This window comes from Phalacrocorax carbo, chromosome 4, assembly GCF_963921805.1.
Source record: "Phalacrocorax carbo chromosome 4, bPhaCar2.1, whole genome shotgun sequence".
NCBI classification, from domain to species: Eukaryota; Metazoa; Chordata; class Aves; order Suliformes; family Phalacrocoracidae; genus Phalacrocorax; species Phalacrocorax carbo.
In genome coordinates this window covers 19711394-19855572 of record NC_087516.1, presented here as the reverse complement: position 1 = coordinate 19855572, position 144179 = coordinate 19711394, and the positions used below count along the sequence as shown (strand labels likewise).

General features: G+C 37.7%; 2 protein-coding genes across 2 annotated transcripts; one reads left to right on the top strand and one right to left on the bottom strand.

The window, feature by feature from the left end:
- Positions 1 to 39090: 39090 nt before the first annotated feature.
- On the bottom strand, positions 39091 to 82367 carry LOC104045513 (cytosolic beta-glucosidase-like). Its single transcript, XM_064450786.1, is given in 9 exon segments — positions 39091 to 39225; positions 39508 to 39575; positions 40025 to 40067; positions 40069 to 40193; positions 40409 to 40569; positions 40571 to 40616; positions 45661 to 45888; positions 50056 to 50128; positions 81678 to 82367. Coding segments are annotated over 9 exon segments (1569 nt in total).
- ADGRA3 (adhesion G protein-coupled receptor A3) lies at positions 82068 to 140162 on the top strand. Its single transcript, XM_064449230.1, has 19 exons — positions 82068 to 82684; positions 97114 to 97185; positions 104714 to 104785; positions 106111 to 106182; positions 107065 to 107136; positions 108731 to 108891; positions 109757 to 109970; positions 110945 to 111109; positions 117856 to 118057; positions 121789 to 121938; positions 124632 to 124793; positions 125060 to 125263; positions 126327 to 126540; positions 126693 to 126901; positions 131771 to 131895; positions 132441 to 132564; positions 134258 to 134403; positions 138293 to 138388; positions 138586 to 140162. Exons 1-19 carry the CDS (start codon positions 82416 to 82418, stop codon positions 139826 to 139828), a joined length of 3972 nt encoding a protein of 1323 aa, XP_064305300.1. The 5' UTR covers positions 82068 to 82415; the 3' UTR covers positions 139829 to 140162.
- The last annotated feature ends 4017 nt before the right edge of the window (positions 140163 to 144179 follow it).

Genomic DNA, 144179 nt, shown 5'->3' with positions numbered 1-144179 from the left:
ATAAAATATGCTGGACAGTGTATATGCTAGGAACATTAAAGAAGCAAACTTCCAGCAATATAAAGCAATTCCAACTTCCCCAATCTTTATGACTTTGCATGCAGAATCCTTCTCAAATACACACAAACACAAAAGGTCCATTGTGAATAAATTACTGCAAATATGCTTCAGTTCATTCAATGAATCCATAATACAATGTACTTCTTAAAAAGTGCAACCTACCATACACAGTAAAATAAACAAATATATTAACACTCTTAAATATAAAATTAAGAACTATCTTCAAAACCAGTCTGGATGTATGTCTATATTTCATTCACATAGCTATGAGTCAGAAAGGATTAGTCCTGTAGTCCTTTTGAAATGAATAAACATTAAGATAACAATGAATTAAAATGCAATCATCAGAAAAAATGACCTTAGCTTTCATTTAAGAAAATAGCTAAGTTTAGCAAACTTCCCAGCCCAAACAAACTTTCCAGTATTGATATCTTATTCAAAGTAATAACCCGTCATGTCTTATTAAATCCATATTATACAGGCTTTCCTTCATTAATTAATCAAAATTAATATTTCATTCTTCTGGTCACTTATTGGACACTTTTGCTTACCAGCAATTTAAACAGTCCAGTAAGTCTTAGTTAGAAACTGGGAGGAAATAATAATAATATATCTTTTGTAGTCTTTAGAAATGGAATTTTAAAACTTCCTTTCTTGGTAATAGAGTTACATACTTAATTCTCTGACCATTCTACTAAAAATTGGGTGCTCTGTAAAATACAATGACAGTTTAAGTGTTATGTTCAGCAGATAGATCTTGTTCAGAAAGAAAATTATAAGCAGCTTGCAAGATGCAGTGTCAAGAAGAAAGCATCATGTGTCACACTGAGTAGTATAATAAATCATGACTGAATTGATATAAATGGATGGACACACACGCCCCCCAAGTCTTGCAAACCACTCTCTTCCTGACTTGACTATGACTTGCCTCGACTATATCTTGTATTTTTGTATGTTTTCATTTGAAACTTTCATGGTCAGGAGTGAATGAATCACTGGTCCTCATGTACTAATCAGTTCTAGAGATAAATGTATAAAATGAATGAGTAAGATTTTTTAAAACTCTGATCATATGGGGTTTGTTCATTTGCATTTTTGTGGTGTCAAGTTGAAAGGGACATATTTTTACATAGAAATTGTGCAGCTGATTACTCAAAAGTAAGTAGTCTATTTCTATGAGAATTCCCCCTTCTCTTCCTGACCTGTAGTAATATTAAATAATTAGATTTTAAATGTCTTTTGTACTATATATTTCTACGTGATATGGTGCCCTTTAAAACCAAATATTATTTATAGTGCAACAAGCACAATGTTCCCTGACCCAGAACTATATCATGAGAGGAGCCTGAAAGAAGCTAGTCCATCGAAGTATAGGATATTAAACTGGTTTGTTTGTCTAGAAAATGCATAATCAGCCCTTCAAACTTTTGTTGTGTTACCTGTAATTAATACTAATTAATGCTGAGGCTCTCAAATATTAAATGGCTGAGAAAATCTGCAGGGTTTTGTTTCCTATTTGTCAACTTTATTTTGAAAACAGCAGGTTAAATTCTGATCTGAGGAATGTTTAGCCTCAAACTATCACACAGATTGTTTTGTACCTATGTAATTGCCAAAGACTGCTTTGGTCAAAACTCCTGAACACTTTTTATTGCTAATTTTGGCAATAAAGCTGTTAATTAGTTAATTGTAAAGCATTAGTGAATCAAGTAAAAAGGATCCATCTGTTTATAAAATAAGATTTCTTCTGGGCATAACATTTACAAACCACAGTGGTAGACACCATACCACCTATTTATTGATAAAGCCTCTTACTCCTTTTAGAGCTAAAATGTGACTTTGAAGGAGATTTCTAATATATCACGCACAGTTAATACCATCATGGTTTTAATATCGTCAGGGGGCTTGAGAGAGCAGCAGAAAGCTCTACGCTCTCTCCTCTCTGTCACTGATGTGAATCTGGCAGCCAGAGATGTGACCATATGAAAGACATTCAGTTCTCAGAGCAAATTCACAGTATTTCCAGTTGGAGAAGAATTTTAAGAACATAGCACATCTACCATTGCCATAAGGACTATTTCCATGGGCAGACTCAGAAGCCAAATGAAGTACTAGGTTTGAGGGAATTTTACCATTTACTTGAATGGGAGCAGGACTGTAGATTTTTCCAGGTGAATGCATAAGCAGTCTAGGAAGCTTACACTGCTGCTACTTATTTTTCCATGGCCAATTAAATAGGCTTCTTTTCTCAGAGCTGTCAATGTGGCAGCTTTCATGAGCACTATATTCATCCTTTAAGGAGAAAACTTGTTAAAAAAAAAAAAGTAATGTCTTTTCTGATTTAAAGATACTGTTAAAAAAGACCTCTTTCCAATACAGAAAACAAATCTCTTGTATATTCATGTGGATTACAGAGTAGTTTCCATATCAAAATATTACATTTCTTTTATCAGAGAAAAGTAAAGATGATACAATATTCTTGTCTGAGATTAAAAAATATATAAGAATGGAATATTGATAGCAACATACAATATAAAGTAAAGGAGGATTGAATGATGTACTATGGGAGCTGATAAGAATTATATGGCTTCTAGTAGAGAAGTAAAATGACATGAAAAGATAGAGACTGATAGCAATAGGAAATGCATCTATAAAGGGGATCACGGGAGTAAACAGGGAATAAGTTTGGATAAGAGCAGGCAGGCATTTAAAGGATAATGCTAATTGAATTATGTGTTGTAGCCAGGCAGTCTGATGTTTCTTACACCTAAAAAAATGCTGAGGCATCTTGGCTTGCATTGGTAGCCTCCACTGCAACCAGTCTTTCCCCAAGGGTTCAAAATCTGCATAAAATAGGTTGTTAACAGCTGTTTTATTGGTGACCATTGGGGCCCACTTATTCTAGTTCAGATGCAAGGGAACTACAAATGGGCTTCTCAAAAGATGGGGAATTAGACAAAGTTCAGAGTGGGAAATGATATGAGACCCACTCCAGAAGCCGTGAAGAAAACTACCACACATGGAGGGAGAAAATGTCTTTTCTTAGTGTGTGACTCATCTAAATCTCATCATCTAAAATCAGGCATCAGACATTAGAGGCAGAGACATCTGCCTCTAAGGTTAAAGGAGAGACCTGGGGACATTTCCAAAGCATTATTAATCCTTTCCATCTTTCCTTTCTGTCTTGGGGTGGATACAGTCTGGAAGCCGCTATTAAGTTTGAGGTAGAAACCAAGAACCACATCAGTTGAGGAACTGGGGACCACATTAAAGAAGTGACTGGCATGCTTTGACATTAAGTAGAGATTACTTGCTACCACTGCGCTCAGTCCCCTAACGCCGTCAGGTCACCCACACTGGATGTGGCTCTGCCCCAGCAAGTGGCTAGACAAGGTTCGCTGATGCAGCCCTGGAGCCATCTCTCGTCTGCCTCCCCTGGAGGAGGCCAATCATTAACACTGACCAAAAAGCTAGCTGATAATTAAGGTGCCTACATTTGGGAGGTCTGAATACGTTCTGCGATGCTTGCTTTCTAGATGTCTGACTTTTGGAGATGCCTGCTTTCTAGATGTCTGTGGCATTTGGAGCCTGGAGCAAGATGCCTGGGTTGAAAGGGGGGATCTGCAAAAGGGGATGTCATTTGTGGAGGGAGGCTACTGGAAGCCACAATCAGGTAGACAGGGAGCTGAGAGCTTGCCACCACCTGTGATTCCTCACAGCAGATCCTGTTGCAGGAATTAGGCCTCTGAGACTGTATGAGGGTCATGTTTCCCTGTTGAGAAGTGGGATCAGTAGCATGTTTCTGCAGACTGTGAAGGAGGTGGAGGTGATGGGAACACCCAGCAGCACACTGATCTGTGACCAGTCCTGTAGCAGGAACTGTGGCCAGACCTTGAGGCTGCTACCAAAATACGGCAAGACCAGACTGTGGCCTCACAGCAACTGGCACGAAATGAAACCACAGACTAAGAGGTAGACACCTTCCTGGCAGAAGTTTCTTTACAAATATTTAATCAGCAAGGCTGCTAGCCAGATATGACCAGTCTTTGTCTGAACCTGGATGCTAGACCCACTCTCAGGTATCTGCTGAGGACCAATGACAGAATAGATTATTTGTTAGAAGCGGTAAGGAAAAAAGAGCAGTAATCTTCTGTTGGAAAAATGCCCTTTTCACAGCGTCAACATTTTAAAATGGGAAATATTAATTTAATCTTATAACACTGATATGCTTTTGATGCAGCCTGTGGAAGGCTGCAGTCAACTGGTGGAGCTGCACTGCCGTGGATGGTTTGGGGAGTAAGGGCATGGACACATCTATAGAAAACATGGATGGCAGGATGAAACTGAGAGGCTCATTTTTAAAATCCTAACTCTGGGAATGCATAGTCAGGACTATGCTTCATTGACATTTGAAGTCAGCTTTAGTTCCTCATTCTTCCTTGAACAGTTCTCGGTTGAGGTCTTGTAAGGAGGGGTTACAGCATGCTGCTTTATTGCAGCTGCCTGGAATGGAAACTATTGTTTAAAAACAAAACAAACAACACCTCATTCCAAAACACACCACAAAAATCCAAACATGAGAGACCTGTTTCACAGTGGAAGACCAAACCATGCTGTATCCATCAGAAAACTTGATTTCAAGTTATTTTAGAAGTCACCTTAGGCACCTTAATTTGAAAGAACAGTGAGTAATACTTCTCAGAATACCATTGTTGTTTGTAGGCTTGAAATGCAAATGTTTTACTAGCTACTTTTCCTCCAAATCCTGTTGCACAACTTTATAATTATATAGTTTCTTATAAATGTTGGTCACTGACAATCTTGGTTTCCAATATAAGCATAATTTAGAACATTTATTTTAAAATATATTGGCTCTACTTTTTTAAATAAGTTAAGCGATATTTTAGGACAGGTTGGGAATCTACCATCCTTGATAGGATTAATTTAATACCAATGATAAAATTAGCAACAGGATAGAAAGAAAGGAATTAAAGGCCAAAATCCACCAATGAGAGCTTTAGCCTATTCAGAACAGTACTGATATAATAGACTGAACAAATCAGCTCTATAAATTTCTGTCAATGTAGAGTACCCATACAAGGTCTCATGCATCAGCTAAACGTAAATTACGTCCTTGTACAGACCCTGTGAACAGGAGTGAATTTCACCCTAAACAGTTGAAAAAATACCTTTCATTCTGATTACATCAGAAAATTAATTTGCTCCATGCTCCACCAAAACTGAAACTGGTTCAGTCATCAACACAGCAGTTTGAACAACACAGTTTATACTACGCTCACAAGTAATCTAGTTTCAGGCTAGGTAGAGGATTTTTGCTGTTTCCTTGGTAAAATCTGGTTAATAAAAATATTGACATGTGCATTGTATCAACTGATGTAAGTAGGAGTTATATAAGGAAATAAGACCTTGACAATAACATTGTTGAGGCACATGAAGATATAATAGCACAAAAGAAAATGAAGAAAAATGTCAGAAAAAATACTGAAACCAAGAAAACAGAGCTTTAGTAAAAGGCTAAGGAACAGGAAGGGAAATGGAATGAATATGGAAAATGCAGTGTGGTGTGGGATTTCTTCAGTAGGAACAGGGACAAAATGGCTAATACAAAGATATTTAGGCTACAGAGAAACTGCGCCACATCACCAAAAAAAATATAAAAAATAGCAAAGCAGTAGAGTATTGAGTTTGAAAAGTACTTTTGAAGAGTATTGAGTACTATATCCTTAGCAAGCCTGCTTGTGATGGGGCTTGGAATCCTATTCCTTGGTTGAAATAACTTCCCACAAAGGGCCTGTATATTCTAGCCTCCTGCAGGAGGGTTGATTTCACTCAATATGCATATCACATCCTCCTAATTATCCATCTCTTTGTATTAATGATGAAATAATACAATCTTCTATTTTCTCTAATTAAGTTTATTATGGAGACATTTTTATGTGCCTATTTTTGAAAAATGAAATTTCATTAAAAGTCAGTGTATCAGATCTTATTAATTCTATTACATTACAACATGAAACATTTCATCAGGAAAAAAAAAGACTGAATCAAAACCAGCCCTAGACTTTGATAATACAGATAAAAAAAAATCCAATGCATTCACTTTTCAATCTCATTTTAAACACTGCAAAACTTTCCTCATGCGAAGTTTTTAAATCAGTAGAGAATGAGTTATCACATTCTCCTACAGAAACATATTTTGTCTACTTTGCTGGGATTTTTCTCCCCTGAAAACACTATGAAATGCCAATGCATCTCACTAAGCCATTTTTTCTTCTTCTTGTAATTAGGAGAAACTGGATAAATAAATTGATATCAATTACCCTTGGGAAAAACCAGGTTGGACTAAAAGACCTTTTAATAATTGGAATGGCAGTGCACTTTGCATGCTGTCAGTGCTCAGCGACAATTGCTACAAGACAATTGATACACGGTGACGTTTTCTTTGTCATTGCTGGACAGTAGGGACTTTAGTGCCAACGATTTTCTGCCATCATCTGAAAGTGATAGGGGCCTGTGAATGGTTGCAGCAGGATAAAGGATCCCTTGATATCCTGTAGAGGAATTGCAATGTTTTGCTGCTCTCCTGACACGTTCCACAGCTGTGACTCCAGGGCACACACAGCTGAACAGTTTTGCTGACGTTTGGAGTCCTCTCCTCTCATGAAGCTGCTGCTCAGCATCACTGGTGCACTGCTTGTGCTAAGGACAGCTCACACGGGGTGGTAGACAGCAGCAGAAATACTGGGCTGCTGCCAGGGACTGAGGGATTCTTATTTTACTGTTTTAGAAAAGAAAGTCATAACCCATTTGAACAGTTGTAGCAGAATATATAGACTGTGTCAGGAGACTGGAAATTTCACTTGTAAAACACACAGTAGAATGACTTGTAGCACATACCTAATTGACTCAAATTGCTTATTTTGGTTTGCTGTAAACCACAAATTTACATCATATAATTTCATCTGTTTTCCTAGTGCAGCAGTTTGTCATTCTAGAAGGAATCATGGTCCCTGAAATTATATATATGAAAACTTTTTTCAGCTTTATTTCTTGTGCTGGAACGACAGAGATAGTTTTAAAGGTTTAGGGAGAATAAAGGACTGTATCCAATGAAACTTGATCCTGCCTATCCATTAACTTTGTATTGTTAATCATTTGAGCTGGGGTCTGTAGACCACATTTATTCTTCTAGGGTAACTTAGCTCACTCAAAGTCCACCCCAAAGGTCCTCTCTCTGGCAGGCAACTCTGTGCTGTGGGCAGACAGATTGTTTGGCAGTAGCAGAAGTTTGTTCAGGAGCAGTGCATCCACCATGCCTCCTGCATTTGGCCTGGTAGATGAGTAGAGAGCAGTGGACGTTGCTCTTTCCTCAATATAGCAGAGACATGGAGACAGTCCAGTGAAGGGCCACAAAGACGATGAGAAGACTGGACTGTCTCTCCTATTAGGAGAGGATGAGAGAGCTGGACTGTTCAGCCTGGAGAAAAGAAGGCTTGAGGGGGAGGATCATATCAATGTATATAAATACCTGAAGAGAGAGTGCAAAGGCAACAGAACCAGGCTCTTTTCAGTGGTGCAGGACAAGAGGTAATGGGCCCAGACTCAAACACAGGAAATTCCATTTAAACATAAGAAAGAACTTTTTCACTGTGAGGGTAACCGAACACTGGTAGAAGTTTCTCAGGGAGGTTGTGGAGTCTCCACCTTTGGTAATAGTCAAAACCTGTCTGGACTGGGTCTAGGTGGCCCTGCTTGAGGGAGGGTTGGACCAGGTGACTTCTGGAAGTCTCCTCCAACCTCAACTATTCTGTGATTCTGTGAATTCTGTGCATGCAAAGAATGAGTGGATAAATGCACTTTGACAAGGCAAATTCATAATAATTTACTGGAATCTAGTGCTTCCATGGAGTTAGACATTCATTGCAAATCAAGCCAGAAGTGCCTGAATAATTGCACAGTATTTTGATGGAGATAAGGCATTCACAGGACACGTTTGGAAACAGGACAGTATGCAATAGGGAACATTCCAGGACATGTCTTCCCCTGGGGATGAAAGAAGTGTATGCAGCCTGCCAGGCTGAAAAGGTCTAGAGCTCTACCTGACATCTTTTGGTGTGACTGGGATCAGGCCTGTAGGCCTACCCTTTCCCCAAGCTGACCTTTGGAAGAAATGAATACATTTTGGCACCTCCCCTCCCACCTTTCCAAAGCGCATAGCAATAAGGAAAAATACGGGCAGGAGACTAGCAGTGTGCCAAAAATAAATGCAAACCCAACTAATAGATGGAGATTTTCAGCAGAATTGTCCAAAGAAATGAAAATGAAAAAGTAGCAATATTCAGGAGGAAGAAAACCCAGCATAGACAACCATGAATCTTTTCATTTGCTCTGCCAGCTCCAATGAGGATGCTGTGCCAATGATGGCAGTCACCTGGCAAAACAGGTACACAGTCCTGCTTGCAAAAGACCCGTACAGATATTTCTGTCTGCTTGCTGTGAAGAATTCAGTCCAGCAAATAATACAAGTGAAAACAAACAATATCTATGTCCCAAAAAAATGCAGATCCAGGCTAGTGGACAGGGCTGTAGACTAGAATAATAATAAAGCCTATACGTACCTGAGGCTGCTGGTACTTCTGAGATTTCACTGTTCATGGGTACAGTAGTTTCACAGCCAGCCTATAGGCTGCAAATATTTGGTTTTGTGGAAGGCAACATCAAAATCCTTTTAAGGGTCTTCTTTGCCACTAAGTTCTTCCGTATACCTGATGTTGGTCAAGCAGTATCTCCACAAGGACAAAGAAATACAAGGAGACAGCCAAGCTAGGTGCAATGTGCAGTAAGCGTGTGGTTACACAACCTAAAGGCACTTAAAGGCAACTCTCTATCCCCTTCCTGAACTTTATCAGTTGGTTAGCTCTAATTTTATTCCAGAGTGCCCTCCAGAGGGTAAACAGTGACTGTGAAACTCCTCTTACAATAAAGCCTTGAGGTGGGCAAGGACATACTCTCACTCTGCTCCTGGGAACCGAGGAGACATAGGCCCCTTCAGCTCTGTCTCCTCTTCCAAGTGCCAAGTCCCTAACTCTCTGGCTGAAGGTCAGACCATGTGTTTTTGTTTTCTCCATTACTGCTTTCTCCTTATTGTTTAAACACACAATAAAGCACAGAAAGGCTCCCAGAGAAATTCAACAGCCTTACCACTGTGCCACTGAAATGATTCAGTGTTCCAGTGCTCTCCACAGGGAAAAATGACAGAGGATCCGTGAAAGACCTTTGCCTTCCTAGAGTGACAGTCTGAGGCTTGGTAAGATGCCCTATAACATTTGAAATGCTATTGGGCATCTGTATTCATACATCTGAATTGCTCCCTTGTCAGCCGCTTTTAGTGGGAGGGATGGAATACAAATATATGCAACAAATTCTAGTTATGTTGCTTGATGCATCACTATTCACACCATCCAAATAATGCTATGCTATGATATATTAATCATTTAATTGTTCCACATCTTGGGACTTCCCAAACAATTTGGTGAAAGATGGTTTAAGAACTCTAGCTGAATTTTTAGTTTGGCCCTTTGGACTTGAGCTATAATGGGTGGCTCACATATGAACCAAATTCGATTTTATTTTTTCACCAGGAAAGAACTATTAAAAAAGCTTTCAGTATTATTTACAACAATAAAACCAGGATAGAATACCAGTTGTCTTAAAGGCTGATAATGGTACAGAGATCACAAACTGCAGTTTCAATAGAGTTGTCTCTGTTTGTCTGCTTGAGAAGTAGCCTTTTTACACTCTAGGGAAGCTAACCGTTTCAGCTATTTCATAATATCAGTAATGAAAGAATTGCTCTTCCATTATAACCCCATTTTATGTTTAAAGCACAAAGCAGAGCCTCTGTTTCATTATTGCTTAATTCCAGAACAAATGTTATCCTTTTCCTTTCAGAGAGTTATAAACTGTGTCTTTATTTACTTGCATGGCACAATTTTCACACATTTGACAGATCATTGCTCATGTTCTTCATTGTCATGGTATTAGTGAAATGTAGCATAAGCTCTAAATTTGCAACTACTGCCCAATCAATAAGAAGATCACACCATCCGAATAATGCTATGATATGTGACATTATCTATTCAACTGTTCTACTTCTTGGGACTTGTGAATACTGTCACATTGAAAATGAACACCATTTGCGCTGACAGATTTTTCCTCTGTTCAACACTTTTAATGAATATATTTCAAAATGAGGTACCAGATTAAATAAATTTCATGTCATATCAAAACAGAGATATTAACATTATTTGTAGCAGCAAAATTCCAAGTAAATTACACCAAACTCACATATGCAATGTATTTAGAAAGAATAGGGTTTTCAAATAGCATAAATCTTGTTGGATGTCAGCTTGCCACAGCAGCGATATGTAGACCTTATTCTCCATATTTTCATGACAAGAACAGAAGTGCACTTTGGCATAGTTTTGTAATGCATCAAATTAGCATCCAAACCAAAATTTACTGTGAACACAAAAGTTTACTAAGGAAGCTCTGTAAACTTCAGTAAAAGATTCTTTTTGTTGCCCAGGCAAGGCTATTACTATGCATTCTTGCCACAAAATCTTCTATATAGATATTCTTCCTGTGGCCATAGTATTTTATCTTGTGCCCTGGATCTAATGGTCTTTTCCCCTCCATGGGATATCCTTTCTAACAGAATCATGCCATTTCTGGAAAAATGGCTCATGGATAGGTTCTCATTGGACTTACCAAGTCTCATCCTACACAGTACAGAACATGCTTACAGTGCAACAGGAATTACTTGCACAGAACAAGCCAGTACTGCCAACCAGGTCCCACACAGCATGATAATGTACCAAACATCTTGTGTGAAAAAGTTTAAAAGTGGATTCATATTTTGCTGAGCGTGATATCTTGGTGCATGAAGGCTTTCAGTGTCTTCAGATAAGTGTTTCTTTGCCTTTCAATAAAGGCAGTCCTAACAGGGTTAAATGAAATTTATGGACAATAAGGTGAAGATTGACATTAGGAAGGATTATAGGAGAATGATTTATCAAAACCTATATGATTTCAGAGTGTTTCAGTAACCTATTGCATTGTAAAAAATGAAGCTGCAAGAAACATGTCATTCTCAGAGCTGTACTCTCACTATTTCTATAGTGCAAGCAAATCAATTCACATTCCATTAACGTAATAAGAACTGTATATCGTAAAAATACACTTACAAGAAAACTGGATATATAATATAGAGTTCCCATCACAGACCCATTTATTTCTAGTGTAGTGGTAGAAAAAAATGTTTTCAGTTCTGTCTGACACTAGCTTAATATACAAAGGCATGTAAAACCTGCTGCATGAAAAGACCTGAGGCTGGATTCCTAGGATGAGCTCCTAGCGCCTAACTCTGCTAGCAGTAATATTCAGCAGAGATCTTCCTCACGTCTGACTACATGTACAGTAGAACTTGTGAGATGGACATTCTTCAGAACAGGATTCTCCCAGTTGACAAGGCAAAACCTGGAAGTTAACAGCTTCTCAGCAGACAAATGCCATGCTGTGCAAATGCTGGTAGGGAAAAAACATCAGCAAAATTCTCCTGCAGGAAAGGTCTGACTTTTGTTTCATTTGTAAGAGTGCCCTCTTTCTCTGTCACCTTCCTTCTGTAGTGTTGCAGAGAATGAGTTAAACTTTCTCTCTCTCTTTGGGTGGTTGTCATTCTTTCTGAAATGGAAAAAACCCATGTAGCCATATTGGGATCCCTGCACTTAGCGGGGCAGACAGGAGAAGATTGCCCTCTACTTACTAGACAAAATGAAGTAGATGCCTGCAAAAATTAAGGCTACATACATATAAAAATTTCAGTGATCAGAAAGCTAATAATATCCTTAACTGCTGGACCATCTTTCCCTAACATAGCAGTGCTTTTAGAAAGCCCTTTAGAAATTAATCTTTAAGTCTAGCCTGAGGAAGTATTTTTATGTCCTTCATGATAATGAATAGAAAGCAGAAAAATGTTCAGCATTATAACTAATGCTCTCTCTCACATTTTGTCCACTTGTAAAACAATAAGTTGGTACTTATGTATTAAGTGAAGGCCATGGAGAAATAGATCTTGATTACACACATAAGTGTAATTTTTCCCACTATACAAATAGATAAAATAAGATACAGATGTTAACTGACTGTCCTCACTGACACAATAAATTAGGAAATAACTTATCAAACCCTCAAGAGGCACTCTTTGAGAAAAAATATTTAAAACTAAGTAACATATGCATTTTGTAAAATTTCCAGGGGCCTGGTGTCTCCAACGCCATTTTAAGACTTCAGGTACAATTTAGCAGTTATCCAGGATTTGGCAATGTCCATTTGCAAATTTGTAGAGTTTGTCAACATTAGATTGTTTTAAGATGATTTAAATGACAGGTTAAGAGGAAACAGATTGTGTACACCTAGAGCAATTTTATCTGAAAGGAAAGCTTTTATATTTCTTCCTTTTTGGCCAAAAATCATGTCACAACACTATTACAACACAAATACGTCAAGTTAAAGATGCCATAGTGTGAAGCGTTTTTTTAAAAAAGAAACTAAATCTTCAAGCAGACTTAGTACCATATTCCCAGGAAGTCACAGCCCTGTAGGGAAAAAAGAAGTTAAAACATTTTAAGGATACTTTTGTTTTTCATAGATCAGCAGTGTGTGCTTGCACTAGTCACACAATTCGTCATCATGACTTACTAAAAATGCCATGTGTGATGATTTCTTTGAACCTCAAGATTTTTATTCAAATATTAAAAATTAGGTGCTGTTTTTATTCTCTCTCTTTTTAATATTTTTTCTCTGAGGTTTATTGTACTTCAGGCTCTGCATTATAAGCCACAAAGGGCAATTATATCCTAAAGTATAGTGATCACTGTTGAATATGATACTCCTGGTGAAGTACATAACTAGTAATTAGGCACTATCAATTCTGTTTAGTTTGATTTATCATGTGTTTCTCCAGGAATTAAATATAGTGTTATAAATGACATGTGTACTGCAGTTAGGAATTCAACAGCATGTTAGAAGAGATTGGTATGATAATTCCTTGTTGGTCACTACATTGCAGAGTTTTTTAAACTATTAATTATGAATAAACTTTTTGGCCCACTTATATATATATAAATATTAATAACTGAAACTTTTGACCTTGACAAACTCCGATCACTAGCACTTGAGCTATCTTGAATCACTTCATTTGTGATATTCTCATTAGATAGTCAAATTAGCTCTAAAATATACCTTCTAATTGCCTCTAAAAAAATCCTGGTCCTCTGATGAGTTGACATACTGTTTTGACACATGTAGCTGAAATTTTTTTGTATGAAAGCTTTTTCAGCTGAAAATTCCTTTACAAAAATGAAAATTTTCAGTTAAAATGTGGTTTTGTTTTGCTTTCTTAACAGTGAAAAATATCTTATTTAATTTTTATCTTATCTAGTTTTTAATTTAATTTTGATTTGTCTTAAACTCCCCTTTTTTTTCTGTCCCTCACTTTTTACTATTATCTAGTTAGAAGATGTAAAGCAGTAAGAAGCCAGGCAGCAGTTCCCTCACATTACAATTACTGTAGAATAGCTAGTACATGATTACTTATAATTTGCAGTAATCTTTTTCTATAAGTGTATGAGATGAAGAATGAGGTTGGTAAGGGGATGTGAATCAAATGGCAAGAGAGAGGGAGAACACGGAAATCAGGACAACGTTGTCAGTCAGTACTGTGGTCTTTCCTGCCAAGGCAATAATCCATATTCTTTGCTTCTTTATTGGTAGAAGCCAGGTCCTCCATGTGTTATATTTAAGATATACCAGATCTGAAGTACCAGCCAGACTTCAAGATTGCCACTTGGCTGCTACCTAAGCTAGAGACAATGATTTCCTAAGTGCCACAATTTTTAATAGTCATGGAAGTTTCTCATGCATAGAGAGCTGTACTTTGTTGTGTGTCCCAGTGTGCACCAGTTCTCGTTGAACCTGCGTTATGCTTAAGGCCAGTGAGAATCTACAGTTAGATGTTCTTCCAGTAAACTTATCTAAGAGCCTTAATGCAGCAAAGGGACCAAGGTCAGAGTATCAAGTTCCACTGCCTTTAAAAGCAAAAGCTGAAGTGGTATGCCTGCTATGTCCATAGTTTGATGATTACAGTCACCCACCCATGATAATCTGGTTTAAAAAGTAATTGGGCTGGGGGGGAAATTTTTCTTAGCCACATTAGTTCCACAAACCTATTCAACAAAGTATGTGCCTGAGGAGTCAAGTGAGTGGTGGGACAAGGCACTGAGGACAGGGCACCTGCTTAGACTTGCTCACCTGCTGACAAGACAGATGTGGAACTACAGGCTCCACTCCACTTGTGATCTGGGCTGAAGGCTCCAGTTCAGCAAAGCTCTTAAGCACATGTCCAAGAGTCATTAAGAAAGCAGACCTCTGTGTGGACTTGATGAAGAGCTGGCATTGTACATCAGATGAGATTCTGTCCCATTAACTACAGAGGACTTAAGCAAGTGCTTAAGGTTACATCCAAAATTGTTACAGTTTGAAAAGATACTTCTCTTCCTCCCAAATCCAGTCAGGACTCAGGAGCTACAGAACTAAATAAGGCTAAATTGTTAGGTTTAGTGGATCACTCATGTCTTGTTGAAAAACAGCACAGCTTCAGTGACCTGGTTAGAAGAAAAACTTTTATCTTTTCTTCCATCCCCTCTCCTTAATACATACAGGGATAATACATATCCCTGTGAGATGGGCGATGTATTTAAATAATTTCAAGCTGAGGAATGACATCAATCCAGGTGTTCTACTTCCCAGATTACTGCTCTAACATCGGCCTATTAAATAATGGAGAAAATACTGATACTGGTTGTCTCTCGTAAATAATGACTACAGAAGTATTCTGGAAAGATTATTGGCCTGTGGCTACCTTGTTGGACATAAGCAGCTCTGTAAGGTGTTACACAGCACAGCTAGCCTCAGGATCCTTATTAGCTTGCCACAGAAAGATCTCTGCTGTGCTTGCTGGCTTTTCTGTGTCCCATGCGGAGGTCTCTAAATCTACCTCAGGTAGGGTCTGAACTTGGGGATGACGGAGCACAAGTCTTGTGTCGGAGCCAGCCTTCGAGTCCTAGCGCACAGACACTATTTGTTGAATTGGGGTCTATCGAGGAAAACTCATGACAGCTTTAGGAGAAATTTCAGGTCTTGCTACTTCAATCACAAATTGAGAATTAGCTAATCACTTTGAAGTTAAACAACTTCTAAAATTACTTTCTATAAACAGATGCACTATTAAAGCTAGTTTGTTTTTAGAGTGATTTCGGAGATGTTAATTTGCGTGATCAATTAGTAGAGAGCATGAGAAATACATGTGGCTCTATGCAAACATTTTTAATTTTGGTTTAAACAGAACTGAAATGAAACATACGTTCTTTAGTACTCAGATGACCTTCCAGATTTCCATGTACAGTATCTATGGATTTTTAAGTATAATTAACAACTTCCATTTCAGTATTTAAGAGCTTCAAGTTCTGTGTCTTTGACAGTCAAAAGCTAATCAATCTTGTTCTCAAATGCTAATACAAGCAATTAAAAATAACATTAATTGAAATACTGCAGGGGATGTTAGTTTTTTTTTTAACCTCATGGCAACACTAATTTACAGTACTAATTAGTGAGTTGCCCTTTGTATTATAAATCTTTAGAAGGAAGACTGGCCTTTAAAGCCCAACAGAGAGATGCAGATGGTCACTGTACTTTCAGTAAGCTTTCATGCTAACTATCAGGATATTCACTTCACCACATAGACCAAACATGATGGATTATATTGTTTACAATGAAGAATATTAATTTCTGCAAAGAAAAATGCATTGCCCATTTGTCCGCTTGTTGCAAATATCTTTTACAGGATAGATGATATTCTGCCCAGTTGTCCTAATTAGAAGAAAGCGTATAACTACCTCATATGAAACATAGGAGGAAAAGGTAAATGGACAATATGTTATAAAGCTGAAGAAGACAACCTACGAAACAGATAAAAATATATAACACGTTGTTAAACAAGCATAAATGAAAACTTATTGCTGTGCAATTCAAAAACTGAAAAAACAAAAAGTAAAATTGAAACCTATCCAGTAACAGCTAAAACAATATAACTATCTCCCTTAACCATTTTTTGCCATGAAATCCAATTTAATATATTGGTAAGGCCATTTTTACTCTCTAAACCAGGACACTTAGAGTAATGTCTTTGCCAGAAAATTATCAAAGGATCAAGGTGACTTTGATTTAAGTGCAAGGTTACGAGTCTTCAGTGATCGCACTATAATGTACACAAATAAGCATCCCAATTCTCCTTTGTAGTACAGTTATAGTGCCATTATAAGGTATATACATGAAAGTACATGTAAACATGAAAGTACACTTAGCTCCCTCTGTAGTCATGCAGTCATGCAGTATTACTGCTGTGAGGTTTGGAAATCTGATAAGAACTTTTAACCTTTTAGTAACAGGGGAGTGGGAGTACATCACATTGCATTTTCCAGGGAAGTCATCATCTGTGCAAGCAGAATCCCTGCTATTATACTACATATATATGCTGGACTAGAACAATGGGGGGATGAGAAAAGTTATTGTTTGAAACAGTAAGTGAAGGTAGATGACTAGAGTAAGATGTTGTAAGTGTAGTCAATCCCCAAGGGTTTGTGTATGATATAGAGGGGTTGCTCCTGAAGCTCTGACCTTCCAGAAATGCAAATACTCCTCTTACAATAGAAAACCATGTTGGTCCTAATTGCCACCAGGAGAAGTAATTGGTATGATTGGCTTCCTGCCAAAAATGTCATCCCTCACAAGCAGAAAGCATACATATGGGGAGACCCCCATTTAAAGCATATAACGCACTTAGGGCTCTGGATGTGAAACTACCAAGAAAGCAGACAACATTTGAAAAATAGTATGGAAGTAGATTTTTAGGCCTTTACTTGGATTTCACTGCTTAAGCAGTAGGAAAATAGGGTAGTAAAGACAGATAAGGTAAGGATTAGTTACTAGTTAATGTTTGTTCAGGTAATCCCTATTTTAATTGTTTCTATCCTGTTCCTGAAGAAGAGTGTTTGTTGGGATACCCTCCTGCCCAACTATATTCCAGACAAACTTGTGTGCATATAACCACAGTGAAAACCTGGTGCTGGCTGCAAGTTTATGATCTGGTTCTTTGGCTGAAGCTGAAGTACCCAGAGAATAATGTAGTGAAGCTTCTCCAAAGCACAGGACGACGGTGCCCTTAAAGAATCAATATAGCTGATACTGGGTGTGTCCACATTAACAGGGATCATGCTTTTAGCACACAGTCTCCTGTACGCAGAGGCGATACCATTGCCAGCATGGGCTACATGTCCACTGAAGGTCTCCTAATGCTGAAATCACCAAGAGAGGCAAACTTAAACAATGGCGTAAAATTAAACAAAAAAAGGTATAACGTTGATGAAGATCTTGGAAGTGATGTGCCTTAAAAAGGGATGTGGGAGGGGGGGAAGGAAAGAGCACGACAAAAATGTAGGGGGAAACCCAGAAGATTTTACAATGAGATGAGGAAACCACAGTTTTGTAGTCTAATCTTGATCCCAGCACCACTCTACAGTAATTGTTGCCAACAAACCTCAAGCTGTAGGTGGTAAAATCAACTCTGCCATCAGCTGTATCAAAGGTCAGGAAGCTAACAATATGACAGAGGCTGGTCAAATATTGAAATATTGTTGCAGCTTGTAGCTCATTTGATTTCTAGATCCTGAGAAACTGAACTGCACAGAGGTGACACATGCCAGCTACTGGAAAAGAAAGAGCAATTTTATGCTTAACCATCAGTGTAAGATCTGAATGTAAAGCACTTATTTTTCATCTAGCTCCTTCCCCATCTGTAAAATGTGGGACACTTAGCACTCTGTTTCTTAGAAAAGCACTTCACAGATGAAGCCTGAAAGATTCTTCTCAAAGTAAAACCAAATATTACTACTTTTTCTTTTCCCCCTCCCTCCCAAATGCCAAAAGGAGAAAAACAAAGTCTTGATTCAAGGACAGTACCTTGATGTAACACTGGAACAGGTAAAGTACATGTGTCCTTTACAAGAAAAGAAGGGAACAAAGCCAACAACCTTACTTGCTTATATATTAAATCTTCTGGTCTTTTGTGAACAGCTGCAGATTGCAAGCATTGTGTATAACAACTTGTTTTTAATCTAAGCATCAGAGTTATGTGATTTTTTTTTCCTAGGAAGTTACAGTCTTTTCACGTTACTTTTTCTTATTGTAAATCCTTCTCATTAAAAAAAATGGTTCAACTTTTTTCTCTCCGTTGTCAGAAGGCAACAGCTGCTTAGCTAGTGCAATGAACCTCTTACTGTAAGAGTGTGCTAAAGCAAGGGGTCACTAACAGAAAATTTGAATCTATGTTAACATATTTTACAGGGATGGAATGTCAACTTTTTCTGCATTGCTTCTTTCTGAAAACTTCTTGACTACTCCAGCTTAGATTATGCCTTTCTAAATTATGGTTAAATCTGGCTGGCCCTAAGCCAGGCTGGTGCTCCATGAAATAAAATGCTTCTAAAATACTAATCTGAGAGAGATTTCCTTTGTTTCTTCCTTCTTCTTCAAAGAAAGTGAGGAGCTGGGGCAGTGACCTGCTGATGATGCTATGAGACCCCACATCAGTACCACACCAACATTTAAAGAGGTGGGGATTTGTTCCAGGTTTCTGCTGCTCTTTCTCACAGAGTTTCTCTGAGGAAGGGGAAGTATGTTATCAAAGTTATCAGAGGGATCACACAAAACATACTGAAGGTCAGGCAACATCAGAATAAATGGCTGGAATTGAAATACAGCAGAGAATTTCAAATGTGGGTTGTATAGGAGTTTACTGATTTATATTCCAGTTTTACATTCCAGTTTTACATGAGTCAATACCCCAAAATGCAATACTTACTATTTATAACCTTTCTTTTTGTGAATGTAATCCAGAGGATTAGTCTTCCCCTGCTGTTGATAAAGAATCTTTGGCAGTAAGATTGGCAGACCTGAACATATCATTGGTTTACCCATGAAGGTTGTTTAACTCCCCTTCTCTACGCTTACACAAGCTCTGGTGTAGAGCATGTTAGAGGAAACTAAGCTGAGTAGGGTATTAAGCCTCTTTCCTGTTTCTTCGCATTTGTCTATTAAAACCAATCTATAAACCATCCTTCTACTTCTGTCCTGTAAGCTAATAAGTACAAACCAGTATTTCCTCCTCTTGCCAGCTACATTTTTGCAAAGAAGGGTTGGTTTGGGTGCCTAATTTGAATGATGGTTTAGTGTTGTGAAATTCAAGTTAAAGCACATAATTTCAGACTATTTTTTTTTAATGGAATCTTTTGCAACTTCCTTTCAACAAGACAGCTTTTATGGGATCCCCGTCTGAAGTGCATAGTGTTTATATTAAGAATAAGACTGCATACCAATTCCTAGTTACATTCTGCAGCACAGCAGACAAGCAGCATGCATGATTTAGCCTCCATACAACCTCTATCAAACTGCTGTTTAAGTAATACACATATGCCATGAAGGAAATTAGTATAACCACGTTATTGCTTGACTTCTCTATGCTTACATATGTTTTGGTGTGGATTTCATTAATAACTAAGGCAGGTTTGAAAGAGCTTCCAGCAACCCTCCACATCTCTGTTCTTTCATTAATACCAGAATGTATTACATTCCTCCGTATCGTATGTCAGAGGCTTCACCATACCTGTATTTGTCTGTCTTCATAAATGCAAAGGTAGACGTGAGACAAGGCTAACAAAAATGATCAAGTAACAATTGCCTGGATAGCTCTTTGGAGATTTTCTTGAAAAAGTATCAAGAGAAATTGCATGAAATTTTATAATGCTCATATAACTTGGATAATCAAAACCAAGCAACAATTAAGTGAAGACAACCTGAATTCCTTTGACTAATTTAAGGAAGAAGATGAAACAAACCTAATCTGCTTCTCTCTTCCATATTCCTAGAAACATAATCACGCATGTCACTAATTATACATATGCATAATTTTTTAACAAAAAGTAACACAGAAAATCAATCTCTCAAGAAGAAAGGATGTTGCTACAGTAAGGCAAAGAGAGAAACAGAAAAGACTAGTCCTTAAAAACACCACTGGGTCCATGGCTGCTACAGTTATGTGGATTCCGTAGTGGAAATATAGCTCTGTTTTTGTGATGGGAATATATTGCCTGGGTAAACCCACAAAAACCCTGTGTAATATGCGAACTGCACAGTATTATGCCTTTGTTAGAAAATAAGCTCTTGAGCAACCTACAGTACACCCCTGTCTGTGGCCAATAGACTAAATAGGGAAACAACTAAATAGGGAAAAAAGTCCCATCATGTGATTTATCTGTTTGATTTCCGATGTGCCTAAATCTTGGGGGAAAATCTTTTGTGTATCAAACCTCTGTTCAAAACAGTGTTGCATGGAAAGATAACTGAGACTGACAGGGATGTCTGTTGGTCCAAAGAAGCTGGAACAGATGTGATAAGCACTGCTTTTCTCGTTTCTACTGCTTTTGACTTAAAACTATTAAAATTGAGGGGCAAAAGCAAATCTAATTCAAAGATGAGACACAAAAATAATATCCACAGCGAACTTTTGATACACTGCTGCCTGGGTAATAGGATGGTCTCCAAATACAGTGAATTTCATGCTGATACTTTGATTAGAAAAACACATTAGGAGCTCATTATTTCTAAGCCCTAAGCACGATTTTCTAACACTGCTAGTTAAATTGTGCACCAGCTCTTGTCTGCATGGGCTAGTCAAGACTTCAAGACTTTTTTTCTTTTCTTCAGGAAGAGCATGACCATTACAAAATTCTATTAAAGATGTTTTTATTTCAGCTTCATAGCGTGAATACTTCCTGTTCTACATCACTGTAGATAGGCCTTCCCTGCTTTTGTCATGCTTGAAAAGATTTTACTTATTTGGGATATCGTTTTATACCAAACACATCTAACCAAAACTGAAGAAAATATTCCACTACTGGGTAGCGACTGTCTTTCTTTAACTAGCTGCTGTGATATCTGGATCCTATGATGACAGGCACTTTATAAATAGGCATATATCTCCCTGCCCCTATCACGCCATTTATCACTGTGTTTGGAAGATCTTCTAATTACTCTGCCAATGTAGGTGGTCACAGTAGCTGAAGGAGTTGCTTTAGGTATACTGCCAAGTATCTAATTTGTCTTGTCATCCTTCACATTAAGTGCCTATTTCTTGTAGGGTCATTTCTCTGTGCTCATTCTTCCTTGATAGCTCTGTTACCTTTGACACCATAGGCCACTTACTGCTCCACAAGAAACTCCCACCTTTAGGTTTATGTGACACCAACTTATTGTTTCTTCATCTGGCTGACAGCATTTGAGACCTAGGGCTGATGGATTGTCTATTTCTCCCCCATCTCTGCTGGCACCTCTCAAGGCTCTGTCATCATTCCCTTTTCCCTCTTCCCGGTCACTGCCTGGATGTCTTTGCCAGCTATCCTGGACTCACTTATTTCCCAGTGTTAATGGCCCTTAAATCTGCTTTTCTGTCTGCCCAGCCTTGCTTCTGTGGTATTTTGTGCCAGATTCCCCATGGCTTCCTTAGATGTTGCACGCCTAAGGATGAACATGCAGTCTTATCCATGGCAGCTATTCTCCTCATCACCAGCTTATGCACCTGTCTCATGGTTGTTTTGACTGCTCCTTCAGTTCTCTCTCCTTGCAATAATTTCCTTCTAAAATATTGTTATCACTGTTCTTCCATTTCCTCTGCCTAAATTTTACCCAAGTTCTTTCTCAATGGACTGAACTGAACTTTCTCTGACCTTTATTCTCCTTTGGCATTGTCTCCTGTTCTATATGTTGTAATATTTTTTCATCAAAGCTATTCCCTACCTCCTTTCAAGATCAGCAAATTTAGCATATGTGCATGCTAAAGTCTCTCAAGACTAATTCTGAAAAATGTAGAAGAGTTTATTTGTTCAGAATGAAGTATATTTTTAAGCCATTTTGAGTAAAATATTTGACACAATGAATACTTGTAACACTGTAAAAAATGTTTACTTTCCACCATGGTGATAAACTTTGTCTCTGTGAAGGTAGTGTTCATATCTTCATAAACATGATATAAGTTTTTCTACTGCAATGTATTTTACTGTAATGCCTAATTCTTTTCATCTGGAACTTACAGCTTTAGCAACCACTAACTTGGGAATGTCATCTTCCAGCCTGAAGTTTCAGCAAAGCAGATATGTCTATTTAGTCCCCCAAAACTGATGAGAGAGCAGAGATGAATTTTGAACCCGAGTGTCACATATTGAAGGCAAATATTCTCACAGGACACATCTGACTACTCTTCTAGCTTCTGTGATGGTAGATATAGGGGAACATTTTATTTTGCAAATGGCAAACGTTATGGCATAAGATAGGCAGAGAAAACTCTTTTTAATTCTCTCTTATGCAATTATATAGCTACATAGGAATGGAAACAGTTGATGAAATTACTTATCTGACAGACAAGCACATCTAGGCATGTAACAGGGAGTTTTGTAATTGGTGATGCTGAGTAAATGTTAGGTCGTTTTAAGCACATTGCATCAGATTTGAATCATCATCTTGGTAGTTCATTCAGCAACCAGCTGACCTGCTTTGCAGGTATGAAATACTGAAAGTCTACTAGTGACTGCTCAGAGATTTTAAACAGGAGTACTGCCAAATATTTTCCACTTTCCTCTATTCTTTCTTTCATATTACAAGCTGCACTGCAAAGTTAAACACCACAGATCAGTCAAGAAGGGTAATGAGAAACACCGAAAATTTCCCAAGAACAGCATTTTCAAAGCATTGTGAGAGTGACAACTTTATAGCACCTAATGTCTGCAGGACAAACAAATTTGTAAGTACCAAAGCAAACACTACCAATGAACCACTTGGCATGTTAATAAGGGAAAGAACAGTGGGAAACCCTGGGTATAATATAATAAACCTGTTTATTACAAATCTGCAGCTTTTATCTGCTTAGAGACTTAACTGGAAAGTGCTCCAGGTATGGCCACTGATGGCCAGGGCTACAGATATTCAGAATGGATGAGTAGCAGCCCTTTATCCAGCCATGGATAAAGGGACCGACCTCAAGCTCTGACTGTAAAGGAATCTATAGTAGAGCTTACAAGTGTAAAAAAGCAACAACAACAACAACAACAACAACAACAACAACAACAACAACAACGACAAACACACCAAACCAAAACCCAAACCTAACCAAAAAAGGAAACCCTTGAATGAGTACAAGCATGGAGGGTTAATTTGCAGGGGAAGGGGTAGGTATGCTCAGAGTTGAACTGTGTCCCACCGTGACAACCTGACTTTAATTCTTCTGTATAAAGCACCTTCTGCTCTCCCTGCCTTAGAGCGCCTTTTGAAAGGCCCCGGGCTTTTAAGATGCTATTACTAACAAACATTGGACCGAGCCCAACCTGAGTTCATCTGCATTAAGGATTTAACCTAAGAGACAGTTATATCTCCCTTGCTTACTCTGCCTTCAGTAAGCTAACAAAAACAGTGGGATATAGTACTTGCTATTAGAATACTTGTTCACTGCTAATCTTTTCTTGTCCCTTTGGGCTCCTTTTAAGGAGAGATTGGCTATTTCTTACCAATACAGCTGGAAATACTGGATTATTTCACCCAGATTTGTGAGAACTAAAACCCTATAGACAGTGTCCCATACCTAAAATGAAAATGTCAAATCTTGGTATTCATACTGATTTTACAGAAGTCATTGCATATCAACATTTGCACTCACCTAATTTTACAGTCAGTACAATTACTAACGTGCAGGTGTCAAGGTACTTTTTTTTCCTACTGGATTGCCATGAATGCTCTTGTTCATCATCAGCCAAGCTCATTCTTTCTGAATAAAAGGAAGGCTTGTACATTTGTACCACACAATCAATACTTATTCAAAAAATAAGATTCCTCATAGACTACAGAGTGAAAACTATAAAATACACTTCTCTCTGAAAACTTCTGGGATTGGCATCTTACACTATACAGAATTTGTTTCATTACCAAAAAGCATTCAATCATGCAAATGAAATGTACAGGCAAATGATATATATGGATTTAAATATATGTTTAATAATCAAGAGAATAAAAAAGAAAATTCATTTAATACCATGTGTATTACTATGCCTCATATCTGGACAGAGTTAGCAAATTTGACAGAAACACAAAGAAGAAAAAATTGACCTGAACAATGAAATGAGATTAGACTGAGGCTTATAGAAAGGCTTACAACATCATAAACTAAAAAAGCACAAGAGAAAGACCAAAAAAGGAAATCAAATTTCTGGTAATATAAGCGACAATCTGGGTTGCTAACACAGAAGCATGACATAAAAACAGCCATACAGTATCACAATTGCCACACTTTCCAAAAGTCTAAATATTTGAATTATTTCTAAAATTTATGTATATGAAATATGCAGAAAGAATCAGGAAATGCTGTCAAAAAACACCTAAAGAAAATTTCAAACTCTGTACATCCATTTTGATTAAAAAGATATTCACTCCCTTTTGTGAATGAGGAAGGAACTTAAGGCCTCCTACTAAACAGAGTGTATATTCATGTATAATTACATTTTGGTCACACTGAAGTTAATGGCAAACCTCCCACTGACTCTGGAATCCTGAATTTCACATATGATGTGGCATGTTCAGACAGCTTCAGATTACAATTCATGCCTAACAGTGCCACTCTCAGAAATGATCAACACACATACAGATAAATTAGACAATTTGTCCCAGCTATACCAATACCATCCTAATAGAGACTTCAAGGCTGCATTGGTGTGACAGGACTTACCACAAATTTACCACAGATTTACCACGTCATGCCTACATACCTAAGCAACATTACACAAACCACACTCTAATCAAATATGTCTGAATTGACATAAAGGCTGGGTTTCAGTTCTGATTTCCAATTTCTCATTGTAAAAGAAACAATTTAAATTTAAGTGCCTTTTCTCCTCATCAGGAGTGAAATGTATACTTTCTTCCTCAAAGCAAGGTAGGGGCAGGAGGAGGAGACGAAACAGTAACAGTCCAGCAAGACACACTGGCTTCCCCAAAATGGATGAAGACAAGAAGGAAAAAATTTTTGGTACAGAAACAGATTTGTGTTTAAAGCCTCTAAGGAATTATTAAAACTCTAATGAATGTTTTTAATTAACATTCACAGTGTCCTTTTAAGTGAAATCATTTAGGAGTTGCAGTGGAAACCTGTTAAACAAATTACTAGTCGGGAAAAAAATCCAACTTTGCCTGTTAATAGCTCTTCTCTTTCAGATGTCTCCATGCAACCTGCTCCATATATCTGGGAACTGACAGTGGAGGATTTAACCAGTATTTTGGTATTTTTAAAGAGGATATGTGGGCTAAATTTACACCCAGATGATGCAAACCGCTGGCTGCAGTGCAGATATGCCAGGCCCCACTACCAAAAAGATGTGTCTCTGCACCTTGGACTAGTAAAGAGAATAGATACTTTAAATAGATAATGTTCTTTAATAGATCAATATTCTATTGTTTTACAGATTCAGATACACTCAGTGGTTTGGCTGGTAAAAAAATCAATACACAGATCCACGCCATTTTTGCAGCTGGGACCAGTGCAGGGGAGCAGGGTGCTGCAGCACAATCTCTCCTTCAACTCATCTCCAGCCAGTCCTCTGCTCCTCTAAAATCTCTCACAATTCATCAAATTCTGCAGGACTAGCAAAGTGTTCATTGCTCCACAAAATGAAACGCTTCTCACGCCCAGAAAGAAAAAAAGGTCACCTCTGAGCAGGGCTGTGGTTATTACTAGTAGGGGGCTGAAACAAGGGTTTCTTTTCACAGTGCTTAGCTTGGGTTTTTTCTGAAATCTTTTGCATAACTATAGCAACCATGCAGCAGATTCATACTTCCAGCTACCCATGACAAAGAGGGATGTCTCCTGTGTTAGAACATGGTTTGCCTTTGTTGCACACAGAACTGATGCTGTCCTACAGTACGCTTTGTATGTAATATATAAACATTGCTTATAAATTAATAAAACTAAGGTTCTGGAAAACCTTTTTGCTTAAGCAAAGACATTTTTCATATCATATTAATCGTCTCCATTACAACTTCCGAACAGGTGTCGATGCTTTGCTTATTTAAAAGCAATAGATTAAGACTGAGAGAATTAAAATGGACTTTCCATGACTAAAACTGACTATGGAAAGGATGTAGCAGAACACTGCCACCTCCAGTTACAGATCATGCACAGAATATGCTGTCTATATTATTCAGACACTTACTCAGAATAAATGAAAAACAGGCACAAACTCTGGCAACAGGCTCAGACTGACTGCCAGTGAAGAGGCACATACACATTTGAGCCTTTGATCACAGCTGACTTTTAGAAAAATAATAACGAAAATTGATACTACAGAAACAAATAAACCATCACTCCCCACATACTAGTAACAGCATGTTGCCATGTTAGCGAAATTCTTATGACTAGGGACTGTTCAATTAAGGACTCTAACTTCAGTACTTTCCCCACTCAGCTTACATTCGGTATACGGAAAGGAAATCTACCTTCCCATTTTCCATGCATCCTTGCTGTCTAGTTGTCTAGGATGAACTACTTCTTGAATACTTACATAATTCTGGGGGATAGCCTATTACATGGGAAAATGCACAGAGGGAGGGAATGTCCAGGCCGAATGATGAGGGTCTGTGACCCGCAGAAAATAGAGGTGGTAGTTCAGACTGAAAGACTGCACTGATGAGGGGCTTTTTTTGCCAATGTGTAGTGAGAAGTCTTATCCAAATACATGCTAAACAATGAGGCCAAAGTTGCAGCTGGTGAGATAAAGAGGATGACTATGGCTGCTGCTACCACTATTTATATGGGTGGTGAAAAGAGAGCAGATACCACCAGTAAAACATGTGGAAAAGTGTGAGTATTCATCTCCTGAGATCCAGGTGGCTAAAATCTCATAAAATTCCTGTACCTAATATTTCGTTATGGCTAGGCTAGAGTTTCCAACTTTTATGTAGCTAAGGTTCATTGCTGCCACAATCTTGGTCTCCTTACCTCTCCTTTCCTTCTAACCTGCCTTGGCCACACTTCTGAGACCTTTGTCTTCCTGCTTCAGCCACTAAGCCATGCTACCAACAGCTCTGTTTTCCACACTGGGCTGATATTTTTCCCTCTGTCCCTTCCCCAGCATTAGACCCAAGACTGCTCCTTGTCTTTTCCTTGGCTGAAATTGCATTGGAGTTAGCTTGAAACATGTATTGCCTGTCAGATCCACAATCACTACCATGTAACTCTTGTTATTAGTACTGTCTCATGATTTGTTTGGAGAGACAGTGAGAAATTGAATGAAGTTGAAAGAAAAACAAAAGTGATCAAGAGATGGAAAAAATGAATTATGAGTTAAGACCAAGAGAAAAGCTAAAGATGCATGGCCTGGCTAAGTATGTCTATGGCTGGAGGAGAGGAAACACGGTTACTGACAGTTGTATGAATATACACAAAAAAAGAGAGAAATTATGTAGTGCAGGACTTGGAAACAGCAACAATAATGGGAAGAAAAGAAGGAAGCATACTGGGATTAAATGACATCTATTAGACAGGGGAATTTCTTTCCAAGTCTGAGTCTTAGAATAGTATTAACATTCTACTTTTAAAACAATTTGTGGAATATAATTAACCTTTAAAAAAATCTTTACCTTTGAAGATAAAGCCATTACCGTTTCACACCTATATATGATTACAATATTTAAAAACCTATCACTGCCTGCATAAATTATAACGATTCTCAGGGAGGAGGACAAGTGGGAACAACCGGTGAGTATTAGGATGGAACATGTTTCCCTATTTTTCTGGACAAATCTTGGGTATTTTTCTCATTGATAATAAGCATACTGTAAATGTAATTATGGTGTGAGCTAGGTAGAATTCTTTCAGCCAGAAAAAAAAAAAAGTAATGCAAAAAGATTTGGGGAAATCATAAATAGTCAAATTAAAATTTTCCCTGAAGAAACAGCTTGACTTTTCTTTACAAAATGAGGTATACTTTTTCAAATTGTCCTGACTTTAAAAATTACAATAATTTAAAATAATATAATCATTAAAATTATATACTCTGGACTACTCCATTCCTTTTTTGTTTTGTTTTGTTTTGTTTTAGATTTGTCTTTAGACTAATAAAATAATTATTTATACAGATCTACTTCCACAGAAGCAGTGTCTAATATGCCAAGTGTACCCCCCAGACCAGCTTGCTTTTCATGATGTATGAACAGTCATTGTAGTCAACACTTTTAAAGTTACAGGATTAAAAACTGAGAGATCATAAGACCATCTAGTTTGATCCTCAGTGAATCACAGGCTCTTAAATTTCACTGGAGTGAAAGTTCTTGAGGGCTCTTAAGTTTCCCTGGAACATATCTGAAACTTGTGTTTGGCTAAGGCATTTCTTCCAAACTGCTCAGCACTGATGTGAAGGCAAGAGGTGCAGAATCCAGTCCTGATAATTTGTGCCAATGTTTAATTGCTTCCACTGTTAAAAATGTGTCTGATTTCTCATTTGAATTTGTCTGGCATCCAGCCATTGGCTCTTTTTATACTTTTCTCCACCAGATTAAAGAGCCCTTTAGTACCTAGTATATTTTCCCCATGAAGGTATCTGTACACTGTAATCAAGTCACCTCTCAATCTTCTTTTTGATAAGCTAGACAGATTGAGCTCTTTTAGAGTCCCACAGTAAGGCATTTTCTCCAGCCCTCAAATCACTTTTGCATCTCCTTCCTGAGCTCCCTCCGATTTTTCACTGTCCTTTTCAAAAAAGTGGACACTAGCACTGATGAAATATTCTAGTAGCTGTCTCACCAGTTCCTTATGCTCTTTGCTCTACTTATTCATCCTTTGAAGAAAGGCAGAGCTAGTCAGAAGGCACCATCTGGTGAGGAAGTCTGACTGGTAGGGGGCAGATTTAAATACTTAAAGAGTAGCAGAGGGGAGGGTGGAATGGGCAAAGGACATTTAAAGACTGACTTGCTAGACTATGATCATTTTTAGTTTCCCCAGGAGGTTAGTGAATTCTTCTCCCTTGGACTCCTATTGCCTGTGTTTAGAAAGGTGAATAGCAGCAGCCTATAAAATATGGAAAATGAAAATTTCATTGGGATTACACATGGATGAGGAGAATCAGCATCTGCCTGCTGGAAAACACAGGACTAATATGGGTAAAGCAAGCAGGGGATAAAAAAGAAGAGAAATGCCATGATAGTCAAATAAGAATGGAAAAAATCCACAATGGTCAAAAGAATACAAAAGGAAATGAGATTTTATGACCCTAATGGATGTCATAACCTATATTTAAAAAGCATTGAATTACTGAAGTCTCAGGAATGCAGGTCCAGTATTCAAGCCAATGCCCACCCTGCAGAGCCAACACCTGAGAGAGGAGATTGATGATTTTGCCCCACTCTGGCTCTGCAAATTGTATTTCTTAGTGAAAGATCCTTTTTAGAAGCTTATAAAGATGTTGAATAAAGGGCAGGATGTAGAACCTGGGAACTGTTTATTTATGCACCCAGCTGATCATAACTGCTGGGGTAGCTCATGAGAAATAGACTGCCAGACAAGCATAAAGCTGGTTGCTGAGATCAGAGGCGACAGTTTGAGTTGCAGATATAAAAGGCATGCAAGTCCAAGAGAGTTTTCGAATGACTGTTTTAGAAGCTGTGGAAGCCCAAAGCTCTCTCTTCCCCCCTTCTGCAAGGACTAAAGCATTTTTCTCTGGCTCTGCATTCAGCCATGCTTATTCATTCCTTTATGATCTTTAGATTGGATTTCTACAATGCACAGTGACTGAGGAATAAACCTGAAAAGTGCACGGCAGCTTCAGTTGTTACAGCAGGAGGCAACTTACTACTGTGAAGGTATTAGCCCAGGCAGAAAATATACTGCGTGAGCTCTTCACTGTAAGTGCTGGCCCTGTATTCACAGTAGCTCAAGCATTGTTTTGCCTTTTTCTTAAAATCATCCGAGTAATCAATAAGAAATCATTATAAAGGAGACATGGTATTTAAAAACACATAGTTTGGAACACTTTTTGCAAACTTTTGCTTCATATAATTTCTTACACTTCCAAGAAAGGAGAGCGCGAGGTACTGTTGTTGGGTTTTGACCCTCTGGCTCTTTTTTTAAACATTCAAATACCTAAGGCACGTATGGACTACAGTTGATCCTGTCTGAAAAATCAAAGCTTTTCTTTTTTGCTTAAGCCTTTTACTAAAGCTCCCGTAGCTCCTGCTAATATCCATATAAATTTTACTATTCCATACCAACATTGCCTGAATTCCAATAAATTAAGCAACACAAAGAACAGCAACACCAAAAATTACACTTTAGCTGAGGAGACAGTCAATGTTTCTAGGATCTCAGAAGTCTGCTCTGCCTAACCTATTGGTGCCCCGAACAAACAATGTAAATTGAAATTTTTAAATCCAAACACAGGAAGACTAACATGGAAGTATCTTAAAGGCTTCTTAATAACTGAAACACAGAGGAGGGGTGGTGTGGGATGCAGGAGAAGGAACCTTTCCAGACATCCCTCCCTTGTTCTTCAAACAGCCATTGCAGGGCATTTTCCTCTTTCCTTTAAATGGCAATTAACCCCTTGAGCCCAGCGGTAGCAAATACTTATCATGCAAGACCAATTCACTCCAGCTTTTATTTCCCGTGCAAGACAGTAAAAAAAGCCCTATGTTCTGATGCTTCCAAGTCACTTTTACACTGTGTAAATGTGCCAGGATACACAATTTGAGAGCAGAACACAGAATGGCTACAAATATTAAGAAGGTCTTTACTTCCAGGTGTTACTTTTCCAAAATAAAATAATGACACCAACAGAGGGTTCCTCTTCTCAGGGAATAACAAGGAAAATACATTTAACTGTTACATTATTGTAAGAAATTAAGTGTAAAATTAAATGCTTTTCAAGCATTCATGAACATGATAAAATTAGTTCTCCTTTTGAGAACTGCATTTTCTTATATTTACTTCTTTCTGAAGGTATATTGTTAGGGAAGTCTAGAAAACTTCATGTAGCTGGTCTTTTGTTACCCTAGCATGAGGAAGTAAGAGACATGGATTTTTCCCAATTTATGGATTCTAAATTGTGTTGTATCCAGATAGATGCAGCATTTTTATAGAGGAATAACACATTGTACTTATTTTACTATTTGATGGTTTCACTTTTAATTTTCCAGGAATATAATCACCCACCTTTTTCCTGGGCAAATTATTCCACCATATAATAGAATCATTAACTCCTCAAAAGTCTTCTGTTCAAGCATCAGACTTGCCTTACTAAGGATAAGCATCTTTAATATATTTGAAATAGTAACATTTTGTATTTAATTTCCAGCTACTATATGAGTTCAGTAGATGACTTTCCCATTAGTGTTTTTGATAGATGTATACAGTGCATTCATGTAGATCTTCATATTCTCTGATACAAATGTTTATTTCAAAATGTGTTTGTTAGCAGCAGGAACGTGACATTGCACAGACAGTATCAGAACAGCAGACCAGAAAAATCCAGGTACTATTCCTATTATTATCCCATCTGCTTTTTGACCTTAGCTAAATTACACTGAGCCTGTGCTACCTCAATTTCCCTAGTTTAAAATTGAGATCGAGATACTTCACTCCCTGTGTAATGAAGCTAAGTATTTCTTTATATAAAAATGGGAGATCCTTTAGCAAAATTGATTCAATGCAAATAAAGTAATGCAATGCTACAGCAGACAATCTGAAGAGAGAGCTATCAAAAAATGCAAAGGCAAAATCCCACAGCAATTATAAAGTACGTTGAATGTACGTGTTAATGCATTGAAGGAACATATACTTGCTCAGCATTTGCACTGGCTTTAAACACTCAGGCATATGTGAGTTCAAATTCAATGCACTGTTATAGCCTGAAAGTTGTATTTTCATTTAATAAGACTTTATAACAGATAATGCATTGTTTGCATTTTATCCAATCACTTCTCATACTCTGCTCTATTGATCAATATGGTTTCTTTCCTTTTATCTTGACATTGTAGCAACATATACGTAGAACTGCAAGGACACTGCTTCATTTGACATTGTAATATTCCCTGTACTGCTGCATTTACATCATTTTCAGCCCTTTAGAATGACAATAACTCCCATGAAATCAAATGATGGGCTATTATTATCACGGAAACATCATGAAAAATAACCAGTTTGAAAGCTGGATAGCAATATATTAGCTATCCAAGCACTTCATAACACAGATTATTTTTTTATATATAGTAGACCCTAACTAAGGTTCTCTTCTCATTCATTCTCCTATTTGCACTGCTAAAAATGTGTTTTAGGAAAGATCCATTCTTCAGTAACTGTCCAATGAACGTAAGGACAATCATATCACAGGTCCATCTATTTAAATGGCCAACAGCAGATATTTAGACAGAACGATGAGAAATAGGGCATGAATACTTCCCATGTAAAATACTCGGGAATTCTCATGTAGGAACATCTTGAGATAAAAGTTGTACCAGCACTACTACATTTAATAGCTTTCTCATTAATTCTCTAATACCTTTTGAACAAATTTTCATAATATTTTTGGTAATGAGCTCTGCCCTAAGAAGAAATATGTTTCCTGTTGTATATTAAAATGCAAAATCTCATTTTCTGGAATAGAAATCTCTGACTAAGAAGTGATAGGTATCTAAATAGAGATGTTTATTCTAATAAACTGTACTTATCTCTCAACTCCAGGAAAGATGTATGCCTACATGGAAAAGCTTAGCCAAACTGTATTATATATTAACTTAGTTTCTGCTATGAGAGATCTTGTATATAATCCTAGGAAAGGCATTTAGAATGCACATAATGGGCCTGAGTTATTTAAAACTCAATTATCTTGAAAAAGGGGAGATTTAAATTAAAAACTGTCTCAACGACAGAACACTAGCACAGTATTTTTTTATGATGTGCCTCTGTGGATTCAGTACATTTTCTCCTGAAAGGTTACTCCAAATGAAGCATGTGGCTTAGAAGTGATATCAAACCCAATGATGTTGTGTGCAATCTGCATGTGACGAATTTAAACTCACAATTTTCATAAAAGTCTGTTTATCCATCATAAAGGCCAAAATCCCTCCTTTTTATTTGTGAGTTTTTTTCCAGTAGAGTTGCTGTTATCTTTCATCTTGTACAATAAAAAAGCAGAATCAAAAAAACTACAGTAGCTACTTCTGATGTGGGGATTATGTTTTATATCTACAGATCATTTCCTAAGGAAAATCTCTAATGTGCAGGTGAGTAATAGTTGTCTCTAACTTTCTGGGCTCATAGATATGATTTGGAGATCAGAGACTGGTTAGTCTCTGCTTGCATAACTGAGGCAACCAGCAGCAAAGCTGGAGACTCCTGAGTTTTGCTTCAACAATGCAATAGTACTTCTATCTAAGCCAAGCAAATCCTCTACCTTTAACAAAAGTAATACTCCAAAGGGGGTTGTAGTAGGGACTTAATCATGACCTATGCAGGAGTAATACAACATCCACAGTGCCTAAATATTTAGGTTATCCTCTCTGAGGTAACTAGTAGTCACAAAACTTCCCACACAGTATCTTTCCTCTACTATTGTAGTGTTGCCATTGCTGATGCTGGGGGCTGGGTTCTAGTTACTTTTGAATCAAAGCACATCCCAGATACTGTGTGAGGATGTGAAATACTGGTTACATCCAGATTCCCTACAACTCGAACAAAGTGCTGCACCACTCATTCTGGCTACCCTCTTTCTAACACTGCATGTAAAGGTCCCATGTCTTCTGCAGCCCTTCCCCCAGGGACCATCGGAGAAGCCTATAGACGTCTAGCAGCTATTGCATGATCTTGCTCTTAATTTAATCTTTTAAATCAAAATCAAGACACTGGCAAGCAAGAAATCCACTCATATTTCTTTGTTTCAGAGAGGTGATGCTCTTCTGTTGCTGTACAGACCAGGCTCCTATTACCCTGGTTCCAGTAGAAATTTTCCCAACACAAACACTCAACTATGTTGTGTTGTATGTGTTATGTTCACTGAAGATACTTTTGAAGGCAGATTACAGAACATTTTGGAGAAAGAAAATGTTTCTTCGTAATGTTGCATTGGAAAACTGCTGGTTAAGAGCTGAAAAAAAGAAAAGTGCTCATTTGTGAATATTAAAGGATTAATGTGAAAAATGAAGTATAAACTTTCAGTAACAAGAAAGTACTCCTATAAAGTGGTCATTTCTATTGTCTAGAGGTGCCCTCAGACATCTTTCCTAAGAAATTGCGTGTGGCTGTACTTCTCATAATGTGAAGTTGTAAAACTGGCATTTAACTGGAACTTTATGGAATCGTACTTATGTATTCTGGACCTTTTAAAACTATACTAAAATCTGATAAAGACATTGTTCTATATCTTTATGATTCTAGGGGTTTCTGGGTATTTTTTTTTGTTTGATTATTTTTTGTTTTAAGCTTTGAATCCCTCATAGTATTCACAACAAATTCAGCTCGTTTTTAACCTTCTGCAGTGACTACTGCAAAGCTTCTTAAGTTTTACACTATAATGCAGTCAATGTATTTATAGTTCTTGAAAATGTCACATGGCAATGTTATGCCAGGGACAGCACATCTCAGACTCCTTAAGATGTCTGCATTGTTGTATTCTATTTGTAGAGGCATTTTTGTTAGCGGCAATGAAGAAACAGAGCTGCTGCTGCAGCTCTTTCAATAACATTCAAGCTTATAGTTGACCCAAGGGGCTCACATTATGACATCCATATTTAATTTAACAATAAATCATATTTTCATGGACTACAGTATTGCATTATAACCTCACTGTTTTATGTGCATGGGAATGCAGCAAAAGCAGGATAGTATGTATCTACAACACAGGCTAAATGGTTAGTTCATGAGAGCAAGGTCAAAGTGTACAGTGATGACAATATATAAAAGGTTTTATAACAACTCTTAGAAGTCTGAGGGAAAAAAGGAAAAAAAAAGCTGTCCAGAAGGGACTGCATTTAACATAAGGTGCATTTTTTTCAATCCTCTTAACTGCACCACCTTGCTTACTGTCAGTTTTAGTTCTGCTCTGCACTTCCCATTGCAGTCAGCATTCTCTGTATCTCATTTTCTTTTCTGCTTCATTCAAGCATATTTAAGGAGAAAATTAACACCACCTGAATCTTAAGCTTTACCCAGCCCTTCCTCCTTGCAATAATTTCTCCTATTTGCCCTGCATTTTTTACTGTTGACCTTCAAGTTGACTCCAAATTAAATGTTCGTATGTTTTCTATTTACTCCCAAATCTAGTCCTGCTTGTTCATATTTATTCTTGCTCATCTCCCTCTTATTTGCCTCTGCCCATATCACATCACATCATCCTCAACTTCTTTACTTTCTATTTGTACTAACTTCAACTCTCTTTCTGGTGACTATTTCTTGCAGCCCTCTGCAACTTAAAATTCATTTAATTCATTCTTTCCTCCCCATCAACATTATTAATAATCTTCTACAAGCCAGATTAAGGAATAACTTCATTTCTCTTCTCTTCATCCACCTCTGGCAATAGTTTACCCACTATTTGCACTCTTCTCCTCCATAGACTTTATGAATCTCTATTATCTCTTTTAGAAGGTTCCACTTTTCAAAATGAAGTCGTTTCAATTACCTTTCTATTGGCAGCCTTGATCTTTGGTCTAGATGTCATCCTTAACATACATTACATAAAATTAAGGAAGAGCAACCGCAGTAGAAAGCATTTCACTACCCTGATCCATGTTCTTTTTTTACCTCTCATCCAGCCTTCTGTTCATCATCTCTTTATGCATTGTATCTAAATTAGATTTTCAGTTCCTTGGGGTAAGGAGGCATCATTTTCATTTATCTGTAAAGCACCATGCATGCTTATGGCTCTGTAGAGATGCTAAATATGTATATCCACATTTATTAAAATATTGATGCTTTTATCTATTCATATAGTGCAGAGGCAACATGGCAGCAGTTGTATCCATTTAAAAACTATTTTCCATCTATAACAGACATACTGTGATCTATTTACAGTAGCTGCATGCTGTTCACTCTCTATTTCCTCATTCATATTTACGTTGCTTTTTCCGGTCTTATTAACTAAGACTGACAAAAAAATAAAAATCTCAAGTTTTCTCTGACAGCATCAAAAAATTCTTCTAAAACTAAAGCATAGGGGTAACATACAGTGGTTTTGTTACTCACCCATACTGTGTGATCACAATCTCAGTGGGTGAAGGTTGCTGTATCAACTCAAGACTGCTCCTGCTCTCCAAAATCTTGCAATTAAAATTGCCCTGATGATAGTAAAAATTTTAGTAATTTTGGGCAGCAGCATTCTTGCTACTTAGCTTGAGAGGCATTGAAGTATCTAATTTTCATAGTAGTAGAGCATAGCACTTTATAAAACACAAGGTCTTGTAAAGGAAAGCTCCTTATTATTTTGAAAATTTTGGCTGGCAAAATTAACATAATTAGTGCAAACATGTATTCTAAAGGCTAGGAGGGTTTTTAATGCAAAAAGATAAAATGAGGATACTATCAATCCAATTATAACACATTAAACTATTTTTATTAACAAGTGCAGTAACAGGCTGTAGATACACTATCCTTTGCAGTCAAGCATATTTGTTTCTTGGTTAGACAAAAAATTAACTAGGCATGCCCAAATCCCACAGCAAAATCCACACAGGCCCCTGCCATGACCCAGAGATCATTGCATGAATGAGCCTGTACTAATAATTTCAAAAGTTAGCTCAAAAGATATGGAATTATTATAGAGCAGACACTGTAAGCAGAGCAATTAAACTGTTCTGCTTCACATAACACTTAATAAATGGTTAAGCATTTAAGTGTTGAATAAAGTGAACATCTTTGATTATCCTGCTTTGCCACATATCTGAGCTGAAAACTTGAAATGGGTTGCTTATTCGTGGGTCAGTACATCAGGAGTCATCTTAAACTGTTTACTCAGAGTAGCAGGAGAGAAGTTACTTGGGGATGATGTTACTGGCATTTCTTCATAAAGTGCCTTACAGGTGATGGATTTAATATTTATATTACCTTTGCATACAGAGACCTGTTTCAACCAGTGTTTCACCATGCTTTTTACTGGATAAAATGATAAACGTCAACACAACTTAATGTCAAACTGCATATTTAACTAAACCTGTGTAAGGCTGCACTGATGACAGTCAGAACAAAGCTAAAAGCTTTGTTGGACTGAACAATGGCAAAGACTCATTTTACCCAACTTTTGATGTATCCCATATAGGCACCTACCTCAGAACTAGTCCCCTTCATTTACTTACTATGCATGAAGAGAAGTGTGTACATGAATGCGCTAAGGTGTGATTCATCAGACCTACTCTAAATGTTTACTTCAGGATAAGCCATTGCACACTGTAAAACAACTAGATTTGGTAAATTAATCCCATTTCATTAAACAGTGAGAATTGAATGTTTATTCATTTCTTTACATCTTCAGTGAAAGTCAATTCCAGATATCCTGTCTACGGCCTTTTAAGTAAACAAAACAGGGTCAATGGCCTGACTCAGACACCATCCCTCAATAGTCCATGGACCTTAATTTTTACTCCTTGACAAAACTTCTGCCTGATGCCAACTCTTACTCTCCAAACACGGCTTGGGGCCAGATATGGCACAGCCCAGGAAGTGCTCTCCAAAGACAGCTAGAAGGTAGTCTGCCTGCTTCAGATAGAAGGAGGCCCTAACGGTTGGTTTCAGTGCCAGAAAATGGTCTTTTGCACCTTCTACTTGAAGAAAAAATATTAATGGGAATGGTTGACAAGTCTAAATTGCAACTTTAAATGAAAAGGAAGTAGAGAGAAAGGGAGATTTTAAGTGAATATTTTAATGAAAGTAAGGATAAAATAAAGAATATAAACACAGCACAAGTAAAAAAGAAGCACACAGATGGAAGAATGGCTACAAAAAACTATCAAACTATGATATGACATTCATGATTGCGATAACTTTGGACAGATATAACAGGGACACTAGCTATTATCTAAATGAACTGGCATTTTAAAATACAGTTCCTTTGATATGTAACAAGAAGATCTACTCCCTGTAAATTACCTCAGCGAATACTACCAACAGAAGTAAGGTAGGGAATGAATTTCTGGTAGATTGGAAATTGGACCAACTTTGTTTCTATCATAACTAATGGTAAAGCATCTTCTGAAAAAAACAGCTTCACTGGTGCTGAACGCCTTTGGCCATCCTGACATAAAGGCAGGAGCTGATCTATAATGGCTTAACGGCCATTTCACAGGAATTAATTATTACACCGACTTCACTGTGCATGGGGGGTTGTATTCTGTAAGGATATTATAAGATGTAATGGTCAGGTTTTCAGGTGCACTCAACTTTACAACCTTCGCAATGAGAAATATGAACGATGACCACTTTTGAAGATCAATGTGGTTGCTTTGCTCAACTAAGAGATACGGCCCTACAAAACTGAGTTTAGAAATAATGTATGGATGGATCACCTTTTCATCTGTTTCCACCCCAGGATGGGGGGGAGCTGGATTAAAGCTACTTGCTTTCCTTTCAGCTAAACATTTTTTTTCCTAATCGTATTACTTTATGCCAATTTACATGAGTTTTAGCTTCAAGAATCATTGGTCATTGCTGAATGCAAATAAGCACAAAGTAAAATTATATTAAGTTTGCACAATTGATCTTTCATCATTTTAAATGGTACCTTTTAAAATTTCCTGTAAAATCAGCCTGAAATACTCCCATCGTTGACTGTCATCAAGTAGAGCAAGGTCATTTTGGGAAAACCCCTTCTCAGTGATGTAAATTATAGGGTTATTATATGTATCCTAGAAGAAGAGAGCAGAAGTTTTATTCAGAACAGATGTAAGAAAGCCCATAAAATCAGATGCATTACCCTCTATCTTTTCCAAGCTACAAACTAAAACTAGTTTTCATCAAATTGCACTGACCCTATTAACTTAATTTTCCATGAGCTGACCTTTTATGACTAACAATGGAAAAGCAAAACTGTGCAAATATCCATGAAGACAGTGAAATGACTTATTTTAATGAGAAGACTAAAATATCTTTCCTGCATTAGCATCTGCTTATTGTCACTGCTCTTTAACCCCTTGGTACTGGCAGTCACCACACATCCCATTGCCAGGAGTAGATGCATGCCAGGAAAGTCTTACTGCTGGCATCAGAAAGACCATTTCTGGAGTTCAAAAGATGATATAACACTGGTGTATCATTTCAAACTGTAAAATAGCTATCAAGTACAAAGACAATAGGAAAATACTAAAGCTTCTACTCTTTATAGCCAGCATGCAAAAATTAAATTACGAATCCCAAGGTGACTTGTTTATTTATATATTGTACAATGTCTTATGCCATCCAGATGGGCTCTGAAAAAAATTTGGATTCTCAGATCCCCTTATTGGCCAGCTAATAGTGGTAAAATGGTCCTGTGAGCCTTGGGTCATTCCTTGATATAATGCAGAAGTCAATGCAAACCCCACAGTACTACAGGCAGGCATAAACTCCCAGTTGCAATAGGCCAAGAAGGATCCATTATTTGCTCAGCTTCACAGTCCATTGAAACACTTAGCCTCTTGTCTGTATTTTCTTCATCTTAAATTTAACAGTTCAGGGCAAAGAAGTCAGCAATACCCACGATCATAATTTTTTTCCTCTTCAGTGAGTTCCAGAAGCCTTGATGATAAGTAACCCTGCTTTGAATGCATTGCAGAAATCCAGGACTTCATGATGGCTGGATATTCACCATCAGCAAATACTGTCCTGACAAACCCATCTAAGGTAATAAACAGGTACCCTTTAGCTGCTTTTTGATCTGCTACAGAATTCAAAGAGGTTCTACCAATCTGAGTTCAGAGCTATAGACAGAAGTCTATGTTATTTTCTCCAAATACGTTATTGCAACTATGTCAGGCTTTAGCATGAGCTTTTATCACATTATAAGCCACCTTGTAAGCTCTGGTACCAATGCTAGACTTTTTTCACAACCACCTATAGCAGCAACATAAGGCTTATTAATAGTGATCACTCAGTCTCCAAATGTTCTGAAGTAATACTTTGCATTAATATCAAAGGTCTCAATGATCCTTTCAGATCTCCAGCCACCTTCATCTTCTAAGAACTGAGGTAAGCCAAATTGATACAGTGAGCAGGATGCCATTTCCCAGGTTATTAATGATTTTGCTATAATAATTGACTCCTGAAAATATTAAAAGAAACAAAAAAGGGTTAACAATAACTTCATTACCTTTTAACACATGAAGAAACCTTACTGCACATTTTCTCTGTTAAGAGATGTAAATATTTCCTCTCAACTGCATGCTGACTACTGTTACAAGACCCCAGAGTTGGCAAAAATGCTCAGCACACAAAATCTTCCAACCAGGCACATAAAATGAAATGAGGATGCAAATTTTCAAAATAGATCAGTGGACAGCAACTCCCCAGGAGAAACATAATTCTGATGGGTGCTAGTCACGTGAAAATATAATCCTTTCATTTAAATGACTGAATGGCAGCCTGACTGCATGTACAAGACGAAATCTTGTTGAAAAATCCTGACACTTGAGAGCCTGGCAGGCAGATATGTCCTAATGAAAGCATTTATCCCCTTGAGAACTGTGTCTTTTGAAAAGTTTAGTGCCCCACTCAGCAACGTAACTAAGCTGTTCTTTCATGATTTGAACTTAGTTAGCTGGGTGAGATGTTTTCTCTAGTGTTCCATTCTCCATCACTCTCTGTGCCAGCATCAAGGCAAAGAAGATACTGTCGATGCAATCAATATTTTGCAGTGGTGTGAATTCAATGGCTCTCTCATTAGCTGGGGTGTCTTACCAGATCTATATGACATTTAAGGCTTTTCATTGGACTCTAATAGATTTTAGATGGAGTTCAGGGCACTGGTCTCTTCAGCCAACAACTTGAACGGCTTGGCAATAGTTTATCCAAGAAACTGTCTTCCTTTTACGCTGCCACTGCTGCAGACTGCTCGGTCCCTCTAACTGCAAGGAGGAATTAGCTCACCTTTCTAAAAGCTCATGACTTCCAACCTTTCTCACTCCCCCTTGATAAGACAGAGATCAACTTTAATTTCCTGGATGTGTTGTTGAAGCTGGCCAGTACTGGGGATGTATTTCTCGAAGCTTAAAATGAATTCACCTTCTGTTCAGATTTAGCAGCGGCTGACATGAATATGTTTCCTAAAGGACTATTTTTATGCTGCTGAGAGGTCACTATAAGTTTAAATATCAGGATACCTTAAGCTCTTATATAGGAATTTTTAATTTTGCTTACATCCAAACACAACTATGCTGCTTTTAAGCCTTCTAAAAGCATTAGATATTGAAAAACACATCACAAGCTCTGGTTCAAAGAGTATCAATTAGTTCACTCTTTTACTTGAACTATCTGGTTTAGTGTGGTAATTGGAAAAGGCCAACAGTGGCCTTGAATTATTACTTGTTAAGCTAAGAGGCTCCAGCCAGGAACAGGTCTCCGTCATGCTGGTGGAATGTAGAAATCAGGCAGCCTTTGCTTCAGACACTTGGGCTAAACATACCAAAGTTAAGAACCTTAGAAACCTAAAATTCATATAAATATGAATTTTACATACATACCCTAATAAGACATAGGTGCTTATGAAATGTCTATCCCAAGGCCTTGCTGTATTGAAACCCAGAACTGAGAAAGGTCTAAAGAAGTTGAGAACACAGCAGAAAGGATGAGGAGGAAGACTAAGTTGCAAAGGTTAACAAAATGTATGCTTAGGTGGTTATGCATGGTTTAGATTATTATTATTAACAGTTTCTGAACCAGAGATATTGTTTAAACCAAAGCAGGAAATTTCTTCAATAGTAAATATGTCTGTACTATATTGTACTAAAACTTCCCTGGTATTTTCAAGTTCAGCTTGCTGTGTATTGATATTTAAAAACGCCAATATAGAACCCCATACAACCTTCTTGAAAGGACAGTATTAGACTTCAAATTATCCTAACTTCAAATGACTGATCGTAAGGGTTTCTGTTGAATGGCTTTTTTAAGACAACATTTACTGCTGCAATCAATTATGAACCCCAGATTTAGATAGTGCCTTCTTGTAAACAAACAGGTGTACACACATCCTTTAGCACAGCAAGACTCAATAAGTTTGTTTACAAAGTAATTCACAATAAATCTCACAGATAGTTTGCTTTTCCTTCCGAACGCAGCACCAGAAAAACATATGAAATTCTGAGGAGATATGTGCCTGTGCCTGAGAATGTACCCATGTAAAAGAGGAAGGAATATACAAGAATTGCCAATTCTGAAAAGAAAATTCTTGCAACTTCCAAGAGCAATTAGGAGCAAATATGGTTTGTTACTGTTACTTTTGAACAGGGACCTATTTTACTTCAGTGGGACTGGGTGTGTGCTAACTGTTTGCTGGTGGGACTCGAAGGTTTACCACAAAAGCTTAAAATGGGAAAAAAGAAATCCTTTGCTGGTACAGGATCCTGTGCTACTACGCTTGGAGTAATGCTTGCCTAGAAGACAATAGCATTTCGCATTGTAATTTTTAGATTATAAATTACTTAGTACAACATATAACATTTAAGTGCAACTAGCTATCATTCATTTTTTACATCTCAATTAAACACCAATACTGGAAAAGATCTATGCTTTGTGTTAGGAAATTAAGAGAAATAGAACTGCATCCCTGAAAAAAAGTAAATGTCAAGTCAAATTTCCAGCTTGTCTCATACCTTCCAGAGCTGCCTGATTTAGCTTCTATGGCTGTATCTGTGGGACAGCTAGAAGCAGAAATGCAGAAGAAAACGCTCTTCTGAGAACGTGTGTATATAATGGTTTTGTGGAGACACTCTAAAGTTTTGGGATTACAGACATTAAGGAGCATTTTTTTCACTGGAAACTGGAGGGTTGTTCTTTTCTCCTTTCTGTTATCTTCTCTCCCCATTCTGATTCCCTACCTTCATGCTGAAGTGATGCATAACATCAAACTCTCCCAGACTCACTATCCCCATGTCTACTACTTCAGCCTCCCTCCATGCTGACACCTAGTGTTTAGCAGCTAACTTGTTCTCCTCAGGGCACCCTCTAGGGTAACAATAATTATGCAAAAATATTTTAAAAACAAATTTGGTGTAAGTTTTAACCTAAAACCTGACATGTCTTAGGAACAATACGCCTACAACATCCCTGCTTTAAAAGACCCTACCCCCACTGAATTAGAAACAGAATGGTTTTAAAGGTTTTCAAATGTCCTATGTCTTAGGTGTGAAATTGGTAGTGAATCAGTTGGTGTGAATGATTTTATTTGAAAGGACATTGCTCTAAGCTTTCTAATTCTTCACATGCTCTTTGTAAAAATGTTTATATAGAAGATGATGGCCTTTCCATGCTATGCAGTTACAATTGCTTCAACAGATCACTGCACAAGAGAAGTGAACTCCTGCCTAATGAAAGCTGGCCTACTTGGAGTTCCTCCAATGCCCTTTCGCTAAATGTAAAGTTCATAATATTAATCAGACAACTGCTTATACTGGGGATCAAGTGAACATTTTCTGAAATTACAGCTGGGTTTTGTGAAAATGTTAGCTTTCCTTACCAAGAGCATTCAAAATGACTGCTTGCTATCTCCCACTCTGATGTCTAAATAACAAAGTCCGTTCAGAAGGCAGCTCTGTGGGGTTGTACAGCGCCTGCAGCCCCAGCTGAAGGAATATCAGCACAGGAAAGAAACCACCAGGACAGAGCCAAATTTAAATTCAACACTCCACAAAAAGCATTCCTAGGGAAGGGCAAGCTGTGCCAGTGAAAGTGGGCCGCATATTGTAAATTTTGGTGGCAAAGGAAAGGCTCCATTCAAGCCTCTCCAGGATGCTGGCATGGTTTTTGCAGTCATGCTCTGCAGGGGAAAATGGCTGGTTGGTCTGTTTAAAGCAGATTCACCAGCCCCCACCCCCCCCACCCCCTTTCTGAATTCTTGAAACAAAAGCTTCTCCGCTCTCTGGTGAAAACTGTAATCTGCAGAATGCAGAGGACAGGCTGCTGCCTATTGAACAGCCAAACTCTACATGACCAAAATTCTGCAGAAAAATATTGCTTCTGCTGGTATCTTCCTCATACAGATCAGGATAACCTGAAGAGTATTTTCTAAGAAATCCTTTCCTTTTGTAGCCTTCCGTCTTTACAATCTTCAAACCAGTGGAAGAAAACAGTTGCCAAGGCAAACACTGCCCCAGAAGAACAAAGATATATATCTTCTCAGTACAACTGAGATTCAGAAGAGTAGCAGACAGAATTGAGATTCAGAGGTTCATCCAAATCTACTTTGCCTTTTTCTCCTTGGAACATTATCCCCCCAGCATATGAGAGACCTCAGCCAACTACTTTGATTCTCCCATCCTTTCTGGTTCAGCTTCAGTTGCTTTTGTTCTTTACAATTCTCTTTATTTCTTCTTTCTTCCGTTCCCTGTGTTCTGCAGGCAAAGCTGCCATTTCCTATCTTTTCCTCATAAGTCCCCTTCACCTTTCCCCCAGTCCATACCAATGGAATTAAAATAAACAAATCAGAAGTGTAACAAATTTTATACCTTCTAGCAATCTAGAAAATTTTATTACTTCCAGCAATCTGGCCAGTTTGTTTATGTGTTTATGTGCTGCATCCGTTTTCACTTCTACACTGTCTGCTGAAATTGTGAAAACCCTTCTCTTTAGAGTGGGGACTGTCTTTTGTTTGTCAGAGAACTAAGCTGACTCTGAAGAATCCTCTCTAATTTGCTAAAGAAAATATCTGGGAAAGCTATGTCCCTCTTAGAGTAAAATAGTTGACGTGAAGTTCAGTACGTCAGAGTATACTGATAAACTATCTAAATGCATTTGCCAAATACTTGTCTATCGTAAGCCATCCAAAAATATCCTCGTGGCTAGGATGCCTGTAAGTATAAACATTCTGATGAAGCAAAATGATTTAGAGTTACAATTAAAATAACTGGAGTAAGCAAAAAGATACATAGGAAACATAATACTAATCCTATCCCAAAAGATTGTGCTATCCAAGGGGATCTAGAATATTAATTAGTAAGTTGTTGCAAACCTATAAAAAATCATCCCATAATTACTCTGAAAAAAGTTGCAATTTCAAAGCTACACTGCAGAATAGCATACTGGATTAATTATGCCAGACTGCAGCAATAACCTTGAATTAAAGCTGCAACCTTCTATTTTTAAGAAACAATTGCCTTTCTGGTTGATGAAACCTGTCGTCCCATCAGGTAACAGACGTGACCAGGAAAGAGAAAAGCGATAATGAGTCAATCCAAGCTGTTTGATACATTTCAAATCTTCCTCCCACAGAGTGTAGCTGCCACAAGCTACATCACCAGTCTGGTTCTTGAAAACTTGATCTCCTCCCTGATGGGTGAATGTGTCCCAGACATTAGGGCCCTTTCCATCTGCATTCCAGCCTTCTGCTTGAAAAACAAAACTTGGCCATTTTACTTTTGACATCAAAAGACATATGTCGAATGTAAATATTTATCACAAAGTAGGCACGAACCCCTCAAAATCCTATGAGCAAAATGAGCAGTATTTCTTCCTGCCTCGTTATATAATTTAAAGTAACTATGAACTTTCAGGCATTACTATATATTTGCATTAGGTTTTGCATTTATTCATATTTTTGCTTGCTACTAATTATTTGAAAATCCTGATTTAAAAAGCATTCGGAGTTCTGACACTCTTCATACTTCCTCAGACAAAAATCAGATGTTTGCAACTCTTGAGATATTACAGGTTTTCACAAAGGGCATTTTCTAATGCAGCTTCCATCCATAAATGTAAAAGATCAGTCCATATCAAAGAAAGCCTTTAGGGTATGAGAAATACATTCAACAAATAGGCACTTATGGCTTTCTGGATGTCCTTTGAAAATCCTGACAGTCTGTTAAAAAGAAAGGAATGCCATTATGAGCCATGGCCCTAGGCATATACAAGCTGAATTAATAACACAGCTCTGCAAAACTGCCTTTTGCTTAGCCAAACGTTCACAGAAATGAATTTTGAATGCTCAAAATCCCTGCACCATTTTCTTCACTTCCATCATTTTGGGAAATTTCTTTGCAATCCAAAATTGAGATAGACAGATTACCTCTAAAATATTCAGAATTTAACTGTTTTTTGAGATTGCACAGTACTAATATTACATAGTATTTAAACCAAATGAATGCACCTTTCTTCATGACAAGCTTCTTTGTCTTTCCAGAGCAATGCTGTAACTGGGGCAAACATCTCATTTTTAATGTGAAGAGCTTTGTAAACTTATACCCCTGCAAAGTGTAATTTTATCACAAAATTCCAAATAAACCAAAATGGCCAACCTCATTTACCAGCAAGGTGTTGCAGAGCCCCAGTGAATGCACTGTTCCAGGGTTACTCTTTAAAAACTAAAATGACATTGTGTGTTAAAATCATGTATAAATTAAATATCAGTTGGGTTGTAAGATTGATAACTATATAATAGCTACATATCAATCCTCAATAAAAGTGTTTTAATAATCAATTAGTATCATAGAAATTAGAGATGGAGGAGAACTATTAGGAGGTCATTGAGTCCATCCCCTGCCAACACAAAATTGCTCCCTTAAGTATATTCAGTACTTAATACACATCTGTCTTATTAAATCTAAGTTTAATGCAAGGTTAAGCATATTGAAGACACTTAATTTAAAACATTACTAAAATTTGTAATATCACTTCTGTAACCTAGCTTTTCAAAGCTCATTGTCACATTTCATGTTCTTTACAGAATTTTATTGCAGCACATGAACACTTATACATCTACATTTGGTTGGTCAGTAAATTAAACTGTTATATGGGACAACCTTCAAAGTAGGTCAAATTTTAGATCCAGACAGTTTGAGTTTCTTAAGCTCAGATTTTATCACAGACTTTGAGCTCTGTCTGTACAAACCTTGGAAAAACGTAGTACTAAAAGTTTTCTATATCCTGCTTCTTATTTCAAATGTGGCTGCTGAAATAAATAGTCATTTTAGAGAAGTGCAAGAAATAACAAATAACAGTAATTCTTTGGTGGTACCTAGAATTTAGAAGCCTTTAAAAGCAGGCTCCTGCACCACAGCGATATGATATAGCTCCTCTTTTACTATGGTGGGAGCGAAGGGAGGTCAAAAGCTGCCGTAATGGGCAGCTAGCACACCTTCATTTAAGAATCAGCAGCTAGAGCAGATGCTGAATGATTTCTTTCTTCTCCAGTAAAGAAGTTGGGAGGAAGGGGAAGAAGCATTTGATTTTCAAGAGTATGACAGCACTACTCCAGTGGTCATTAGCCACTATGAAGCCCTGACGGGCTGTGGCAAACAGACCCACTTTCATGCATTCCTCATGCTGTTCGAAGAGCCTCTCTGTACAGTGCAGAATATCTGAGCTAGCTAAATAAAGTATAGGAAGCAATCTAACCAAGGCAACAGAAAGCTCTACATACACTGATGTATCCTGCTGAGCCACAATTAGTCTGCACGGAGCTCTGCTCTGCTTCAACGAACTGAGCTTGCACCTCTAAGCTTGCTCAGAAACCTCCACGCTACACAGCAGTTCACAGTGTAGACATACCCTGAGTTTTAACGACCTTCAGGGCCAGGAAGGAATACTGATGGGGAACTGGTTTTACATTTCAAATCATATATATTGTATATGTCATATATATCATTACATAACAAGTCATCAAATGATCAATATAAACTATTGTGAAACGTGATGCATGTTCCCATTCTCTGCAATTATTACAATGGAGTAAGATAGAATGTTTTCCCTTTTAACTGAAGCTAATGATGCAGGAATATAACTGATCAGAGTATTTAAGTTTTCATGTACTTTTCCAAGTTAGCCAAGTTAGCTTTTTTTCGAATTCAATTGTGCTTTCACCTTTCAGAGCAAAATTTTCTTGGCCTGATCTCTGCCCAGAAGGTAAAATTTTGTTTGAATTAATGGAGTTCAACTATTTGGCATATGAAAGAAGGGAAGAAAGCCAGCTAGTTTTACCTTTATGAGAATTTTTTGCAACTTTTCCTTCTCTCTCAAAAAAAAAAAAAAATCAAGCGGAGAGTTGAGATTTAGCATAGAAATGGGCCTCAGTAAGAAGAAGTGCTTTTGAGTGTTCTGGTGCAAATTGATTTTGATTTGACTGAGTCATGAACCTTTGAAATCTGCACTTTGAGCATGCAGAGTACAATTGGTATGATTTTTTAGCACTTTGAAATATACAGAGTGGAGAAGGTTGCACTGTGCATAAATACATAGCTGACAGTAAAAAATAAAGCAGGCTGTCAGCCCTTGCCTCATCCACTGTGTATCTTGTGATATGTGCAGCGACTGAGTTTGGACTCTACAAGAACTATTGCTTCAATCATGCTGCCTCTAAATCGGAAGCGCACAGCTTCCAAAGCTTTCAGGAGGAGGAATTCCCTGTTGAGTTTCTTACTTCTGTGGGAAAAGGGTCATTTGAGTAGTGTCTAGACCACATTATAGATTTTTTTTTTTTTACATTTCTCCCACTCAGAAGCCTTAGGAAATTTCATTAAAAATAGATTAAGAGAACATTAAAGTTGCACATCTAGCCACTCAAAAGGCAGGAAATTATAATGTCATTCTATATGCACACACAATTCACATTTTAAAAATTAGTTAGTAGAGCTATGTGCATTGCAGGACTCAAGTTAGAAGCTGGCCCAGAATATTGATTCCCCGGGAACAGTGAGCTGTTCAGTCTATTAGGTGAAGCTAACTGAGCTCGTTAAAAGGTAGCAAGCATGGGCAAGTACCCTCACTTTCAGCAATAACCAAGAACTAAAGGCTACATCCTCAAAGACAATTTTAGATCTACAACTCCCATTTAGGTACTGAAATCAATGGGATTTAAGTGCCTGTATGCTGCAGGGTATAATATGAGAAAATCAGATCTATATGTATTTTAAAGGTCTCTAAACACACATTTATGAAGGGATAAAGTTGCAGGGGTTATGGCTATAGGTGTCCCTGTACCTTATGGGTTTGTATTCCCTACTCTGCCACATATTTTCATATCATGCTGGGCAAAGCACTTTATCAGTGCTTCCATTCAGTTGGGAACATGACACATGCGCCTGGGGGAGGTCTTCCACAAGTCCAGCTGTTAACCTTTCAGTTCACTGCTTTTCATACTGTCTGGAGATTAACTCCTCACTGAGGACTCCCTGTGAGTATCAATGTCTGATGAGGTAGTTCTCCCATCAAGTTTTGGAATAGTCAATAGTAATGTGCTTAAATTAGCTCTAGAGAAAGGAAATACTCAAGAACTAGTAGGAAAATTACTTATTTCTGCTTTCCACCCCCACCCCCCCAATAGCTAGTGAAAGGTTCCTCCTCTATTTCCATTACCTAGCCATATTGCTGCAATTTGAAACACCTTCAACCCCCTTCTTTCTGCTTGGGTGAGAAGTGTTTAAACAGAAGTGCTACATGGATTTGCATCAGATGTAGCATTTATGTAATGAGGCAAAGATCAAACACTCTTCTTCCTGGATCCAGACTTTTCATTTACTTAAAACTTCCTTAACACTTTGGCAGCTAAAAATTGACACCTTCAATTTGATATGCCACTGTAGCTGCACCCCAAGCAAATCCAACTGGAAAAGCAATATCCTCTGGCACCGGCTGCAGAGGACAGGCGAATACACAGCATTATGCGATGCTATGGAGATGTGGGCTTCATTTGAAGACATAAGTTTCTGGCTCGATCACTCTTCCACTTGTTACAAGCAGATTCTATACTGAAGACAAAAATAAACCCTGTGCAGCTTCACACACTGGAAGGCAAGCCATGCACTTTGCATATCTCAGGATTAAAGCAGAGAGGTTCCGTCAGCTAACAGTGAAAGTGGAAAGGCAGCAGCGGAAATCTAGGGTGGTCACGGTAAAAGGGCATTAGTACACAGAACAGATCCCTGTTCCCCTTCACTTCCCTCTCACCCCCCACCTCCCTGCCGAAGGACTTTGTGGGCCTTCTACTCAACGTAAATCCTTCAGCCACCAGGCAAAAAGTCATTTCCACCCCTTTCAGTAAGCTTCAAAAACCAGCAGCACCTCTTCTTTTCTGGCACCAAATTTATATTTCTCTCTCCCCGCACCAAAACAACCAGCCTGCAGTAGGTGAGAAAGGTTGTTTTAGACATTATATGTTTAGCAGTGGAAACCAATGAGTAGAAGAGGAAGATTCCTACGGGAGTACAGACAGAACAGCTATCTTCCTCCTTCTTTAAAATCCCATGGATGCTCATTTTTTCTAGAGCAGCAATGACAACCTTATGGCATGTGTGCCAGAACCAGCATCTGCAAAAGAGCCCTCAGGTCTCTTCCTCTACCTTCTGTCAATGCTGTTACTGCTCGCCTGTCAGCAGGCTGAGAAGGGAGTAGCAGCAGGAGGACGAGTCAGGGTATGACTGTAACAAGTGGGATGGGCTGAGAGTAGTTTACTGTCCCTTCCCAGAAAACTACAACACCTGGCACACTAGATGGCACTACTGCGGTTTTTGGGTTTTTTCCCCCATTTACTATAATACTGTATTCACACTGATTTTGCCAAGGTCAGTATCTGCACTTATTGGACTGCTAGGCAATAACATTGATCGTTACAATCTTTTATTCTTGTTTACTTTTCTTGCACTTTTTTTGATTTTGAAACCTTTCTGGGTGAGGACCTACTCCTGCAAAGCATTATACATCTAAGTGATATTTTCTTTTGTAATAAAAATAAGACAAACCTTAACATATACAGAAAAAGCCAACACAGTTAATGTACATACTTTGCCAGAAATGCACACAATGAAAGAGTCAACTTCTTAGAAGAAAAAAATCCTTTGTAGAGACGCAGAGACGCTGATTTAATTCCAAAGTGCACATTGCAGAACCAGACAGTGCAGATGCAATGCAAAATAAATCAGGCTCTCACAGCAGGTATGCATTTCCTCAAGTGTCTTTCAAAGGAAAGGTAAAAGCCCCTTGAATACAAAGGAACAAAGGGGGAAATGAGGCACAACACACCAACTTGTTCCCAAAACACATGGCCTAGGCAAACATACATATCCTTTACGTGTTTTGTACAGATGACCAAAAACTGATACAATGAACTAGTTAATGTTCTCTGGTTGAAGCAGCCTCCTCAAGCTTTCATTTGTAAGAAGGTAAGCATTGGGCATGTTAACAGTAAAACTCATCAGGGACACCTTAAATAACGATTAATAGGTATTAATGGACCAAATTAATATGCAAAATTTTACATCAGTATATGTTATTGGTAGGTGCCTTTGAAAATATAAGTGACATGGAATCTTTTCCAGAAAATCATACAATTCAATTTCACAAGAGACATAATAAATATGTAACTCAATAATAGGGGGAGAGGGGCAGACAGGAGATAGTAGCAATAAAAACCCAATAAAAAGTTTTATAAAAATGCTTAACCATAAAAACAAGACTAAAAAGTGTCACTGCTGATTCCCTAGCAGGAATCAACAGAGACAGAGATGGGTTTTAGGAGAGTCTGAGTGGGAGGAAAATATTCCATAAGCAGTCTGGGGAAGAGTGAACAAAATTTGCCTCAGAGGTTAAGGCAGATTCACAGTAATGAGATAGCAGGCTATGTCAGATAAATAGGCAGATATTGAAAGATGCAGAGCTTCAAAATTCAGAGAAGCTGAGTTTATAGCAGCTAATCTCAAACACTTCTGGCAACCCAATTTCTAGATTTGTGACCCCACTTCTGGTTGTATTTCTGGAATCATGAACTCACTCCTTGTTGCAGTAGCAGGACTTGTAATTATATTTCCATCAGACCCACTGCATGTCATGGCCCTTAGGATGCACTTGCCTTCTTACTCTGATAATTTTCCCTACATCTAACAAATAACCTGACCCCAGCCCGAATTTCAGTATTTCACTGACCCATTGTTTTGTCCAAAACATGTAAGTACAAAACTATAAGTGGTCCCACTTCTACCTAGAGGCATTTTTTTTTCAGAGTAGGTTTAGTAGTTTTACATTTGCACTGACACAGAGTATACATAACTAAATGAGCTCAAGCCAAGTATTCCTAGGAAAAATTGAGCAGTTCTTGGATATCTAAATGTATTTGGATAAAGGTATTTTTGGCAAGTCAATAAAGACCAAGAGTAACTAGCCCTGATGCTAAGGGTTGCCAACCTAATTTTATAAAATGCTAGGTACTATATTAAGGTGAAGGATGAACAAGCTTTGGTGTTGGGTCCTTGAGTCATGTGGGATTAATTATTATCAGAGAAATTGCATCCTGTCAAAATGAGTTTTTCCTGACTGAACTGATGTTTCTTCATGACATATTATAAATATGTTTAATAGTATTTACTATTGGAATTTAGAAATTAAACTTTGAAGGGGTTGTGAAAATTAAAATATCTTTTCTGAAATTTTACACTGTGCAGGAACAGAAGAAGGATATAACTGTTTTGGAAGCAAGACTGTATGTCTCTGAAACAGCCAAAGAGAGAAGTTCACATATTCTGTGAGTTGTCTTTGAAATTGCTACTCATAAATTTAGCTTCCCTCCCTGGCAACATAATGGAACAGCTATTGAGAAAACAAATTTACTAAAGCACTTTGAAGTCTGCCAGACAAACTTGATTTTTTAATAGTAATACAAAATTAATGAATAGAGAGCAGAAGCTATACTGTCACGTGTCTGAATTTTAGCAGTTTACTGTTTTCTTAAGGATATTTTAGCACTGAGCTTAAGGCGTTCTCAATTAAGTTATGGAGACAGTTTCCACCTTACACTGTGGCTGCACTAGAGGACTCCTGACTTTGATCCTCTAAATTGAGCCTTAATTAGAAGCCTCTGCTGGATTGTTGATTAGCCTTTCTTGTCCCATCTCCAATGTGTCAAAATTCTGTTCCCAAACTTAAATCAAATTGGAAATGAACTATCATGTTGACTGAAATGAAGGGTGATGACAAACAATGAAGGGTAATGATAAACAATAACTTTGAAGGGAGGCATTTAGTGCAGTACACAAAGATTAGTATTACTTCTGATCTCATTTAATAGCTTCAATAATGAGCTAGAAGAGGGAGTAAATGGTACATTAATGAAATCTGCAGATCTATTAAACTAGGAGGAGCTGAACACACTGCTGAAAATGGAGAAATAATACAAGGGGTCACGGGAAGATTAGAACCACAGGCAGAATATTGCAGTGAGATTCAGTTTAGAAAACAGAAGAATAATATTTGGGTAAAAAAATCAACGGATGCTAACAGGTAAAAATCTGCAGAGCTGTAATGCTGGAACAGATTTAAAATTAAGAACATCAGGAAAATTAGGCAAGAGTCTGTAACTGAGCAGCAGGGAAAAACAGTGAAATTTGGGCAAAACTATTAAAGAATAAGCAAAGAAGTAGTGACACATCTTAAAGCAGCTCTCTTCTGCATTTAGTCTGGGCACTGGAAAAACAGACTATCAGTCACATGGTTAGAGATTTTGCAGCTATGGAATTTTTTCCTGGAAGAAAACTTAAAAGTAAGCCATCCATTTAACAAACAGAGTGTTGTCCTTCATGAAATGAATGACATAACAGTGAGCCACTGGGTAAAAGACCATAAAAGAGCATGAAACTGAAGAAATAAAATATTCTCCCACTGCTTCTGGTAATTGCATCATGCAGCTTGAATTTTTTGATATTGCTGAGGAAACTGCCAATGCAAAGCCAGCTGCTTTGAGCTTTCCAATACCAGATATATGTGCACAATATCTTGGGTAGCTAAAGCCAGTTGTGAGCAAGTTAATTCCAGCTGAAGAGCTCACACAAATTAATCTTGCTGGGGATAACTGTACACAAGCTATAGCAGAGCACCAAACTAACGTTACATCAAACCCTGTACCAGTAACAGTTTAGGCAATTCTGCTCAGCATAGCATTAGGATGTATAGTGTGTATGTAAAGTGATATTCCATATTGGTCATCAGTCTTCAAAAGTCCTTGGTAGCTCTTGGCTGTTGAAGGCATCGTCCTTTATTGCTGAGCGCCTCCATACAGTATTTTTAAGTGGGCTTGGCCGCTCAGGAGTTTGTCACTGTCACTACGTTGTGACCCAACACTGAGTGTGCAGAGAGCAGGGCGTTGATCCACAGCTTTAAATTTGCACACTTCAGTAGGAAACCTGGCAAAAGCCCTTTCATGTAAAGCCATGCTCTATTCATTTATATCTCGGCATGTCCTGCTGTTCCACGCTTCTGAATTGTTCACCTTCTAAGGGAACAAGCTTAAAAACAATGAGCCATCATGCAAAAATGTCAGGATAAAAAAGGGAGGAGATATATATGAAAACCAACATAAAAAATACCAGAAGCACAGACAGACCCCCTGGTGCCTTGTGAATGCAACTTATTTGCTGAGACAGTGATCCTTCTCTGATGTTTCAGGAAGAGCTGCCTACATTTTCCAGAAATTGAGAGTTTCGAGACATTTGTAGAAACTACCTACTGGCAAACTTGCTTGATATGATTTTGCCAGGAAAACATCTGCTGTACCTAATCAAATTGGCTGCAACATGTCTGAATGATTTTAAACTAAACATGTTAACATTTTTTAAATAGAAGGCAAAGAAGTATTATGTGTGTGTGAAAGCAGTATAGTTTTCCTGTTTATGTCATGACTCTGTAGGCTATTTAACTACTCAGTTGAATTTTCAAAATCATGTACATATAATCTTTGCTGCCCATACCAAGTTCTGCTTTAAAACCAGTATGCCCCATTTTTGTACAGTATGTACACTTCGATATCCCAAGGGTTACCTCACTCTGGAACATCATTTAGGTGCCCATGTGAATACAAATCTAGAGGCCAAACTGGACTCTTTTGAAAATGTGGGCCCAGTATCTGTTTGTTTTAATGCTTTTGAAACTTCTCCCTTGCTAAGAGCTGAATCATATTTACCCTTAGAAACCTGTCATATCACTTGAGTTTTATTCCTGGGAGATTATACACATGATGTCTGTATTGTTCTCCCACTCTAACGCTCACAACTTACACATTTACCAGCACAGCACTGATTTTTTTTTGCTTGCTTCTGACCCAACCTGGCATGAACAAGAAGCCAAAGCAGGGCAGAGCTTGTGGAGACTGCAGCCTCCACCCCATGCACACATCCACCCACAGCCCCTGCTGCTGTTGCATTCCCAGGAGGCAGAACTGTGTGCTCCCATCACATCACACAGTGGGTAAAAACGTTGCTGAGAAGTTTGAATACTTACAGGGGCAATGAAGCTTTGTCCTCAGTCCATCAACCCTCCACTGATATCGGCGGAAATCACCAGCCAGCGCCAACCGCATTTGACAGAAAACTAACCTTTGTGAGAATACGTGGCTGAATGAATGGATAGACTGCTACTGGTGTTGCAACTGATGGAAAGCCTGAAAAGCAGGTACAACTATAATGTTAGACACCAGAGAATACACTCAGAGGAGACACAGTACAGATGCCAATACTGTGGGAAATGCTTAAAGCAAGATGCATAAAATCACAAAAAAGCAAAAATTGAAACCCTCAGATAAACCTGGATTTAAAACTGACTGATCGTAGAAGCTTTTTTTTTAAAATTCTATGTAGGTTTTCTCACCAAAACACTAATAACCTAGAAAAATTCTTAATACGTTTTACTGTTTTTTCAAGTTCTTTTTTTTAATTATTTAACACATACATAGAATAAAATAGGAAAAGAGTCTGCTTGGACCAATTTTATACTGGGGATATATTGACTAAACCAAATTATTTCAACATTTATGTATGTATTAAGCCCTGGTAAGTCCCATATTTTGTTTTAAGAATTGGCTAGGAATAGTGCAACTAGTTTTTATAGCAGTGAAACTGTATCTTTCATTTTCTTTTCTTACAGAAATGCTGTTTCTAATGTCACTGACTATGACTAATGACATTGACTATGACTTTAGCAAATATGCTTGAAAAGCTGCTTCCACCAGTCAAGATTAAGAAATCCCATTATATTGGTGCATTTACGTAAAATTCACTTCCCTATATCAGCAATATGGAATTACCTACTATTAAGCAGCAGCACACTATGAGAGACAGTAGTTGATATTGCTTTTCAAAAGATTTGTATTATGCCATTATGCCTGAAAATATTTTTTCCTTTTGCAAGAAATATTATCCATTGTACTCTTCATTTTTATCTTGCAAATATTAGTGACCACTACTGCTTTTACCTGGAAAGGGAGATAAATAGTACAGCAGTATTTTAATTTGACAAAGTAATCCAAATACCTATTTGGAATTCAGTAAATACAGGTTATTTTTCAGACAACTTGTGCTTTTTATATATGTGTGTGTATATATATATATAAATATTTGGTCTTCCAAACAGTATTACAGATGTGCAGTGATGTCTCAGGATTATGTTATTCTGGGAATATCACAAAACATGTACCTGACCCTGAAGCTAAACTAATAGAATCAAAAGACAAAAATCAATACAACTGTTTAACATAGCTCTCTCTTGCTTGATTTAAACACCTAAATAAAAAAAAGATTAAAGGATACGGTAGGTATAATGGTGCAGCACTGACCTTTTTATCATCACAGAGGTTGCCTACTTAACAAAGAAGTCACACGGATGAATACAGTATCTCATTCAATTCAAGCTCTTTAGATCTTTCCTCGTGTTTTACCTCAGCACAGAGAAAACTGAACAGTTGCACAGTGTAGATGAAATCATAAACATTTTTCCCTTCTGATGAAATACTAAAGAATTTTAAAAGCACACACAAAAAAACATGAAGTTTATGGGTAAGCAAGTCTATTTTTGTATCCAGCTCCTTTGTATCTCTCTCACTTAACTGCCTCTTTCAAACTAGACTGGCGAATAGACCTAGTAATGGTTGTATTAAAGCTTTTGGCTGTTGAGTGATCAATATCCAGCAGGAGGCAACAGCTAAAGATGTGAGGGTGTGGAGGCTGGGTGAACATACATACATAGCTCTCAGAAATGTTTCTGGTTCCTTACACTCCCGTGGTCTGTAGAAAAATAGTGGGTGTTTATGTAATTAAAAGACTACATGATGATCTATGTCATAGATTGGGATGGGGGACACAAAGGCAACATTTTATTTTCTACCCTTTGAAAAGTAGATTTTGTAAATTACCGTTATTTTAACAGCATACATATGGCAGTTTATTAAATGTATTTAAAAACTGTCTGCTGGTGGTGCTGCTACTCACATCACTTTCCTCTCAGTCTGAGCCAAGGCAAGAAGTTGTAGCAACAGAAAACCATTACCTTTTATGTGGACTATTACTACAGTTTGTCATTGGTTTCAGTTATTTGTTTCCTTGCCAAAGATTGAGTAACTTTATGTTGAGTTCCAAGTTCTGCAGTGGAGTGTGCTCTACTGATTATAAATTATTTTTATACTCTGCTTCTGGCCTGCATTCCTGATCTTGGCGTCTGGGTTTTTTTAAAACAATCTTTGGCGGCAGTAAGAAAATGGCAGGGAAAGTTTTGTTTGGCCTCTAAACTCTAGCATGGAGCCTGCGCAATCTCTGCAGGAACAGCCCGATCCAGTCAATGCAAAGAAGCTGAGGGGCTTGAAGCATTCTTAAAGTGGGCTGAATCTTTGGCGGGTTACACAACCAAACTCTTAACAAGTCCTCCACTGAGCTTAATTAAAGCATATTTCTTCCAAGGCTTATATTGGGTCCAAATTTTAATGACTCTTAACAGATACAGCAAAAGAGGTATGCTGACAAGCTTGTATCATTGGTGCCCCAATTTTGATTTACTCCTTCAGTGTCTGGAGATGCTAAAGATCCTGAAAAAAGTCTCATGTTTTAGACACCTCTGATCCATACCAGGACAAATTCAAGCCTGAAAAGAAAAAGGCAGTCAGACTCATCATCCAAAAAAATGAGGAACAGATACAATAGTTATTAGAGGTGTTGGCTGAAGCATTTGCAAGAAAAGAGTTCAGTTGTTACATTGCCTGAGTCAGGTTAGAATGTGCATTTCTCACTAACCAGACGAGTGTCCTAAGCAGCAAATATTGGCTACCCTGCACTGAACTTATAAATCTTTCTCCCTTTCTTTGGCATTCTGGATATCTTATTGATAAAATGCATATCGCAATGCTGCATTCTGAGAAAATACCTTGGTTCAGGCAGATGTCAGTTTTCAACCATAAAAAAAATTTTGAAGTCATAATAATCTCTGTTTTTTTAATCGCCATCTTTCCGTATTCACTGTTTTCTGCCTTTAAAATGTATTAGTGTGGAATTCCTCAGAGTGCAGTGGACAATGCAAATTCTATCACACTTCTGACAAGTAGAATACAAAAAGATCCGTATTTTGAACTATACAAGGACACAGCCTCTATTAACAAAATCAACACAACCTTTCCATTAAAGTCGTTGGAAGTTGGATCAGGTCTCAGCTTTCACCAAAATAAACCATTTAATCAATCTGAATAAAAGAATAAAATATAACACAGGAATGGTACCCAAATTTTTTCCTCCAGCAAAATGTCTTTTTTCATATAACTGCAACTGATATTTTAAAAGCTATTTGCTCAGTCTTTCAATGTGGCTGAAATTCCACTATGGCAATGGAACGTTAAATGGGTATTGCAAAAGGGATCGGGATTTTTTTTCTTTCACTCTCCCTCTCCTAGTCAAGATTAGCCAACTCCTCATTAACATATGCTATATCTAACATTTCTAAGGGTTTTCTAAAGACTGCAGGTTCTGTACAGGTTCTGTATTTCTCTTGCAGTTACAGCACAGGGTCTTGGATTGATGCCTAGAACAGACCCAAGATGCGTATCTCTCGGCGTGCTCTGTCATGTGTTACTGGTTATAAAGCTTGCAATTGTGATACAGCTGGATTAGTGCCTTGAGCATACCTTTACCATTCAAGGAGAAGGTTTAAACAAAACAAAACCTTTGTTCTCCTAGGAAAGTTGGATGAGAATGTCAGCATGACAAAGCAAGCTGGGAATACTTTCTTAAGAGAAGATCTTGTGGTTAGCATAACTTTTGTTTCTGGCAATATCTGGTTATTTGCATGGAATACTTCGCAGCCATTAATTTCTCTAGGCATTGGTTTATTCTCTCCCCTATTTTTTTTAAAAAAAGGTGATATTAATTTTTTGAACTTTGTAAAAAATTGTTTTTTCACTTGAATGTGCTGATTTTTCAAATGAGAAGAGTTCACAGATAGAACAATGGAAAGAGAACACAGTAAGAAGGGAATAACACTGTCAAAAGACAAAACATCCTTAAAACATCAACTGCTACCAATTGTCTCCTGACACAAAACAGTAAGCATTTCAGTGCAAAAAGATTCCAGTGCCGTATGCACTCTGTCCCTGAAAAGACACCATACAGGACAGAGCCCCTAGAGAAAAGAGAAATGTTTTTTCAAAAGCCATACAGAAAATCAGTATCAGGGCTAGGAAAACATTTAGATCTTTCATCAGGCAAATGTCCGTTTCAGGGTACAACACTTATCTGTACCTTCTCACATCTACTGCAGCATTACCTGGCACTGAGCACACTGTTGAAGAGTTAGGAAAACGTGCAGATAGATGTTTTGCTTTACAATATACAATTATAAAAATGGAAAGCTAGAAGCTTTTCTGTTAGCTTTAATAATCTTTTATATTTATGACCATACCAAAAGCAGGTTTACAGTGCTGCTTTGTTCTGGAAAGCATTCTGTAGAAATGCTCAACAGAATATGAAACTTTGTACATTCCTTCAAAAACTGACATTAATAGAGCTTTATAACTCAAATGTTAAAATGTCAGAAAGAAGACCTGAAACTCGAAATCACGTATCCCAGCTCTGCCCTTCTGAACATTTTGTATGCAGTAACCTCTATGTACTGCTGAGTGGATGCTGAAATATATCTTCTAAACCATAACTCTGCAATAGCAAGTTTCCTGTACTAAATTTACTTTGTATTTTAAAAGTTTAAAAGTTGAATGACTGCCTATTAAAGTCAATGCTACAGAATCTCAGCTCCTGTGGAGAAGGAAATCTTAAAAGTTTGTGTTCAATATACAACCAATTCAAACACAAATACTGTAATGACATTAGAAATTACCTTTTTATCATTCAAATTTGTCCTGTGAATCTGTAAGGGAAAGAGGTGATTTTATAAAAGACATAATTATAACTGCTTTTGAAGTGAGTTGTGATCACAATCTACTAAGAGGATGGATAAGTATTTGACTGTAGGACTAGAATTTTAACAGATGTGGCAAATCTCTCGGCAAACAATAGCTTTTTCATTGGACAGCATCAAAAAACTGCTATGCTTTTCCATTGTGGTTTATCTCTGTCATTGCCCACCTAGCACTTCAAAATTTATCCTCTTAACAATCATTAAAACTTGAATATAAACTTTTCTCAAGCTATGTTTGTGTATATATAGCGTAGGTATTCATCACTACGATAAATGAAGGAGAGTTTCTCTGAAAGCTGGAAATAGCCAAAAACCTGTTTGGCTATTTGAGCCTGATTCAGGGAAATCGATGGAGTATTGCCATTATCCCACTCACAGCATCTGATACCTGTAACCTCCCAAAGTTCACTCACCCTTCTCACTTCTTCAGGCGCTATGTGTCGTTATGATTCTTTGACCGTTGTGGAGGAGGCTCTCCTAGGTGCTAGTTTCCTACTGCATCTAGTGAGATAAAAGTTTGTGTGCACTGATTCTGAGACAGGGACCTCATCAAGAGGACAGGAAATAATTCAAGTTTCCGAACATTGGAAACTTCATAATTTCATTTGTTTCTTAAAGTTCTATTTCTTTCCACACATGGCCCATGCCACTGAAAAAGAAACATAGGTTGGATAATCTGTATAACTCTACCAAATAGAAATAGACTGATAACAAAGGACTGAAAAGAACATGTCTATACTAAGTGTTCTCTGAGCTAAATTTCAAGCCTTCAGATACGAGTGTGGCTCAATGGCTCTGTAAGAAAAAAACTACAACCCTTCATGTAAGAAAAAGCAAACTGTTATGTGACTTAAGATCACCAGCTGGATGAAATGTTTTATTTTTTTCCCTACAACTTAATAAGTGACCTAGGATACAATTGACCTTTGGTCAATGATCACACCTGAGAAATTTCAGCTATGAAGGTGAAAGCTTGACGAAGTCATAAATAACTGAAAAGGACAGAAAGAAAACATTAAGAAAACTATAAATGTCACTATGCTCTCCATCTGGAATACCATTGCTAGTACTTTTATAGTGCAGTACAGAGAGCAGAGTAAGGTGATCTATGGAACAACAATCTGTCATTAATAAAGAGGAAAACCATAGTGAAGACTGCAGATGAGACCATGGATCATCCAGAAGACCACCTACTGTAGAAAAAGACAAAGAGGAAAAGCAAGTCTGTATTAGCCAGCTTCAGTTTCTTACTGGACTGACCCTTGAACCACTAAGTCATCAGTTTCCAAATATCCAGTTTTACAGGCCAATTACTCAGCAGAACATGACATGATCAATGATCTGAAAGTTTTCAGTTGGTTGTATTGATCAAATATATAAACAAAACACAACTGTCAGCTGCTCTGAGTTTACTGCTGATGAAGTGATGTTTAAAACAATTAATGAATTAAATGCTTGAACACAGAAAAAAAAAGCCTGATATAAAAGACTAAAAATGTTTAGTGCTCAATTAATTAATATTTGCATTATAATTGATTTTTTTAATTGTTTGACTGGCAAAACAGCAGTGTGAAGTATAATTACCGGCTACCTATAACAGCTCATTTTTTGGATTTCTGTTAATTATTTCTAAAGTGAAGTAAGCAGAATTGCTGAGGTCACCAAACTCTCTTCAAATTATTGGTCCTAAAAAAATAAATATCAGACAATGCCAATTATTACAAAATGTGAAGTTTGATTACTTTTTGTCAAAAAAAGAGGCAGATGAGCAAATGCTGTGAAACGCTGAGGCAGGGCTGGGGCACACAAAGGAATTATGGTAAACTAATGAGCTTCCAGGTGTCGGCTGAGCTTGGGTAAGTAACAATATTTGCACTCTTAGCCTCAAGCAAATCTGAAGTAAAACATGTCAGATAAATCTTGAGGGAGAGCACCCTCTGTTAGTAGGATCAGCCCAAAACAAGAGCCAAGTTTGTAATGACGCACTACTTCATGAAGAACAACCTACCTAATTCCTCCTTGTCCTGATCTGAGAATAGGAAAAATTTCAACTTTTAAAGGTGGCAATTTAATTTCCCTCTGACAGCAACAGAAAGATCCAAGGCTCAGTAGTCTCTTGCCTTTTCAGGGGAAGAATTTATAAAACAGTGGTTGCTTTCAAAAAGGGACTTGGAGTCAAATTCCATATTGGTCTCACTGGAAATGTAATTTACGCCTTGCTTAGCCAGGTAAGATGGGAGGCAATCTAGCTGCTAGAAAATAAGGACCCGAGTTAAATAAAATGGAAGGGGAGAGAATTAAGCATGAAAAGAACACTATTTAAAGAAAGGGTGAAAACTGAGAGATTAATTTACTGTTAGATCCATTTTATCTCTTGTAAGTACATTTCTAAATTCTTTAAATCAAAGTTGTTCTGCTTTATGTGTGTTGTCATAATTTCCCTGGAATTTAAAATGTCTGTTTTGTTCAGCAAGTGCATGTTAGAAATCTTGGGCTATTAAAAGATGGTGCCAATGTTAACTATTATACAAAGGATTAAATCTTAAATAAGTAGTATTAAAAAGTGACTCTATAAACCTTTAGGTTATTGGTACTTCAAAATTTTTCAAAGAAAAGAAGACCAATATGAAGGATTAATAGTTAAGGTTATGCAAAATCCACTTAATCAGCATGGCTAATTTTAGCTTTAACTAAAGCTGCTGGCAACTATGTGCATTTTGCTTTGGGGCTTTACTTTTGAAGAGAGTGATGAATACATTTTTGAGGTAAATTTATCTTAACTGAGAGTCTACCTAATGCTCTTTAATTGCTGAAAAAGTGATTCTAATAGCATTTGCATTTAGGGGAGGAAGGAGGTCTTCAGTTGTGCATCTTTAAGACCCTAAAATAAGCATTTTATTTTCACATTTATATAATATACTGCTTGACTATAAACCAGGTGAGTTTTATAAACAATACAGTCATCAACATGAGCATTGTTTATGAAGAAAGAATTGTTCTCCTGACAGTACATACCCTATTCAGAAAAGAGCTTAGGAGAATTGAAGCATACTCTGAAGATATGCACAAAATTACTTGCCAGACTATGTGGGGCACAAATGCTGAGGATGAGGGTCTTTCACTGACAAACGCTACCTAAGCAAGGCAGATGTACAGAGTGTCAGCTCAAGCACCCCAGGCATTTTAAGCCAGAAATATAAACTTGCTAATACTTGCAGCTCTTTTACCCGGCTCCAAAATCACAAAGGATTAGATCATTCAATGTGAAGTGGATTAGATATGGTTATGCTCTTAGTTAAAACAAAATGATATGAACACAAAGTTTCCTGTCTGGTGAGAGTCAGGTAAAATCTGACTGCATCTCAGATTGGTGGGGTAAGATGTGGAGAAAACAAGGGGAGGGGCATTATGTGAACCCAGCTTTCTCAACCCTGCAAAAATCGTGTGGAGGAACGACCTTTATATTACAAAAATTGAGGGCCATGGTCATCACTCCATAGTAGATTAGAAAGGGCTTTTTCTAGTGGAAAAAGTGGCGAAGCCTGGTAAAATTAGACCATTGATTTACAATGATGTTATTGTAGCTGGAAGCCTGAGTGAAATTCAGATGAGCGTACCTATGTTACTGCACTGCTAGTATTTTTACAAACAAGGTAATGCTATGTTAAAACATATATCTAGATCCTATCATACTAATATTAGACAATTTAAGTTTTTATAAGCTGAAATCTTTTTAGGCACCTTCAGTACTATTTTTTTCATGTGTCATTAATAAATTAATTTTGATTCATTCAGCTTTGCCTCCCTATGCCTGCTGTCATGGCCTGAGAAGGTCATACCAATTTCCCATTTCTCTTAGGATTTTCCCTACTATTACTTTTTCACTGGAACCTATTTATGAGCTAAGATCATAAGGGGTGACATACTGGATTGGATTCAGTGCATCCACCTATGTGAGCATTCTGTGTGCGACAGTGATCAGCACAAGATGCTTCGGAAGAAGGCATACAAACCCACAGTGTGCCAATGAACTTCCTCTCAGTCTAAACCAATGGTTGGCCTTGTGGACCAAAGCTGAAAATTGCACGTAATTAAGTCTCTTCACTCTATGCAAATTTAGGCAAAGCCAGTAACTGAACAAGAAGCACTTCAAGGAAACAGGGAATCTGAACAGCAAGTCAGGAGTGATGCCTTTCCTTTTGGCAGTAAATTTAAGCTACAATGAAGGTTGTGATAAGCTCTGTGCATTTACAGAGGTTAGAGTTTCAGCTAACTAGTTTAAGTGCTGCTAGCGGTGTTATAGTGCTAGCAATTGTGCTTAGCATCCTGCTAAAGATTCACATAAATATTTGGATGGCAAGCCTGCACTTGTGTTGGTGCTGTCATGGCCATACAGCTGTCCACAGCTGTGTTGTAGGTTGCCTCTGCTACAGCTACTATCTACGAGAGCTAGTTTTCCAGTGGTTGTTTTTGAGTGCAGCATAGATGTTTTGAGAGTCTTGAATGTCTTGGATATACATCCCACAAGAGGATTGAATCATGGGTATGTTAGAACTGCTTTCTTCCAGACTGTAAATGGCAATTAGACTGACTAAACTCAATGAAACTGTGATAATATGTATTGTACTATTTCCCTTGGTTAAATGTCATCCAGTAATACATTCTGCCTGTTTAAAATCTTCCTGTTCCTGCCACCTAGTCTTACTCAGATATTGTCTTTGGTTCTTGGTTTACACCATTGTGTAGCAGACCACTGTCTGGCACTCTTTGCTACACCTCAGAAGAAGCTGTACCTCTTTGGTGGAAAAATTGCTGGTAGAGATCTGTGGGAGGTATATCTGAAAATAAATTATGCTGATAGTTCACTTAAAAATCTTCCAAGGTTTGGCCTTTCTGTTTCTCATTGTAGACTGACACTTGGAGATTAGTAATTATGAGCAATAGCATTTTAGCCTGAAATTTCATATACTGCTGTAATTCAAACTTCTTCAACTTCGGGGTATCACACAACTCCCATCACCTTATGCAGTTGGGTTTTTTTTTTTTTTGCCGAAGGCATTCAGAAAGGACATATATATAATTACCTTAACATTTGTTATCTTGCTTTACATTCTTACTTATGTTCATGTGCCCAAATGCGCTTCTATAGGGTAGATCTGAAAAACACTTTAAAACTCTTAGAGAACTCTTTATCTGTGTGTGTTTGTACATACATGCTTATACTTGAGCTTCTCGATTAAAACGGGAAAAAAGTACCCTTCTACATCTTCTAGGAAAGATTCCTTAAAATATATTTTGAACTAGAATCTCTGACCAGACCTCCCTAAATCAGATACTTCAGGGTTATTTTAAGGGAAAGTATTGTTACTTATGAATACATCTGCTTAGGTATGCTACAACAAATGGGTTTAGTTCTAGAGTAGAACATTAAGTATTTAAATCCTTTATAACTTACAAGGAAGAATGGTTAACTTTAGAACCCACGTAACCCTCTCTATCCTTCACTGTGCTAGTGGCTTCAAAACACCAATGTCTCAAACAGGCTGCCAATTACCTGGAATGTAAAAACTGGGACATCGGATGGGGCAAACCCTTCCCAGCAACTTTTGTAAAAAGTGCCTGCCACATCACTTCCTCAGAAAGAGGTACTGGTGCATGTGGGCCTCCTAAGTGGCAGAGTATTCAAAAATTGTGGTAGCCTCTGAAGTGGAAGTTGAAGTATTACACTGCCCTTACCGCCTGGTGAGACTAATGTAACACCTCTCATGTCCTCTGTTTTGACCCTGCAGCATCAACTCGAGCCATACAGGTCTCCAGTAACAGCAGCTCCAGAGTCACTATTGTTTACTGTCTACCCCGCTCATGGTAAACAATATTTCCCCTTTGTAATTTTCCTGCATTCTTTACTTTGCTCTCAGCAAGCAGTATTTTCCATCTAATACATATTTGTATTTGTAGGCTATTAAACACTGCTTTATTTTTTTCTATAAAGTGAACTTGCCTACCTAGAAACTGAGTTTTAAGGGGGAAAAGCTAAATCTATTAATTTTCATTATATGCTTTGAACTCTTAAATTTATCTTAAGATAATATAGTGATTGTACACAATACACAATTGTGATTGTATGTTTGAGGTAACATTCACTATGGAGGACAGAGTTACCTTATTCTTTGCATCTTTACATGTGATACTTCCACTGAAAAAACTCAATGCAATATTTTTCTATTATTTTAAATATAAACTCCCGATTTTGTATTTAATGATATTTATCCTTGCCCTTTTTAAAATTAATTACTCAAGTCATGTGGTACTTTTCCAAAATTAGAAGGCACACTGCTTATGAGTGAAAAGCCATTCCTGGTGGAGTCAGAAGCAATTTTGCATTTATTTCAACTTTAATGCAATTTGGACTATATTAAGGGTGCAGAAATGTCTGTTGCAAAAGTTTTACTGACTAGGATTCTATTTGCCACCTATATCTTACTGGCTCTATACATTATACTTTAGAATAAACACTACTGCAGTCTGTATGGGCAGACAAAACCAACTGTTTAACAATTAATGATATTTGCTTTTTCTTCTGTAAAACACTTTGTTAATTGCATCTGCTTGTTCTCTGTGCTCTGCATTACAATTTTTTTCTACAACTGATGTCTCCTTTCAACACTCTATTTTTATGCTAATATCTAAAATACATTTGTTGCATTTTATTGTCAGATTTGATTAGCTCACTCTCTGTCCAGATGTGCGCCACCCTTCTTACTTGGGAAGGTTGCCTCGTAAGAATCTGCAAAAACTAACCTGATAATCCTCCTTTAAGACTCAAAAAAATGTTTCTTTCCTCTAACAGTTATGAAAAACCTTGACAATTATGAGGCAGCTGATGTTCTTGCTACAATTGCTGTCTATAAGGCTTACAAAAAACCTCTGACTGATATCTTGGGCCCTCATGTCTCTATCAGCCGTTGCCTCTTGTCACATCAACTTTTGGGACAAGAACAAGTTTTTCTTCTGTAGGTGTCAAAATGCATAGGTGCCTATAACTGCCAATAGCATGCCTGTTTGCTGTGGTAAATAAAAATCAGTAACTCTAAGAATCTTTATTAGCTTTTGTAAGGAAAACAGCAAAAGTTCCCAGAAACATGGGATGCCACTAGACACCTCTTCTCACTCAGTCACAACAAAAAGGCATAAACATTTCATGAATCGTGTGATTTTTAGATGAATGGACAGAAATATCAGTCAACAAAAGCAACATCAATAAATAAATTTGAGATAATCCTGCAGTAATCAAAGCTCTATTTAGATATGCTTTGGAGTATTTAATACGTCTAAATAAAGAAACTCAGCTGTGTAGCAGAAAAATGATGCTGATGTAAGCTATTCCGGTGCTGGCATAGAACCAAAATGGCTGTAATTTTTGCTGGTCTGCTCAGTTTCTTTATTTAGGTGTTTCTTACACTAGATGCTGTTTTATGGGTTGGGTTTTTTTGCCTTTTTAAAAAAGCAAATAAACTCCCTTCCTTCTAAATTCAGCTATGTAAGATGTTTTACCATCTAAAATGGTTTTGATCTCCTTCCAACTTTCAGCTCAACCATTCATAAAGTTTCTCAGTGTTTGATTTATTTACCTGTGTATTTATTTACCTGGATGCTGGTTCCATCTAATTCAACCTTATTTAGCATCTTTCTGAGAGTGCCATGTGCAACCAGTATCAGAGTCTTACTGATATTATGAACCTCTGTGTCTACCATTTTTTTGTTATGCATTCATTATTCCATCAAAGAAACCAATTAGTTTGGTTCCACTTGATTTGTGATTTTTACAAATGTGTTACTGATTTATCACTGCATTTTCTTCAAGCTGTTTACATACTGATTGCTCTTGCTTTACTAATTGTTCTAGTTATTTGTCAGGTATTGAAGTTAAATTTAGTGGCCTATAATTCTTCATCTTTCCTCAACCCTCACTTATTCTTTTCTTTCAAACTGTAATGTAATTTTAGCCTTCCCTTGGTTTCCAGAGGCAATGAAATGGAGATGGATATTAAACTAAGGGGTAAACAGTAACACTTGATGAGTAACATCTAGTTTGATCAACAAATTACTTTAGTGGCCAAAGGAGAAAGTTCTGCTTAATCTGGATGAGAGAAGTGGCCTCCATCTTTGGCTCACAACACCATACCCTCTTTTGTTGCCTGTACTTCTTGTTTCCGTAAGTGTGTGTTTCTTCAGGGTGAGAGTGACAGTAAAGTAAAACGTTGGCACTCTTATTTGCTTAGTATTTTGAGATCATGAATCAGCTGAGATTAAAGATCACTGCTCCAGCCAAACTAGAGCTAGGGTTACCAACATCAGTGTTATGGAAATACAGTAAGAAATAGATGGCAAGAGCCAGAAATGATGTAATCTCTGGCTTTATACGAGGAACAAAAATTTAGTCCTATCAAGACTAAGAAGATGGACACTGTTTGAAAAGTGCAGAGAAACATAAAATATCTGGGTCTTAAGTAGCTGAGAACTTATCCACAAAGACATTTATTATTTAAATCTCATAATTATTTTGGATCTTGGCCTTTAACTCAGCGGTCAGCCACACACAGCTAAACAATGTAAGGGGTAATAAATCTGTCTATACTGTTTCTTTAGCTAACACAATTTAACTCTTTTTAGACACTCCTTATTTTCTCAGACTAGACAAGATTATGAGGCTTTCACTCTTTAACGGCAGTGACTGCCATCAGCACCCTCAATATTCAGTGTTCATGGGAGAACTTGATGTTTGGGACCCTAGAAGGAGCTGTGGAAGAGTCCTCACCAACACTATTTTATCTATGCAGCAAATACAGACTCAAATTCTAATAAGATTCTATGCAACAACTGTGAAGCCTGCCAGAGAGGCTCAATACTAGCCTGCACTTCAGGAATGTGGTTTTTAAAAGTGATCCTTTGAGTGCTTACCTGATGCGGTATATCATGCCAGCCTCCATTGTGTTCTGTGACTTTGCTTGCTAGCGACAGGTAGATAGTTGACACATCTAGCATGCAGTACTATGTATGGAGTGGGAGGTAAAAATACAACATGGCATTGGAAACTTACTAGAACACAGCCTGGCTGTCAGATGCTCCAGAATAGGAACTACTGGACAAGCTTAACAGGTCTGCACAGGAGTGGAGAAAATACAGTTGAAAACTACATATTTCATATTTGGAAGTCTTATGTTCTTGTAAACATAACACATTTGATTTTTGTCTCTTGCTGTGGCCATGGAGAATGTCATACAACATCTATAAAGGATATTTTGTTTTCAGTGCTCAATTACCTTGTGGCTAAGACTCCAAGGAGAGTTTGCTAAGCATCTCTCTTACCCAGAGATGTTCAATTTAATGTGTCTTGTAAAGCTGAATGAATTCCTGAGAACAGAAGCAATATTACTGTTATGCTAGTATTCAAAGCACAATGACCTATGTGAACTTTTAATCTGGAAAAGAATAGCAAATGTCAACACAGGATTGAACTGATCAACAGGGAAAAATAAACTAACATCGGTCTTTTTTTTTTTTTAAGTGTATCTGTTAAATATATTTGAGCTCATTCGTTCTTGACACAAAGTTTGAATGATTGAGGTAACTTCATGGATATGATTTCTCTGACTGCTCTAACACCATACCAAACGGCATTCTAGTTCAAAAGAAATCGGTGCTATATGTTAACGATAGGGTACCTGTTCTTCAGGTTAAGCTTTCAATATACATTTAAAGGTTCCTTTCACTGAGATGTTTCTAGTGTGTCTCATGAGAGACTAGGTTCTGGTACTATCCAGCATTTTAATTGCAATTCTGGAAATAAATAATGCCACATGACAGTGATGGATACTATGTATGGGGTAATAATACTGATCCCTTAGGACTGTAGCAAGGTAACTTCCATGGAACTCGGATAAGAACTTCTAGAGAACTTGGTAAGGCCCAGGGCAACCTGATCTAACATATAAGTTGACCCTGCTCAGAGCTGGAGCAGAAACAGATTATGCAAAGAGGTCCCTCTTCCAATCTAAAATACACTATGATTCTAATTTGAAAATTCCATGTTTCAGTGGGAATGGTTTTGGGCAGAAGAGCCAGAACGCCGTTCTGCTGTGCTTGTGGTTTGGATGTTAGATATTACTATACCATCAATAGGTCTCTCAGCAGAACATCAAAAGTTTCATTTCAGAAAGATGGAGCCTTTCTAACATGCACTAACTAACAGAACTAACATGCAATACATAGAGCAGCCTGCTGTACTGTCTGTATTAAAAAATTTATGTTAATCTTCATATTGCCACATACACAGATATATCTAGGCATGGTATCTAGATAGGACAAAGAACTCAAGGCAGATCTACAAAACAGCAGACTGTTCAGTGGGCTCCTGAACGCTGATTCTCAAGGCACAGTGGCAGAAAAACAAAACACAATCATTGGAAATAATAGTAAGTAGGAACAAAGAAGTTATATCACATTAATGGGACTAGTACTGGAATACTGTATACAGTTTTGGTGAATATGTTTTTAGGGGTGTTGAAAAACCAGAGCAAGTGAAGTAAAGATTCACAGAAGGGCTGGGAAGACGTCTGTATGACAGTGATTTTTTGGCTTTAAAAAGACTGAGAGGTGATATCACAGAATCATAGAATGACCTGAGTTGGAAGAGACCCACATGGATCATCAAGTCCAACTCCTGTCCCTGCACAGGACAAGCCCAAAATTCACACCATGTGTCTGAGGGCATTGTCCAAGTGCTTCTTGAGTATCATCAGGCGTGGTGCTGTGACTGCCTCCCTGGGGAGCCTGTTCCAGCGCTCCACCACCCACTGGGTGAAGAACCTTTCCCCAATACCCAACCTACACCTCCCCTGGCACATCTTCCTGCCATTCCCTTGGGTCCTGTCATTGGTCACCAGAGAGAAGAGATCAGCACCTTCCCCTCTTCCTCCCCTTGTGAGGAAGCTGCAGACTACGATGAAGTCTCCCCTCAGTCTCCTCTACTCCAGGCTTGAACAAACCAAGTGACTTTAGCCGCTCCATGTATGGTTTCCCCTCTAAACCCTTCATGAACTTTGTAGCCTTCCTCTGGACACTCTCTAGTAGCTTTATATCCTTCATATACTGTGTCTATATCCTTAATGTACTATGGTGCCCAAAACTGCACACAGCACTCGAGGTGAGGCCACACCAGCACAGAGTAAAGCAGGACAATCACCTCCCTTGACCAGCTGCAATGCAGGGCTTGATGCACCCCAGGACTCGGTTCACCCTCTTGGCTGCCAGGACACACTGTTGGCTCATGTTCAACTTGCCATTGACCAGAACCCCCAGGGCCCTCTCTGCTGGGCCGCTCTCCAGCCTCTCATTCCCCAGACTGTATGTACATCCAGGGTTGCCGTGCCCCAGGTGCAAAATCCAGCACTTGATCTCATTCAGCTTCATACGGTTGGTGATTGCCCAGCTCTCCAGTCTGTCCAGATCTCTCTGCAGGGCCTCTCTGCCCTTGAGAGTGTCAACAGCTCCTCCCAATTTTGTGTCATCAGCGAACTTAATTAGTATTCCTTCAAGTCCTGCATCCAAGTAATTCCTGAAGACATTAAACAGTACTGACCCTAAAATGGGTCCCTGCAGAACCCCACTAGTGACTGGTCGCCAGCCTGATGTAACCCCATTTACCATGACCCTTTGAGCCCGACCCATCAGCCAGTTGCTCACCCACTGCATTATGTGTTTATCCAGCTGTGTGCTGGACATTTTGTCCAGGAGGATCAGTGAGAGACAGTATTGAAAGCTTTACTGAAATCCAAAAAGATCACATCAATTGGCTTCCCTTGGTCAGCTAGATGGGGAACCTTGCCATAGAAAGAAACTAAATTTGTTAGGCAGGACTCTCCCCTCATGAACCCATGCTGGCTGGGACCAATGACTGCACTGTCTTTCAGGTGTTTTTCAATAACTCCCAGAATAATCTTCTCCATAATATTGCCAGGCACAGAAGTGAGTCTGACAGGCCTGTAGTTACTGGGGTCATCGCTCTTCTTGAAGACTGCGACAATGTTTGCCAGCTCCCAGTCAACTGGGACCTCTCCAGATTCCCAAGAGTGTTGAAAAATCATCGAGAGAGGTCTCACTATGACATCAGCCAGCTCTTTAAGTACCCTCGGATGAATCCCATTAGCCCCATTGACTTACAGGGATCTAGCTGAAGCAGCAAGTCCCACATCTGTTTGGGGTTGGTTGGGAGTTTGTCATTCCCCAGTTACAGTTCTCTAGCCCACAATTGGTGTTGAAGACCGAGGCGAAGAAAGCATTAAATGTCTCTGCCTTGTCTATGTCCCTGTTTGTGAGGTGACCATTCCCATGAAGCAATGGGCCAATGTTATTTCTGGCCTGCCTTTTGCCATTAACGTATTTTAAAAAGCCCTTCTTACTGTCCTTCACAGTACTGGCCAGCTTCAACTCTAATTGACCTTTGGCTGCACATATTTCCTCCCTGCAGTGGTGAACAGCATCCCTCTAGTCTTCCCATGTAACCTGACCTTGCTTCTGGCCATATACTTCCTTTTTTCTCCTTATTTCTGGAAGACCCCTAGTAAGTAAAGCCGGCCTTCTGCCTCACCTGCCTGACTTCCTACACTTTGGAATTGCCTGCTCCTGCACTCTTAGGAGGTGGTACTTAAAAAGTGACCAGCACTGATGGACCCTGCCACCTTTGAAAGCTTTTTCCCAGGGGAGCTTATTAAACTCTTCCCTGAGCAACCTGAATTCTGCTCTCCTCATATCCAGAGTTGAAGTCTTGCTGGCAGCTTCCCTCCTGTCACCACAGACTTCAAACTTGACTGCTTTGTGGTCACTGTGGCCAAGGCAGCCACCAATCGCCACTTCACCCATGAGGCCTCTCTGTTAATAAGCAACAAATCAAGGAAGACACCTTTCCTGGCTGGTTCCCTTAGTACCTGTACCAAGAAGTTATCGTCCAGATGATTTAGGAACCTTCTGGACCTGTTTGTCCCAGCTGTGTGGTATTCCCAGTTGACATCTATCAAGTTGAAGTCCCCCATAAGGACAAGTGTGGATGACTTATAGGCATCCCTTATTTCCTTAAAGAATAACTCATCAGTGTCATCCTCTTGACTGGGTGGCCTACAGTACACTCCATGACAACATCTGCTTTATTTGTCTGTCCCTTACCTTAATCCTTAACCAGAGGCTCACAACTGTGCCATTGCCAACTGCAAGCTCCACGCATTCCAGCTCCCCTACTACGTACAATGCCACCCCGCTGCCTCACCTGCCCTGCCTATCCCTCCTGAGCCTGTAACCATCCATCATGACACACCAGTTGCAGGACTCATCCCACCAGGTTTCACTTATGCCAATGATGTCATCTCTGGGACTGGGCCAAGGCTTCTAGCTCCTCTTGCTTGTTCCTCATGCTGTGCGCATTTGTGTAAAAATACTTCAGGTGTGGTTCATTGTGCCGTATGATTAGGGTGTATAGATACAGTCATGAGAATTAGATACAGGGTGCTGAATAATGCCTTTATACTAGCTTTTAAAAATAGCATAACTGAAGGAAGAAAAGTTCAAATTGGTATGTTTATTTTTAGAACTGAAGGTGAACAGTCATTGGGAATAGATTACTAAAAGAAGCAATGAATTCACTAGCTCTGGATGTTCTCAGAAATATCTTTCTAGAGAGCTTGAATCAGATACAATTTACTAGGGTCAATACAGGCTTTTGATGGCTTCTTATAGTGTATGTCAGACTATATGGTTCAACAGTTTCTTCTGGCACTAATTTCAAGGAATCTTGTCCCTTTCTCCACTGAAACATCTCCGTTCCCAGATCAAAACACTGATGCCGGTTATTGCTCACTGCTGCGCAGTCTTCATGAAATAACAGAAGCCAAAGTCTAAATCCAGGATTATTGCAGCTTTTGACATTTGTTATGCAGAGGACTGCAAGGGGTATAGTCACTTTTAGGTCAATTCTGTGGTGATCCTGATTCATTTAAAGAAGAAAAGTATTTTTAAAATTTTCAGTCTTACATCACTTCCTGAGAGTTGGTCATTTTGTAAACTCAAAATATGCAAATCCCACAGCCATATTTTGACTCATGGATTTTAATGAACTGCTGAATGTCAGTTTCTTCAGTCAACAGAGCTTACTTTTCCTAAACAAATATGTGATACTTTATTATCTCCAGGTAATGTTAATTACACCGGAAGAAAATGGGAGAGAATCTTTAATATCGCTATTGGCAGAGAAGCTTGGCAGAATGCGGTTCACAGATATTCAGAGCAGCTAGTAACTATATTCTAAATGAAACAAATTTACCCTGTCTTTAACACTAATTTTAGTGGAAAAATATGAAACAAAGATCAGATCTGCTGGGAAAATAGGTAACCTTTTAAATTAATGTTCCCTGAGCCACAATTAATTTAGATTTAATAGGAGAGTTAATGTATGAATACTGATTATTAAACATTCACTAAGGATTAAAAGTTATGTAATAGATTCATAACTGTGAAATTGATATGGACCTATTGCATAGCCATAATACTCTGCAAATATATTTTAGAATGTAGTTGCTATTTGTTTAGTATATAATAACTACTTAATGAAGTCTAAATTAAATACTTAAACCTCAATTGAAAAAATATCTGTGAAGTACAAAACACAATGTGGAACATTTTTACCATGCTGTGCTTATCAAGATAAAATCACGTTGTTTTGAAAACAACAAAAAAAAGTGAGTAGTCTGTGTGGCCTGCTTGAACAAAAAGTTTTCCCTGGATAGTAGTTTCACTGCTGAAACTCCCATGAAAGTGCCTAGATGATTAAGTACCCAAAAAGCAGGATCCAGAAAATTTGCTGATGTTGACATCAAAATGCATTGTTTTCCCCATTTTCTTCTGCCTTGAGAAGCAAATCTATAATGATGTATTAATTGCTATTTATTATTATGCTTCCTACTGCTTCATTTTTTATGGCTTGTGGTTGCTTACCAGAACTAAAAGTAATCCTATGGATAAAATGTACTTGGGAGAGAAGACCAGTACAAGTCTTACTGCAGGTTGTTTGGACCATGTTTTTATTGAGTAATTGAGGCTGCCACAAAAATCACTTCTTTAATGACAGGAGTGTTAGCTCTGCAACCAGACAGGCATGCTATAACCTACTGCTGTGGCTCCACCTGCTGAAAGGTATGGGTTTGAGTTCAGAAGGAGAACCGCGGTAAGACACATTGCTTCTCCTATCTATTTACTGCTTTCTTTGCGTCTCTGCATGGTACCGGCTCTGTCATGTGTCTTTATGCCAAATAGGTTACTTGACAGCAAGGACCCCAGCCTCTGTCTCAAGGGCAACGTGTTACTTGTTGTCATCAACATGTCTGTAACTCCTGCTCCATTGGCTGTGGGTACACCTCTGAGCCCAGATGTGCTTCTTATCATCTGCCCCTTTTGCTTTTTTGACTACCACCCAGGCCCGGCTCAGTCCTGTAGGATATTGTCTGAGCTACCGTCCCATGCCAGTGTGGGACTCAGCTGCCGCTTGCCTCTGGCCAGTGTAGACTTGTTTATTTTCTTTAACTATCATATTAGCCTTTTCCCTTTTGTTTTTCCCTGGGAATTTTCTGCCTGAGTTCGAGGTACTGTGCAGGGAAGAGAAAGAGAATGTCTTGCTTCAGGCGCCATTACGCGGCCAATAAAATCGGGACTTTTCTAGAGTTAATGTTCTGTAAAATCTGAGGTGATAAGATTTGGGAGTGAAGGAAATTCTTCAAAGTATTCATGTTAAGGAAGTTTAACTTCTGAACCATTTGAATTGCTTAAGCATCAGACAGCTTTTCTTTCATATGCATTGTTCACACAACAGTGCAAATCCCCATCTATCTAGTTAGACATAATCACTACCATCTTGGAAAACCATCGCCTTCTTTTCAGCCATAAGCACTGATGTGTTAGTAATGAAGTAGTTAAGTTTTTCTTTTCCCTACTGATTTGCCCCCACAACTCTGTGTGTTTGGATCCTACTTACATGATAATATCTATTATTTAACAAAATATAACAAGGAGTAGAAGGAGAACTATTTTATTTCAATTTCTATTAGCACATTATTGCTTGGAAGCCTGTAAGCTCATTAATACTGAGTAATGTGCCTAACTGATGGCAATCTTTTGAAAAGGATCTGAAATGACAGTTACACATTTTAGCAAAATTCTTAATGGAAGGTTGTATGAAAACTATATTTATCTCTTCCTCTTCCATGTAAATATATATTTCTATAGCTTTATTTTTATCTTATTGAAAATTCACATCAGATATATAGAAAGCCAAGACTTTTCAAAATTATATTAAAAATTTACTTGGAGGCCAAACACTGAAAAAGTGGGTATGGAATTGCATGATAAAAAGAAACCTCACACAACATATTTTACATATTCTTGAGCTGTGTACATTGCTTTCTAAAATTTAGCGATGGGACAGTATTTCAAAGTCAGTGTTCTCTCTACAGTTATAGACAAGAACAGCAGTAGAGGACTGAGATCCCTGTATGAGTCTGCTGAACCCACACATTAGGGGTTATTTTTGTCTTCACTCAAGGCAAAGAAAATAATGAAAATCAAGCATGAAAATCTTCCGGGCCTGACTGTTCTTTCCGCAGAAGTGCATCTGGTGATATTTCAAATTTTAATATACAAAATTTCAGCGTCTAATTCTGGCTTAATTTCGGATTAATTGATAACCAAATCCAGAGGCTTCTAAATAAACAGCTTTGAGAGGATTCTCCTTTTAAGCATTTCCAAAAAGTTTTCCATAAGAGGTATACACAATAAGCCAACTAATGTTTGGTATTCTGCCAAAGCATTCTTGAAATATGTCTACTGAAAGGAACAACCAGGTAAAGGGAAATAGCGTTTCTCCTCAGACTCCCAACTGAATCTAAAAACTGTATTTTCCCCAGTTATAGTACTGACACTGAAGATCTCTGACCCTTGACTGCAGTAGACTGCGGAGAGGGGCTTGCAGAGAACACCTCTGTGTCTGAGAACAAATGGAGGATGTCCAACATGACAAACGTCAGCCAAGCATCTGGGAATACCTGTGTTTGTCACGAGCAATAGCAGAGCTTGGGGTAACTCAGTGAACTGTCTGACTGAGGCAGGGATATAATGCTACAGCCTTCAGCTGTGTAAGAAGTAGATGTTGTAGAAAGGTGACTCTGAGCCTGCTTGGATTTAGTGGTTACCAACAGCAAGCCAGCATGTGCCAGCAGTTATCATCACCTCCTTGTACTTGGAAGAGCAAATAACCACAGTGTTGCAGACATAGCTGAGGGCAACCAAATGCTTCCTCATCCTTGACAATGCTGTAGCAAAGGAAACATAACTGATGATGTCCCAATCCATTAAAGGAAGAGATGAAATGTGGTAGGCAGAAGACTCTGTGGCAGTGAGAAAAAAAAAAAAAAAGAGATGATATGAAGGTAGTGGCAGCATGGGAGTCCCTTGAGAGAAGAATTAGGAAGCAATCATTTCAGTGAAGGTGATGATAGCCCAGAAAAATGTACAGGGATGTGAAATCTGAACTGGTAAAAGCAAAGGACAGGAGTAAGCAAAGAAAAGAATCAGAATGAAAGAAAGACAAAAATCACTTAAAAGCTCCTATTTATCTCTGTGTCCTGAGGACATGTGATTCTGTGATTCTGTGATTTGAAGTGCTGCCAAAGCTACCTTGTTTACACATAAAGTTTGATAAGAATTTCTTTGCCTTCCCCTCTTTCCCACACCCTTCTTCTTAATATCTTGGATACAAGACGTTAGTAATTAGTAGACTAGAAAGAAAACAGGAAAAATTAGTTTTTAAAACTGAATGTATGGGTGGCAACTTTTATGAAGGGAAGGGTAACAAGAGAAAAGACAAAGTACATTTGTTTGCAATCTGGAAGCAAAGTGCATTCAAAAAAGTTCAAGTTACATGCCTCACCTCAAGTAAAGCATTACCAGCACCAACAAGATTACCAACACTGGTGGAGACTGAGGGAAAGAAAATGCGGCTTTTTTCAATTCAGAAAAAGAAGCAAAAATTGCAGAAAGAGGTAATATTTTAGAGTTGCTGCTACCTCAGCTATAGCCAGGAAGTTTTGGGGACAGCTTGCTTCCTTTTTTGCAGCTATATCAGCTACTATGATCATTACCTCCCTCTACAAATGTTGTCTTTCTTGAAGCAGCTTACTTTGCCGCCTTCCACTCCCTTCCTAGTGCACTTCCTCCAGCTCTGGCACTCTTTTAGCCCTTCCCTGAATTGATTCAACCCAATAACCTGGCAGAAAACTAAACTCAAAAAAAGGTTAGCTTAGTTGTTGAGCTGAATCAGTTTATTGAACAATCAGATGACTACCATAGGTGGAGCAAGAGCGAGGACATATAACCTAAAGGTGGAGGGGTTGCTGGAAAGCTAGGAGGAATAGGACTTCCTGGTTTTTGAAGCAGACTTACAATGTAACTTTATCCTTATATCCTTAGACCACTACCATAAAGGTAGTGATCGAATAAACTTGACAAAGGTATATCACAGTTCGAAAAAAAAAACCAACCACACATGAAATTCGTTAAGTGACCCCTGTGGTATATATGTTTTGGATTAAGAGCTTTCCTGAGTCAATGTAAGAAAATACATTTTCAAATCTTTGGCACAGAATTGAAGTTGCAGTAATTTGCATGAAAGAGGAAAGATGAGGGTAAAAGCATAGGCCTTCAAGAAGAGCCTTTTGCTTGAAGGCTTCAAGCTTTTTGAAAACAGGTGAGGAACAATATGACCTGGAATTAGATTCACTGCAGAAGCAGACAAACTAAGAGAATTTAAATCAACATAGAACAACACTTCAAGGTTTCAATACTAGCAGTTTAAAGAGATGCACCATTTAAAATTGTAGGAGCTTTGCAACTGGGATCCATAGTTAGAGATCTTAGTATGGGTAGTCTCAGTGGAGTGGAAGGAACAGAGTAGATAGTTCAGAAACATCAAGGGCAAGTAGCACACTTGAACCTATAAATTAGAAGGAAAGGAATTGGATGTGACATTAAGATGAAAAGGAGTGCAAGAAATTTGTCTCTCCAGGATTATTGGAAAATTCAGAGTCTATGATCACAGCCACAAGAAGCAACAGCTGGCCACTTCCATCATCTTTTTTAGATTATGTGACCATGGGGATCATCTCACTGATACAACTGGAGACTAATGGGGTCAAAACATATGCATCACCACAAATGCAAGACAAGGGAGAGGAGCAAGAGGCTTCAGAAGAACATGGGAATGTTCCCTTCAGTAGCACTGAAGTGCAATCTCGATTAGCTGTGCTGAAACTGTGGTGATACCAAGCAAAAACTCTAGTGGGATCTAGAAGGTTTAAACTGGCATAAACTGGTCCCACTGCCAGAAGAGGCAGCTGTATGTCTTATCTCCACATTGATCCTTAACCCAGCACAAACTTCTTATGTAACTGTGCAGTGAATCGGATCATGTTATTGATTTGGCTGAAGGTTATGGGAAGAAAGTTGCAAAGGGGAAGAACTGTTTAACCCAACACTGCATCTGAGGGAAAAAGTATGTTGGGACATGGTTTCATATAGTCAATCCAGCTTTAAAACTCCTGGTGCCTGAATAAAAATGATGGGGCTCCATTACACAAAGCACTGATCCAATACAAATTCAATCCGCAGTTTGAATGTGTTTAAAACAAAGCCCAAAATGGCGGAATTAACTTTACACTGGTATGTTAATTAGATGTGTCTTCTCTTACAGTTGGCACAACAGCAGCATACAAGTACAAAGGCATTGTCAACTTTGTGTTTGTGTCCTGACCTAAATTAGTTCAAGTGTAATAGTGGCCTTGCATCCCACCCAGATCAGGTTGGTCCTGCTGAGTGACTCCGTGGCACGCAACCCATTATTAAAGTTCAAGGACCTGTGTCCTCTTGGCATTCAGGTCAACAATGTCAGTACATGGGACAGGTTCCATCTTCATTTGTAAGAGGCCATACAATTGAGGAGAGAAAACATGATGGTTCATAAAGGGTATCTACAGCATGCCCAGGTAATTGTGGTGTTATTCCTGTAACTTTATGCCACTTGCTGCAATCCACAATTCCTATTTTGCGCCCGCATCTTTCATTAAGTTATATTTAAAACTGGGTCACAACCTGAGTGTTCAGCATTTTTCAAGGGAATCTTAGGTTAAAGATTTTGTAAGACTCATTTTGGCAGCTGTTATTGCCAATGCCTGAAGTTGCATTTCTGTGTAATAACAGGTATTTTGCAGGGTGTTATTTGCCAGTGCTCTTCTGTAAGGATGGGTCATTGTGAGCTCTTGGTTAGGGACCAGAACTTCGTATGGGTTCTGCAAAGTGTCTCTTAAAATTTTTACAGTAGGTGCTGCCAGTTCTTGTAATTTGATTGCAAGTTAGTTTATTATCCTCACACCTACTGGAGGCAAAGAACGTATTGAGAATTTCAGCTGTCATTGGCACAGAGGCATTTGTGCCTGGCTGTCCTGGCTGCAGATAAATGTGAGAACATCACCCTAACTACACCCAGAAAAGCAGTCCCAAGCGCCCAATGACAAGACATGCTGTAGGTAGGTGTGGGTTTGGTGTTTTTTTGTTTTGATTTTTTTACATTTGAGATAACTTTTTCCATCCTTTGGCTTTTTGGCTGTCAAGTGGGAATAACAGGGCTACCTCACTTTACAGGGATAATTTGAGGACAAATACGTAACAAGCACAAGACACTTGGTGCTGAGAGTACTGAAAGCCATTCAGCACCTAAGCAGGGGATTATCCTTTTTCCATGAAGCACGGCAGCAGTCCCTCCCGCAAGAGCAAGGGTTCGGGGCTATGGGCAAGAGGAAAGGCATGGAAGTTGAGAAGGAAACCAAACGGCTCCGCCCGGTTTCTGCGAAGGGGACAGAGCCCACGAGGCGTCAAAGCGACCCTCAGCTCCACAGAACGCTGCGGGGCCCAAAGACACCCGCCATCGGGGCACAGGCAACGCCCCGGTTAAAGAGCTCCCGCTGGAGGAGGCCGGGGCAGGAAGGCCCGACAGCTCGCAGGGGAGCGGCGGGACCAAGGGCAGGCTCAGCGCTGCCGACGACCCTGCCCAGGGCGCGGCGGCGGAGGGCCAGGGCCGGGACTCCCCCCCGGAGGGGCGCTTCTCCACCCCAGGAGCCCTCGCCCCCCTCCAGCCGGGGAGCGGTACCCTCTGCCCAGCCCCCTCACCGGTCGCGCGCAGGCGCAGTGGCGGCCGCCGCCACCCCGGCGCTTGCGCAGAGGGGCCGAGGCCCGGCGGGTGCGGCGGCCGCCGCGGGGCTCCCGGCACCGGCGGAAGGCGGCGCTGCTGCGGCCGTTGCGCGGAGCCCGCCCGGCCCCGACACAAAGACGAGGGCGGCTGTGGCGGCCGCGGCTCCCGCCTGCCGCCCGCAGCCCACCGTCCCTGCGGCACCGCATGGCGGCAGCGCTGCGGCCGCGCCTGGCGCCGTCCCCGCGGAGCTAGGCCAGGGCGAAGCGCGGCCGCTCTCCCCTCCCCTCCCCGCCCGTTCCTCTCCCGCCCGGCCCGGCCGACCCCGTCCATCCCCGCCGCCTGCGGGAGGAGCAGAGCGGGGCCCTGCACGGCCCCGCCATGCTGTCCCCGGGCCGCCGCGCTCTCTGCCGCCCGCCGCGGCGCCGCCGCCGCCGCCCGGCGGGGCTCCTGCCCGCGCTCCTGCTCCTGACGGCGCTGGGGGGCGGCGGCGCCGCGCTGCCCCCGGGCTGTAAGTACGACGGGCGCCCCAAGAACGTCGGCAAAGCGGTGGCGGCCGGCGGCCCGCTGGAGGTGAAGGTAGTTTGCAGCAACCTGGAGCTTGCTCAGGTCCTGCCTGCCGAGGCGCTGCCTAACCGGACGGTCACCCTGTGAGTACCGTTCCAGGGGGGGGGACCTTGGTGCGACCGTCGCGGGGGGAGGGGGCGCCGGCCTGAGGTAAAATGGGGTCAGCGCGGGGTTGAGGGGCGCTCGACCCCATCTGCTGCCGGGGAAAGCCCCAGGAGCGGAGATTTTTTAAAAATGTGCTTTTCACGTTTTCTCATAGCTTTCCCGGGATGTTGATTTCTGGGGAGGGGGGAGCGTCCTGTTACTGGCGGGGACCGCGCCGCCCGCCCCACGGAGCAGCATCCCCACACCCCTCGCCTTGCTGCCCCTTCCCTCTTGGGGCTGCACTCCATCGGAGGGGTCAGGCTGATCAGAAAGCTTAGGTGTTACTTTATTAAAAGAAATTCAACATTTTTTTTTGTTTTGGTAAACTTCCCTGAATTTATTTTTTTTATCTCAGGAGAAACCCGGCTTCGGAGTACCGTGCTTTGAGGTAGTTTTAACAACCGAGCGCTAATAGAGAGCATGAGCCGCTCAGTGTGCGGTAGGCTAGGTGGGCCTGAAGTTTTGCGGTAGCAAACAGCTCGTGATAAAACCAGCCAAAGGGGCTTATTTTATTTCTTCTTTGGAAAAAAGGTCAGTTTACTTCTACATGGTAGTAGGCGTACTCTTTCTATGTGGAAACAATCCTAGCTCATCCATTTGAATAACAAGTTTCAAACAGGATGTGCAACTTATTCCAAAGAAAGAAATTTTCTTAGACATGAGTGTGCACATGTAAAGAAAGGATTTGATAGAGTGACCATTTAATGTATCAGGAAGAAAAATAGGTTACAGAGAAGTTCATATAATCATAGAATGGTTTGGGTTGGAATGGACCTTTAAAGGTCATCAAGTCCGGTCTCCCAGCCAAGGGCAGGGACATCAGCAGCACTGGATTTCATTGGTGGGTGGTCCTGAAAGTGGAACCCTGTGCCTTCTTTAGAGACCCTCAAAGTACCTGTGCTGCTGTGGGAAGACTTAAGTGCAACCAAGTAGTATGCAAGAAAATGGATGAGAAGAAACTGAATTATGGGGTCTAGCTTAAGATATTTATCTACATAACTGGAAATCATAGGTTTGAAAGGTCCACCAATAATCCAAGTTTAATAAGCACAGAATGTATATAGTTCTGTCACAAGAACAACAGTCTGCTGCTTTTGTGGACTTTGACAGCACTGAAACACTATGGAAGTGCTTCTTTCAGGAAGTCTTAGTGAGGTGTGGACCTGGTCAGTGGAAGATGCATGGATCTGGACCTGTGAGAAAAGGGAAAGCCAAAAAAAGGGAGGTGATCAAGGCTGAAGTAGTTGTTCTTGCTTGGCAATCTGCAGTGGTTCAGAGGATATTTCTAAATGACCTGTGAGAAGTGACCAGAAGTATTGATATGTCAAGTTTCTGAAGTAGAAAAGAAAGCCAAAAGTAGAAGGTGGTGGCTGTTTGATCAACAAATCGATTTTAATCTTTGTTAGCCTCAAATGCTTTGCAGCTGATTAACTGTTAAAAATACAGTATTATCCATTAAAATCTTGATGAAAGTAGATGTTAGTATGGTTGGTATGCTGAAGTTGACTGGGGTTGTTTGGCTCAAAAAACTTGAGTTACCGTTCTGATTGCTGTGAAAGACAAGCAGATATCAAACGCAGCAGCCTTACTGTGAATGGACCTTTGTTCATAATTACAGTGAAAGAAGAATTTGGAAGAATGGTTCATCTTTTATCTTGATTTTCATACTCCTTCATTATCTAGAGTGTATCTAGAGCATATATCTACATACACTAATTAGTTGCTTTCAGTTTTAACTGGCCTTTGAAGTTCATGATAACTTCTGAAACATTTATTTTTCACTTTTAAACTTTTTAACAGAAATTACAAGAAACTGATTTTTTCATTGTTACTTGTAGTAAGTATCGTAACTGTGTTGTTACGATTTATATGGCACACATTTTGAAATTTTAGTTAAATATAAGGCAAAGATTATTAAACCAATGCTCCTGCTTTTTCTAAGAGAGTCGACACAATAACTATTGTGGTTCAGGATCTTTCAAGTTTGTTGACTGTTGAGGCATGACTTTCCATACCTGAGAGAGGTTTTGCTTTTTACTGAATCCATGTTAACCAGGTTAGAAAGTTTTGGTCATTTATGGGTGTGTTCCTAAGTGCCATTTCACTAACATGTTGACTAGTAGTGGCTGGGTTAATTGTTATCTAATCTTTTGCCAAAAATTACTTTTATTCCCCAAGCTGATTCTTAGAATTGCAGCATGGGGTGTATAGTGGAAGGTTGTCTGATTAGAGTCAAACTGCCCTGAGTTATCTAGAATCTTGTGGGATTCTTCTATTAAGATAAGTACTAGTTCTATTATAGCTTTTTGGATTATTGGATCACTGAAGAGATAAGTAGCTGGAAGTAGATCAGCTGCATTTTAATTCAGTTAATTTCCTTTTATGTTGACTCTTATTTTGTACAAACTGCTTTTAAATATGAGGACCTACATAGTTTTATATAACTTACTGGTTTTTAGTGAGCTAGGAATGACTCAGATGAAGTGATTATATTCATTTTAGAAATCCTGATTCCATCCTTATCACTCATCAAACTCTTAAACTGTCAGATCAGCTGCTGCGCATTTAGCATTTATGTTTTTTTCCCCAGTGAAATATTTTTGAGGACAAAGTCTCTAAAAAGTGAGGAAATAAAAGAAATTGTGGGAATTAGGATAAATGTGTAGCATCTGAGGATGCTGGCCAGGTTCTTTCATTCTTGCACACCATTGTAGTCAGTGGGTAATAATGATATTGATAAGGTGGGCAAGGTCACTTAATTTACAAAATGCCTTGGCCTTTGTTTGCCACAAAACATTTTATTGTCCTATTAATTTAGGTCAGTATTTAGAATCTTTAGTTACAATTCAGAAAAAAAATACACTAACTTGATTTCAGTTGATAAGAGACTAAGTTTATTTCAGGATTGAGGAAGGAAAGCAAACACTGGATGAGTATTAAAGTAGAGAGAGATGTCCATGGGAGAACAAGTAACGTTTAGGATTTCTGGCAGTACTGTAAATTGAGATTTCTTTAGAATCCAGGTATAATTAGCTGGTGCTTTACTGAGCAGTTAGGTAAAATTCCAAGGTGAATTCAAGTTTAGTTATAGCTAAGAAAGGGACTTTTTCATAGCCTTATATAAAATGAGCTGATTGGGATGTGCAAATGAAGGGTGTATCTACGTGAACACCATAGATGGCTTTGACCTTTGTAGTTTAACCAGACAGATGAGATGCTTTTGGTGTGAAGATAACGTAACTGGGTGAATGTAGCTCCGTGCTTTGTCTGACATGCTGTTTCAGTAGATATGGAAGCCGTTGCCATGATTCACATTTAAGTAAGGAATGCACTGTACTCTTGTAATAGAAGTCTGAGATAAGATACCCATTGCTGTTGTTTCTTTGATGCAAGCTCAAATGATGATGTCATAACCCACTGGATATTAGACATTACTTTTGCTCTTTGGAAGAGAATGAATAATCCCACTCAAGGCAAGCCCATGAAGTTGCAATCCTCGTTATCTGTTGAGAATTTTAGTTGCCTGTTGGGCACAAGTCATTCTAGAGGAATAGGAATCTAAATAAACAACGGGAAAGCATATATATTCAGTAAAGTATTGTGTTTCAGCATCAGGAGCCTTTCTGGTCTGCAAACAACTTTGCCTACCCACATACCCTGATAGGAACATATGAGTATCAGTGTTTGCAGTTACGAGTGTTAGCGTTTACAAGGCAGAGCATTAGTGTGGATTTGTGTTCAGAACTGTTCAAAGATATGTTTGACTGGGTTGTTGTTGAGAAACATCTTAAAATGTCACAGTTTTTGTCCAGCTCCTAATTACAATCATGTCAAACTACATCCATTAAGCAGCTGAAAGGTATATTTATTTGGACCTGCGCAACCTTTCCATTTGTAATACAAATTACTAAATTCCAAAAGTTTCAAAGCAAAAGCTCACTGATAATGCAAGGAGTCAGTGTGTGATTACATTGTAATTACATGAATTACATGTGATTACATGAGTAATTTTTTCCTTCTTACAGAAAAAGGACTCTTCAGGTTTTAAAAATAAAGCAAATAGATATCAAGTAGTGACTTATATTTATGATTTTTAATATTCTTTTCTTTTTGAGGCATGAGCTGATGCTTTGCTAAACTGTTTTCGTTTCCTTCGTTTTACCTAGTTGGGCCTTTCTCTATTATGTGTTTTGAAAAGTGTCCTGTACCAAAATGTTGACAAACAGGAAGTATAGGCATAGTAAATGTCTTCTGTGGAAGTTTGCCTCTTCTTCTAAAGTACAATTCCATTATTAACTCAAAGGTACTCTTGACAGCTAATCCCTTTTTTGTTAGAATAGTCTATTTTAGACTGTTGTAAGTGCTCAGCACTAATAACTTGGGCAGTGATAACATTTTTTTGAAGACGCAAAGGGCTAATAACTCCTATTAAAACTTATCTTAAAATTTTCTTTGGTCAGTGGATACATAGACTATGCAAAATACGTTTTTCTCATGAACACATGGCAGTACAGAGACAGTACTTGAAAATTCTCGTATCCACAATTAAGTAATTTGCAAGTACTTGTGCATGCCCTTTTGCCAGTGGCATCCGATTACTAAAGATCATTAGTGATGTTTCATTTTCTGGTTTACTTGTATTCTAATAGACCTATTCCGTATACATCTACCAGATTTTGCATATGTCTCTTACCTTGTTGAGAAGATAGCAGTCCATGTTCAAACCCAGATTCATGCTTTGCTGTATGCCTTATTCCAACACTGATTAATTATTGTGGGGTTATTACTATAGGGTATTGAATACATACAGTATACAATTATGATTGTGTACGCTTTTGTGTATATTTGAGTGTTGCAGTAAAATTCTGAGGTCAGAATTAGAACAGCGTTTTCTTCTAAATTACAATATTTTGTTTTACCTAAATAACTATTCAACTTCGGAAGACATCATGTTACATTGTTAGTACATATCCACTGGGACACCCAATCTAGTGTGAATAGGTTGTAATTGGTAATAGTCATCATGCAATAATGATTGTATCAATGCACACTGATTTTTTTTTTAAAAATATTCTTCTATATAAGTGTTTTCAATTGTTGTAGGTGCCTTTCACAATGAGATTATTGTACTTTTGATTAAATAGGTGAGGTAATTAGAAACATGGCTTCTGTACCATAGATATAGCTGTAGGCAGTTGTTACAAGCCTGGGGCTCAATTTTTGAGTGAGGGCTACGTATTGATTCCTGCTGAGTTAAAAATAAGAGAGGAGAACAGATAAGTTCAGCAAAATTCTGGAGAGCAAATTTAAATTTTTGTAATGAGGAAAAATAATTTTTTTTAATTCTGTGAGCCACAGTCTTAATGTAAAATTGCCTAATACCTTTCCTCCCATGAGCACATCCATATAAGCAATGCCCATTATGTGTTCATCAGCCCTTCAGTGAGTGTTGAATTTTCAATGCCTTATGCTGTATCTAGCCTCAGGAAGAGAGATTTCCATCTTCAGGACTACTTTTTTTCTTTTATTGTTGTCTTTTATTGGTCAGGAGTGCTCCTGTTTTTGTTTCAGTTTAGCAAAACTGCAAAAATATTAAAATTTAGGTTAATGCTAGGAGTTGGAGAACTAGAATTTTGTGCTGCAGTGATGAAGAATGAATAACTACATGTGTCTCATTGCTTTTTGCTTGCAGTTTGCTCATGTTTCAGAGGTTATTTTTGTAATTGCAAACAAGTATGGAGCTGCAAGATTAGATTTTTCAGAATTTAATGGTTCCCATATGTACTTTGCATGGGTCAGATATGTTGCAGGTTTATGGATTTGTGATTACTGCCTTATTTAGTCTTTATCTTCACCATAATAGTCTCTGTAGTTTTTTAATCTATACACTTTAAATGCTTTCTTTGTGCCAGTAATTACTCCAAGAAGATTAAAAACAGTTGAGCATTTCTTTTCATTAATAATAATAAATTGTTTTAAATTTAAGAACTTCAGAGAAAGTAATGAAAGTATGTTTTCATGAGCTTTGCTTTCTGCAATGAGATGATAACTTTTAAATATTGATTTGCAAAGTCTTAAATAGTCTGTTAAATATCTTCAGTCTTTTAACACAGTAAACAGATGAGAATTTTATTTTCACCTTTGGATTTCACAGTTGGGCTGTTTAGCAGTGAAAACTGCGATGTCTTGCTGTCCTTAGAGTGCTACAGTGGGACAGATCGTACCCATTAATTACTGTTTATGGGCATTACTGTGTTTTGACTCCTTCGGTAATGACACAGGGCATGTCCAGTGGTGCAGTACAGCCCTGTCCTGCAGATCTCCAGGCTGCCTTAGAGTGAATGGGATGCCAGTGCGCTGCAGTGCAGAGCTGCTAGGTCCCAGAGTAGCGCAGTGGCTTTGGTGTGTGTGCCCCAAGCTAGTCAGCCGGTTTTGGCAGGGCTGCGGTGTTGTTGCTTTTGGAGCAGGAACTTGACCTTTTTGGCAAGGCAGACCAACTAAGAGCTGCTTTTTTTTTTTTTGGGGGGGGGGGAACACCAAACAAACCAAACAATAAATGCAGATTGATTAAAGATGTTTGAGAAAGAGGCAGCTTAATTCCACAATTCTGCCTGCGCAGGACAGTGTGTGTTCTAGGATACATCCAGGCAAGTCTCCAGCATTACAGCTCTAGGTGGCTGTGGGCTGCACTGTCTTCAGGTGCTTTGTGTAAGAGTACAGTCTGTGTCCTCTGCTAGGTCAGTTTAATCTAGGGGAAGAAGATGGTTTGAGGTAGAGGGAGGGAAGTTAGAGTCTAGCTGCCGAGTGAAGAAAGGCAGGGAGATTGGATTAAAAGGCAGAAACTACTACTGGGAGTTGGGGAGGAGTTGTGATGGGGGGAGGGTTTCTTTGAATGTATGTGTTGGTTATGGAGATGGGAAATCAGAAGGACTTAGAGAATGAAGGCAGAGCAGATAAGGTACTGAAAAGTGAGTGTAACTGACTTAGCGAGAGATGGGCAAGAATTCTTGGAAATTCAGCAGCTGCCCACAAAATCAGAAAAGGCAGGATTAGTGACTGAATGCCAGTAGGAGAAGATGGATTATATAAGGAAATGGTAGTGGTATAATGTGGTCTGGGAATACTCTTCTGGTGTTGTTCACGTGATGTGCTATTTCCATCTGAAGAGAGGAACATAAAGGCTTATTTCTGCCAGATACAAGAACTTGTCATTAGTTAGCCCATGTCATTACAGAATAGATTTTATCTTGAAACTTAGCATCAGGCAGAGTTTGCAAGTTATGGTCAAATTTCTAAAAGCATCCAGTAAGATATCCCAAACAATTGATTCTAATACCTTGGACTGTTGTTCTAGGATAACAACCTCTGGTGTTAACAGCAATTTAAACCAATTCTAAAAATTGTGTGTCGATGGGCTCATTAAAGTTTCCGTCGGTTGCAGTGAGCTGACCTTACAGCTTTCTGCCAGAGAAGAGAGGTCTCCTTCCGCTCTCTCTTCCTGCTTCTGACACAGAGATGATCAGGAGCAAGAGCAGGGCAAAGGAGATCTCCCCCTCTCAGTGCAGAAAGTTACATCCACATCCAGCTACCTATAAAACCATAGCCGGAACGGGAGCTGGTGTGTTTGTACCTTCATCTCCCAGTCTCTGCTGTGTGGGTGGTTTGGTGTGGTGGGATTGTTTTTTTTCTTTCGTTCCCCTCCCTTGCTCCTGTACTAGCATTTGTCTGGCTCCATGCCTAGTTGGTTCAGGGAGCTGAACTGTCCAAAAACTGTTGACTTCTGTAGGATTAGAATATAAATTTTTGGGAAAATATATCTTTGTGAGGCAGCAGTTGACAGGAAATGCTTGTTCACATGTCTAGACAAAGCACTTTCTAGACACCACATATACCTGATAGGAAATGTAAATACATGTGAGACTGTGTTATGTTTTCTTGCATTCTGTTTTGCCCCTTAATTCTCTCCTTTTTCTAAGATGATTTTTATTTAGTACTTTCACATAGAAAATTAACTGAGATACTCCAGTATTGGCACTGTATTTCACTAGAAATGAAGAATTTCTGTCCTTAAAGAACAGTTTATCCTCAAAGAAAGGCAATAAATAAAGCATGTGGCCACATACAGAATATCAAGAAAAAAACCCACCTTGAACAGCAGTGCACAAAGTGAGTATCATTGCTTGAATAATGCAGGGATTGTGTAGGAGAAAGTCCATCACTACTGGATGTAAAGTTAGCACGTTCCCAGTTAAAAATGGAGCGGAATAAATAGACATAGTTTTAATGTTGTATTTTCATTACTTCTTAATGTTTTAGTTTACAGTCTTAATATTGTTTAATGAGCATAATAATGAAATAGCACAGGAAATATTTTATCTGTTGCAAACTTCTATTTTGCAAATGTTTCATTGCTAAGCTTCCTCAGTTATAATATTTTTGTTACATTGGAAAATACTGTCTCCTTTTGTTAGAGGTTTTGGAAAGATTAGTAATTCTTTCTCTGTATACAGCTTGTGGAGTGTTTTCATTTCAGGATTACTTTTAGGCAAGTACTGTTCATGTTCTGCTCTGCCCAGTACTTACACTTCTTTCCCTTTGACACCAGTAACTTACCAGAAGGCAAAGTACTAACTGTTGAAAAAATACTGGGTTTATATCCTTGTTAAATCACAGCTTCTACAAGATAAACTTAGAAAAATTTATTTCTTTTTGCATGTTCACAGCTTTCATCAGAAAGCACTTTTCTTAGTGGTACGGATGGTTATTTTAGTCCAATTTTTGCTGGCAGGTCACTTTCCCAGTCCTTAGAGTATACAGCCATCATCATGAAATGATCTGATTTATTTTCTATTTCCTGGCTCTCTGTTTGAGTCTCTTAAAAGGTGTTCTGGAAGCTACTTCAGCATTAAACTAAACTAAAAGTTACACTGTCTCCCAGTGTTCGTACAGGCTGCTTGGAGGCCATTTTGATTGTTTTGTAATAGTGTTAATGGATGTGTGTGTATTTTAATAGTATCCTGTGAAAGGATTAATTTGTGAATTCTGGAGATGCACTCTAAACTCCTGTCTAGTTGACTGCTGTCTTAGTGACGGTTGTTTTATAGCTGACAAGCCAAAATTGTTTCATAAAACTTTTTTCATTCAGTGCTTATCACCTTATTCTAATGATAAAAACAAATCAAGCCTTGATATTTTTCCCCGTGCTCTATCAAAAAGAAAAGGATGATCACATCACTTTTAGTATCTGTTGCTAAAACTTTTTGTAGTACAAAGGACACGCTTTGGGTTTGACTGCATATTTATGTTTTGCATGCTAGCAACTGGGTGTCTATTGCTAAAGGTCTCACCAGTAAGTTAGAGTCAGAGTAGAGTTTCTCTGCAGAGTTTTGCCAAATTCTTGTCACTTTATGGAGCAAAATGGAAACAGGGGCTTCAGATCCAAATTGTATTCAACAAAGGAACATTTCAGCAATGTTCCTGGAATGGGTGAAAAGCTGGGGAGTTTTTTGAAGGGGGAGGATGTTGATAGTTTTTTTCTTGAGGTTCATTGTTTTGGATTACCCCTTTGCCTCTACAACCAATTCTGCTCAGTCAAAGGACAGGGAAATGTGTTGCTTTAAGGTGACTTGAGGCACTGTCCATAATGCTTCCTAAGACCTACTTTTCAGCTGCCTTTTCTTCCAGATTTTTTGTGTTAATTCCTGTGGTTGTGAGTGTGCTGGCATGCAGTAGTTCCACATTTTATTTTCTGTTATGTTAGGGTCAGACAAGCAAAATACATTTGTTCCAAGCAGGTATCATTTAAAAGAAGAAGAAAAAAAAATTTGAGCTGGAGCTTGTAAGACATATGGAGCAACAATGATGTTGGGCTATGGAAACCCCTTCGTGAAATCTCCAGGTGCATCTTTTATGTTGTGAAGTCACTTGTTAAAGAAGGGTTGAACAAGACAGGGATGAGTGGAGATCTGTACTCTCTACCATTTTCTCTTTAAACTTCCAACCTGTGATTCTGTGTGATTCTTAAAGTTCACATATTTTCAGAATTACTTGCTGCTTAAGAAAAATTATGGTCTTAAACTAGTAACTTAAAAATATTATTGATCACAAATAATTTTCTGTATCTAAGTGGTACATGATGGTCCACCATTTCAGTGTACATTAATGCACAGAAATTGCGAAAGTGACTATGAAGTGTCTGCTTTGAGGTGAATGCTTTATCGTGTTTTGTGTTCTTATGCCACAATCCTTATGACTTCAAATAATGTATAGGCTAAATATATTAATAGCAAGTTTTAAACTGCATTTTTTTAAAGATTACACTTATAACATTTTTAAGTGTGGTGAAATGTCTTAGATTATATGGAGTGTTGTAAAATTTATCATTTATTGTACTAAAATGTTATGGTTGAGCAACTAACAGCCTCTGCAGAGAAAATACTAAATCAAGCTGACTATAATTTGTATATCACACCCCAGAGAGAAATTTACCTAGCGCACAGATATTCAAAGGCTTCTACTTTAGGCCTATTATTTTATAGGCAATGTCAGAAAAATAATATTTTTTTTCTACAGAACTGTGATTTTTATTTAGTTTAAATTTAGTTCAGTCAGTTACAGTTACTTTTGAAGAGGTTTCTGCTCCATTTTAAACAGCTTCTTTTTCTGGAAGAAGTACAGGTAAAATCAATAAATCTTAAGATGAAGTCAATTATAATTAAAATACAAATTATTTCTGTGCTACCAAAGGTTATAGTTTGCTTGCCTTGCTTGTGTTGACCTGGATGTTTTCTGAACTGCATGTTTTTTTCTTTTTATTTTATCCATAAGTCTGAAATTGGTCTGTGTTTTTTCTTGCTGCTGCTATTAGGCCTTATGTTCAGTTTGCATTAACTATTAATGAGGTTTTATATAAGCTCCTTCATTCATTTCTTTATATATTATAATTTTTCTTCCTGCATACATTTCTGAAGCCAGGAAGAATGTTGAAATAAAGGTATACTTTGCTCTGAATAGATTTGGTTTATAGAATGAATCCTGTACTTGCCATTTCTACAAATAAATCTTACTGCTTAGGTTGAAACCTTTTTATCTTTGAGTAGAAGTGAAAGTAGTAAATATAATGCTTCAGCGAAATTTTACTAGTTTTGCAGGCATTCCAAGTTGTAGATGATGGTTATTATTCTATTTACCAAACTTGCAGTCTTGCAAATGTGTATTCTGGATTTCTGTTGGGCATTCATTGATGCAAAGATTCCTTGATTTGTACATCTGTTTTAAAAAATACTGTTTCATTTGTTTAGTCATCTAGGTTATCACAGCTGCAGCCAAGGGGCGTTTTTCCTTCTTTCCTTACTGTAAGGTGGCTTAATGTATCTGACTCTAGAACTGTATTTTCACAAGAGCAGATTTTCTTAGCTGACACTCTAGTAGATGTTACAGGTAGTATAGGCACATACAACAGCAAATTCTCAGTATACTTTGAAGGTTTTTTTTCCTCATCCTTTCTGCCATTCCTGTGATAAGCCTTCACTTGGGGAATAGCTGACTGTAGCCCACTATGTTGATCACGCTTTTGCGGTTGACATATTAATTAATCTCTTGGAAGATGCCTTGGGTAAATGTGTAGCTTAACATTCATTGCTTGTGGAGCAGTGGGCACCAGGGATGACTTGAGATGAGCTGCAGAAATACATGATATGACTGTAAGGGGAGGAGAAGGAATGGGATTTCCTCCTTTTAACATCAGAACTGTTACCTTGGTTGAATGATTTAATCTTAACTTCAATAATTTGCAACCCTTTCGTCTGTCAGACTGGAAATAGAAGGACTTTCAAATAACTTGCTCAGCTGTCTTGATTCTGTGTATGTGAGATTGGGAGAGAGAGATTGACTCAAAGTGAGAGCCTGCCCTGTGTCTGTCTAAACCATGGAGGCTTGAGGCAGTCTGAGAAACCTGGAGAAGAAAACTACTTAGCGTAATATACGGTTGTGTCAAATGATGCTGTTTTCATAGATTGGTATTTCATGATGTGTTTTGAAGTACTAATCCTTGTCATTAGATAATAAATTTTACACATTGGAGGAAAGAGGGGGGGATGTGTGTGTGTTTGGCTCATGGCTATTGTAGAGGATATCTGAAAGATGTAGTAGACTGGGAAGAAATCTCCAAGTGGCAGTTTTAAGTGTGGAAGTAGTTATCCACCTGAAGATGTGATTGGTGTAAGTAAAGAAGTGCACAGACATGTTGGATCTTCAGGATGCATTTGATAGAGGACCTGTCTGAAATTGAAGTGACCCTAGCAGAAGTTGTGGAACAAACTGACAGAGTGAATAAATTTCCAGGACAAGATGGTGTGTGTTGGGGAGATTTTAGAACTTGGGGATGAAAAAGTCAGATGCTGAATGTCTGAAGTCTTGCTTAGGATGAAGTTGAGTTTTGAGAACTGGAGGGATGGCAAATGCTGATTTTTTAAAAAAAAAAATTAAGTGCATCGGGAATTTAGGGGAACTACATGGTTCCAAGTGTGATGTTTGTGTTGAACTGATCAGTAGAATTTATAATAAATATACTGGATACCTGGATAAAGAGAGAGAGAGAGATGTACTTTAGAAAGTTTACATCTCCTGTAATGGAAAGCTCTTCCCCACAAACCTTCAGCATCAGCAAAATATTTACAAGGATGATCCAGTTGATATAATGAGACACAGATGCTTATCCGAAAGGCATCTATCAGACCCGCTCCGAAGACATTTGATGAAAATAGTGTGTCAGGCTAAAATGGAAAATCATGGTATGAACAACTGACTTGCTGAAGGATAATAAGGGGATATGGAAGTAAATGGTTAGCCTTCTCAGTGGAGTGGAGTCTTAGACACCTGTGATGCACAACATATTTCTTAATGACCTGTAACATAGTGTGAGTAGGGGGTTGACAGTTTGAGCTTCTTGGTGTAATAAGGGTGAAAGTAGAGTAGAGAATTTTGGAAGAGTTTGAAACTAATAATTGGGCAATAAAATGGCAGAAACACACATTGTAGAAAAATGAAAATTGTGTTGGGGTGACAACAAATCTGTCTTCATATACAGGATGATGGGCACTGAGCTGACTCTTAGTACAAGTGGTAAAGGCAGACCACATCTTAGGAATTGCTAGGGAAACAGTAGGAAACAAAACAAGAACTTCCTAATCCCTCTGTGTAGATTTGTGACTTGTCTGCATGTTGAATACTATTTCAATTCTGGTGGTCTTATCTCAGAATTTTTTCAGGGTAATAAAGCTGGAAAGAGTTCAAAAATTATTAAGGTGGCACAAAATTACTTCTGTGTGAAGAGCAATTAAGTAAAAGATGAATCTTCCATCTGGCAAGAGACCATCTTAGGTTTCTACATAATTACATGTGGTAAAAATAGAGTAAGTACGGATTGATTACCCTTGTTGCAGTGTTAAGAGGTGGGGAGCATCAAACGAAGCTAGCCGGAGCTGTGTTCAGAATGAATGAGATGAGGTGTTGCTTATGGAACGGAGCTTTGTACTGCGAAACCTTTCGCAAGGAGTGTTGTGGGTGCTAAAATTTTACATGATTCAAAAGGAGAATAGGCTTTTTTTCTCAGAGAGAAATAAATGGCTTCAGAGAAAGCAGGTCCTTCTAAGTAAGGAAGCATCCAGCGCTATACAAGGGATTTCTGAATGTCAGGATAATTTGCATCTGCAGACAACTGTATTAGGAGAATAGGGTACTTGGCTAGATGGGCCTGATCCAGTTATTCGTGTGGAAGAGAGAACTTGTGGTTGTTTTGTCCTTCAAGAGAAGAAAGAAGTAAAGGAGTGCTTGCTGAGCTTATTTGCAGATGTCTTAAAGCGATTGCATTGAGAGGAAGGATGAATGTGTGAAGGAGGGCTGGGAAAGGTGGCACGGAGGAAGTGACTGTGTGCAATTGGCCGAGGGTGGCAGCAGGGGAGATGAGAAACAGGTGATATGCTGTGTGGTTTTGAAAACCAAAATGGGTGTGGAAGAACGGAATGTTGAACTTGTAGATTGGTTGTTTAATACTTTATTTTTTTATTATCTCATGCTGGTGTTTTATTATGATAATCCTACATGGGTGTACTTTCTTTCATATGTTAATTATGTAAGCTGGCATGGTACTTGGGGCACATAGCATAGAAAATCCTGCCTTTTTTTCCCTTCATACTATTTGTTACAAATGTTATGTGTTGTTTTATATACACCTCAGACAATGAGCTAGGCATTGTAGTTTGATATAAAGGCTGTTAAACAAAAAGATTTGCACCAGAAGTGTAAGCTGCAGCAAATATTTTTGTTACCAAATTTATAACATATTGTTCTTGGCCATTTTTCTTTACAGGATTCTGAGTAACAATAAAATAACAGAGTTGAAGAATGGTTCCTTCTCTGGATTAAACCTTCTTGAAAGATTGTAAGCACTTCTTAAAAAGTTATTTTAACTCTAAAAATTAAGTGATATACTGTTTGTTTCATAAATAAGACATTTTGCTCTCAGAATTATTAGAGATGTGTTCTTTATTTTGATGTATTTTTTTTTTTGTGATTGAAGAGTTAACATTGTTAAGTGTTCTTCATGAATATGACTGTCGTAACAGCATAAAGGTGAGATTAGGGCAGTTTCAGTGGAAGCTTGCTGGAATGCTGTGATGACTGCATTTGCTTTGTTCGTCTTGTAGTATGAAAACTGATGTAAAGAAAATTATTTCTTTGATATCAATTCTCAAGCCCTTTATCAAACAACTGTGAAGTATATTTGTAGGGGAAGTGGATGTATTAAAGCCTCTAAAAGAGGCTAGATGCATTTTAAGTTTATTGTTGACATTTATTTTAACAGTTTTGCTGCTTACTTTACAACTTTGGTACATAGTGAATGTATGGGGGGGAGGGAAATGGGAGTGAGTCTGAGAGTAACTTCTTTGACACCTTTTGCTTCCTGTTTTCACTTTCCCTTTCAGATGATATATCACCTATGGGATAAGAAGCAGCATTGTAGCTTCTGTTACAGTCAGCTTTTTTCCAGCTGGTAGAAGGTCAGGATTGGCAGGTTGATCTACCTGGGAGCAAGCAGAAACTTTAGAGATAAGGATTTTTCTAGGCCATTTGACTGGGAAAGCAGCCAGTTTCATAATCATCTCACAACATCTAGGAGGACTTCCAAAGGCCTTTTGGCTTCAGGGGATTAAAAGTATTTTATTCTTCCCCTAAAACTTGAAGGCTGCAATTCTGGTTACCTGGCCTAAATAAATTCAAACACTTCCACAGTTCCATCCCCCCATGCCAGAAGAAAGATTTGTCTTCTCTACTGGCAGATGAGCTTTATTGTAGAAATAAGCCATTGTGCCGAAGAAGCAAGGTTATCAGCAGTGATGGCATTCTAGATCTTTACACTTTATTTTGGCATCCTTGCTTTAGGTAATAAAGGCATCTGCTGACAGTTATTATTTGTTGTAACTTGTTGAAATTTTCAGACAGGAAAAACTTGAAACTAATTAGTTTAGAGATGATCATTTACATTTGCTCTATGAATCCAAATCTTATTTTTCTTTAAAATTATAAGAACCAAACTTTCTTCCATTCAACTGCTGTCATTTTGTAAAGATTGATATTTTTTTTTAGGTTATTTTGATATCTTTCATGAAAAAGAAAATCAGTAAGGCATCATGTTTTGAGCATTTAAAGTGATCTGGGACAGCAGTATTTTAGATGGTATAGTGGTCTCATCTGAATGAGGTAACACACTTTATGTGCACTGGTGTAGGGGTTAATATATCAGCAAATGATTGTTAATGGTCAGGTGCCTTCATAAAGGAAGGGTGACCAGCATGATACACTAGTCATTAATGACCATCTTTTTTTGTGTGTGCAAGACTTTTTTAAAAAAACCCAACTATTTAACCACAGTAAAAGTAAACTTTTCTGCTTTAAATGCTCTTGTGACCGTGGACAGAAAGTACTTCTGTAATTAAAATAATCTTCAAGCTTAAAAGAATAGTCAAGAGTAAGAGGAAAAAAAAAAGGAAAGCCACGGTAACTATTTTAAACAGTAACATTATGTTTAGCAGTTTTAAGTTATATTCCATAATGTTCACTGTGATAACTTGCATGCCTTTAAAATTGCACTTATCTGAGGGTGTCGTCTTATTTTTTTTTCTTACTATTCATATTCCCCCTTATTTCCTTATGAGTGTTTTCTTTCTTTGTAGATATGCTCTTTCCCTCACTTTTAATTTAGAACATGAAACAGGTAAAGAAAAATTCAGTTAATGTTTAAATAGTCAATTCAGACAGTAGCATTGTCACTTAACATTAGTGCTTACCAGGGAGAGATTCTGTATGCATTTAATGCTTGTTTGTTCATTCATTGTTTGTAATGTTGCACTTCATAGCAAACACTCTTGCCATTTCTCCTTAATGGTTTTTGGATAGAGTTTAGATGTATAGATATAGTTAACCAAAGCCTTTTAAAAAAAATAAACTAAACTGTTAGGAACACGTAACTGCATAATATTTTTTTAATTGCATTTTAAAAAATATTTTGAATCCTGAAATAGGTTCACAACTTCATAATTCATCTGTTAACACACTAAACTGGTTTTCTCCTGTTTAGTTCTTGGACATCTTAATGAAAATTTACATATTTTTAAATGTTTGGTGTTTTTTTTTTTTCAGTTCTTCAGATAAACTTAGGCATATGGTATCTTCAGGAGACAAATTGTTGCCTCTTAGGTCATCATTTTGCTCAAACATGTTATCTCTTGACCTCATCCCAATCTGTCAATTATTCACTGTTACTGTTGAAGGGGAGAGATTTTTATTTGTTCTTGTATGCCCCAAAACTATGAGGGAAGTACATTAAAAATGCTTGCCCCAAGTAGGAGTTTCAAATATGTTTGTTAATAATTTTGTGCATGTATGTTAATTAATGAAAATGTCGACTTTAGTAATGCATTATTTTGTAAACAAGGTGATAAGATTACCAAAGAAAGAGTTGTTTCACTGGAGGGTGAAATGTTCGTTAATTATAGTGGAAAATGACTGTGCTATGTCTGCATCTACTCTTACAGGAAAAAAATCATGCAAATAATAACTGAATAACAGTAAGCAGGTCAAAGATTTTTACTGCCATAAATAGTAATTGAAGTGTCTGTACAAAAAGATGTTAAATATTTTAATCTCCAGTGACTTTGTTAATGCTGTATTTTGCTGTGAATTTCCTGCAGTTTAAATGTTGAAGTAACTTCTTGCACAACTAATTTGTGACAGATAATTTTTCATCCAGCAGATATTTGACTTTATATAGCATTATTCAAAGTCCAGCCAATTAGAAGCAAACTGCTGTTTTCCATCTGGAAGCTAGCTAATGCTGTCTGTTGATTTTTGTGAGGATAAAGGAGGTGACTTTATGCATTTATAAAGTACTATTTTTCATTGTACGTGAGAGGAGGAAGAGATAGTCATGGAATTCAGTAAGATATTTAGATAGCAAAAGAAGGGTTTGATATTTATTGAACTGTAAATAATGACAAGGGTTTGATATGTATTTTTAGGATATACTAATAGAGCTTTGGAAAGGGAAATCCACACTGTGAAGGGAGTGTTATTTGTAGACAGTCTTTTTTTTCTCTCCTGTTTTAATGGCACCAATATACACATATATTGATAGCTTAAATAAAAATAGGAGCATCTAATACTTTTTCACAGTAACAATTTCTGATTTTAGTTCTTGTGGTAGTACAGCAGAGCATGTGAAAAGATGGGCCTGAGCTCTCCTAGTGGTGGACCTGAACTTTTTTTTGGGGAAGTCTTTAAAAGTGATTGGAAAGTGTCAGTATTTCTTGTTTGAATGATACTGAGTGGAGAAATGGTTTTATGAACATTCAGGAACTTGTCTTCAGCTCTAACTTTAGTTCTGATTTCGGTTCTGGAAGCTCCATCCCTTTGTTAGGTGTGACTCCTTCAGGAGAAGACTCAAGAGTGTTAGGCTAACAAAATATTTATTTTCCCCATCCTCACCTGCTTCTTAGATAATTTCTGAAAGGTGAGTGGTGAGGGAGGAGAAATGTGTGTCTAGCTTCTGTTGGAAAAATCTGTGCTGTGAAATTGAATGCTTTGGAGTATTCTGAACTGTTGGAAGTGTAGAAATGACTTAAGGGAAGCAAAAAGCTTTTCTGGTCTAGGTTATAGCTTTTGTTTAGTTTGCAGAGGTGTGGTACTCCCAAGCTTTTTTCTTTTTTTACTTTTTTTATATTACATCTTCAAGAAATTTTGACCATTGTATGCACGTCACAGGTGATATGAGGTAAGCAAAATAGCAAAACACAGTGATTCACATTGCTGTCTTTTTCTTTTGATGCAAGGGGATGTCAAATGCCTATGTAAGAACTTTTCAAAAAGTCAAGAGATGATTTTTAGTAACAGCTTTTTAATTTCCATTTGGAAAATATCCAAGTCTCAGTACTGTCTGTTGTCTCCTCTTTCATGGTTCCTTATGAACCTGGACACTCCAGTTGCTTTCTATTGTATTATTCTATTATCAAAATCGGTGATAGATTTGAACAGTTTCCTGTTCCTAGAGAGTTACTTGAACCTGGTGAAACAGCTCTAGCAGCACTTAATCCTCACATACAATTTGAATATGGTGACCTGAAAGCAGAATTCTGTCTGAGACCCACATGCAATATAGTATTGGGCTTTCAGTTATCAACAGTTTTGGTGGTACCCTAAATATTTGGTACACTGGTGGTGAAAACTCAAAATAAATCTAGCCTACTATATTTTAGGGAGAAAGCCTATGTATGTGTAGGGTAGAATTTAAATCATATGTTTCCTCATCATTCACTGTATAAAAGTTGTTTAATCTGTCCTAAGCGTTTATTGGATCTGCCAGCATAAAGTCTACACCCCATAGAGCTGTGGGAGGGATAGACTGACTTTATGTAATGTTTAACCTATTTTTGTAATTTCTTTTGTCCTCTTCCCCCATTTACTTTTCATATAGTAAGAGGCCCTTGTAGCTACTGTGTTTCTTGTCCAACATTTTCAAGTTCTGTTCAGGAAGGAAAGATAGCTTATGCAATTGTAGACGAGAGAGCCAAATAATGTATACATGTCAGGATGTATACCTGTGCATCGTTTGTGCCTGCAGGATGCTTTAGTAATAATTACGACAATCTTCATTGTGCTGAGACACAGTAGATTATAAGTAACCTGTATTAATGCATAAGTAATTTTTGAGTATGTATAAGTGCTCTTTTAAGTCATAGACAACTGGCCCCTGAAACATTCCATTATAAACTCTAATGAAAGGGCAGGGTTTTGGTTTTTTTACATGGCAAACTGTAGTTATATTTAAGTGTTCTTTCATTACGATATTATTCTACCTTAAGAAGATAACATTAGAAGTTGGACTACATGGGGAAGTTGAAATATTACCCAACTGAAGCCCTCTTCTAATGGATTTCTTTTGGACAGATTTTCTTTTATTTGGACAAATAAATATCTGGAACCATATCCTGTTGGTTGAGCTTTGCCAAAGAAAAATGGTTAAAATTAGGAGCTGAGATATGTATTTATACGAGTTAAAACCAACAAAAACGTTAAAGCCAAACACAACTTTCTTCCCCACCTCCCTTTTGATGTGAGAATCCTATCAGTCTCTTGGTTTAACCACAACTGCCATTTTTTCATTTAGAAACTGCCCTAGTTACTGGAGTCCTGGCAGTTGCACCAGCCTGTGTATCAACGTCTTCTACTGTTTCTGAAGAGCTGCCAGACTTGCCAGCACTGTGCTGATTTTGAGATCTTTAAATATCTCTTGTATTTCTAAGTTTTAATCTGCTCATATTTTTTGATAAATGAATACATCGCTAGTGCTTACTAATGACTGCCACTGGGAGGGGGGAAGAAACCCCCAAATAGAGACTCCCCAGCTGTTGTAGTTGCAGGTCGAGAAAATGCTAACACTTTGGGCATTCGGAGTGTTTTTAAAAAACTGCTGTAGTATGGTGGTTCATGAATGTTTTGCTATCTTATGTAAAAAATACGGAATATACATTGAGTTTTATGAAAACATGAGAATTGATGGCATTTCTCTTTAAAAAGAATTCATTAATTATAGTGTATTCATTCTTCTGGAACTGGTTTTAAGACCTAAAAAGGGAGAGAAAAAGCAAAAACTATTACATAAAGAATAGACTAGTCAGTTTTTATCAACTAATCTGCCAAAATGTAACTGCAGGTTGTAGAAGTAGTAAAACTCTTGCTTTTAATTTTAAAACTACTTTTTTTTTTCCACTGAAGCAATGGGTTTAAGAAGGAGGTGTATCAGGGAGTAATACACTTTGAATTTAAGTAATGAAATTAAAGATCACTGATAATCTAGATTGTTGGATTTCCAAAGCATGTTGTCAAGCTTTTTCTCCCTGATTGTTTTCCACAGTGGATTTTAAGTTTAAGTGGGAGTTATATCATTTTTTAAAATGAAATCTAAAATGTGAACAGTAAGTATAATTTTTCTTCCCTGTCCCAATAAATAAGTGGTGATTAACATTTTGTATTCTCAGATTTGTTGCTGTCTCAGTGCTGGGTTTATAAGCCTGCTGAAAGACACTTAAAAATATTATGGTTCTTCTGGCTTCTGATACTGCTTTGGAAGTAGTTGGCAGTCACTGCCACTGTGCAGGGCAAGAAAATAAAGTTGAGATAAGAGAAGTGTGCATATATCATAGTTTATTGACAATTAATTTACTGTAGTGCCAGGTAAATTTGAAATATTTTAAGTAATTAAAAATGTTTGTTAGGTACGGTGTTCAAGCGTGATCCATGTGCCATGACATTGTCTGTTGTACCATGATTTGCTGATCTGGCTGCACGAAAGGCTACTGTGAAATCTTGGGATGAATCTATATTTTTGGTCGTGCATATCTGTGCGATGGTAGACATAATGCTCTTGTAGTGTTCTCTTTTGGGCAGAATTATTAATTTTCTGGTAGATTTAGGAGGTGTTTTTTCTGTGCTTGCTTACTAAAACATTGCTTTTCATTGAAATTACTAAGTTCTTTTCAAATGCAGAACAATCACATATTACCTGGGAATGAACAATTTTTCATGTAGTAATAAGTGCCCGTGAAGTTTCAGGTAGTAGTGTAGTAAAAATCTTGGATGAATAAGGAGGTAAAAATAATTTTAGTATTCATGCAGTAATAAAGTTTGTTCAAAACTGTGTAGAGGCTGGCAGATGCTTTCTGTGACCTTTCAGATGAAGCTGTATCTGCAAAATATCTCAAGTTAGGAGTTAACTCCTATATTATTTGTACAATTAATAAACCAGTTCAATTACATAGTTACTTTGCGTTTCTCCTTAAAATCTCCTATTCTGGAAACTTAAGATTTAAAAAACCTGTGCTCTGAGTTTTTTCACAGCTTTATTTGGGATTCTTGGCTAGAGCTTTGCTTTTGTGCCAGTAATGTTGGTAGAAACTTTCAATGTTGTGTCTTTAGTGTGTTTTTAGGATCTTGTTTTGCTTCTTTTTGTAGATGTTGGGCACTACTGAAGTATTTAAAATTGGGTAGGCTGAAGAAGACGAGACTGTGCTAAACAATATTGCACTGTGTACCGAGCAAATGCTACACCCTGCGCAGCTGTAATCTATTCATACACTGTGACAAAATATCTTTGACTCTATACCTTTTCTTTTCATGCTATAGGAACTGATAGAATATTTAAAGGAATAAACAGGCTGTTTATGTTTCTCTTTCTAGTAAAAACACAGATTTTTAAATTTTGAAAGTGACCATGTTAGAGAAAGTAGAAATGTGTAGTATGGGGTTTTTGGGCAGTTTTCAAACAAGCTGAGACAAATTAAGTGTATCTTCATGCTTGTTTATCTCTTTTAAAGGGTAGCTTGTGATAAATGTAATGTCTTGATTTTTCTCCACAGGGACCTTAAGAACAACCTTATCAGTACTATAAATCCAGGAGCTTTTTTGGGGCTTTCATCTCTGAAAAGACTGTAAGTAGTATATCTAGCTAGTCAGTTTAAACAAAACAACCAGAAAACACACCCTGAGAGTAAATTAAGTCTTGGATTCTGGAAATTTAGACAGCAAAACTATTATATATTAAAAGTTGAATATGTATATGCTGTCTAAGTTTATACACACGCACATATATGTTTGTATAAAACAAAGTCTGCTTTCAGTCTTATGACTGAAGAACATCCACTGCTTGTGGCTTGGCAGGCTCACTTGTTCTTACTGACAGTCTGTTGTATTATTCCTCCCTTTTTGTACTTTGGTGACTTGAAACATCACTGGGTGGACTTGCATTCAGAGCTGTGATGCCATCAAGTCTTCCTTTGTTAAATGTTAAACTCCTCGTGATTTTCTTTTTCCAAAGGTCATAATGGAACACAGTCCCTTGCTATTAATACTACACTGAAGTTACAGCACTGTTAATGCTGCTTTATTGAAGGTTGTGCCAGCGTTCCCATTAACACATATTTTGGGGATTTATACCTTGGCTGTAAAAATTCTGTCCCAGATGAAACTTGAAAAACAAGACCTCAGCATGATGGCCTCCTTTTTTTTTCTTATTTCTTTTTAAAAACAAAAAAACCCCGTAGATTTCGGAATATCTGGGACAGCTTTTAAGTCTTAGTTGATTTTGCTGCACCCCAATCCCAGTCTTTAGTCAGCATGCAACTTTCCTTCTTAAATTTTTGTGGTACATATGTTCATTTGTCACTGATCAGGTGATCTGTCTCACTTAAAAGGAAATTTTGTTGGTAATTGCACTTTTGAAAATCTTAAAAATAAAGCCCAAGGACCAATTCAGGACCATTACTACTTGCAAGCTGAATTTTTATTCCTTTAAGAGTTTTTGGCAATTCTATTTAAAGACCTACATTGTCAAATATACAGTATTTAAATACTTATGTAGTTATAAATATAGAAGCAGTCCTATTTATGTACAATAAATGCACTAGTATAGGTGTCTCTAGCAGGTGTTACATGTGTAATGAGTATACTGTACAAGTACGAAAATTTACTTTGTAGTGATTTAATCCAAACCTGTTCTAAGGGGATTTACTGATAAGGCTAGGCTCATTTAATTGTATATGGACAAGCCATTATTACTTTAGAAATGGAATAAGGACTCGGTGCATGTGTGTACACCCATATAGCAGTACCTTTGGGGGTTTGCTGAAAAAGACTAAATGTATATATGGCGCAATCTGTTACTGCTGATTTTTAGTTGAAATACTTGTGTTTGCAGACTGTATGTCACTTGGAAATAAACCAGTTTATTCTGATTTTTGCTTTTCCCTGTTTATAGAGACTTAACTAATAACAGAATAGGCTGCCTGAATGCAGATATATTTAGAGGACTTGTAAATCTTATTAGATTGTAAGTATAATTTTGTTGTATATAATTTAATGTCTTAAGTTTTAGTCTTATGTAAGCTAACATTCTTTGTTTCAATGGGAGTAGTTTGTTTTAAGTGTCACTGGAAAGAGATGCAGTGTGGTTATGATTGTGGCTTGTTACTCAGTAGCAAGCTTAAAAAATGGGCAGCGGAGGGGGCAACCAAAACCATACTACTTGGTGCTCTGTCTGCTTTGCAACCATTTCCCGGTTTCTTAGAAGGTATAGCGGGAGGGTGGGAGGCAGGGAGAGTAGCAGACTACAAAATATTTTCCCTGGGAAAATATTTCAGTGTTATAGAATCTTTTAATTTCTGCCATGCCATCAGTATGGTTTCTTGCATGTGTTGCAGTTCTTCATTTACTTAAAGAAAATAATGTGTAAGATTATTCAATGTTTTTTTGCCCAGGTTGTTTGCTTCTTATGCAGTGCTTTCACCTACAGAGAAAGTGGGATGTATACTATTTAAAAAAAAATATTCTGCTAGATCAAACATCCTTCTCATGGCATGTTAATAGCAACACATCAATTCGCTATGAACAATGAAGTTACTTCTAAATTTCCTGAATTGTATGCTCACTATGAGATAGTAGTTGCTTTAAATAAAGTATTTGCTTTCAGTCCTTGTTCCCAATCTTAAAATTCTTCAGTTAAAAAAGAAGTATTGGGGAACAGTTTATTTTGGGATTTTTGCTAGGCTGTCAGACCTGATTATTATTTTTAGTCTTTTGAACTATGTGTGTTTGTCATAATAGTATCTTGTATGTTTTGAAATAATGTTATCTTGAAGAGGGATTTTTTTATTTTATTTTAAATGTTAGGTGCTTGAGTATGAATTCAAATCATGGTACTGTTATTTTTTAGGAATCTTTCTGGAAACCTGTTTTCTACGCTTACACAGGGAACATTTGATCATCTTGGTTCACTAAAGTCTCTGTAAGTACTTATTGCATCTAATCTTAGTTAGCATGATCATTTGTGTTTTTAACAAACACCATTTTATATGTACTTTGTACTACAGTTTTGCATTTTTCCTTTCAAACCTCATAACTGTGGTTTCTTTATCTGACTAAGTGCATGGGAAATGTACGTACAGATATTTGGGTGTTTATAATATTTCCTTCAAAAGATGCTCAGTATGTGTTACATGGTTCTGAGAGAAAAAAGCTATACTGGTATCTGGGCTTCTGGAAGTTTTGTTCTGCATGCATCATGTATTACTGTACATTAAATAGCATTCTACACTTTGGTTTTTAAACAAAGGGAGCAAATACTTTTTAAGGAAGATCTTAGTCCTTGAAGAACAATATAGTTTTGTTACACATGATGGTGGGTACATCTCAACCTCATGTTACTTTCCTCTCCTTTAATTTCATGAGAGTTGTAATCTTGTGTAAGGAAGAAAACGAATGAAAAATATTATCAGTGCTGATGATTACCTTGCATTTTTCCCTGGTAGTGATGACAGTTGGCTCACTGTACTGGGACTTTGTCAAAAGCTCTGACTTCTGGATTTGAGACAGAGTTAATTTCTTGTTTATAAAGGGAAATGTTTCTTTCCCTCCTCCAGCTTTTTTAAATTGTTCATAAGTTGTTATTCCTGGTATTTTAATTGTGTACATAACGGTTGCTGTCCAAGAACATCATGGGTCTGACAAGAGGACCTGGATGTAACCGTTGCTATTAAAAATGTGTGTGTCTGGAGGAATCCCTGTGAACAAAGACCAAATGGAGTTTCACAGGAAGGTTGATTTAGTGTTTGAAGTGTTCTGCCTGCGATGCTGTGTTACCCTCTAGACCTTTGTGAAAAGAAAAATAGATTATGTTTTCACTAGATGTAAAAAACAGTGTAGACACAGCTATATGCTTTGATACCTTTTTAACTATTTCTAAGCAGATAAAATATTTAAGTTCTCTTTTAATTTAGCTGACTACAACAGGTACCGGGGGGGATTTTGTATGTCTTGTTAGTAGAAAGTATTAAATTATACAGAGAAGACTTTACGAATCAATGAAAACCCTTTTATGAAGCACAATAAAACTATCAATAAAATTGTGTGAATAGTGGTTCTGAAAAGAGAGATGTGTGAGAGGCTATTTTTATATTTCTGTTGGTTTTACTGTTAAAGCATTTGATTGCTAAAGTGAAGCAATGAAGTGTATTGCTAAGTTATGGTGAGACATATTCAAGCAATTCCTTGTTATTGCTTACTTAAATAATGTAAACTCCCTCCATGGAAGAAATTGCTAGAAATTTTTTCATGCACAGGTATTAGATATTCCTCATATTTACGAAGAGGATTCCTTTTCTCAGGGAGTGTGTAGTTTTGTTCTTAGACCTCAGCTTGAAGAGAATTAGAGTGTCTTCTGATACTCTAAGTATTGGTGGTTGGCAACTCTGCTGTATTCTGGGGTTTGACTGCTTTGTTGTCTGTCTGTGATGATGAGAGGCATTGTACAGCTGTTGATGTCAAGCTTTCAGATCTGAGTGATGTATTTTGTCACTGTGAATACCTATTTTGTGTTGCAGAGAATTTCAGACTGATTATCTTCTTTGTGATTGCAACATCCTGTGGATGCATCAGTGGTTAAAAGAAAGAAATATAACTGTACGTGAAACTAAATGTGCCTATCCCAAGTCACTTCAGTCGCAGACAGTGACTGGTGTTAAGCAGGAGCTTCTGACCTGTGGTAAGCACTCCTGACAACTGGCACTTATTTTCTAACACTTTCTGTATTCTGTTAATGTTAGTGAACAGACTTTTCTTGCTTTGTTTTGTTCCCCTGAAATTCAGCAGTTATATGATAGTGGTAATAGTGATTCTTTTTCAAAGGCTGATCTTTAGTCATGATTCAGTGTTGTTTGTTTTGGAAGTAAATAATAAATTGGTGATAGTGGATGTTAGTCTGTAGAAACTAAGGACGAGTAGCGCACTCTGGAGATGAACTGCTTTTTCCTGCTAATACATGCTTTTCAGGGATTTTAACCTAAACTTTACAAGAAGAATCAGAAATTGATAATTTTTTTCCAAAGTCTAGCTATCTGACTTCAGATGCATAACTTATTCCAAACCCAAATTTCCAAAGTTAAAAGGTCTTAATTTTATGACTGACTTTCCTATGTGGTGATTCAGTTGTTGATAAGCCTTCTTGTTGTGATGAAACCATGATCAACTTGCTTAACTTTTGTTGTATTAGAGTTATTCTGTCTGTCAAAATAATGGAACAGGTATTTGTGATTTTGAAGTATTAATAGTGAGAAATTGTGAAGAAATGAAATGCATTAATACATTAATTCAAGTTTATATTTTTCAGTCTTTTGGATGTGGGCTAGCAAAAGCGTTTTGAAATGTATTACATTAAAGGAGTACACATTTCAAAAAAGATCATGAGAATTTATATTTTTCAATATCAGATGCATCGTAAGTCTTGGAAGATGCAGCTTACAAAGAGGTTATATCAATAATTGATACTTAGCATATTTTTCTCCTTTTTTGAAAATTAGATATAGAACAGATTCTTGCTATTAATTGTGCTTTTATTTCTTTAATTCTAGAACCGCCACTTGAACTACCATCTTTCTATATGACTCCATCTCACCGTCAGGTTGTCTTTGAAGGAGATAGTCTACCCTTCCAATGTATGGCTTCGTATATTGATCAAGACATGCAAGTCTTGTGGTATCAGGATGGAAAGATAGTGGAAACTGATGAGTCCCAGGGTATTTTTGTTGAAAAAAACATGATTCATAACTGCTCACTGATTGCAAGGTGAATCCCTAAAGAGAAAATGTATTCCTTGCTCCCTATTTTCTGTTTTGATTTAGTAACTATTTCCATAGCCAGTAAAGCCCCCTCATATCGTTGCTGAGTGAGCATATGTAGACAGAGGTTTCCCAAGCAGGGAAGTAGTCTGTAACTTCACACATCTCTTAAATTACCTGGGTTTGGTCACTGTTGCTAACTATCAAGTTTGAGGAGGGAAGTCTAGAGACTTGGTTAGTCAAACCTACCTGCTTAAAACAGGGTTAGCTAGGGCAGGGCGCCCAGGAATGTTGCAGTGGGTTTTAATTATCTCCAAGGGTTACCCAATGCAGTTCATGTAAAATACATTTGTGGTAGGGTACATTTGTTCTCTGGGAATTTCAAAGTTATGAAAACAAGGCATTTAAGTGAGCTACTCATGGATTCTTTCCTCTTCCTTTTGAGCGTACCACGGTTGGTAATGTTGAAGTTCTCCAGCAGAGATCTCTCAAGTATAGCATAATAATATAATTATATAAGTATAATTTATTCTGCCTGCAGCAGATTTTTGACTCATTCCTATATCCTGTAATTGTATGAGTAAATTAGGGCTTCTAACTTTATAACAACTTATACATTTGGGAAGCTATTTTAGTTTGGCCTTTTCGGAACAACTATAAAAATTTTTCGTTGAATAGTAACACTTGAGGAATTTGGACTTCTCATCTTGTTCTGAAGTCAAGGAACTTTTTCCCATGGCCATGGCCGTTCTTTTTCTTTTCTACCTTGGCAAATAAGAGCTAGAAGAACACTGAATATTTTTCGGTCAATTACAGTACATTGATTCGTAGATAGCTCTGGTTTTGTAAGATCACTCAGTTGTATGTAATTGGTTGTTACTTCCATTGGTTTTCTGTACTTTATTCATAGTTTGCTAAAAGCTTATATAAATTTTATTGCAAGACTGTTAGGTTTTATTTGTTTGTTTTTTATCTTCCCAGTGCACTGACCATCTCAAACATTCAGGCTGGCTCCACAGGAAACTGGGGTTGCCATGTACAAACCAGACGTGGGAATAACACAAGGACAGTAGACATTGTGGTGCTAGAAAGTTCTGCACAGTACTGCCCTCCAGAGAGGGTTGTGAACAACAAAGGGGACTTCAGGTTGGTAACCTCAATTTTTCTTTTGTTTCAGAGAAAAGAGTCCATTTCATTTTGTTTTTAACTTAAGTTGTTATGCTTTAAAGGCACCTACATGGTTATTCACTTGTAAATGGCGTGTAATAAATTAACGGCTCTAAATTAGTATGTGTTGTAAGAAGCACACGCAGCTATAACATGAAATGTTAAACTTTGGGCCTGTTACCTCACATCTTTGGAAGAGATGGAAAGTAAGCTATGATATTTGAAATATATAAATGAAATTATTAGGATAGAATAAAACTTTTGAGATGATCTGTAAGTTAGAGTTGGACCACATACTGATGGGGGGGCATTTCCACCAGGTCATGGTTCTGTTTTTGAAACCCTCCTGCTCCCAGACGACAAAATTGCTATATAAGAAACATGTTGTATAGTTGGTTTGGGGTTTTTTTACCCCCTTGTGAGTATTACAGTAAATAATAGGAATGGTGCTTCCTTTAATGATTGTTGGGACTATAGTGGTATCTCTGATGTTCCGTTGTGTTGGGTATTGCAGAGTATTTTACCTTTTGTTCTTACCTCTTCACCTGTTTTCCCTTTTCTGATCTTTCTGCTGCTGGTCACTCTAACAACACGTTACTCCTGGAGGTGCCAGCTGTAACAGATAGCTTCTGTATAGATTCTCTATGTGTAAGGTAATTCCCTTTATAACTACTCTGTGTTGTATCTCCCTGCAGTAACTCCTACTGAGAATTAGTGTATGTCATAGCATATGTTTTCACTATGGTTTGTAGGGTTTCTAATGTTGTAATAACTGCTCTTACCAGCTCATTTATCTTCACTTTTCTTATGCTGCTTAGCTATGCGTGGCTATCTTCTGCTTGATCTTTTGTTTACGTTCATAAACTTTTCTTCCTTTCCTTGTGTACATTAGAGTTCTTTAAAATTGTCTTCTTTCTATACAGCTAATCTAAGACCATAAATCTTATTTTAAGAGATGAAAAGTAAGTTAAAGCATGTTGCTGGAACATAGTTTTTGGGGGGAGAGAAGACAAGCTTTCAAGTGCAGGCGGCCTTCTACAGTTGTAACAAAAGTTCAGGGGAAGTCCTGGCTGAGAGCATTTGTTCCAAGTTCATCATCTTTAAGTTTATCAGTTGGACAACTTGAGAAGAAGGGTAGCTGGTGTCCAAGCGTGAGAAACTGTTAGTAAGGGAAGTAGTGTTAAGATCACTTGCTGCACAGAGGCAATTTGGAACTACTAAAGAGCTTTGCTTTCACACTGTAAGGAGTTACTTCTTATATAAGAAACTTGGTGCATATCCTCTTTTTACACTGTGGTGGTTTCAACTGCGGGGTGAGCATTACAATAGAAAATGAGAACTTCCTGCTCAAGATAATAGGTGAAGAAAGTCAAACAGATGCATGCTGTATTCATCAAAGAACACATCTATTTAAATCACTTACGCAATTTTTTTAATGATACAAGTGTGAATTGTTCTTCTTTGATTTGCTATTAGAGGTGCAAACAGATGGTAAAGGCTTATTTCAAAGTGTTTTCCATTAAATTAACCTGTGCTGTTCAGTGACTGTTCAGTGTAATAGGATTTACCCCCTCTGGAATTCAGTAGAAAGAAATAAGATTTCAGGAAATGTTCAGCTTATCAAAAAGTTCACTGTGTCTGGGTTTACTATAACAGACTTCCATTTGTAGTTTAGGTAGAGTAATAATAAAGAGTAATTTTTCACCTTTGAGACCATATGGAAATAAGGCTTTGACTAGTGAGAAAATGGTTCTGAGCAGATGGCTGTAAATGATCCTAGGTGAATTTGATTTTATAGTTTTTTTTTTTTTAGTTGAAACTGGTTAGTCATTTTAGCTTGGAAGCTGTTTCAAAACTAGCATCTAGGTTTTTATCCCTTGAGAGATAGGATAGTGAAGTGTAGCAAAGGAGGAAGTTTGTCTTTAGTGTCTTTGGCTCAGTAATTGTAGTTCAGCATGAGTTTATAAAAATTAGGCAAAACCAGTCATCATCATGGAATCTATTTTTTTATTTAGATATTCTTTTAAGTCTTACTCAGATAATATCCCTTTATATGTAACAATCCATGATTAAGTTGAAAATACAGTTGGCATGTTAAAATGTATCTTAAAGCTTCTGCTTCAGTAAATCCTTCAACTGTTGTGTTTAGAATAATTTTATGCTGGTAGTTGATAGAATTCTTTCTTAAATATAAGAATTACCCTTTTGAAAACTGTTACTCACTGGGTGTAATTAATCTTAAAACTAATTGTCATACTGAATTTAGAGAGTTTCTAAGAAGTAATAAGAAAAATATTAGACTACCTGTAAGATAATGAAGTCATGATATAAAAACTCACTGTAACTGGAAGTTATTGCTGGTTTAAAGAAAAAAATGCTATCAAAAAAGAATTAATATGCATGAAGGGAAGGATTCTTTTATAATCTCATGGTCTGCCTTTTTTTTTTCCTGAAATGAAATTACAGTACTTAAATGTAGATGAACCATCTTTTCCCCCCCAGCTGTCTACTCTCATGTATATGTGATAAATTTTGAGCACCTAATTGTAAACAGTGAAATAAGTGTTCATACAGTCCAAATTTGCACTTCTGGTAGCAGTTGGATAAACTGAAAGGTATTCATGCTTAGGCTCACAAGAAGTGAAGAATGCAGCCAAACTTATGTAGCCTTTGTTTGCATGATGAGAATTCCATGCCATTAGTCACCTTTTGAGCCTGCTGGAGGGATGTCCTCTCTAGTTTCATGGGAAGTGGAGAGTGCCTCATCAGCTCATCTCATTATAGGTACTGGGAAGAAATAGTTCATGGCTCAGAATGGTCCAGGTTAACATTCACTTAGCAAAAATAGGGAATAAAGGAGGCATAATTACAGCTGGAATCAGTTCCCCTTTCTCATTCACTGCTGGGTTGTAAAGAAACTTGCACCTGCACAAGGGGTATGGTGAACGGGAGAAGAAATAAGATAAGGGACACTGTTCCCCAAAGAGCGCTTCTCTTGGTGACACTGCGCATTTGTATTGTTATTGTGTATGTGAAATCCTGCAGGAAGCCGGGAGTTTTAAACTGCCCACCTTTTATGTCTGGTTTGGTAGAAAGCTTTCTAAATCATTAGATGAATAATATATTAGTTTTATTAGTAAAATGTTTCTGTGGATACCTATATTCGTTATAAAGGTAGCACAGTCTATACGACTGTCTGGCATTGCTAGTATTTTGAGAAGATCATGGTAAAAGATGATAAAGTGCTATGTAGGGAGATGAATGAAAAGTAAATGCAGTAGGAATATAGGGACAGTAACAAAAGGGAAAGAGGTGGATGAAAAAATAGGGGAGGTGGAGAGAAGGCAAATAGTGTTGTGATAATCTAATAAACTTTGAAGTAGCGTTAAACACTGAAACTGTCACTTTTTCCATTTGATGGCTAAGGAGTGCCAGAAGAGAGATATATAGTGCTTAGAAATTATACTTGTTTAAAAAGGTAGTAAAGCTCTCCTGAAAAACTTGTTTTTCATTTGAGTCCTAGTGTTACACTCGTTTCTCATTCTCTCATTCTTTAGCACCAAGAGTGAATAGTGAGGAAAGGAATGGCACATGCCATTTTTCAGTGAAAATACTTGTCTTAAAGGTTGTGTCATACAACATCTGCTGTCAGGACTACAGAGTTTAAATTATCCTAAGGCCATGTGGCACTCGGTCTCTAAGGTGATATATTCAGTCAAAACTGAGCTGACCAGATTTTAATTTAAAATGCTTTGGAAAAATAAAAAGTTTAGAATACTGTCTATAAAGGCAGACACAGATATCCCTTTCAAAGTGGTATCTTTGATGTGGAAATGGAATACAAAAAATTCAGTGTTGATAAAATTGTTTTGGAAAGGAACAGTTGGGGTTTTGGCACTCCAGTGTCAAGAGTTTCTGGAAGCCTGACTCTTTGCATGCTGGAAGCTGAGGTTTGGTGTATTATGCAAGGTATTTGTGGGTCTGCCCATCTCCTAACAGCTGTGCCAGCTGATATATTAGTTGTCCTTATCTGTCTGTTTTCTTTTTGGCTTCATTCTCTGAAGGCTCATTAGGTATCCATAGAAGTGGGAGCACAGAAGTAGCTCCTCTTTGTACTTGTTTTTCCCCAGTCTGTGTTGATTGGACTTTATTTTAATTTGTCCATACAGAAATTTCAAGGACTTAAATAAGTTGACATCTATTGAATTCCCTTATCCCTTCCTCCCTTCCCAGAAGATCCGTAACTTGCTCTATCTGATCAGAGTTGGCCAGACATGATCCAAAGTGATGCTTTTGTTAGCTTGCTAGGGGGCATGTAATGTTGCACTAAGTTCACTACTGGGATTGCAGCAATTCACAAAGGCTGCTGTGATTTTTTTGAAGGAAGAATTTGGCATTTCTGCTGGCTTTTCTTCTATATTGGAGAAAAGATGGTAAATAATTTATGTTACCATTGCAGAATCTATACCTGTTCCTTGAATTAATTTACATTCTCTAGAATACCTGTGTATAATTCCTGGCATTTAAAAACTCTGCTCATTTTTTATTTTTTTCTCCTTTCCTTTTGCCACGTCCATTGCCACCAATTCTGCTGTAAGTTTTCCTTTATGATAAAGGTTGAATGGTGACACTTCTGTTATTTTCTTGGAGTGGCTGCTGTTGCTCTGAATATAAGTGTATGCATATTTGCTAGGCTGGATGAATCTCTGCTATGATACCCCAATAATCTTCTGTCTCTTCTAGTATTCAGATACTATGGTGATGGTCATAATAATAAGTCTCCATTTCTTAACTAAATGATGTCGCTACAATATGGAGAACTGATTTGTAATGCCAAAGCTGTTCTAAAAGGTAGTAAAATTTAAGCCTTTTTTCTATTTTGGTTTGTTGTAATTATTGTCTAGTCTTTTCCATTAGATTCCTTACTGACTTTGAATTCTTTTGTGGTTGCTGCCATGACCTATGCATTTTAAGGATGCCACCAGCAGCTATCTTCAAGTTGCTTGTTGTCCAAACCTAAGTAATCTTTGCCAAAATGGCCTGAAGTAAGTGTCTTTCTTCCATAATTGAACATGCTGAAATTGTTCTGTTGGAGCTGATTAGGAATAAATAGGAATTTGAGATAGAAAAGGCTTTCAGTATGCCCTGAAAGGTTAATCAGTTGCATCGTTTAATGTAATTGAAAAGTGTAGTCTTCTGCCTTGGTCCATCCCTGGAGTTATTACTCTCTTTGCGAAAGAACTGTGATAAATTCCACCATCTTCAGTAAAAGAAGTTACTTAACTGATGGAGCTGACTTGTTCAGTTTCTCTGCTTTGGCAGTATTACTTAAATTTTTAATTTCCTGAAATGGAACATTCTTCAAGGTGTTTACTCCATTCTCCCGCAAACACAGAAATAATTTTTTTCCAGATACAGACATGTTCTGAGCTTCTCTTAATTTAGATGATAGTAGTGACTAAATGGCCATTTGCAGTCCAGATATGAAAGCAAACTTTAAATCCCAGTGTAAACAGAATTTTTGTTCGCTCATTTCAATTTTTGGGGACAACTGCTTTGTGCAAGGCCCTTTGAAATACTTAAAAATGACAAAAAGTATTTTAGCTTTTAAGGCTGTTCAAGGAGCTTGACTTAATTATGGTACAGGAAGCCTGGGATGATCAAATGAAGCACTCTCTTGCTCTCAGTTTTAGCTAAACTTTATATATTGGGTTGTTGGTTTAAGATACTCTAGCATTCTGCAATTTAGGTATGTATGCTTTTTGCTTTTAAACTTTAAGTATTAGTGTTCTCAATAATAAACTACTGCTTATGCATATCTTAACAGGGGGAGAGGGGCAGGCAAACTGGCTGGCATTCCTTGTCCCCATCCTCTCTTCTCAATATTGCAGCTTAATTCAGGCATGGTTTACTTCTGTTCTTCTGCTTCCTTTGAATCAGTTCTGAACTAACAAATGATCAGTGTGCTGAAGGTGTATTGAGATTTAATTTTCTGTATTTATCCTTTATTCCATTTTTACCTCTGTGTAGGTTTATACAGATAAAACATGCAGTAAAATCACAGAGGAGAAAGTTGAGAGAATGTTAGAAGTGTTCTTAAAGTGCTTAGTTCCACATACCTCGAGTGAAAATAATTCTTTTCTACTTTCTTAACATTACAAACACTATCTTTTCCCATTACTTTCTATTTGGTATTATGTTTGGTTGCAAAATCGGTCAAAGTGGTTGTACTGCTGCTACTGTTTCTTAATTACTGTAAGCGTAGCCTTCTGTTCATATCTGCAGTTTAGCACTGATATGAACGCAGTCATTTGAAAGTTACATTGATGCATGTGAACAGAACAAGTAAAAAGCTTGCAGGGCTTTCTGCTATGTATTTAACTGGTTTTATAGTGTTAATACAGAATTTTTCATGAGGTAGGGAAGGTTTTTGTATTAAAAAATTATAAACTATGTTTAATAATTTCATAAGCACCTTTTTTCTATCCACCTGCAACCTCATGAAAGAATTCAAAAAAGGTATGCTAGCCTTAGAACTCATTTTGTTAATAGCACACAAATACGAACAGCTTGAAAATACTGAAGGCAAGCCAAGGTTGGCCCTTTAAATAGTTTAGAGATACGTAGTTTTGAGTGTCTCTTTATTCCATGTTGTAGTGCTTAATCCTTTTATTTACTTGTCATGTAAATTTGTCTCTTTTTTTTTTTTGCTTTTGACTCCCCAGGTGGCCTAGAACATTGGCAGGCATCACAGCATACCTGCTGTGTACGCGTTACTCTGCTGGCAGTGGGATATATCCTGGCAACTCACAAGATGAGAGAAGAGCTTGGCGCAGATGTGACAGGGGAGGGTACTGGGCAGAAGAGGACTACTCCAGGTGCCAATATGCAAATGATGTGACTCGAGTTCTCTATATGTTCAATCAGGTAATTTGTGCATTTCTAGAAAATCAAATTCTATAATGAAAATATAAACTCAGAAGTCTGTTTCTCCATTATTTTTTTAAAGCCCTTAACACTGGTGCTCCAGATGAATGATATTGAACACGTACCTCTGAGTACAACACTAGAACTTTAGGTTTATGTTAAGAGTTTGGTTTAATATCTATTTTGAGTGCTGCCAGATTGAAAGTGCAAGGGAATTTTTATTCTTTGTTGTACTTGTGTAAAGCATGAGAGAATGGTACTTGCCATGATTGTTTTGTCAGCTGGATCCCCTGTCCTGCCCACGTGCTATACAGAAACAAGGCAAGCTGAAGTTATAATGTAGAACAGCTATTCTCATTTAATAAGAGAGTAGTCAAGCTCTTAATAGACTTGGTGTGGTTGATGAGAGTTAACTAGTGAAAGTAGTGAGTTTTAACTAGGCTTCTCTAATCTGATAGGACTCACAAGGATACAAGAGAGCATTTTGGAGTTTAAATGTAGCTATGAAACAATTTTTCACCTCCAGTCTCCTTTTGAGGAGTTAATACACTTTCACAAACACTGTTCTGCAGTGATGTACCCAACCTTGTATGCATAGGTGCTGTATTGTAAAATACTCCATGAAGCTTTGAACCTCTGGTTTAAGCTTGATGTTTTCCAGTGCGTGCTGTCAGATCACTAGCATCAATGCAACAGGTGAAAATATGGAGATGTGAGAATGTTTCTCGGTGTGGTGGGGTTTTTCTGTTTGTTTTGTAATAATACAGCATAACACTTGAGTTGATGTTAGTAGTGTCTCTTACGTTTAACATGGGCCGTGGTGCATGCCTGACCTCAGGATAGGATTGCTGTGTGTTGCATGTGTTCAGAGCGTTTCAGTGCCTGAGCTCACGTTTCTTTGGAGAAAACTTCACGCTGTGTATCAGAAGCACCACAGCCCCTAACTGGGACAATCAGGATCTAAACTGATACTTGCCCTTCAGATGTCTCTGATTTATACACGTAATGAAGGCTTGACGTCCAGTGGCTTGGGCTAAACCTAGTTTGAGGCAAAAGCATTGAACCGCATGTTGTGTAGATGGGTTATTGCTGACTTGTTCCCTCTGTGTTCATTTACTTACTAATGCAGACGTAGCTTTTGATCTTCCTGCTCTGTTTCCCTGAGGACCAGTGAGCACTGGTATAAGAAAGATGGAAAGGCAGAGAAAGGGAAAGGACTGCCTGTTCTGGCCCAAGATAGACTTAGGTGTTGACTTAACTATTTCTGCTTTACATTCCTAGCACTAGAGGTGCATGCCATGGCTTGGTCACAGGAAACATGTTTGAGGGCTGAAATGGCAGGTGGTGGTGCTTAATGACTGGCTAGCAGGTAGGAGATGATGCTGGGCATCCCTTTGTCCTTTTGTGGGACACAGCAAGGTTGAGTGTTTGCTTACTGAGAGCTTTGACGCTCTTGCTTTGCTTTTTCCTCACCTGGGAATTCACATTTTCCTACAAGGCCTGTAACGGCTCAATGCTACTCCTGCCTACGTACTGTAGTCCAACTTAATCTAGGCTCTTGAACAGTTGCAACTCTTAATTCAGCCTATTGTAACTGCTTTTGGTTAGCCAGCATTAATCAGATTGCAGAATAATGTTGCCAACTTTGTGTTAGGAAGTGTAGATGTGAGGGTGTTGTGGCCAGCAACTGAGCACCACACAGCTGCTCACTCACTCCCCAGCAGCATAGAGAGGAAGAGAATTGGAAGGGTAAAAGCAAGAAAGGGTTGAGATGAGAAGATTTTAATAATTGAAATAAAATAATAATAATAATGATGATAATAAATTGTAATGAAAAGGAAAATAACAGAGAGAAATGAAACCAAGAAAGACAAGTGATGCAAATGAAGATAATTACTCACCAGCAACCAACCAATGCCCAGCCAGCCTCTGAGCAGTGCCCCCACCCGCCCCCCCAACATTCCCCCAGCTCTATGTGCTGAGCATGATGCCATATGGCGTGGAGTATCCCTTGGGTCAGTTGGGGTCAGCTGTCCCAGCTGTGCCCCCTCCCAGCTCCCTGTGCACCCCCAGCCCACTCGTTGGTGGGGTGAGAAGCAGAAAAAGCCTTGGCTCTGTATAAGCCCTGCTCAGCAGTAACTAACACATCCCTGTATAATGGATGCTGTTTGCAGCACAAATCCAAACCACAGCCCCATACTATCTACTAAGGAGAAAATTAACTCTATCCCAGCCAAAACCAGCACAGAGGGTCAGATTAGTATCTTCAGAAAAGCAGAAGTATAATTTCCATGTGTGAAGTAAATAATAGGAAGATATCTGCATAAAAATACACGCACACAGGTATGCTACACTGAAATAGAGCTTTTGGATTTTGTTTTTTAAAAGGAAGTAGCAGCATGTTTTGGTTTTAGGAGGTGTCCTTACTCATTAGAGTCTTCCTCCTTTTATGCGTAGTAAGTCTGGAATTTTTAGCAGTTTTGGGCACAGAAATTTATTGTATCTTTGAGACTAATATTACATGTAATAACATAAGTATCTTTAAAGCCTTTGAACACAAAGATAGTTGAGCCATTTTGAACACTAGAAGTCTGACAAGCAATTTAAATCAAGTAGAGGTCTAAATTTAAAATTGAGTAAAACCTTTAACGTTTATACAAGAAAATTTATATGTCACTATTCTCATTTGTATCATACAGGTATGGTTTTAGGTGAAAAGAAATTAATGTTTGAAGAAAAAGTTCAAAGAAATTATTCAGAATATCTGATTTTGAAAGTTGACTTTGTTCAGTGTGTGTGCTAACTTTGAAATTTATTTACACTTTAAATGCATGACTTCTAGTGTTTTGGAAAAAAATAATCTTCCATTAATTGCATTCAAATTTATGTACAGTTGCTAAGACCAGCAGATATATATATATTTAGTTGTGTTTATGTGGCACATTGCAAATTCACTAAGGCAGGCTAGATATCTGTACACCAAGAAACAGAGAGACAGGGCATCTCTAGTTTGGATTATCATGGATAAACAGCATCTGAACATGAGCTGATAACATTTGCACAGCTTTCTACTGTACTACATGAAATTTCCCATTTTTGGTCCCTGCTAGCTCAGGCATGTTGGTGTTGCATACTGTTTAGTGAAGAATTTTCTAGCATGGTGCTTGTTTCAGGAACAAAATCATTAGCTTTGTCATATAGGGAATCTGTCTTGTGGGTTTTTTTTGGGTATGTGTTTTAGTTTGTTTTTGGTTCTTTTTTTTGGGGTGTGTTCCATTCCAAATGCTCTCTGTAATTACAGAATCGAGTCAATGCTAAAGCAGTCACATGTTTGATTTTTTTTTTCTTTTGGCTTCTCTTGCTATAAAATGCCATATTTTTGGAGCTTAGTGTTGTCATGTCTAGGCTCTGGTGAAAAGGAAAATAAGCATTTGACAGTACTGTCTTTTTTTTTTTTTTCCTCCTTTTGTTGGTGCAACACCTCTCTCAATAGGAGGCAATAGGATAAAACTCAGTTTCTGGCTGCAGGTGCAAATGCTGGTTCTCTGGCTTCTAGGAAATGTTTCTCCTAACAGAGAAGGTGGTAGTCCCTGGATACTTAAAACACTGTGATCCCTGTGGGAATTGCTATCCTGTTTGGGAAATGCTTATTTATTAATTGCTTAAGTATTGCCTTTATCTTGTACTTAATTTTCATTTCTTCAAAATGCTTATGTTTGTTCTCTACGTAGATGCCGCTCAACCTTACTAATGCAGTGGCAACAGCAAGACAGCTCTTGGCTTACACTGTTGAAGCAGCAAATTTTTCTGATAAGATGGATGTTATTTTTGTGGCTGAAATGATAGAGAAATTTGGAAGATTTGCTGAAAAATATAAAGAGGTAACTGGATAATTTGCCATCATTTTAAAGATAATCAAAGTGTTTGTCCTTAAGTATTCTGAGCAGTGAAACCTTATCAACATTAGATGCAGGCACTGAGTTAGTGGATTATCAGATTCTATTCCATGTTTTTGTTTGTTTAGTAGGTCCCTGAAGTTGCTGACCCATGGTCACAGACTTTGCATTCGCGCTGAGATGATCCAGCATTCACTGGACCTGTAATGTGAGTAACACCTCTGATCAGCACTGGAGCAGGGAGATAGGTACAGTAAGTCTGTTTTTATTTAATATGGAGTGGGTCACACAGGTTTTCATTGGTATGTTCTTATCTAAAAACACAAATAATGAAAGCCTCAGAGATCCTCTCAATAATGAATAAAACAAGACTTATCTTCTCCCCTCCTACCATGGTAGGCTGTCTTTATTCAGTATTGAGCTGTATCTCTAAGGTTTTCGATATTCCTATATCTTGCAGGATATAAGACAAGACATTAAAAATAAAAACTTAGAGAACGCTCATTGTTGGGGAGAAAAAGCGAGTGGTTGAATAGTCCCACCAGTGGGTAGGAACTCTCTGTTTCACTGCTGAACAGAGGTTATATTTATCTCACTATACAGTCCATGTTGGGAAGTTGGAGACCACAGTGTCTCAATTTTAAACTTGTGCCAGGAAAACCAAATTTCCCCATCCACCCTCAGCAAACCATAAATGCTAGTTGTAAATTCTTTACAGAACTCCTTGGAGAATTTTCAGGCTAAATCTCCTTTTTACAATCATAACTTGGATTTTTTTTTTTCTGAGTGTGTATTTTGGAATTATACAAGCAGTTCATTAAATGGCTGGTTTTGTACCCAGTGGAAAATAGAAACATGGTTTAGACTGCTGCTTTATTTGTGAACATCATAAGGATATTCTTTTCTCAGCTGTGACTTATTGCATGTAGAGTGGCACAATCTGGTATTACTTTGCCATGTTTGAAGGTAGCAGATGATATGAAAAGATCTCAGTTAAATTCATAGCTAGTTTTGGTCTTAGATGATGGATTTTCTTTTTTAATCTTAATTGGTTTGATTTGAAGTCAGCCTTTGATTTGCTGATATATTCTATGAATGTGAGTGCAATTTCATTTAATAATTTTCAGTAGCTATTAATAAGAGTTGTTTCTTATTAGGGTATTTACAAACTTTCTTGACGCTGTATTCACTCATACATCTTATTGTCAGTTCTTTGTATTGCAGTGGCTATTCTGAAAGATAAATACTGTGAATTATAAAAAGCTTCATTTAATAGCTTTTTCAGAAGAAGAAACAAACCAAAGACAAATGTTCAGACAGTTCTTAGCAGATTGTCTTAAGTTAAAATGCAGTTGGAAAAACCTGTGCATACCCTGATAAGCAGGGGAAAGAATATTATGTGTAATATTTTTTTAAAAGTATGGAACATGTAACAACTTGAGTCCTGTGACTTCAAGACCTTAATACTGATAACTTGTTGTAAACTCAGCATTTGTTCATGTGTTAAACATTACCAGTTTTCAAGTAATACTAACTCATAATAAACAAATTAATCTAACTTTGTTCTTGAGAATTTAATGAAAAAGGCTATGGCCTGCAAATGCTGCTTGAGGCTCTGTGTTAGCTATTGAGAATGTTCACTGATTGTAGCTTCTGTCCCTAAAAGAGACAGTTCTTAAAATAGTAAATATTTTTATATTCCCGTTCTTGCCTTTATTTTTAAAGATTTGAAAAAATAAGGACAAACTCGTGTGTTCTCTCCTTATTAGTAATATTCTGAAAAGAAATTGGGAAGCCTGGACGGTGAAGGAGATGGCTTTTGCACCCCACCCTGTCTCTCTTTATGCAGAAAATTCCAGTTCCTAAATTTAGGCACAGTGAATTGCATTTTAGTCAATTCAACTAGAAAATAGATGCATCTTCACCTTTGGTGCAGTATTTGTCACTGTTTCTTAAATGTTGTGAAAATCCAACATAGGTCAATGTTGTCAATGTAGGTGCTCATTAGTTTTGGCAGAATTGTGGCCTAAAAAACTATAAAGGGAATTAATTTTGTATCAGCCTGTCATACAGAAGACAGGGTAAGGGAGTGTCAGCATAAACTTACAACAATGTAATTGGTGGTTTGAAAGCAGCTCTGGTACCTGTGGGCGTTTGCTGTCTCTCACGTATAACCTGCAACCTAAAACAGTTCTTGCAAGATTGAAGGCAAGTAAGGAAGGAATCAAAGAAAAATTTGCAGACATAGCAAAAGGAAGAGGAGCAGAAACGTTGTGTGCTAATTTTTGCCTTTGTTACTCGTACCTTTGTATTGTTGATTTATAGTTTATTTATTTTAGGTTTAAAGTTGATTACAAATAGTCTTTTTGAATAATTAGTACATTAGAACGTGGAGTATTATCCCCTTTGCTTTTAATAAAATATCTGTATTTCTCATGTTTTTGCTTTCTAAGTATAATGTAAACAGAAATTACATTGGCATAACACTTTTGTTGGATGGAGGTAAATGCCTGAGTCAGTGTTTCAGTATCTCAGCTTGACAAGTGTTGATTGAAATAGGAACAACCTATTTCATTTTGCTTTTTGTGCTGACAAGTCTCTTTGTATTGCCTGATAACGATCCTACTTGATGAACGCTTTCAACGATATAAAATAGTCCTATTTCTCTTCCCTGTTAGCTTGGTGACGTGATGGTGGACATAGCAAGTAACATTATGTTAGCTGATGAACGTGTTCTGTGGATGGCACAAAGAGAAGCCAAGGCTTGCACTAGAATTGTACAGTGTCTACAGAAAATTGCTATGTATCGGCTTGCAAATGGAGCTCAAGTTTATTCTACTGTAAGTATAAATTTATTTATTTAGAAGACATTTTTCTGGCTCTTGAGTTTCAATAGCTTTTTATTTTTCTTAGTAGATGTTGGCATTATCTGAAATGCCTACTATTTCTTTAGGGAGAAGAGAAATACTCTGGACAGATTTATCCCTGCCAGATAAACAGAAACAGTTTTCTGGGTGGTTTTTTTTATGGTGAAGAATCCCTTTAAGTTATTTATTCTTCCTGTGGGTGTGTAAAATCATTTAATATTTGAATTTTGTCGTCACAGTATTCGCCAAATATTGCTCTTGAGGCTTATGTAATAAAGGCTGCTGGTTTCACCGGGATGACATGCACCGTGTTTCAGAAAGTGGCTACATCAGACCGTACCGGACTCAGTGATTATGGGAGAAGAGATCCAGATGGAAATCTAGATAAACAATTAAGCTTTAAGTGCAACATTTCAAATACACTGTCAAGTCTGGCTTTAAAGGTTGGATACTCATTGTTTCCCTACTGACTTTGTAATAATATCTTTCATATGAAGCATTTGGAAAGCAAGCTTATATTCATAATTTCTAATGTTAAAGTAGCATTTTCACATAATCCAGAATGACTGTGACAAGAGATATTAAAAGTGGCAAATGATAATAAAGTTTGATTATAGAATAATTTTTTAATGGGCACAATTTTTAACAAGTAGATGTGGTTTTCTTTATTAAACATCTTAAGTTGAAAGATGCTTTCAGACCTTTTCAGAAGTATAGAAATTGAGATGCTCCCTAGTTCATAATAATACTTAGCGTTATTTTGCTGTATTACCTTCATTACATATTAATATACCTTCATTATGTAAGAAATCAGATATTAGCAGTCTCCTATTACCAGTCTGAAATACTCTCCTCAGAGTGATACTGTAATTAAGCATGAAGTAGAAAATGGACCTAGAAGGTTTTTGTGTGTACGCGCACACACCCACACACCAAACACTTCCTCATATTCTGTTAAAGTGCTTTTTCAGTTACGTTCCCCAACATACCAGTTTGCTTTTTAGCACTTCATGAGCTTGGATGTCACTCACTGCAGGCTGTGTATTTGAAATTATGTTTATGTGTTTTGATGAAATTACATGTATGCTTCCCTACCCAAGTATAATTTATGTACAAGTTACCAAAACCTGTTTGTATACAGTGTTCCATTTTGAATGCTACTAATGCACAAAATTACAGCCTTCGTTGCTGCTTTTAGTGGCCAATAGTCTAATCTGGAAAACTTTTGTAATACTTTACTGATATTAACTTCAGCTTTACTCTCTATCACAAGTAAGTCAACTACAGAATCTTAACTTTTTTTTTTCTTTTTAAAAATGTGTTAAGACTTTAATAACCTGATGCAACTGTGTTATCGTAGATTACTTGGAAACACTGTCAAATAAGTTTGTCCCAATGCATAGTCTGCTAAACGCATTCATCTCTGACACTGTTCGGTTGGAGGAGTTGCTAATTTAGTCTCTGAAAGGAATTTAATTTTCTCTTTAAAAAACTGTTTATTTCTAGAACACAATTGTAGAGGCTTCTATCCAGTTGCCAGCTTCCCTTTTCACTCAAAAGCAAAAAAGAGATGTCAGACCAGCAGATGAATCTGTCTACAAGCTTCAGCTTATTGCATTTCGTAATGGAAAGCTTTTTCCAGCAACAGGAAATTCAACAAATCTGGCTGATGATGGAAAACGTCGTACAGTTGTAACACCAGTTATTCTTACCAAGATAGGTTTGTTTTTATTACTTTTTTTATGATCTTCGAAAATAAGAAACATTTTTGACTCCTTTGTTTTGACTAGTATATATCTAGGAAAAGGTTTTTAGTATCTAACGTGTTACATGTCGAGAAATTTATGTGCAAACTCATTTCTTCTGTAACAGATGGTTTAAACCTAGCCAGTCACCATGTTCCTATAAATGTGACACTGCGGCGCATTGCGCATGGAGCAGATGCTGTTGCGGCTCAGTGGGACTTTGATCTGCTGAACGGACAAGGGGGATGGAAATCGGATGGTTGTCGCATTCTTCTGTCCGATGAAAATATTACTACCATTCAGTGCTACTCCCTCAGCAACTATGCAGTTTTAATGGTATGACACTTAGAATTACACGTCTCTTTCTGGAACTTAAAAATATTTAAAATGCAATTCTATGGTTTTTTTCCTTGCATTAAAGGTGTATTCCCCACATTCCATTTCACAGAAAACCTAGGCATAAGAAACAAATCTTTTTCTGCTTGTTTTGATGTAAATGTTGATGTAAGATGAGGTTCAAGTGGAAATCTGTCAAACTGAAGTTAATTAATGAATATACTAGACACAAAAGAATTTTCATATGAAAAGTACTGTATTGTAGGAAGCCATTTTAATGAGCTACTGAATCAAATGGGCTTTTATGTGTTTTAGTCTGATAATAACATTTTAAAATAAGGAAACGTAACAGTAAAAAAAAAAATATCTATCTGTGGTACATTAAATTTGTTAGCTTTGCCTATTGACAGGAATGTTTTCCCGGGTATATTTATTCTTGCTATAACCCATAACCAGAGATAGCTATGTCACTGCAAATTAGGTATTAATTCACTAGCATGTAGATCTGTTACCAGAAGACATTGACTGAAGAAGGAAAAAAAGTTGAAATATTTAGTTACTATCAAAAATATTTTTAAAATACAGTATCTGAACTCTAGTCTTAACATATTGATGTCAATAAAATGGTTAACCAGTTCTAAAATTTAGTGATAGTTGAAGAAGGGAGTGACACACTTTCTTTTAGTGCTCTTAAGTTATAAAGTACTACTACTTTGTTCCCAGAGCTCTCCATTTCAGAATCCAGCCTGGGAAGCTTCCCTTTTTTAGAGATGGCGACTGCTACCCTGCTTACCAGTCATGTCATACTTCATCAAATAAAGTCAAAGCCATATCATCAAAAGTCAGTGATATATCATCAAATGATAAAATATGGTACATAAAAATGGTAGGCTAGTAAGATGTTTAGGAAATACTGTTAAGTGTAAATTTGGTATGGGTTTTGTTGTAGTTAATGTGCTCTGTGTGGAATTAAATATTTTTATTTAATTGTACATGAAAGAAAGAGGATTCCTTTGTCATGATCAGTGCATGAGAAGTTGATGTTTTTGTTTCGCAACTCAAATTTTCAAAAACCTTCATCTTAAGAGAACTAAATAGTACAATACCAAAAAGCTAAACATAAATAATATCCACATGCCAAGGTTTTTAAAAGAGCTCAGAGACCAACTTTTCACTTTACCTCTGAAGGTACTGTTTTAAATTACTTCAAACCGTTCTAATCCTATAGTTTCATTCTCTGATATTTTTAAAATATATAATCCTTTCCTAAAACATAACAGTGTTCTTTAAAATGGAATTAAACTTCATTTGTATGTGTAGAGTGCATGTAAAGAGAGATGATGCTTTAAAGTGGTCACATTTCTGCCATCTGGAGGAAGGAAAATGAAGAGCATACTCAATCTGCTGCTGTAAATGACTATTTTTAAATTAATGCATGGTAAGATTATATCAGTATCTTATTTTGAGTTATATAGAGAACTGTTGACAATCTGAAATCAAAAAAGTTAGGGAAAGAGGCAACTTTTCTGCCAGTGGCTCTCATGCTATGCTTGCTCAAAACTGGTATTTCATAAATATTTAGCTACTTCCCAAAAATGTTAGGCGATAGGGACTGGAGAGGAAGGGGTAGGTGGAGGAGGACAGAGAATAATGCTCATGTTAGATGTTCCTTGCACGCAGTTAGTACGCTGCAAGAGGTCTGGATGTCTAACTAGCTGCTGAAGAAGGTTTTCCTAATGCCTATCCCTATATTGACTACAAAAGCCATAATAGGCTATGCATATATTAACTAAAAAAAGCCATATTACCCCATTTCATTTGTAGACTTAGTGTTGTGAAAATCCGGGTTCTAGTCCCAGGCTCATAGTTCTGGATTCAGTTCTAGAAGTTTGGCTTTTAATTCAGCAGTTGTCATTAACATCAAATACATGAACAGTAGTGGCAGGAGGGACCTGAACGCAATATTCCACCATCCTGGCTTGATGGCAAATGAATTAATCGGAGTTATTTCACTTTTTTTATACTCTAATACATATGTATGTAGAAGAAAGCAGGTTCTATGTACTGACCTGTCTTTATACATTTCAGAACATAATGTGAAGTTCTTTCTGATAAGGAAACCTATAAATGAGTGCTTAGTTCTCTAATCTAGTGCATTAGGAAGATACAGTTACAAAATCTTGTATTTATTTGGAAATCATTTTAACCACTGTTTAATAATAGAAGAGGTAACTAGGAGGCTCAGCTGAAATCTTGTTATACGTAGGCCTGTGGCAGAGGGAAAAAACTAGCAATGGTAGTTGAGAAGAAAGAGTTCTGCTAGTTGGCTATAAATGCCCCAATGTTGTTTTTAATGTCATCTCTGCTGTAATTTTACTGTCATTCTTTTTTATTAAATTATTTTTAGGATTAGTTTAGCTCAGAAATAACATTGTTAGCTCCCCTCACTCCTTTTAGTAGGTCTGATTAAAAATGTCAGTGCAGTCAGTAAGAATTCCATTGACTTAGTAGGTATTGGGTCAAGGCCTTTGCTAGCTAGGCTAGGCATACTAAGTTTTCTCAGATATCTTAGAAGATCATTGTAGATCATGTGACTTTGTAGCTCTTGTTCTCTAAGTTCACACCAGTACACGCGTGGCATCTTGTTACCTGTCACCAATCTGAAAGCAAAAACAGGAATTCTGCTGATTCTGTCCTCTGATACTCACCGGCTATGTGTGACAGGACATTCGCTCATGCTTGTAACAGCAGTGAGTTCCTAGGGATCTCTAGTTGGAGATCAACCAGGCCATGGGTAGTGTTGAAATCAGATGACACTGCCTGCCTGAGGCATAATATCTTGCCAAAGAGAACCAAATACATAAAAATAAAACTGACAATCTGATTAAATTAGTTTGAAATGAGGTTGGTGCATTAGTTAGGAATAACAAATTTATATTCTGATGAAAGAACAGTTGAAGGAGTGGTAAAGAGACTGCTGACTAATATGATTGTAAGCCTCAATTCAAGAACTCTTCTTCTGTTCATGAAGTCAGATTAGCTGTCTTAACCTTAAAAACAGATTGTATATCACTGATTTTTCTCAAAACAAACTGAAGCTTCCTCCTAACATTCTAGTATTCTTTGTGAGTGCCAAATTTGCTCTCTGTTCCCACAACACTCTTTTGAGTACTGCCAACTCTAGAAGTTTAAGAATGACTCACTCGAGTTATAGGGGTGAGAATTTTGTTTCCTGTCTGTTCTGAAAAATTCTTTTTAATATATTTTTCCACCAATCTTAGTTAAGCAAATTTGATGTTTTTTAGTGCTGGAAGGGACTGAAGTTCTTTTTTGGTTTTGGGGTTTCATTTGGGTATTTTTTGTGTTTATTACCATTATGGGAACGGAACTGTAGTAAACTGCAGCTGCATCCAAACAGAATTATTTTTTCTTGCTATTCTTGTTAGTAAATGAAGATCTCAGATGTTATTTGAAATACCGCCATGCTTTAACAGTCCAGGGTTCTAGTTCATGCTTACTCCTTGAGTAATATTTTGATGGGCAGATTCAGAAAAATTGAAAAATGCTGAAGAGCTGTTGAATTCTATTTAAGTAATCAACTATCTATTCTGGTCAAGCAGTAATCCTAGAGTAACAGTCTGGTAGGAACATCTGGGTGTCATTTTGTCCAATTACCTGCTCAAAGTTTGATCAGCTTCAAAGTCAGATCATACTGCTCTAGGTCATAATGCCTATCTCCAAGGACAGAGATTACACAGTCTGTCTGGGCAGTATGTGACCGTTTTCATCAAAATTTTTTTCATATAGCTAATCAGATTTTCCATGCTGCTGATAATGTCTATTGCCTCTCATCATTTCATGGTTCATCTCCAAGAAGAGTTTGACTCAGTCTTCTTTATGCCATCCCAGTAGGTAGTTCAGTATAATGAGATTTCTCCCATCTTGCTTTTCTTAAAGATTAACAAACCCAGTTTTTTCCGCCTCAGACATTACATGCTTCTGCCTGCTAGTCATCCCTGTGATCTGTTGGACTTGCTCTATCCAGTATGTCAGTCCCTTTCTTGTACTGGGGAGCTTTACATTGAAGACAGTTCTGCAGAGGTGGTCTTGGTGCTGAACAGACAGGAATAATCAATTCACCTGCTTGCTGAAGTTTTGCTAGTACAGTGAAGTGTGGCCTCGGGCTGCAGGCTACACTGCTGACTTGTGGTCAACTTCTGTCTACCAGAACCCTCAAATGGTTCTTTAATTGCTTTCTATTTAGTCCAGTGCCTAGCCTGTATTGTTGCATGCATGCACCATCCCAGGTGTACACCTTTTCATGTTTAACTTGGCTAAATTTCATGATGTTTTATAGGCATGTTACTCTGGCTCACCAACATCCCTCTGAATAGACTCCAATCTATTGATCAGTCTCCCCAGTCTATAGCGTCATCTACAGACTTGTTGAGGGCACTGTCTGTAATGTTCTTTGGGTTGTTGCAGAAGAAATAATCATAACTGAATCACACAGTTCTACATGCACTACATGTAAGAAGAAGAAAATGGTGTGTGTCTATAAGCTGCGAACTTCTCTGTATATTCAATCATATATGAAGTTTAAGAGTTCTCTAAGATGTGTGACTGCATTTATAAAGGTCAGCCAGATTAGCAGGTAATTGTGGAAGAAAGCCAGGAACATCAAAATAATAAATAATTGGAGAGTTGGGGGTGAGGGGGGTGGATTTAATCTGGAAGGTTCCTGTTACTACTTTACTTTGTTTTTCTTCTGCCATTCTTCCTACACCACCCCCCCCCCCCCCCCCCCCCCCCAAAAAAAAAAAATGAAGAGGTAAGGTGGACTAATGTTAATTTTGTTTTTGTTGTCAGGACTTGACAGGAGCTGAATTATATACGCAGCCAGCTGATCTCTTGCATCCAGTAATTTATGCCACTGCCATGGTTTTGCTAATGTGCCTGTTGATGATCATAGTCAGTTACATATACCATCACAGGTATGAATCAAAATTACTACACTAAAAAAATTAGTTTTATAGTGCTTAGGACTACTTTTTCTTTTTCATAAGATGACAATATGGTAATCTGCATTTGTGGCTTTTTTCCCCCTATAAAATTTGTTGCTGCAAACGAACAGTTAAGCAAGTAGCTATTTCATCTGTTCTTGCATATGACAATTTAGCTGTCGTAACCATGTATCTCTTTCATCGTGAAGCAAAAGCTAAGAATTAAAGAAGAGACCACTCAAGAATGATGCTAGAATTTAACAAACTGTTCAGCCGTTTACATTTCTGTTGATGTGAAAGCTTGAAGCCTAAAATTTTTGAATCAGGCCCCAAATAGTTGTATAAAGCTAGTTAATAGGAGGGTGTTTTAATTTCTTGTGATGAAGACCAGAGATTATATTTGATTACAAAGTACGTGGTATTCAAACAATCATTAACAGTAATTATATCTCATTTACCGCTAGTCTATCTTGCTAGTTTCTGAAAAACAATAATGCAGCTGTGTTTTATGTTGTCTAATTCATTTCTTTTAACAGTGTGATCAGGATCAGTGTAAAAAGCTGGCATATGCTAGTTAACCTGAGCTTTCATATTTTCCTGACATGTGTGATGTTTATTGGAGGGATAACTCAGACCAGGAATGCCAGCATTTGCCAAGCAGTAAGTAAACATGCACACACTTGAAAAAATTAGTTACTGGTTTCATACTCGTATATATGAATACGCCTCCCCTTTGCCTCCTGTGGAACAGTAGTACTGTACAGACATTTCATCAGAATGTAGAATTTAGACAAAAAAAATCAAATTTTTTTACTTTAAAGATTTCTCTTGTTTTCATCTAGCTGTGAAGATAAGACTAGTTTGTTACTTGAAAACTGGAGAAGTCTTTCAGAAATGCAACGGAATTTTTCTTTGCCCAAAATGCTATAACAAGAAAAAGTTCTACGCGTTTTATTTTTGAGACTTACTTCTTATGAAATTGTTTTATAGATCTGTATGTGGCCTTTACAGACCATGTGAAAACTGATTTCCACAAGTATTAAAATATTTATTTCCATTTGCTCAGCAAAGCCTAGAGGGAGAGAGAAGTGTTTCAAATCAGACTCACGCTTTCTCTAAACAAACATCACTAGCTTTATTGAGACTTCTCTTTTATAATGATTTTTTCTTCTGAGATTTGGCCAGGTCTAATTCGGTTGCAGTGTTTCAGTATAGGAACAGTTGCCACTTTGGAATGATATCAGTGAATTTTTTTAATGTTTTCTTTTTTCTATCCAGTGACTCATAGAAGTTTCTAATCCCTCACCATAATATTCCATAAAGCTTTTTGTTTGAATTTACAGTAGTTATTAGGTTGACAGTTCAAAGTGTTGCAATAAAATAGGTCCCTGCTTTCTCCTACAGATATAAAGGGAATGCTAGTCTGTGTGCATGCATGTGTGCATGCGTGCGCACACGCATATATACGGAGATGATTAAATAGTTTGACAAACTGTAACCTGTTTTTCTTGCCTACTTGGAGACAGTAATCTTCCAAGAGAAATTCTGTGATATGGGTTAAGAGTTGTGGTTTTACTGGTGATTGAAACTTGGGAAAAAAAACACTTCGGGTCATCTTAACAGAAACTGAAGTGTCATCACCTCTTCTATGCATGTGTGCTGTCATTTAAGGGATATATGAAACCTACTTCTTGCAGTCACTTCATGTCAGTGTTGGCTTATAAGTAAGGAAATACAGGATAACCAGATTGTGCCTTTCTTAACAAAAATCCAGGGACTTGGGAATTCCTGGAACTTTTTTTAAGAAAACCATGTTCAGTTTGTAAAATACTGCAGATGCAAAAGGATCTGAGAGCCAACTGTTTTCTTAACAGTAGTGCCCAGTCAGTCTGTGAGGATGACTTTGCGTTTATGTTTGGGCTGGTTATATATTTAAACTATGACAGTTTTCTTGGTGATTTTTTTTTGCATTATGTTAAACTTGCTGATAAGTTTGTTAGCTGTCTATATTTTGCTGCATGCTACATAGTTACCACAGTATCATTCGCTTGCTGTTCCCTTGCTTGTTTCAATTTGAATATCTGTAACACAGACATTTTAAGGTGTTTCATGAAATACAGAATTTCCTAAAGTGTATGATTGATATGTAATATTAAAAGTGCTGGCCAGAAAAGTTTTTCCTGCATTATTAAGTTTTCCTTCCACTAGAGGCAACTGCAGCTATGTAACCTTTCCAGATTCAACCAACAGAAGATGGTTTGCATGAGATATGCAAGTTGCATGTTAAGTGATTAATTTTTTAACTTAAAAAGGAAATGTTTGGGGGTTCATTTTTATTTTCATTTTTTTTAAGGTTGGGATAATTCTTCATTATTCCACTCTTGCGACAGTACTGTGGCTGGGAGTGACATCTCGTAATATTTACAAGCAAGTAACCAAAAAAGCAAAAAGATGTCAAGATCCTGATGAGCCACCACCTCCACCCAGACCAATGCTGAGGTGAGCTGCATATTTGTGTCTGCAACTCCTTATTTCCCAAGTTGCTATGCTCATATTCTGACCAGAAAACATAACGGGTCACTACTGGTTTTTTACAAGTGCCTTCTCTAGAAGATATTCTTCACAGGTCTGCAAAGTCCTTTCCAGATTTTCCTGTTCCTTATCATTATGTTAAGGAGAATGAGGTGAAGGACGATTGGTCTTAGCATATTACTGTTGCAATGTTGTGTTCCTGATTTGTAAATTAAGAAATAGGTAGTATTTCAGCATCACCACTAGGGCTTTGATTAGGGCTGTATATAGCAACACTTCCCATTAAATTATCCTAGAAGAAAGAATGTGGAGAACTGTTATCACACAACTAACAGAGACTGCAACTTAAGTAAATACTTGAATGTGTTTTCCAAAGTTTGCCTACAAATAGTTTGAAAAATTGGTATCAGTCTTTATCAAATGGAAATAGTGTTCTTTGTGAAGCATTCCTCTTAGAATTTTTATTTCTGAAATCAATGAAATTGGACAAATTATCTGTGAAATTCACCCAATGTGAAATATTTTTAACAGAAAACATTAACATAACTTTGTTCCTATAGCTTACTGAGCCTCTAGATAGTAATTAAAAACCGCTAAGCTGAAATTCTCCACAAGGTGGCAGAAGCTGATTAACTTTGATTAGTTATAGGCAAAAACTTAAAGCTTGATTTTGAAGTACAGGCTGCAGAAAATCAGAAATGCTTTTCTGAATGTCAACTAAAACTTGCACTACTATATACAAGCATATAGAAATATTTCATTTATAGAATACTAAATATTTAATAAATATTTAATAGTTATTTAAATTAAATATAAAATCTAATGGTTAATTTAAGGTTAATATTTACACCACTTAAGTGCTGTCTTTGCTCTCCTTAACTTTTATTAGTTTTAAGAGAAAGTAAATATTTTTTATTCACTGTAGGATATCATGCCCATCACCAACTATGTGCCTTCCAGCAGGGTACTGAGTAGCCTTTTTAATGTGTTGTGATCCACCCCCCCGCCCTGCCACCATCCCTTTTTTTTGTCATGGTGTTCTTGCTTTGAAAAATGTTAGAATAAATTTACCAGCCTCACAGGCTCAGCTCTGCATAGACATAAACACATACGTACCATTTCACCTCATCTGTGACAGTATCACTAACCCTGGAGACAAATAGCAGAACAGAGCAAACATGCTTAATATTTTTCAGTTTTTCTCAACATCCAGCTTTTGCAGATGAGGGATTTCCTCAGTCAGATACCTCTGTGATGTTTTTGTATGGAACAGCCATAGAAGGGGTTTTTTTATTCAGTTGTCTTTTAAACTCATGTTCAAAACAAAACTACCCATCATGGCATGGGGCAGAGTTTTGTGTAAGAGTTTCCTGCTTGTTTGGAACTGGTTACGTACTGTTATTAGGCTGCCCAGCCTCTCAAATTTAAAGAGACAAAACAACAAATTCTCTGTTTGTCTCCACACTGTTTCTATTTCTCCTCTGTATGCCTTTTCAGAATTACAAAGGGTCTTTTGGAACAGAAAAAAAAACCAAAACCAAATATATGTAGGTACGCATTTTTATCCTTATTTGCCATATGTAAATAATTCTGCTTTGTGTTCTTGGGTTGAAAGAAGTCCACCTTGCAGATGATAGGTAGGCATGATGTTTATGCTGATCTTCAGTTCCTGGAGGTATTTCCTGAGAGTGGACTTGATACCTGTTAAGCTTCCTTCCCCTCTTGCACAGATAAGCTTTATTCTTTATTTTGGGAAATTCACTGCATGTTAAGACAATTTTGTTATTCATTCAGTGTTAATGGGACTTTGTCACAGGTCATGAACAAGGCGGAAAAAGACTTTGAAATGGATTTGGAGTTCTGCAGGAAGCCACTATAGGCAGTAGAAAAGAGATTTGCTGTGGCTCACATCAGCCGTGTTGAGAAGACAGTGGAACGCTTGGCACTGGTTGGGTTTCTTAACTGTGAAAAACTTGATGCCAAGTATATTGCATTGCTGTGCCAGGCAAGAAGGTATAAAAATAACTGAGGTCTTCAGCTGCCAGTCACAAGAGGGAAATGGAGTTTGTTGTGCAGAAATGGAATTTTGTTCAGCAGGCTCCAACCAAGACAAAAGAAAACCATTTCGAATTTTTTACCTAAAAGTACTACTTTACAAAGAACCTCGCTGAAGGGGATACTTCATGTAAAGCATGAAATAAAAGTACAAATATTTGTATTTTTTAGTTTTATTTAAAATTAATACAAATACTTGTATTACTGTAACACAAATACTGGGTGAATGATGTTCTTGGAAACAGCATTTCACTATTTATGGGTTTGGGTTTTTTCCTGTTACGATTGTAACACCTCTTGTGTACCCATGTCATTAGGTTTGTTTTTCTCTTTGATCTAACTTAAGGAAAAGTGTTTTAGTCTGTACAGTATTCTGCCCCAAAATCTTAATATTACTGCATCTCCTCTAGCATACTTTGTATATGTTTCTTAAGTCACTATTCTGTTTGTACAGCTCCTTGCTGCATGATAGTTTTGGTTTGTAATTTGGGCTCTTGGGAATTGCTGAAGACTTAGACACGCCAACATACAAGTAGTTTAGGGTGGTTTTTTTCCTTTTTTTTTAATGTTGGTACTTGGTATCCTGGTATGGTTCAAGGCTGATTGTGAACATGTTCCTTCAGTACAGCAAACAGCTACGCCTACGAACAATCCCTACTGCTTCATACTCCCACCAGTAAGAATTTGCCTTGTGCAGAACCAGCTTCACCTAGCTGTTCATGTGAGAGTAGGTGGTGCATTTAGTAATTTCAATTGAAAGATAAGTAGAGCAAAATTGCCACAAAGATCTGTTTCATCTGTCCAGCTCCTGATTGCTGCATCAAGATATGGAGTGATCAAATTACAGAATTTGATCTTTGTCAGATTCAGCAACTACATAATACCTTTTGTGTACCTAGACTTCCAAGAAAGGCTTAACTTATTTTAGGCTGGTTTGTGTCTCAAGTCAGACAGCAGTAACTTCTGGCGAATAATCTGAAATGCAGTGGAAAGGTCCAGGACCATCGGAATAGATGTCGCTTGTTGACAAAACAAACTATCCATCTGTATGTCACAGTAGTAGCTTTCACTGCATCTTCTGATCTGAATTTGGACTGGATTAACGTAAGATGCAGGACAGCGTGCCATTAATTTGAATGATTGTTAGTAATTATTGATCTGCCACTAATGAACTCAATATGAATTCACAGAAACTGGAATGAAAAGTTAGATACTCCAACAACATACACCCTTGTCCTTGTGGCATACAGTTTTTATTAACACCGCCATGGGAAAGCAGGAAGTATATACTATGAGATTATAGAGTCCCTTAAAAATAAATAAAAACAACTCCCAACACCACTCCCCAAACCCCTCCACACACAAAAAAACTCAAGCAACAAGAGTTCTTATGGTTGATCACCTGAACACAGTGTCCATAATATTAGGCAAGTTCACCTCTGGAATACAGGACATATCACTTAGTATTTTCCCTCAAAGTTTCTGTATGCTCTTCCAGCAGTTTACAACTTTTGACTACCAGCTTTTGATTTTTCCTTCTAGCTGTGTATTCCTTCCTTCAGTGCCTCAGAGGGAGGTGAGCAGCTGTGAGAGACGTGGTTTACAACAGGAGAAAGAATTGTAGTGAGGAAGACTTAAAAAAAAACGGATATTGCATAAACCTAAACCCAATTCACCCCAATTATTTTCTTAAAAAACCTGCATATTTCCAGAATCCTGGAAAGCTCTCCTTTCCTCTGTGGTGACTGAAAAAAATCCATTGCCAATAAGCACCCACTAATGTAATGGCTTTACTTTTTAGGTTCTACCTTATTGGCGGAGGGATCCCTATCATAGTTTGTGGAATAACAGCGGCAGCAAACATCCGTAATTATGGCAGCAGACCTAATGCTCCGTAGTAAGTACCAGAAACTGAGAGCCTTGTCATAAGATTTCATGGGTTTGCTTTTCTAAGTACTCTTTGCAATTAATTCTGGTTCTTCCAGAAAATATAACACAGCCAAGATCATTTCAAAGCACCATTATGAACTGATAAAGCATAAGTGACTTGTGAGAAGATGTTAATTTTGATTCTTTGGTTCATTTCTTTTCCAGTTGCTGGATGACTTGGGAACCTAGCTTAGGAGCATTTTATGGACCAGCTAGCTTTATAATTTTCATAAACTGTATGTATTTTCTCAGCATATTCATACAACTAAAGCGTCACCCTGATCGTAAATATGAACTTAAGGAACCTGTTGAGGAACAGCAGCGTCTGGCCACCAATGAACACGGGGAACTGGCTCATCAAGATTCATTGTCAGTGTCACTAGTTTCTACATCTGCTTTGGAGAACGAGCACAGTTTTCAAGCGCAGCTGCTGGGAGTGGGCCTTACTTTGCTTTTGTATGTCGCTCTGTGGATCTTTGGAGCTCTGTCTGTTTCCCTGTATTATCCCATGGACCTGATCTTCAGCTGTTTTTTCGGGGCAACATGTTTAAGCCTCAGTGCCTTTCTTATGGTGCACCACTGCATTAACAGGGAGGATGTCAGGCATGCTTGGATAACGACTTGCTGCCCTGGAAGGAGTACATATTCAGTGCAAGTAAATGTGCAGCCCTCCAGTTCCAGTGGAACCAACGGAGAGGCCCCTAAGTGCACCAACAGTAGCGCAGAATCTTCATGCACAAATAAAAGTGCATCAAGCCTAAAAAATTCTTCTCAAGGTTGCAAACTAACTAACTTACAAGCTGCAGCAGCTCAGTGCCACCCTACTTCTCTGCCATTGAACACGGGTCCTCAGCTTGATAACAGTCTCACTGAACACTCAGTGGATAATGACATCAAAATGCATGTAGCTCCCTTAGAGGTACAGTTTCGGACAAACGGACACCCAAATCGGCATCATAAAAATAGAAGCAAGGGACATCGTGCCAGCAGGCTTGCAGTATTGAGGGAATATGCGTACGATGTTCCCACAAGCGTGGAAGGAAGCGTGCAAAATGGCTTACCTAAAAGTCGACAAAGCAATAGCGAAGGGCATTCAAGGAGCCGAAGAGCCTATTTGGCATATAGAGAACGTCAGTATAACCAATCCCAACAGGATAGCAGTGATGCCTGCAGTACGCTTCCGAAAGGTAGCAGAAATACTGAGAAAACAATAACTACCAACAACAAAAAAGATATTCTAAGGAAACCAATAGCGGTTGAACTTGAAAACCAACAAAAATCTTACGGCTTAAATTTAGCCATTCAGAACGGACCACTTAAAAGCAGTGGACAGGATGGGCCCTTGCTCACTGCAGACAGTACTGGTAATATTAGAACTGGGTTGTGGAAACACGAAACTACTGTGTAGCATTATAATTCGTTGCGGGACAAATCCATATGAACTGTGATTACACATTCCTTAAAGCTATTAACGCTTTTGAAGACTGTTTACAAACTCTAGGTACGTGATGCAGGGAGGGAACAGCGATAATCTGCCAAGCAAAAGATTGTATGCATTATCTTTGCTGTTCTTACAAGATGAACTTTTGGTATTTTGTGAAAATTTTTTTGAAGCGTCAGTCTTGAGAGATGCAGAACATAACTTTGTACATTTTTATTTTTTACCTGTAACCCTGCAGATGTGTCCACAACACATTTCAAATTTGTATTTAAATGTATAATAAATAGTATTTTCCCCAGCAGCCCAATGTTGCATTTATTTGTTGGGTTTTTTTAAAAAGATTATTGCACTGAATGTCATCTTGATTTCAGTACTTCAGGATCTGAAAATTAGGAGTTTCGGTCACTAAAGAAAATATTTCGTCCCTGAAATAGGCAATGCAAATAGCTCAATTATTGCATGAGACGAAGAATTTGTTTGGAATGAAGAAGCTACATTTAAAAGAGATTTTTAGTATACAGGCAACTTGTTTATTCCAAAATCATAGTCTTGTACTTGCTCAATAAGTTAGTTATATTTTCAGATGGCTGTGGCTTATTTTAACTTGCACCGAGTTTTAGTTTACGTGGTGATGTTTTTGGATAATACTCTATTTTGCCCTCATAATTACTTGAATGGTATGGATTTTTTTAAAATTTGTTTTAATCATTTGTAGTTGAGAAGGTTATGAATGTTCACTGACAATAGGTGCTAATTTGCAAAGGTCGTCAGTGCATATCTGTGAAAAGTATTTTGGGTGTAATAGTGTGGAAGGATGATAGTGCAGGTGTTTTGATAGGTGCTAATGGGATAATCTGTTAAGCGTGTGATCAGTATGCAAAATCAGGGTCTTCCAGTTCAGTGTCACTGTACAAGCTGACTCGAGAGAGTGTGTTTTGAGTTGCAGGTTCACTTTTACTCACCTATATGTGACCGTTTGCAGAATAATCTCCAATCCTACACAGCATCTGTGTGTGTTTTTTTTAAAAAAAGTTTTAATTGAAGGGCTAGATAAGTAAGGTAATCAGTTCTATAAAGCATGTAAATTCCTGCAGTAGAAATAGCTAAAACATGCAATCTTTTACAGTAATGTAAATCTTGAAAAATAAAAGCTGTAGTTAAACTCTAAATTCAATTGCAGTATAATTACAAAAATTACAGTCAAAATATATTTTATGTAAAATGAAATGTAGAATAGATTATTTGTCAAATATTAGTGTAGTTTTCTATACTTTGATTGTTGTCACCTCAGTGTAAACAGGGTCGTGTTTTGTGTTATCCTCCTGCTGCGACAAATTTGAGGTTGTAGTTGCACAGTAACGCTTGGAGCTTCACCTGTTTCCAGTAACTGATACCCATTTTGCTGAAACCAATGGGTATTAAATAGCAAAAAGTGGTTCTGTGTGATCTAGTGCTGATACCACAACTCAAGTTTTAAGCAACAAATTAAATCGGATTGTATATACTTGGCTACTTGGTTACCTAATTCAATCTTGTATCTGTATTCAGGTAGACTTAACTGTAAAATACCCAGCAGTGACAAGTCTAACATCCTCAGTACTCATATATTATGTTAAATAATTTATCATGTGAGGACTCATTCAGGTATGTTTAATTATTACTTGCCAGGTTTACTACACCCTCTGCTAATTGATTTCATAGTCTGAACTAACCTTGGATGCACCGTACAAACCTCCCCAGTAGGACAGTCTTGTTAGGATTTGGGTGCTATTTTTGCTGCTTGTGAGTCGTTGCCATTCAAGAATTGTTAAAGCAACATTTTGACAAGTGTGTGACTCAGCTTTGCTATTTTAATTTACTGGATTCAAGAGAGGTAGCTTTTAGCTTGTAACCGTCCTTAGGAGCTACCGTATGGATAGCCACATAAAAAAAGAAATTTATGGGTATTATGAGAGAAAAGTTAGACCAAATGTCTAAATAAATGATGTAAAATATTTACATTTTTAAGATATTTGACAAGATACTTAAGCTTCTTAGACAAGTCACTGCTTTGTAGTTGGGGGAGGGGGGAAAGCTGTAAGTTAGTTATTATTTGATGTAGGGGTTGTTCCTCTTGGTACCAAAAATACATTTGGGACCTAGAAATCAAAACTCGTGACTTGATGCTATTCCGTTCCAAATGCTTCAGGTCTGTCTCTCTTGGTGTAGTACTGGTGGAATGAAAACTGAATTGCGGCAGTTAAGTGTAAGGGCATGTGCTAAGAGAAGCGCTCATCTCTGAGCTGAATCTGTGTGTTGCACAACTAGCAGCAATGTAATCCCTGGCGTTCCTTCATACGTAGTTTGTAGCCCCAAACCAGATACTTTTAGATTCTATTTCATCAGGAACACATACTGTGCTTATTTTTATAGTAACAAATATATGTCCTAATGCGAATAATTCATCCACTTTGTTTTCTTTGAAATTATAGCTCTAAAAAAATATCCATATAATATACGTAAAAATTCAAAACAGTCCATAGATGATTTGTTATAATGATAGGGGTTTAGCGTAAGATCAGTTTTCCTTTAGAATCTGCTTCCCCTTCGCTTTTAGCACTTGACACCTTTTTCACGGGTTTGGAATTGAACATCTGTTAGTCTTTCTTGAAGCCGATCTTTAAAATGCCTTTAAAGTTAATTCTGTATGTAATACTTCTACATAGCTTATCGTTTGCCTTAAGTTTTGATGAGACTAAAAAACCTCTTTGCTAAGTACTTAATAAATTATGAATAGCCTCGGTACACGTAGGGGGTTTAATGTAAAAATATTTCTTATATCATCACACTAATAAACACGCTAACTCCGCTTCCAGCTATGTATGTAGCTGCATTGGCTTTTAATCGAACAAGTGCTTTTGCTTAGGTGATGACAAACTGAAGACTTTATTCTCAGATATAGTCTGACAAATACATTCATCTCCTGTGTTTCTCGTGAAGAATCTTGAATGAAAGGATTTATGTAACTAAAAGGTGGAAGGCAGGTTATTAGACTCTGAAGAAGTGAAATATAGTACCTTATAAGGAAATGGGAAACAAAATCTTCAATCCTTTTTCTATGCTCATTCATAATAGCATAAAGTAAGTGTATTTTCAGAGTTGTAGTTAAACTTTGTGTGAAAACCCACCTAAATCACTCCAACAGAAAAAAAAACCACACTAAAAACTCATTTTTGCCTGTTTAAGTGGGACAATGAGAAAGTATCTACAATCATGAATCAGGTCTATGAAGGGGAGTAGATAACACAAAGTGGTGAGAGGACAGCCTTTTTTTGAGCCAACTTTGCTTTCTACTAAAAAATGGTGGGGATTAGAAATAGTGGTAGTTAGTGCTGGTCGCCACTGTGGTAAAAGTCAGTGTACTTGTCCATTCCTAATAGAGTGACAAAAGCAGACTTTGAAAAGCAAGCATCACAGGTTTGGAAGACGGGGGGTATAAATGCAGCCTGTTTTTTTGGCAAAAAAAGTTTTGGTGGTGATACCAAGGGTAGGGGTTGGGTGGAAAAAAAGCTAAGTGTTAGTAAGAAAAAGGAGTTGACTGAAAGGTATGCATGACAGAGTTTTGCAGCCAGGCTGACAATTCTCAAGTGGTGAGAGCTACACCAGGCATTTATAGTGGAACAGGTGAGGGAAGTATCTCCACCAGATACTGTGACACTCTCAGGGCGTATAAGTGATGCCAGCACGAGTAGGGTGGCAGAAAGGCATTGCGTCAGTGCCATTAACTGTAATCTCAGGGAATGGATTAAAAAAAGTGTAGGCAAAAAAGGGTAACTTTTGATTAGATATCTTGTGAAGAAAGTGTCTTTCATAACCAAAAAGATAAATTTTCAAAAGGGACTTTTTTGCTGAACGTCTGCGTACAAAATTCACGTGCAAACAGTCATTGCTTGAATGTGTGCAAGTATTTCCCCTTGTACTGAATGAGGAGCTCCCTGCATTGCTGTTTGCTCATAGGTAACGTGTTACCAGAGCACCTTAAATGCTAATTTTAAATTTCTGTAGATTAAGAAATACTTCAGGTGTTGGGAAGAAACAATTACTTTTCAGGAGGCTTTCGTTGTTACTTTATTCCAGTTTGACCAGTTCTGCGTTAACACTGCTGCTGTCTGAAGCGCTTTGTCTTATGGACTGTATTGCTGCTTTTTCACATCCCTGGGCAAACTGAAGGATCAGTTTTGTTTGGTTTTTTTGGTCACAGTTTCTACATTTTAGAGAGGTTAATAGCATAGACATTGGTGAGAAATGCTACTGCCTTTATAGTTCAAGATTAACATAC

Bases quoted from the DNA above. Each gene is read 5' to 3' on its own strand.
- ADGRA3 (XM_064449230.1), top strand. From the start codon at position 82,416: ATGCTGTCCCCGGGCCGCCGCGCTCTCTGCCGCCCGCCGCGGCGCCGC. The intron at 104,786-106,110 runs GTAAGTAGTATA...CCCTGTTTATAG, and splicing joins CTTTCATCTCTGAAAAGACT to AGACTTAACTAATAACAGAA. The intron at 126,541-126,692 runs GTTTGTTTTTAT...CTTCTGTAACAG, and splicing joins AGTTATTCTTACCAAGATAG to ATGGTTTAAACCTAGCCAGT.